Source organism: Argiope bruennichi, chromosome 3 (genome assembly GCF_947563725.1).
Source record: "Argiope bruennichi chromosome 3, qqArgBrue1.1, whole genome shotgun sequence".
Classification (NCBI taxonomy): domain Eukaryota; kingdom Metazoa; phylum Arthropoda; class Arachnida; order Araneae; family Araneidae; genus Argiope; species Argiope bruennichi.
In genome coordinates this window covers 78,955,973-79,100,151 of record NC_079153.1, presented here as the reverse complement: position 1 = coordinate 79,100,151, position 144,179 = coordinate 78,955,973, and the positions used below count along the sequence as shown (strand labels likewise).

The 144,179-nt window shown below is 28.7% G+C and overlaps 3 protein-coding genes and 2 non-coding genes across 8 annotated transcripts in view; 3 read left to right on the top strand and 2 right to left on the bottom strand.

Moving 5' to 3' along the window:
* The window catches only part of LOC129963850 (uncharacterized), a 3,062-nt gene extending 2,282 nt beyond the window's left edge, over positions 1-780 (bottom strand). Inside the window, exon 1 of the mRNA XM_056078426.1 lies at positions 676-780. The gene's annotated coding sequence lies outside the window, so the exon portion shown is untranslated. The remainder of the gene's footprint in view (positions 1-675) is intronic.
* Positions 781-35,424: 34,644 nt separating this feature from the next.
* Positions 35,425-49,151, top strand: LOC129964257 (uncharacterized protein C8orf76 homolog). 2 transcript variants are annotated; one of them, XM_056079006.1, is made up of 8 exons: positions 35,425-35,545; positions 39,397-39,639; positions 40,360-40,444; positions 41,857-42,217; positions 43,844-43,910; positions 46,294-46,353; positions 47,542-47,631; positions 49,022-49,151. In XM_056079006.1, the coding sequence occupies exons 2-8, from the start codon at positions 39,403-39,405 to the stop codon at positions 49,031-49,033; spliced, it is 912 nt and encodes a 303-aa protein (XP_055934981.1). In that variant the 5' UTR covers positions 35,425-35,545; positions 39,397-39,402; the 3' UTR covers positions 49,034-49,151. The 2 variants fall into 2 exon arrangements, with proteins under 2 accessions (XP_055934981.1, XP_055934980.1); XM_056079005.1 differs by having other exon boundaries at positions 35,463-35,725.
* A 725-nt stretch (positions 49,152-49,876) lies between these two features.
* LOC129962714 (dimethyladenosine transferase 1, mitochondrial-like) lies at positions 49,877-116,709 on the bottom strand. 3 transcript variants are annotated; one of them, XM_056076651.1, is made up of 6 exons: positions 116,351-116,709; positions 58,675-59,026; positions 54,146-54,228; positions 52,358-52,629; positions 51,181-51,334; positions 49,877-50,203 (listed from the first exon to the last, which is right to left on the bottom strand). In XM_056076651.1, exons 2-6 carry the CDS (start codon positions 59,017-59,019, stop codon positions 49,936-49,938), a joined length of 1,122 nt encoding a protein of 373 aa, XP_055932626.1. In that variant the 5' UTR covers positions 59,020-59,026; positions 116,351-116,709; the 3' UTR covers positions 49,877-49,935. The 3 variants fall into 3 exon arrangements, with proteins under 3 accessions (XP_055932626.1, XP_055932624.1, XP_055932625.1); XM_056076649.1 differs by lacking the exon at positions 116,351-116,709 and adding an exon at positions 81,553-81,668; XM_056076650.1 differs by lacking the exon at positions 116,351-116,709 and adding an exon at positions 59,335-59,470 and having other exon boundaries at positions 49,878-50,203.
* Positions 116,710-117,636: 927 nt separating this feature from the next.
* On the top strand, positions 117,637-117,718 carry Trnas-aga (transfer RNA serine (anticodon AGA)). Its single transcript has one exon. It is a non-coding gene; the product is annotated as a tRNA-Ser (tRNA).
* A 1,162-nt stretch (positions 117,719-118,880) lies between these two features.
* Positions 118,881-118,962, top strand: Trnas-aga (transfer RNA serine (anticodon AGA)). Its single transcript has one exon. It is a non-coding gene; the product is annotated as a tRNA-Ser (tRNA).
* The last annotated feature ends 25,217 nt before the right edge of the window (positions 118,963-144,179 follow it).

Genomic DNA, 144,179 nt, shown 5'->3' with positions numbered 1-144,179 from the left:
ACAATAACAACAACAACAACAAAAAGCACCTTGCGATTTCGCTTCTGTTGAGCAATTAAAGCTTTTTTTTTTAACAAATTTTGATAACATTAAAACATTTTTTCTAGATAACGAAAAATTTATACCCGCGAGATAGAGAGAAACATATTCGTACTTTAGTAAAATGCTTTTGAACCATTTTATTCACAAAGCAGTTGACGAGACAAAATAATGATGAGAATATGTCGTCGTTGTCTCGTGGCATTCGAACCATTATACACAAACTATATACAATTCAAACTTGTACAATTCGGACATCATCAATTTCATAAATAAAAAAGATTATTAACGCTTTAGGCTATAAATGATTATGAAAAAAATAGTAAACATAAGCTACCATCATTGAATTTAAAAAAAAAAAAAAAAGTGCTATTTAAAAGTTCTGGAAACCAAGTCTAAAAGAAATTCTGAAGTATTCACAGAATCTCGATTTCAACCGCCTAACTCGGTTGTTTTCAAATTCTTGCAATTCAATTTTTAAAAGTACGAAGAAATACAAAAATTAAAATTCAGTCTTTCTAGTTGAATTAATACTTCCTACTGTTCTCATAAAAAATTATAAATGCATCATTTATTAAGGGAAGTAAAAGTAAAAAGAATCTATTTTTTGCAATAAAAAAATAACACTATACTCACAAATACAGCAACGTCTCTTTCAATAAAAAGAAGAAAAAAAAAATTAACAAAAAAAAAAACATAAAACATTCATATGAAAACGTAACTAATAATTCAAGACTCCGCCCTTAAATATACTGGATTTTACTATTAATTCATTTCATTTCTACAAATAAAGCAAAAAAGCTACAGGACGTTATCCGTATATTAATATACGATTCCCTTTTTAAGACAATTGATTTGTAAGAAATCCGGATCATTGTATCTTGCTAGCAAAGTATTACTTTTGATCGCTAAGGATCATAAATTCGATACCCAATTCAACCAAATATGTACTGTGAACGACGGCCAGATGCAATGTTGTCGCATGAGTCAAACATCCTGTAATTGATGAGGCACGTAAGTTTGAAGAAATCTTTTACTTATTTTTCGTAAGTTTGAAGAAATCTTTTATTTATTTTTCGTTCTTGTCATCTGATATCGGCTTTAGATTAAAATATTTTTCTCCTTAGTTTCTAATGTAGATTCAAACTGGACGTAATGTAACAAATCAATAAGATGCAATTAATCCAAAAGAAAAACAGAAAAACAGCACAATCTTCAAATCCTAAGTGATTATGATTCACTTATCTTACCCAAACTTTGTATAATTGATTTTACAGCTGTTGTAATTTAGAAGTCTTAGAAGAAGTTTTATAGTCTTAGAAGAAGACTATAATGAGGAATGTATCTTGGACATTTTGAGCCTTAAACAGGACGTATTACGAAGCTCCTCTTTTAATAAATTGGTCGAATTTTACTTTAGTTTTTCATTCAACTGGTTTAGTTTTCCACTTCCATCCATTTTTAACTTAATTAACATGTTAATGATTTATTTTAAAATATCGTTATTATAATAATTTAGTAAAAATATGTAAGTTTTTATTTACTTATTATGACTCATTACAATGGTGTATCCAAACTTATATTCAATGTTCTTTTGGGCACGCAGTGACCTAGTGGTAAGGTCTCGGCTTCGGAACCGGAGTGTTTCAGGTTTGAGACCCAATTCCCCCGAAGAACCGACATGTAAGAGGGTCTGGTGCACGCTAAACGCACTGGCCAAACGTCCTGCCGCTGGTGTGGTGTGGAGAGTGGATACCAACTCTGGTGTCGCCCTCATCATCTGACCACATTTCAAAATTACGAGGTCCATCTCAAAATAGCCCTAGTGTTGCTTTAAAACGGGGCGTTAATATAACTAAACTAAATTCAACACTATTTTATCAGACGTTCGTTGCTTATTAATACTGAAATAACTAAAGGAACATAATGAAACTAATACGAAACTAACCACTGATACTTAACACGGAATGAATATATATTTTTATATTGCAAAGAATTTACAATTTTTATAAATTTATTTATTTGGCATCTAAGTTAATAACCAATTGATATACCTTCGGTCATCATTAACCTAGTGGCTTTAGGAGCCTGCCTAGTCTCGCTAATCGGAAATTTACTATTGATGAAAATGAGATTCGGTGAAATATTTATCATTGCTTTGCTACAACTTCACGTGAGGAGTTTATGATTAAATTTCTCTCTTCTACAGCTTTCTAAATTTTTAAAATATTGAAATGAAAGAGAGGTCGTTTGAAAAAGAGATATGAATGTTAAAACAGTTTGAGTGAACTTAAAATCGGTTCTTTGGTGCCTAAAATACAAATGTTCAAAACAAATTTCCTTTCTTCTTTTTTCTTTCGGTACCATTTTGTAGCGCTTTACGATACCCGAAATGTGGTGTGGAAGTTTTAAAAATGATTACCATTTCAAGTGTCATCTGACCAAAATTCAATATTACTCGAACCGTTCCAAGATAGAGTTCTTTTTCTTCAAAAGGAAACATAAATATAACTAAACTAGAATTTAGCCATCTTGTAGTAAAAACTTAAACACCAGCAATGATAAATTCAAAAACTGAAGAGGGAGGGATCTGAAGTTTAAATTTATAATAGCTAAAACAATTATGTAATATATTGTGTAAAAAAATATAAAGGGTTAGCAAGAAATAATTTACCCAATCTCTAAGTGGGCTCTAAAATGCGTTCTATTGGTCCAAATAAGATAAAATTTGAACTACAGATTATTCAGATGATGCGCTTTACATTTATTAATTAAAAAGATTTAGTACAAAAATTCCCCAATAGATGGCGCTGTAACACAAATATCATTTATTTGCATATATTGAAAATGTGAAACATCATTTATGTTACAGTATATGCATATTACCATTTTTCTTTGGATAAAAAGAAGGCGTTTTCTGCACAAGCATTAGTTTCTTCTCTGCTCGTCATGCCTACGTTGCAAGAAAATGCGCTGCTGGAAAAATTGTTCCACCAGAAGCAACAAAATTCCATTGCAGCTTTAAAGGAATTTCATCATACGAAGCAGATACGAAGAGGTCCAATATCTCCAGGTGCCCTACGCAAGATGATGCAAGAATTTAAAAAAATTTTTAATTAAATTTAAGATTTTAAAATCCCTTAATTAAGTATTGCTGCTCTAAAATTTGACAATCTCATTTCTTAATACCCTTCAAGTAATGAGATTTTTTTTAATGAAGAAAAAAAAATGCTTCAATAATATATCAATGACTAACACCATGAAAGTTATTAAAAAAAAGTCCACTAAGGGAAGAGGAAATGTCTCGACAAACTCAATAAAAACGGGTATAGTGTGATACAAAAGTAAATAATAGTCTACAAGAAAAAAAGTGAAAATTTTATTGAAAGAAATTATGATACAGGCTTACAGAGACGACGTTTTTGGTAACATCACAAAAAGAAAATTTTTGAAGAAACGTCTTTGACTCAATAAAGAAACTTTTCCTCGTCTCTCCTCCGTTTTTAAATTAATTTTTGTCCTTTCACTAAGGTTATTCCGACCAGTGGTTCTCAATTTACAATTTTAGAATAGCAATTTGAATTCTGATTATCTGGGTATCTTTTTTCCGTTGGTTAATTCCATGCAAAATAATTGTGTACCAAAGTTGGTAGAAAATTACGAACATCAATTCATCATTTCCTTTGTCAATTATCTGAAGCATTTATTTCGTCTTTCAGCATGAATTCATTGCTCAAATATGCACTTCCATCAGATATGCTGAACTCCTCGAGTTTTGTCCTAGCAAACCGAAGACTATCAAGTAACTTATTTTCTGAGATGACTCGTCTTTTTTATTTTCTAGTATGTGAAATGTAATTACGACGAGAAAATAGTATAGTTACCGAAAATTCAAGCTCAAAAATAGCATGAATCTGAAAGTTATAGAACAAACTAAGATCGAAAAAAATCATTTTTGGAATTACGCCACCTTGGAGCACGAGATTAGCACGCAAAAAGTGGATTGGATAAAATTTAATATGCAGTTTTTACTTCTAAATTGCATATTTATCTAAAATTTTGAATAAAGTCTGCCAATATCATGTCTGTCTATCAGTCTATGTGCACGTGAATACATAACTTAAAAAGCGCAACCGATTAGATGAATATAATTATTGATTGATTTTATCACCAAAATTTTATATATGTGTCAAATTTTGAACTAAAATTTGATACAGATTTGACCATTTTTTTTCGTGTGTATGTGAAGCCAGTATCATAAAGATCAACGATCTAATTCAATGAAGTTTGGTATATTTTATTCAGTATTTTAAATTTTCAGTAAATTTTGAATCCAATAGGTCAAAGAGAAGATGTTCTTCAGCAGATGAAGAAGCCAAAACATGGAATGTCCCACATTGTAGACGTATACGAGAACCTGCAGTTTTCTCGCACATTCTCTATCAAATGTACTTGTATATTATTAACCAAGCCATTGGTTAATAATAATAGATAATATTTTAAGACAAGACAATTCATAAGACAATATTTTGTGTAATCATGTTATAGACATAAATCTGTAAATGTATTTTTTCGAATTCAGGAAAGTCTGCAGATTCCTTACAATCTGGAATTCGAATTTTTTGATAGTTGCAATGCTTTCTCTTTGTACATTTCGTCTGTGAAAAAGTAAAAAAACAACTGTCTCGCTGATTTATTTACTCACATTATATATATATATATGGTTGCAATTTTTTATTATTATTATTTTTTACGGTTTATAATCTCTACCGTTGTGAATGATGTTCTATTTGCATTTGACGATAGTTATATAAGCAATTCAGTTACCAAAGTAGCATCAAAAGAAAATGTTAAAATATGCTAAGATTAAAATGTTGGAGCAATTTGAACAGATGTCATTTTATTGCTCGACCCAGGACGAATATGTGAACAGCCATTACTGAGAAATCATAGCAGAATGCCATTTTATAGATTTTATTGCTCATGAAATTGAGGAAATGTCTGGTTTTGGCTGGTCATTGATCTGTATGATTTTTGATGTACACTTTGATGATCTTTTTGAAGAATTATAAATAATCTGCGACTATTGTAATGTACTTTAAAATATTATTTAAACTTTGCTAATATATTTCAAATAGATGTTTCGAGAAAAATATAAAATTGTTAAATCTTTTATGTAAGATCAGTTGAGACGTTTTAGAATATATAATTCTAAAATAATACTAAGAAATTTTTCCTTGTCCAATTTCCTACGGAAAAAGTCATCCAAGTGAGCCAGCCATCTAAGTTTGCTGAGTTTGTGCTGCCATCTATTATTAAAATATAGAAATATTAATCCTTTTGAACATTGTGTACAAACGTTTGATTAAAATATAGCAAGAAATAATTTATGAAAATTAATTTTCAGAATAAAATAAACTATCCTCTGATCCTTAAATGCTCAAAACATCTTATTCAAATACTTATGTTGTTTTTTTTTCCTTCATGGAGTTTCCATACCCGATGATTATTAAAAAACTGGACAAAGAAAAAGAAAAATAATAAAAAAAAAAATTTAAAAAACATTATGAATGCAATAAAAGAATTAAATCACGGGAGCAATTGTATTATACACAGCTTTATAAACAATAGTATAATTCCATCCCGACGATTTCTTGGTATTTCTTAATCTGCAAACTATACTATAATACATTCAATTTTTTAAATGTATTTAGCACGCGATGATAAGGTGCAGTGATACTAAAATAAGTGACAAGTGGGATATTGAGCCCATGACTATTCTTAGGAAATGTCCAGAAGACAAGGTTGAGATGCGTTTTTAAATTTTATAGCAATTAACAAGACTGAATTATTCAATAGACGAAGTTGGCTTTTATCAAAGAGTCCTTTAGCTGCAAAGTTAAAGGGCCCCAAACCTACGGGATTCTTTTTTTCTTCCTTTTTTTGTATTCCCAGGCTAATTTAATATTGCGCATTCATTTTATATAAAGGCTTGTGAATTTATTTAAGTTAAAATCACTTGTTGTTTAAATTTTATTGTAACATTATTCTAACAACATCCTTAATTTATTATCAGTTGCAAGTTTTATGTCATCCTGTTTTTAATTCTAAAAAATATATGGCATTTTATAATTTAATAACGACTGATCCTATAGTTAAATATTATTAATATTATGTTAAAAGAAGTTTTATGAATTTTTTTATTATTGTGTATAATAAATAGTATTTTTTAAATTTAATTATACTTTTTTTAATACGCCATATACCGAAACCAACTATCTTGAAAGTTTCCCCCCGAAATAAATGTTTTGATGTTTAATTTCTCAGTTTAAGGCTTAAAACTGCTTGCGTAAATATTAAATTAAAATCAATAAAAAATATCTGATTTTTAAACAAGGGGGGGGGGAGAAAAGACAACTCCGAGATTTGCAATGTTTAATTGCGCATAGGAGAAGTATCAGGTCCTGAAGCTGAAGTATAAATTAAACGAAAAACAAAACTGGATGCTCTTGGCGATATTTATCTTGTATATATTAGCATGAAGTGACAGGCACATAATTTTAATTTTAGTGCACAAATATCATAATTTATAATTAATGCCTTTTTATCTCAAAAATGCATAAGATATACTACATCTCGACTTATTTGATTTAATAGAATAATGTGAAGATGTTAAAATACTAGATAAAATATTCAAAATATTCAAAAAAATTATTTTAGACGAAACAAAGAAGAAATGAAAACACTACACAAGAATTCTTAATATAATTCAGTTTGAAGCTATTTAGAAATTTATTCTTTTATTCTATTGAAAGAATAAATTATTGCGATTCGAAACATCTATAAAATGATATTCTTCATTTGCTTTAAAAGTAACATTATTCAACTTTAGCTGTTTTTAAATAACGTCATCAGACAAAATTGGAAATAAATCACCAAGAGAACGACTCATTTGTTATATTTTTCACATGTCGATTGCGACAGTGAAAAGAAAAAAGAAAAGGCATGGCAGTAGACAATGTTTTTACATATCTCCATCGGTTTTCGAAAGATCAATTGAATTTATTATGTATAGAATTATTATTAAAAAATAAACGAATAAATGAAGTGTTTCAGTTATTTATGTTCCTGTCAAGCAGAGAAATAGTAACAGCGTAATAAAATGAATTATCTCAAAGTTTGAGACTGTTTAAGAAGTATTTATTTCATTTTTATTTTTATTATTTACTTATTTGTTTGTTTGTTTTGAAAAATGCATAAAATACTTAAGCTTTTGCATTTTTGCATAAAATAGGCTAAAAAACACCGTTGAAAAAAATCATGTCAGTTATAAGCTTAAAATGTTTTGAAAATTAAAAAAATATGGGGTAGGTGCTGAAGGGGCTAAAAAGAGGCATGAAGAAAAGGCTTTCTGTTTAGAAGTTTATAAAATGATTTGTTCAAAAAATTTGGAGTTAAGAAACATATTTCCTAGTTCCTGAATTAAAAAAAAATTTGTATTTCTAAACAATCTTTAGATACTAGGGGTTCAAATGAATAACATGAAATTTCCAGTTTCTTTATGTTATGAAACATTAAAAGTAACTGTAAATTATTTTTAAAGAAGGGACTGCTTATTTTGTAATTCTGAAACTACAAAACCATCTTGAGAAATCCTTATATTTAAATCTGAGCAAAAAAATATGCATTAGATTTTTAAAAAGATTCTATCAAAATTTAAATTTTGAGATAATAGCATTTAAAGATACGAAACAGCATTAAACTTATATTAATAAATATAAAATGTTACTTCTTTAAATATAAGCATAGAAATAAAATTCAAACGAATTAATAAAAAAATAAAATGAAGAATAATTGATAACTAATAGGGAAATAAAAAAAAAATTTTAAATATCCCAAATTTTCGCTAAAAGGCGAGTTTTCACCCTAGTCACCTATCTTAAAAGTAATTGAATTTTAACTGCATTTTATGACTAAAAAATAAACAAAATAAATTCAAAAAGTCAGTAAATTCAATGAAGACTTTGTTTGCTTTTTTTGAAAATAGTGGTAAATTCAAATATTCATTTGTAATTGATTTTGACAAAGAGTTATTTATTTTCCTTAATCGATTCGCTTTCGTTTGTTGAAAGCAAACAAAACACTCGTTTTATTTCCATAATACAACTCAAATTTCAATTAAACCCTTAAAACACAATTGTTTCCATTATCATTTTTATCAGATACTAAATAATTTTATAAATGCCCTTGCTACCAAAATCGAAAAAGTTTTAATCGTTTTGTGACCATGAATTGAGTCGTGACCTACAGTCTAGAAAGGTCTTTCCGCGATCTCTCTCAGGTATAAGCACGCAAACAAGAAATATAATACCTTTAGGGCAGTGGTGTTAGTCAATTTTCCTCCTTTTTTTTTCTTCTTTATTTGTTCATCTGCATCATAATTTACGTCTGATTTCCCTTTTTAGCAATATTCACTAAAAATAAAAATGACTATGAACATTTTCAAAAACAAGGTAATAATTAAAACTTGTCAGTAAAGTTCCATTGACGTAAAAACTGTGTGTGTGTGTTTTTTTATTTAGGTGTAAATTTTTAATTGAGGATAAAGATTGCTTCCCAATCTTGAATAAAATTTATTGTTTAGTATTAATGCAACTGATTTTCTTGTTTAAAACTAAATCTGATGTATCGTTTAATAAACTTGCTACATGCAATACTAACATTGCCTATCAAAAATGTAAAATGTGTTGATCCAATAAGCAAAATAAAATGACAAAATGCGTCAAAAATTGAAAAATCATTAAAAAAAATTCAACAATCTGAGATATCAGTGATAATCAATAAAATGTTACTTTGACAATTGTTTTAAGGCTTGCAAATGTACATTGTTTTTCTTTGTCTAACAATTTAATATATAGATTTATTTATTTATTTATTATTTTTTTTCCAAGTACACACAAAATAAAAAGAATCCCAGTGAGAAAACTGCAACATTTCTAACTTAATATTGGTAGCTTTAAAGGATTATTTTTAATTTGTCATTTTAAATATTTTTATAGTGATATAAAATTTCATCGAATTTTGCTTGCCTTAGGATAGAGTTAGCAGTCTGTCCTTATTGCAATTAATAGTTGTTGTTTTTTTCTAAGTACAATACATGGCAAATTTAAAATTTCTACGCGGCTAAAGGATTTTTATCACACTAATGCTAACGATTTTTAAGTTCTGCAATTAAAAATTGATTATGTTACCTCGACTCCTTGAGGAAATCGAATTTAAAAGATTAAGATAATTACTGCTAAAATATTGGCAAAATGAAGAATTTTAATGCTGCTTATCATTTTACAAATTGCTTCGTTGCTTTGCATATTAATCCTTTTTGGAGTTTGGTGTACTTGTAAATCCTTCTAATTTAAAGAACTTTTATGCTGTGTTATTTTTGAAGTTTGGGACACTAGTTCACCCTTCTGATTCTAAAGAACATTTATGACATGTTTCTTCTGAAGTTCAGGACACTTTTTAATCCTTCTGATTCTAAGGAACATTTATGACTTGTTTTTCTGAAGTTTGGAGCACTCGTTTATTCTTCTGATTCTAAAGAATTCGTATGTCATGTTCCTTTGGATATTTCGAGTACTTTTTATTCTTTTTAGGTAATTCTAAGGATTTTTTTTTTTTTTTTTTTTGCTATTTTTTAATTGAAGTTTGGTGCAAACATTAATCCTTTTAAGGAAATTTTATGCTATCTTCCTTGTATGTCATGTTTTATTTAAAACCGTCAAGAGATATGGTATTCGATTTCGATTTTGCAAACAGCATGTATCAGATATCTGTAAAAATATTTTAACGGATGCAGAGTTTTAAAAAAAATCCATTTTCATAGAAAATATGAATGGAACTAGAGACAATTAAAATTGTGAACTAAAAACATAGTTCATAATTTAAATTTACCTGAGTTACCCATTACGTTAAATATGTCACTGATCCAATTAACTGTTTCTAAATGTTAATTTGGCAGTCTTCCATTCAGAATTTATCTGTCAAATAAAAAAACCACATTTTTCAGAGCAGTAAACAAATTTTATCCGGTTCATGTTCTGTCCCATCATCCGAAATGCAACATGATGCTACGAAAAATGTGGTTCATCTTTTAAAAGATATATTCCAAAATGGTGGACGACATATTGAAAATCTGAAAGTTGCTACACCACCATTTAAATATTAAACTATGCAACCAATATTTTTTTTTTCTTTTAAAAGAAGGGGGGGTTTCATTTCCACTTTTTCTGTGTTGGTATCATTTTTCTGCCGTCATTCGTTCACAAATTATTGATTTTAAAGTTGCTCCAGAGTTGTGAATCACCTTGTGATCGATCGATACTAGTGGAGTGCTATTGTGAAGTTGCATAATGGCGTGAGTAGAGGTTCGTGTGAGTATAGGCTCGTGTTTCTGGCTCCATCGGTTCATATGTTATAGCTTTTATAGGAAAGTTGAACACATTTAAGGTACAAGCTACCTGCAATTTCAGAATCTAATAGTATCTTTTAAAGTTGTTGACATACTTGGGGTCTTACTTTTAAATTTATATTCTAATGCATGCAAAATTAGAAATAATAAGTTCAACAAAAATAATTTTTTTAACACAAGAAACTCAATATCAGGAGTTGCATTTATGTAACTTTAAATTATTAAAATTGTATATTACCATCGGCAACATTTCAATATACAAAATTTAGAACATATATAAGAAATAAAATATCCATTACAAAATGTCATCTTTACAAACATAAAACAAGTCAAATTAAATAAAAACACAATTATTTTTCGAGAAGGATTTTCTTCCTCCATCATCTTAATGTCTTTTTTTATTTATTTTACTAAATCTCAATTTTAAGCATTTTTGTTTAAATATTACTCAGCGCGTATAAAATAAAAAAAATGAATTTTTGTTTCAATATCTGCTTTCAAATGCATATTTTGGTGAAAGAAACTTTTGTCATTTTTCGAGAGAAAATCAGTTGTATCACCGCGAAAAAAAAAAAATACACAACGAGTCAAAGATAACTTAAATTTTATCAATAAATGTATGAAGGCATGACGAATTTCCAACTAGACAAATTAAGTTTCTGCCTAGAGCCGCTTCAGTTGAGAAAAGCCTACAACAAATCAATTAAATAACTTTATTTTCCTTTATGACAAATAAAAAGTACAAATTATGTAGCTACAAAATATTAAAATAATATAAAAGCGTTATCAAATATAATTATTAATATATTATCAGGCACCTGTATGTTTGATTACGTCCAATTTGTTATTAAAATACTTATAAACAAAGAAAATCTGCTTTGCTAATAATGAATATAAGCGTGGACGGCGGTTAGTCTGGAATCATAATATAAATTAATAAAAGCAAGTACATTTTTACAAAATTGAGATAATAAAAAATTAGCATACAATAAAACATTAACATGTTAAAAATGCGTTAATGCGAAACACACCACTTTATTAATACTACTTTATACACCATTTCAGTAAAAGGATGCCTCATAAGGAACAGTGCCGCCAAATACTTAAATTCGTCACTGGGTGCAACAATTTAATTTCACAAAATTTCTTGTATCAGTCACGAATTAAACTATTATTCTCAAAGAATATTTTACTTTTAAAGATATTTTATTCTCAAAAAAAATTGTATCTTAAATTGACACAGTCTACTTTAAGTACAAAAGTTGATAGAAATTTCGCCAAATTTTCTTATTACATTTTTTTGAATTTCCAGAAATTAACGACAGAAAGTTCATTTTTTGCCTTTAAATTTCAATTTTGGAACAAAATTAAACCAATACACACAAACTCCTTTTCTTTATCATTTCATTAATTTTTTTAATAAATTATTCATATTTTATTTTATGCTACTCAACTACTTTTAACTATTTTGTTATCAACTATTATTACCCCATTTTCTGCTATTCAACTATTTTACTAATTGTTTTAATTAAAATGAAACAGGTGCAAAATTCATTTTATTTTATTTCATATAAGTTTATGGCCTTTATAGCTAGCAGAATGCGAAAATTCTTCGATTTGGAAATTTAAACCTATCTCAAAATGCTAATTAGTTTTTAAAAGCTGCATAAGGAAAAACATATTCGAAGACAAAAGTAAGCAAAAATATTTTCTTGCGCGTTTAGCGATCTCTCAAGGAAAATATGACGCAAGAAAATTAAAGTCCATTTTATGACAATCGAAGGAACAATTTGATACAGTCAACAATTTTCTTTTTCTCTTAACTGCGTATTCTTTTATCCTACTGACCTCCTACATCCACTATTAGTGGACTGACCTAAGAAACCTGTTGATTGTGTTTGTTGTTCATTTTATTCTTTCATTTTGAGGACATATGGTGATAAAACTGTCTTGTGTATTTAAGAAAGCATCTTGCCGCTAACCCTAGCGTTCCAGATTCAAAGACCCAAGAAACTTTCGTAAATAGTTTCGAACGCGCCGCTAATCACTCGCATTTCCTTTGTCTCATGGAACATTCGGAAGTGGAGAGCGGGACCCTTGACACAGTTCGCTATTATTAATGAAGCGTTATCATCCACTGCAAACACCACTCCACTGAAGTGTAGATAATATGTGGAGTAGATATTTGCGTGTGCCGGGTCACATCAAGGGAGATAATGTTTCATAATTAGAATCTCTGTGATAGATTCTGTCAGCGAGCAGCTGAAATTTGTGACACTTAAATATTTTTGTTTGTCCTTTCATAAAATCAAAATTTACATAAATTGCTTATAATTATTGCAGATTGCTTATTTATTGTCTAACAAGCAATCGGCACGATCAAATAAATTCACTGAATGACCTGTATCAACTCATTTTCGTACTTTATTATGGGATTAAATTCATTAATAATCGCATAATTGGAACTCTTGTGTCAGATTCTGTCAGCGCGCAGTTAAAATTTCTGAACGCTTGAATATTTTCGATTGTCCTTTCATACAATCAGAATTATATAAATATCTGATACTTTCAGCTAATTTATTGTCTAATAAGAAATTGGAGGATCAAATAAGTTCACTGATTGACCTGTATCAAGTCATCTTCGTACTTTATTATATGATTAGATTTATAATAATCGCATAATTAGAATTCTTGTGTCAGATTCTGTCAATGCATAGCTAAAATTTGAGATACTTGAATATTTTTGATTGTCCTTTTTATGAAATCAAAATTATATAAATTGATACTTGCATTTAATTTGTAATCTAATAAACAATCAGCTTGACCAGTTAACAATAAATACACTTATTGACCTATATGAAGTCATCTTCTTACTTCTTTATGAGATTTAATTCATTAATAATCACATAGAATTTTTGTGACAGATTCTGTCTGCGAATTGCTAAAATCTAAGACACTGAATAATTTTGATTACTTTTCTATGAAATCTAAATTGTATAAATTTATGATCCCTGCGTCCAATTTGTTATCTAAAATTCAAGCAGCGATATCAAATAACAAGAAAAGTAAATTCTCTGACTGATCTGTATCAAGTCATCGTATTTTAATAACAGGATTGCGAAATCGTAAATATCAAATGTTTCTCTCAGTTTCTGCAATATTTATAAGCTTGATTAATAATATAAAGACCAGCTTAAATCATTAAAATTTCACAAATCATTAAAACCAACTAAATTTATTTATACTAATAATTAATGTCGGATTTTCTTATTTTGCTTCTTAAGAATGTGAAAATGTCACTAAGTTTTGCCTCGAAATTTTAATGTATAGACCTCTTGAATCCCCCTCCCCCCTCCCTCCAAAAAAAGGCCCTTCTTTTAAATTATGTCTGTCTTTTTGAAAACACGATAGCTTAAAAAGGAATTGGATTGGTAACTTAAAAACGGAGTTTTTACACTTAAAGAACTTTATTCTTGGGGGGAATTGACGGTTTTACACTTAAATTGTAATTTGCTAAATTTTGAATAAAATCATCTGTTTGTATGCTCTAGCTCACTATAAATGAAAAATGCTAAATTATTTTATTGGTCGAATTTTAGATATGTATCAAATTTTGGATGAAAACAGTATGTGTGTGTGTATGAAAATAGTAACTCAAAAAAGCAATAAGCCTGAAAGATGAATTTCAGAAATCTTTACACAAGAATGACAGCTTTCTGTCAAATGTTAGACAAAACTTATCAAAAACTCCCTATCTGCGCATCTATCGGTGTGTTTGAGAACTTAAAAACTTAGTGATGTGTTAAAAACTCAGCTAACTAAATAAATAAAATTGGTGCTTTGTCTGGACTTCAAAATAATATGGCTATAGGAAAATTTGAGCATAATTAGTTAACAGAGTGAGATCCAAAATATACTTTCGATTCACTACGCAATACAATGAAGCGAAGCATAAAACGAGCTAAATTTTGGAAACATGCGAGAAACAAATAAAACTTGTCTTTTATAAATTATGAAACATATTCAATAAGACAAATAAAATTCTAATGCTGAATTATTTACTCACAAGCCTTCTATTCTTTATGAGTAAGTTTCGATTTAATTAGCAAATTTTTAGATTAGTAGAAATTTAACCTCTCCCCGTTCCAGATTAAAGTTCTAATTTTAGGTGAGAGGACAGGGTATTAGAGTGGCTGATACTATAATGAGTTACATGTCTATCAAAGTTTGTAATCCTTAATAACCTGCTGAAGGTATCATTAAGGCCAGGTTACATTCAAGACTTTTAATTGAAATTTTGATTACTGAGACATGTTAAAAATTAAAGATATGAAATTACAGTGCGTTTTCTGGTAAATTCAATACAAATCCGTTTCAAAGTGTTTGCCAGTTAATGTTAAAGTGGACAAACGCTGTATAATTGCCTTATTTTTTCAGATGCATTGTGTTTTTTTTTTTGTTTGTTTGTTTGTTTGTTTTTCTCTCGTATGATGTCGCGAACAACAATTTAAGAATCCAGGCAGACTTTGTAAATAAAATTCTTAGAAATTGAAAAATAAAGTAGTTAAAAAAAACTTATTTAACTGTCGTTAATTATTCATCATTCTAAATTGTCTTAAAAAAACTGTCTTTTGTACAAAATTAAAAAAAAAACAAGGATGGAAGTTGAATTAACATTATTTTAACATAATAATAAAGTTAAGTAACTTTTTATTTTATTTGTAAAATTTAATATCTTACATTCTATTCTAAATATTATATAATTCATTCAAAACAAATGACATCAATTTCCATTTCAGTTTTTTAAGTATTACTACTCAAAATTTGTATGAAATATCTTATGTATTAAGAATATATTGAGAAAATATGTCTCTTACAAAGAGTTTTAAATTATCTTATTCAGAAAGAACTATTGTTTTTCTATTTTTTTTTTATATATTTAATTGTTTATTTTTTTCCACTGTTAAAAGCAAAGAAACGATCCAATTCCGATGTTTATATCTTTTGATAAGGAATTTTTGCTTTCTGATTTTAAATTATTTAATTTTTTACGGATTCTATAAATTTAACCGACTGAAATGTTAAGCATACTAGAAAATGATCCCGGTACGCTGAATAATTGTGAAAAAATTTAATGAATTATAAAAAAATTAATGAATAACATACACAATGTACATGAGAAACATACATCTAAATGTTAATTGATGTATGCGAATGCTATTTTCATTTAATCTGGGCATGTGGTTTCATTAATACAGCTAATCCACATAAATATTCACATTACAAATGTAACAACGCTGGGCTAATAGGTGCAACATATCTAAAAATAACACTACTTAAAATTCTATCTAGGTTAGAATTTAAAAATGACCTGCTGAAAAAATCATGAATATCAATTAATGCATAAAAGAAATAACTGAAATGAAACTCGAACGATATTCCATGAGAACTAATTTTAAAGTTAGCTAGAGTTAATATTTTATTTCTGGACCATTTTTATTACTTCTCAGAAATCTTCAATGTTATTTTTAATTATCAATACCAAGATTAATTTTACTTTTGACAGCAATATATTTCATACTTTAATATGAATAAATTTTAAAAAAAAAACTTTTAAATAAAGCTTTTTTATTTTCAAAATCAAAATTTTTCAGAAATATTTTATGCGTTGTTTTTTTCTCAATGGTGACAATTTAACTGTTGCCACATTTAACTGGTTAATGCAACGGTATAGATCAACTAAATAAGTTATTTCATTCCCCCCTCCCCGTGAGATTCCAAAATTCAATTCGCAAAGCCAATTTTTTTTTTTCCTTTAGAATTAATTTCTTTCTTGTTACATATTTTGGATTTTTAGCATAACTCTAAGAAATTTTTCAAAATTCAATCCTTTGTTGATCGCAGCTTTTATTAATTTAAAAGTCAAAACTATTAAATTCTTCAGTATGCTTCAAAATACATTCTGAAATCATCTAAAATGTCTTCTAAATTGAAAATCTGCAGTATCTCAGACGTTTTTATATAACCGATAACGTTGAGTAATGTAAGTGTAAGAAATCTATTCCAGAATTTAAAAAAATTACCATATCTTACAAAGGGAAAATATTAAATGTGTGATACGTGATTGCCAAAAATTGATTCATAAATTTTTGAGAACTCACCTAAGAGGAGTACCACTAAGTGATACGCAAATATATAGGATATTAAGAAACTGGGGAAGAAAAAAAAGAAATGTCATTTATATGAAACAACATTACGGATTCTAGATTAAAAGGCTTTGAAATATGGTAATGAAATTACGCATTTAAAAAAAATGAAGAAAAAAAACCTGTTAGGAACACGTGGTTAATCGAAATCCTCGTAACATTAAGTCTTTCAAATTGATTTTTTTTCCCTTTCTAAGATTGCTGTATTTCATTTAAAAAAAAGAAAGAGAGAAAACCACTTTTTATCTTAAGTGCCTCGTTTTTGTTTTTGTTTTGTTTTTTAATTTCAACTGCGGGAAATAACGTCAATCTATTACGTGTCGCAAACGATATATTCTAAACCAATGCGGAAACTTAGCTATATGGCAACACGTCAAATGTGTAGAATTAAGTCCATTTTTCATTCCTGAAGAAAATAATACTTTCAGTGTCTATGAGCTAATATAAAAGCTACATCTCAGGATTTCTTAAGACAATAGCTCCCTGACATTTTGCCAGTCCTGTCATATTGTATACGTTAGATCATTTGACTACAGTTAGAAAATGTTGTACCTATGTACATTAGAAAGTGAGAATGTGCACTTTGGGGCGATATCCTTTTCTGTAATTTTAATTAGTTAAAAAATGAATCAAGAGTTTACAGTTTTTCTGCAATAAATCCTGAAAATACTATTACAAAAAAATATTTGCATCATCTTAAAATTTAAAAGTATTTTTTTAATTTTGCTATTTTAGTAAAAATGGGAATTTTTTCTGAATTTTGTTAATTTTTTAAATATATCTTTACATTGTTTTAAATATAATTGATTCTATTGTTTAAATTAGATCCAAATTATCTTCATTACTTCATTAAATATTTAATCGTTTGATTTTTTCTATTGTAGAAAGCTAAGAATGAAATATTTTTGATAAGAACGAATGATTATAATTTCTGATATGACAGTTCCTGTGAAGAATCAGGAACTGGACAGTGGAAGTGGAATAATATTACCACAAAAGAAAACATACAATTTGAAACAGATTATCCTCACACTTTTAAGGGTACTCTGATGCCGTAAGATTCAATTCCATTAGGTAGGTACATGTTACATATTCACAGTAAAGATAGTGGATGTAAGGCTATTAAATAAGCACGATTTTAATATCAGTCACAGTTTGATCTTGTTTATTTCGTTGAGAATATCAAGAAATGAAATTATGGATAAAAAATTTAATTGAAATTAAACACTCCCCATATTCCCGGCAAACCAGCTGCTCATCAAAAGCGGCAGCTAGTATATAAAATTGTATATATCTAGAATATTTAATAATTTTAAATATATTAATATAAAGTAATGACATAAAAGCTTGAAGTAAAGACAACTCCCTATTTTGTCCCTGTGCATACGCAAGCAATTGTAGATAGTTTTGGTACTTCAAATTATATTTTCTTTTGTTGTTATTATTGTTGTTATAATTTTATTAATTAAGGAAATAATGAAATAATAACAACCCTTATACCTTTTCTTCTGTTCCATGTAGTTCTTGATAAAGTTCAAAGAAAGAAATTTCCTTCCCCTTGTATATTGTCCTATAACCATTCAGGAATTTGCCTTGAAAAAGGTAATTTATATATCCCGCAGACAGCTTTGTTCATCCTTATTTAGAACACTTTTTACAACGGCAATATGACAAAATAATGATTTATCCGCATCAAAACCTATCACTGTAATATTACACCTTAAAAAAAATATAATAATATATATATCTTTGTAATCCAAAAAAGTGAGAATTAAAATAATAACGTATTAAAAAGTTTCGTATTTATTTTTTATTTGGAGATATTTGTGTTTTCTGAGTTACCTACACACTCATTGCACAAATTCTTGTTGCTTTCATGAACTTGATAGACTCATTTATATGGATATAACAATCGGGAATCGGGGCGTACCGTAATGCGCATGTACAAAGTACGTCTCAGTGTTGCGCTTCTCCCAGAATGTCGCTTTCAAATAGTGAATCATCATATCTCAAAGATGGATATATCAGATACTTCAATCAAAATATCATGAAACGTATCAAAATGGGGAAAAATAATAGAATTTTGAAATTGTTTAAATTTACATTTTACGTCATGTTAGCAAACACGACGTAGAGAGAGAAAGGGAGTGGAAGTCAAAACATCGGATTTTCACATTTGAATTTTTAAAAAAGTGTAACTTAAGTAATTAATTAATTTTAAACAATTAATTTTAAAGTATAACTTAAGTAATAAGTTTAATTAAAATTAATTAATTTTAGAGTATAACTTAAGTAAAAAGTTTAAATTAATAAGCTGTAAGTATTAAAAAGATATAAAAAATGCTATAGCACTTTACGGCAGCTTTACCACCCATCAGGGGCACCTCAGAAATGAGGACGAGAAGCTTCCGGTATGGTGTTTGGTTCTCGCCACCCGGGTGCGTATAGAAATGATGGGGGGGGGGGGGTCGGATACCTCCTACCGATGACAGGACGTGCTTCAAACGGAAGGGTTATAACGTGACCGGTCATGGCCCTTAAGACTCAATTCCCAAAAGTGTTGCGGTGATCCGATCATTCAGATTTATTCCGTGTGCCTTAGTGGCGAATCGGAGTGACCGATTATGGTTATGGTAGCTTTATTAAAATAGGTGCAAACTAACAATTTGGAGGGGGGGGGGTATCTCTCCTTCTTTATAATTTCAGAAAAAGTTTTAGAATTCCATTTCAGTGTATACTATATAAGAAGAGAATAAATAGCAAAAATTTCAGATCGATATATGGATTATTTTTGCTTTTTTTAAATTCTCATTTGTTGAAAAAATTAGTTTATTGGAAAATGTCTTTTTTACTACTCTGAAATCGGAGAGCGAAAAAAAAAAACTATTCTAAAAGTCTTATTTTACGATTTCAAATAATGTAATCATGGTCGAGTTAAAAAAGAAAAAAAAATGGAAATTAAATTACGCAATTTATCTCTATTATTAATTCGTTTCTTGATAACTGTTACGCTCGCAAACACTATTGTTCATTGTTTTTTGAAGATTAGTGACCAGGAAATAAGACTTTTTTCGTTTTACAAGTTTCATTTTCATCACTTTTTTTTTCTAGTATCAATCATCGTGATGCTATTGTAAATCGTAGAATAATACTTTTAGAATAGGAATTTTTGTCTATCCGCGAAATCAGGTAAAAAAATAAGCATTTTTCGATTTTTCGACAACTGTTTTCTTCGACAAATTGGAAAAAATAAAGCCAGATATACAGCTGAAACTTTTATTTTTCATTTCCTCCTGTTTAACGAAATACTTAAGTAAACTTACAAAAATATAACTCAAATTTTTTAAAAAATAATAAATATTTTCTGAAAAATTCGCTGTTTTAAAATTTGCTTCTGATTCACTTAAATTCTCATAACATTCTCCAGCTCATTTTATAGATGTTTTTAATTTAATTTTTTTTTCCATTCACTTTATTATTATTTCATTTGAACGCAAAAAACGCTGTTTCAGTTTCCACTACTCTTCCATCCTTTATTTGGCAACGCATCCGGTTGCAAATTTAAAGGCATGATTTGGATAGTCAACTCAACGACTCAATCATCTTAAGTAGATAAAATAACTGTTATGTATTTTTTTCCATGTAAAAGTATATTTCGATTAAACTAAAAAGAAGATATATCATATTTCTCTGAAACGAAATAATGGCACAGTATGGTTAAATATGGTTCTTGCGTCATTAAGTCTCACAATTCAATTCAATCCTCAAATGAAATAAATATATCACCGTAAGCATACAGATTAAAAATATAACGTATGTGAGGTAACTATGGTCTTACGTCTGAGAATTGTTTTATAGTTAATAGGCCAATTGGTTCGTCGAGAATTAAGGCTGTGTATAGTTTCAATTAAATCTCTCTTACATTACTTGAGTTCATAATTCCCTTAACAAGGTTTTTTTTAAACTTCAAATTATGATTGATAGTAAAGCTTTACATCTGTTCCAATTATTTTGTGCAGAACTTTCCTAAGAAAATCTCTAAAATTAGAGTATCATTAAAAACTTAAGTATTTGTGTAATCTATTTCAAATTTCATATTTCATTTTGTACTTATGTTATTTCACCTTCGGATTCGATAAACTGTGTCAAAAATTAGCAGAATATTTTGCCTTAGCTTTCAACTATAGAAGAGAATCAAGTAATTAAATATTTGATAAATAATAATTTCTTGAGAGCAACGCAATTATTGTTGAAAATTATAATTTGTTTTTTTTAAATTGCCAAAATTCAGAAAAAGTATGTGCTACGACTAAATTAATTAATATAATTAATAACACGATTTTTAAAATCGCATAAAAATCAGTTTTACAGAATAACATTTTTAGAAGTTAATATTGCTTATTTTCGAATAAAATACATACTAGTTTTGAAAATTTCGTAACAAAAATTGTAATGTAGCTGAAAATTTCTGAAATCGTGTCATAAATAAAGGAATTGAAAGAATAAAATTTATTCTCAAAATTTTCATGACATTTGTTTGAAACAAAAGGGGTGATTTTAGAATTAATCAACAAAAAGATCTTCCTCATATTATGAAAAGTTTTCTGAAAGAGTCAAGATTTTCTATTAAATTTCGAATTGGCTAGTAAATGACTCTTTTCTCTAAACATAAAGCTGTCTGTTAAATAAATCTGTATTCTAGACAATTTTACACTCCTACAGTCCGACTTTACTAGTCTGATTTGCTTTTTTCCCTAGATAAATTGATGGCTAAAAAGAAAAATTGTTGGCCATTTATTTTACCATGCTTGTATCTGCAACTGCTGTGTTTCCTAACTGAAACGGAGTCGTCATTCTTCTTTTCGATTCTGTTTTGTTCCCTTCACGCACAATTTTATTTACAAGTTCGAAAATATTTTATACTGTTGCCAATGTAAACATGAAAAATTTAGAGAGAAATGAAACATTGAATACTGATGGAAATAATTTGTATCATTTGACCTAAATAGCCAAAAAAAAAATTTAGAAAGAAAAGATACCCTTCGGAAATTTCTGTTATTTAAACTTGCAGTCAAGATACAGAACACTATTAGTATATTTAATTATTATGCTTTGTATTTGATATAAAACCGATTTAATTTTGTATGTTTACATATATTTCGAAATCAGTAAATGGTGGAATTCTTCTCTTTTTGATTCCGAAGTTCTGATTTTTAATTTAAAAAAAAGTGGCTAAAGACCAGCTAAATGTGATTGAAGGGACTATAACTTTTTTCAGGCCTGATTTTTTTTCATTATATTGATTTGATTTTTTTTCCCTTCTCTTGAAAGTCCCGTCATACTTGAAAATTAAAACATTGTTTTGACTTCTTTGCTATCTGATTTGATGACACTTTCCATTTCAGGAATGTGTTATCCTATTAATATAATTAAGAATCAATGAAACGATTAAGATATTTGTGAAGAGTGCTTGATTTTTGTATTGAATTATAATATCCTTGAATTACTGATTTTTAAATTAAAAGTTCAGAAAGCAGTAATTCGATACTCGTGCGAGACATAGACACGATAATTAAGGATTTGAATAATTTTTTGCAATATAACAGATCATACAATTTTATTTAAATCAAAAATTCATTATTTTATAGAGCCAAGTCTTCTTTTGATTTTTCCACAACAGTTCGTAAAAAAGCAGATCTGTTGCAATGTTTCCGGCATTTTCAAGAACATCAGCCCTGAAATTAAAAAAAAAAAAAAAAAAAAAACCTTCTTTCATAAAAGTTACATCTATATTCTTTCATAAAAGTTACATTTTTGGTTTCTGTTTTATTTTATTTGTAATTTCAGAGAGGTAAGATGACAAGGTCATGTTTTACGAGCTATCCTCCCACGCTCATCACAGCTCATTTGAATAACATCCAAAAGTTTGAGTCACGATCTAGAAGTTTCGAAGATTGTGCTATAATTAGAGTGGGCAGAAAATATATGCGCATATAACATTCAGAAAAGATTTGATCAGGTTTTACTTTATTTTTAGTTAACAGTTAATTCTAAAGTAGTTAGAATTTTCAGTTTTTAGTTACTTTCATAATTTTAATTACTTTCTATTCCTTTTATGTGAAGATTTCTGAAATATTTTCCTTTCCCACCCATTTTCAGACTAAAAAAGATTTTGGCAACCATAATTTTGGATTCCAAAGGTTATCAGGACATTAAGAATACATTTTCATTTTTACTTAGAATAAAGATAAATGGCCGCGCTCGCATGTGTGTTGGTTTAGTTTAGTTATATTAAAGTCCCGTTTTAAAGCAACACTAAGGAAGGAACTCGTAATTCCGAATCTCGGTAAGACGACGAGGACGACACCTGAGCTGCCCCCCTCCTCTCCACACCACACCAGCGTGAAGACGCTTGGTCCGGACGGTTTAACGTGCACCAGACCCGCTTACATGACGGTTTTTCAATGGAATCGGGTCTCGAACACAAAACCCCCCGGTTCCTAAGCCGAGACCTTACCAACATGCCACCGCAGTCCATGTGTTGTTGGTACTCTACGTATATAGACCATTTGAACTAGAGCTACCAAATTCAGTGCGTATTTAGTTCAGAGACTGTGAATGTACATCTCGGGGCGATTTTTTTAAATATTAATTAGAATTTTAATTAAAAATAACACAAGATTTTGACGTTTTTCCGTAATTGTTTCCAAAAATATTACAGTAAAAAATTATATCATCTTAAAATTAAAACTAAATATATCTTTTCATTGATGTTTATTATTTTGCGCTATAATTTATTTTTAATTGATTTTTTTTTAATATTTCAAGCATCACTCCTAACAATGCATTTCACTCAAAATAAAAATAAAATTTAACTTTTACGACCACATTACGCTTGCATGAAAAAATTACCTTTTGTCAACGTGTTTGCCGACAAAAGCTCAAATTAAAAGATTAAAAAGTTAATTCTCCTTATAAATTAAACCAAAAAAAGGTTAATTTTTAATACGTGTTTGTATGAAATAAAATAAATATGTAATAATGTTTTCTAGAAAAATAGATGCAAAAACAAGATAATCGTGACTTTTAAAATACCTACATTGTAATTCAATAATTCAGACTTATTTAAGGGAAGCATGATTCAATACGATGATGTTAGTATGAGTCATATGAATACTCAATATTTGGTTGAAAAAGCAATTGATACCAAGTTGCATAAAATATTTCATTGAAAATTTGAGTGACTATTAATCCCGGTGAACCAGTTAGTTGCCAAAGGCAGCTAGTAGGGAAATAAAAACAAATTATGCATGAATTAATAATGAATGAAACTAGAATGAAGTAAAATTAAAATTTTGACGTGCCACAGGCACTGAATTTCTTGAAATAGTACGACAGCATAATAACTATGAATTCGGATATTATGAATTGTTTATCGTTACATTTTAAAACAGTATAAATACAAATGCGTTTATTTTTCATAATTTACTTTTTTGCTGATGATGTTATTTAATTTTGGTGAATTTTTTTATCAAATCTTTTTTCGTAATCAAGACAATTTGAAATCAGCAATTTAATATCTTAACATTTTAAATGCCACTTAGCTTTGTGTTTGGACCTCGGCAGTCACCGGCGACTACCAGTATACTTTCATCTTTTACCTCAACACGTCACCAATCACTGACTTTGTATTTCACATTAAGGTCACATCAGTCAGTGTTGACTAACAATTTTATTTCCATTTAGGCTGAATTTGCCATTGTTGACTGCTGTTATGCATTTAAAAAATTATGTTCTCTAGTGACTGTGGAAAGTATGCTTCCCATTAAACTTATCAAACTTTGTATGAAATTATGTAGGTTGGCATAAGTTCTGACCAATTGTTTTAGAAAGACAGAAACTTAGATGATTCCATTCTTTATCTCACACAAAATGATGTGTCTTTATTTGTTACTTAATTATTAATTGACCAAATTAATTAATTAATCAAATTAAATTTATCTAATAAGCTAAATCAATCCCTTTTCTTATTCTAATTTCAAGCCTAAAAATATTTTAACATAATATGACTAGAAAAAAATGGCCCTTTAAAGGGATAATAAATTTTATTCTGGACATCACAAAGCTGCTAAGCACAAACTATCTTATAGCAATTTTGCACAAATCTTTGGTTGTCAGTATATCAAAAAAAAAAAAAAAAAAAAAAAATGGATTAGAAGCAAAAAAAGAAAAAGAAAAACGCCAAAATAGACTTGACACTTAACGTGTTAAATAAGTATACATAACTTTTAAACAAAATTATTTTATGTATTGCTATTAAACACTTGATAAATATAATAAAGCTCTAAAATAGATTTCAACTAATATTAAATATTAAGATATGGTAAAACTAAGCTAAGTATTTTTGAAACCTTTTCAAACCGACACCTCAAGGGCACTTATTGCATCTTGCCTTTAATCTGCTCCTGCTGGACGGATTGTTCTCTCTTGAGCTATGTCATACACTTACACATTGCGATTCCGTCATAGAATGAAGAGAATCAACTACAGATTATTTTTTTTTATTTCTTTCTACCCACTTTCGATTGCAAAAATTCTTTTTTCCTTTCTCTTATTGTACAAATTCTTATTTAATCTACTATTTCGGAGTCTGCCATATCTAATTTCATTCATTTAGATCTTTCAGTTCTGGAGTTATCGCACGAATAGACAAGCAACTAGAAAATTCGCCGTATGATAGCTTTCTGAAATAAATTTACAAGCATCATGTAAAGCAGAGGTTCCTAAACTTTTTTTTCTCGTTCACCACTTTCAAAGTTTTACTATTTTTGGTAGACCCCCTGCTGCTACATTTCTACTGTATTCCCAAAACTCCTAAAAAATATCACCCTAAATTGGGGGTGTTAAGAAGAAAAAAAAAAGTAGCACATTTTCTTGTGTCCTATTTATTAAAATAATACTTGTGATTATACAAAATTATAAACATTTATTATTACAAACAATCAACAATTGACAAAAAATCAACAATGAACTCTGAAATGTAAATCAACAATAAAAAATAGTCATACTTTTAATGATACGAATGTACTTGATGAATTGACAGCAAATTATCAATATTTGGCTTCAGTTTAATTATGACAAGATATGACGAGGGAAACGCTATCAAAAATTTTCTCGCAATTTCCCACAGCCCAGGATATTTTTGGGGGATTTCTGCCTGCAGCCAAACTGTTTGATAGCCTTTTTTAAATTTCACCTTCAGTTCCTCGTTGGTGCTGAGCTCAAGTAGCTCCTCTTGTAATACCACATTCGCCTCTTCCGTTTCATCAAATGGGGTTATGGTCCATGGTGGTATTTCCATCGTCAGAATATCTTCAAATCTATTTTTGAAGTCATGTGCGTAGAGACAGACAAAATTCCCTTTGACAAATCTCGTACAATAGTTGATAAAGATCTTCAATTTTCATATAAATATCAAAATATTAAATATCAAATTTAATTCATCTAAATCGTAATGCCTTTATAGTTAATCTGTTCATTAACAAAAATATATTTTGAGGAAATCTGTAAAGTGAAGATTCATCAAAATCTGTCAGTCGAAATTTTTGACGACTATAATATTTTATTTTTCCAAGCTTCATAAAGTATCATGTGATAACATATATCACATGATATATGTTATCACATGATACTTTATTTACACATCACAATTTTTTTTAATTTCTTGATAATATTGAAGAATCAGATGAAAGTGTATATTGCCATAGTTTTCACAATAAAATTTCACAAAGCGGCCTATTAGGAGACGATGTCTATAGATTAAGAAGTTTTAAATAACGAATATCATTGATCTAATTTTGAATTCTTCTTTACCTGATGAACGCGAGTTGCAATTTGCCATTTAACCTACTTACTCGACAAATCGTCTTATATTGCAGTAGAAAACCGGATGGAACAGAATATTACGCTTCATTATGACAATAAAAATTTAAATAAAAAATGTAGTGAAATGGGTTGAATTAAGAAAGATTCAATAAAACTAAAAAGAAGAAAATCTGAATATTTTATTGAAATAATTCTTGAAAATAAAACCGTTCTTCATGAATGGGTTTTCATACAGGAGTGGGATATGAAGCAGGAAACTTGATAACTTTTTTATTCCATTGTCTTTCGCCTAATGGATGGTAATCAATGCAGCTTCGTAATTTAATAAAGTTGATCATATTTAATTTAGCAAGAGCGAAATGAACCGGGAAAAAAATTTCATCATAGAAATATGCATTAGTCAACGATTTATGCATTAACTGAAAGCATCTCGCTTAATATGTTATGGATGCAAGCCAAAAAATGTGTTCGAAAAATAACCTGTATTTTATTTCAATAATTGTTTGCGGAAAAGGATCTTCTTAACAAAGATGAATGTGTCGTTCGTTTGGCGTTCTGCAGACAACTAAAGTGTCTCTAATTTTATATTGGAAGGTGGTACATGTGTATCTTAGTCATTTTCTTTTTATTTTACTTAAATAAAAATTCAGATTTTTTGCATTCTTCTACGATAGCTTCGAAAAATATAATTGCTTAAAAACAATTTTTTAACACTACTTTAAAATTTTAACAATTGATGTCAATAAATCATTTTTCATGCAACTTTTTCTTGAATATTAACAATTCTTAAAAATATTTTTTTCATGTTTTCCACAATACTTTTCATTGATGCAAGGAAAGGATTGTTGAAAATTTTCTTCCATTTCTGAAAACAAAAGAAAAAATATTTTGTTTACGAGAAAAAAGGAAATGAATTTACAGTATCACAACACAGCTTGCACTTAGAAAGTGGCCAGCTATATTTTTAAACAGTTATATTTTTAAAGGTAACTGTTAGAATTTCAAAGATTAACTGACAGTTACATTTTTTTAAAAATTGTGATTTCATAAAATTTTGCTCTATTAGGAAATTTCATGTTCAAAATAAACATAATAGGAGAAACGCCTTTAAATTTACACAGCAGTTTGACGCTTATCTATCACAGCTTAATGCTTAAAATGCTTTTTGCTGTAATCATGAACATACAATGCAGGCATAAGAAATCTGATAAAAATTAAATATAATCAATATACCCGACGAACCATCAAAACTAGTCGCAAAGGGAGCTAGTGGACAATTTACACGACTAAAATATGAAAGGATTGTAATGAAACTAAGTGAATAATTAAAATTACTAACTTCTCCGAATAAATTTACAAGTTTTTAGTTAAAAAATTATTACATTTGGCTGCCACACGTCATAACACTACAAGTAGCAAATGAGAAATGCACAAAGGATTCCAAAATTGATTCAGCGCTTTTGCTTGAGCATTCGTTGCAAAAGCGATTTAGAATTCTGGACAATATGCATACACAATCTTGTTTTAATTGTGTTTTATTATCATTGTTTGATTAAAGTACGCAAATCATTGTGTAGAATCACTTTTAAAACTTCCTTAATACTTTGTTTTCATTAATTTGATCAACATGCATCCACATTCAATGAGTCAAAAGGCTGACGAGAATTTTAGTTTCTTATTTTTATTTTCATCTGAATAAAGCCATAAAAGTGAAAATTTTAAGAGAGAAGATTCGAAATGAAATGAAATGAAAAGTTTGAAATCTTTAATAATCATAAAGAAAGTTGTGTGTGTGTGTGTGTGTGTGTGTGTGTGTGTGTGTGTGTGTGTGTGTGTGTGTGTGTGTGTGTGTGTGTGTGTGTGTGTGTGTGTGTGCGTGTGCGTGTGCGTGTGCGTGTGCGTGTGCTTGTGTGCGTGTGTGTGTGTGTGTGTGTGTGTGTGTGTGTGTGTGTGTGTGTGTCCAGAGAAACAAAACAGTGTAAATATCTGTTATTTTTATTAATTTTTACAATGGTTACTAATTGTTAAACTTTTTGAATATTATATTTCCATTATTTGTTTTCCACAATAGTACATTAACTCCATTTCGATCACAGATTTACAGAACACGATTTTCATTTTCCCATTATTTTAATTGTTTCCCTACTTTAGAATTTCATTCATACCAATACGCTGCAGAACTTAGAGCACGGTGTTACATCGTAAATGAAGCTGAATGAATTATACAAATAGCAGAATCAGTTTCTGCGGAAATTTTTTAGATGTAAAAGAACTAAACAACAGATAATTTGAGAGTGGAGATCGAGAAATAACGATTCCTTAGTCCTAACAATCTGCACTCCGTAGTTCAAAACTTTTAGAATTGCGCCGGTCATTTTTCTGAGCAAAAACCGTCAACTTATAAAAAGATAATTATATTATATACCTATTTTATTAACTATTTAAAAAGTACTTAATAACTTTTTTTTTCTCTTTCAATTATAATAATATTTGATTTCTTTCCAATTGTGCATACTTTCTAAGTGTAAATTGTACCTAAAGCTTTGTTTCCATAGGAAATTCACTTTAGAAAACGTGATTTTGCAATGAGCGCAATACATTGATGATGTAATTCCAGCGTTCGGAAGAGTTTACAATAATACTAAAAGAAATAAAATCATTTAACGAATGCGGATAAAATTATACTGCATTCCCTCCCCAAAACAAAATTTAACGTAATTATAGGTAGCTGTATTAATTTATCTATTTTTTTCATCGTTTTTTAATTTTTCTATAATTTTGCTCCCTTTCAATGAATTCCGGAAATTTTAGCTTTTACAAAATTATAAATTTAAATAGTTGTGGGTATTTATGATCCCCGGTTTATTTGCGTTTTTCGGATTACGGCAAGATTGCCAAGCTCCATTATACATAATGCAACCATCTTAGCGATATTTTTCGTTTGCTTGGCGATAAACAAATGTCATAAATATACACAAGTACTCAGATTCAATATTTAAACTATATCGTTTCTAGTCCTTGGATATTTTCTGTTGTCTTTTTCAAAACAAATATCCAGACGTATAACAATGAAATATAATAAAACTTCAGGACCTCATCGCATTAGAATAAGTAATACGTACATTGAATTACCTTTTTCCTGGTTTCATTGACTATCAAATTTAAATAATTAAAACCTAAATGTCTTCGTATTTATATGAGTTATTCCTTTTTAATAGTGATATTTCAATTATCTAATGGCAATATTTTTCTTTTCACATTTTAGTTGAAATAAGTAAATTTCCGAACATTTTTTTTCACTTATTTTCTTTTCCCCGCCCAAAAAATAACGTCAATATTCTTTTTCATCCATTTCCAAAATCAGTGGGGTGATTGTGCGACATTAAAACCCTTTAAAGAAACTTCAGGCAATTTCGAGATACAAAGTTACCAGGAGTCACTGCACTCAAATGATAAGAGCGCTTGATAAGAGGTTATTCAGATCACAAAGGATAAAAAAAAATTCTTCCATTTTTAAAAACAAGAAAAAGAGTGATATATTTATAACCGATTATCTCCTTCTCGCTCACAAACCTAAATCATAGGAGGAGAATATCGGATGCCACGCGCAATCTATAGAAGAGTTGCCGAAAGAATATTTCATAATATAGCAACCAGCCATGAATCGAAAATAATATTGTGATTGGTGCTCTTTTGTAAGTTGTATAATGTCATTGACTCAGTATAAAAAAATGTAATTACATAATAGCTTCATGTTAACTAACTTTATCAAATGATGTAACATTACAGAACTAACTAAAGAGTTATTGAAGATGAAATATAGATTGCATATCACGTTACTGCAATCAGAAATGAATTCTACTGAATCATATATTCAGCAAATGTGATTTTGCATCAAAGGATGCATAAAAAGTTTTGAATCATAGCTCTCATCAATTTATAAACTTCTTTTTATTTTAAACGGAAATTAATAATTTAATTAGGTATTTCCAGGGCATATTTAAAAACACTTAATGGGATTCGCCCTTCTAGTTTAAAACATCGTAACATGGTATATTTTGTTCACACATTGTTTTATTTTAATAGAAACATTTATTCTTAATTAAACAGCAGTGATAACGGACATACAAAAAATGTGCTTAATGCTTTTGCAGTTCGCATATGTATAAATGCAGTTACTAAAACAATGAAAGTCAAATTTACTTAGAAATATTTTTTTTAAATTTCAGAAAAAAATTGTGTGAAGATAAAATTGGTGTCATCAAAAGCTAACATTTTTTAATTTCAAAATGGTGTCAGAAATAATTTTGAGCAATAAATACTTCAATTCTATTGAGGAAACATAAAAAATGATTACTTTTTAATTAAAAAACTAATTGAAATTTTAATAAAAATTTATTTTGGGCTACGCCTATGACTTAAAAAGTAATTGTGAGTCAAATGTGATAGCTCAGTGGACCTAAAGACTTTATCTCTGATTTAAAGAGTATTTTGAACGATTTTTGCGTCATCAGTATCGTATGACTTAATTTACAGATAGTTTATCTAGCTGTTAACGTCATCATATTAATAGTCGAGATCAGAGAAAGCTTGAAATTATTCTTTGAATTTGAAAAAATTTAAATTATTTAAGTCATTTTATTTATTTTATGCCTCAGAATATTGTGAAATTTATTTTGCAAATACGTAACCTGTAAAGCAAGATAACAAGCATATACACAAAAGAAAACTCCACTAGGTATAATATTGTGCTCTTCTGAAAATAAAATTGGTTTTAAAATTATCCTTATTCAAAAAGGCAAATAAAGATTATCCAATAATCAATATTTTTCAAAGAACCTAAATCTCCATTCGTTTGTGTACAAAATCCTGCATATATTCAAATATCAACAAGTGTTTTTATTTTAGAAAATCACATAACTTTCCAACCACGAATTCAGTTTTGAACTACTGATGAGACTAGTTTTTTTTCCTCTCATTTACAAATCTATTGGACTTATCACTCATTACATAAATGCTTGGTTCAAATCTACTTTAGAGCGTTCTTTCACATCGCCTCCGATATCAAATAATCGACGTCAAAAAGCGAGATGGTTGCTAAGTAACTATGACTCAAACAAAGTCATCAAAAGATTAGTAAAGGCTACTCTGATTAATTATTTAAGTCATTATATCAAAGATATTAAAACATATTAAACATATTAAAACAGATTCCAGCCAAATGCTTCTTGTCTTGTAGCTAGCATGTAAGCGTCAACAACATTATTGTATCCTAAGAATTCTTAACACACTTTGACTTGTTGCGACCGAGATTTCCCAAGCTGACTTTTCCCAGCACCCATTTAAAAATACTTAACTATATATCTTTATTTTAAATATTAATGTAAAGCCATTTTTTTATTTGTGTTTAATTGTATGTAAGCACAGTAAAGTCGTGCGAAATTTTCTCACGTTTAAATTTTTGTTTTTCACCTCCATCTCAACCTTCATAAAAAAATTTAGTTTTTTGCTGCGTTGTTAAAATTAAATTTTCAACAAAGTGTATAAAATTACAAAAATGCACAAAATAAATAAAAAAATTAATGTGAAAATGTATTAATTTACAATAACTTTTAGAATATAATACTGGATATGAGAATACAGTCGTGTTTAATATTTTGGTTGTTGTTTCCAATAATTGATACAAAAATATTATTAGATTGAGAAACACTTAGTAACAAACAGTTGTTCAAGAGAAAACATAGCCTTCAGGGAGCATAATCCAGCTTCTTTTTAAATTTCCTTGAATCAAAAAGGTTTTTTGCTCTGAATTGCAGCTTGATATTTATAATATTCATCATGTGACGATTGACAAATTCTAATATTTATGTGTAAGACGTCGCATAAATAACACTGTATGGCTATTATTTCTGGTCACAGAGTGCATTTACAATATTCCTGAATCGTTGTTCTTAGATCTTATCAAAATCTCTAATAAATTATCCAGCATAATATGGAATCTATAGCTGAGGCCTGCAAGCAATCTGTTATGTCATATATTTGTCCATGAATTTTGAATCAAAATTAATTTTAAAATTGCAATCAAAATTGCCTTGTATTGAATTTTGAAGAGCCTTTAATCAAAGAATGTTGCTTAAATGATTTTTGGTTGTAATGCTATTAATCTCTAGTTCGAAATTCTCGTAATTTAATCCCACCATCATGACAGTAAAAATCTGACTATCGTTAAGCGATTTCTTAAGAAAAGAATTTTGCTTCATAATATTTGAAAATTTAAACCATATGATATATTGAGTTTGTCACAGCATAATCATTTTGTAAACGCCTTGTAAAAAGCTTGCTTTATTTCAATCGTCCTTTTCAGCCATTGCAGTAGCGGAATTGAGTTGATTGAAGGTATTGTTCGAATTCTTCGTTGCCAATGTCTCACTTTGTGTATATTGAGTGCGCGCACGCTCATTTATTTAATTTTTTTTAAACAGCGGATATTTTCTTCTGAGATGCGATACTCGTTGCGAAATTCTCGGTGTGGAAGTCGTTCTTATTTATGCCCAAATATTTATTTCCTAACCAGGCTGTTAGTGGGAAGTCTCTCATTCATTCAGTAAATAACTTTTCTCGGCATTATTACAGATATCAAATCACTTAAATAATACTTATTATAATAAATGAATGAAAAATATAGTCCTTAAAATTTTCTCCTGGGGCGTTTTTCCGCTATAACTTCCGCAAATATTATCTCACAAAAAATTAATTATACACCCTTTCAAAATTATTTTTAAAAAATGCCTTTTTAATTATTTTAATTTAAAAGTAGAGCAAATTTTTCAATTCTTAAAAATTATTTTTTCACTTATTTCCAACAATAGATCACATTGTTATTGTCCTGAAATTCAAATCATTTCCATTGTTTCATCATATATCTAAAAGCATAATTTTCTTCCTCTGTTGCATGCTAAAAAAGAAAGATTATGTTTAATATCTGTGCAATTTACAAGACGAACAAAAAAAAATGAAATTATAATACCGCGAAATCTAGAAGAAAGATAGAAGTCTTCTTTTGATACTCTAAATAAGAATACTTTCATACTCAATTATAAATATACTTTTTAGTATTCATGATTTGATTATCAAATACATAGTTTCAGATAATCCATTTTATTACCTAAATATTTGAAAAACGCTTCATTTCTTAAACACATATTATACTCCTATTGAAAGATTTTGAAATTCATACAATCTCTAGCTGTGCGGATGTCGAGCGCTCCTTGATTTCGAAGAATAAAAAAAGCAAAGCTATGGCTTTTCACAAAAATCAAAAAAAGATTTATGTTCCCGGTAAAACAAAAAAAAAAGGTTATCTAATAAGAGTTTCGTTATAATTTATTCTGTTTAATCGATAAAATAACCATAACCTCTAATCCATAAGTTAATGAAACCATTAGTTTCTAATAAACCGATATCTCAATTAGGAAAGCCTACTGACGATTTTAATTCTCTGTCATTTTGGTGAAATCTTTTTCAGTTTTTTTAAAAACTTGGAAATAAGAATTTGTTAGAAAATTTTCTTTTAAATGCAATGAATTGATTCCTTAATTTTCCAACCCATGACAGCCATATCCAGGGTATGTGCCCCACCTTGGTTACGCCACTGGTTATAGCTGTTAGCTCTGAAAGAATCTCATTTTTCAAATACATACGGTACATAATGATGAAAACAATTTATTGTTTCATTTTCAACCAGTTGAAATTTCCCAGAACACAAATAATATTGTATCTCGGATAATAGTCACACTTGAATCCTACAATAATTTATTGCATAGATTAAAATATGATAAAATGTGTTGATATCTTTATAGAAAATTCAAAGGTTTATTTTTATTTCAATCTAAAAGGCTTGAATCCCGAGGGATAGTTTTATCATTATTCCATGAAATACTTGAAAGTAAGGATCCTTGTGGATCGTCTTGTGTCATAAATTATTTTAAAACAGAAACACTTTTATGCAGCCTGTAATCATAGCTAATAGTTGACAAAACTTCAGCAACGCTGGTGTAATGGAATCCGTCAGTCCGAACTCTAACCATATTATAAATGACCATTATAATAATATCTGATTAGCATTTAACTCATTTTAAAATGTTAATATTTCATACAATTAAAAGCTTCGCGAGGTTTCTTATTTTTTCCCTATAATATCATGATGTATCTTTTACGTGTTGCGAGCACTCAAGACACATTTTTCTTTTTACTGCACTGAAGTCCGTCCTTGCTTAAGTCAAGTCTTTAATCATTTAATGTCTAATTTGTATCTATAATTACCAAAATATACGCATGAAATCAATTTTTCGAAATCTGTTAAGCAGAATCTATTTTATAGATTCTACTCAAGAGATTGTGTTTTGCTTTCCATTCTTTTATCTATAGAGCTTTCTTGTATAATATCGACACATTTTTTTTTATTTAATCGATAATTTTAAAACAGCGTTAAATACTTTTGAAATAACAGTATAGATCTTTTATAAAATAGACTTTTTCCTTGTAATTATCGAGTTTGCCAGAGACCTGTTAAAAAGAAGTAAGATACAAAATTGCTTTTTATCTTTCTATATTGTCTTTGGGTCTTTTCATTTGAGGTCATTTTGAATCTTGTCAATAAATTAATTGGAAGGAATTATGAAACTGAAAGTAATGACTCAGTCTGCAGTTTTCAGAAACTATAAACTCACAAATATAATCAAAAATATTGTTAAGCATGAGTTATACTTCTTATATTCTTTTCTTTGCGTATGCTGTCAGATTCTGAAATATTTCCTGCTATGAGTGTGAAGGTCATCGGCAGAACCGCTGAAAATGTAAACGGTAAAAACGTGCTCATCTCCGTTCTTTTAGGAGGTTGTGTTTGGACGTCAGCAAACGTGTGTGTGTCCTGTCTGTGAACTTTAGGGTAAAAAGCCAACATTGCAAAAAATTTGTTGCTTATTTCATTATTTTTTTGTTGCCGATGAGTATGTGATTACAACTTATGGATATCGGATCCGAATTCGATGACGATTTTTTTGAAAAACCTAAGGAAAAACAGCCAAATAATCCAACGAACTATGAAGCAAAAGTTTGCGTGCCTCTAGTACGTAAAATTTTGTCTCTAGTAGCTTAACTTAGTTGTTAAAAATATAAAGGAGTTATGTTAAGGAAGAGAATATTTTTCCTTGTTTTGGATAGTGAAATAAAATATTTTTATTCATTCGGTGCTGTCTTTATTAGTTAAAATTTATGTAATCAGTGTTAAATTAAAGTATATTATAAAATTGTATAAGTGTTATTTGTATGAAATTAAAAATAAATTCCTATTTGCTATGAACTTTTATTTTTAATTATTTTGTTACCATTCCCGTCTATCATTGTAACTGAATTAAAAACAATTGCTTCTAAAAATACGCAAATAAAGATGATGAAATTTAAAATTGGTGATGTTTAGAATTGTTTAGCTATTGCTATTTCATAGTTTACCTTGTTCATATTTTAGATTATCTAAGAAAAATTTGCATGTAACAAAAGTGTCAAATCGGTTTGCATTAAATGCAAGCTTCTGTGTGTTGGAACAAATGTGATTTATAAAAAAAAAAAGTGCGAGCTTTATAAGGGTCTTTTTTTTTTTTTTTTTTTTGCATTACTATTGCTTATACTGTCTTATAAACACTTTTCAAAGTTTTATTATAAGAAAAACAAAATCGATTTATAGCAACTTGTGTACTTATGACTATTTTGCTTGCTAATTTTCTGCTTAAAATCTTATTTTTATATAAATATATTCTATACAGTATATATTTCTTTTATATATTTGCTATGTAATGCTTTCCTTCTGTTTATATTGATTTGTAAACATTAATTATAAAGTAAATGAAATTACTTATAATTGGGTGTGGCCAGAATCTTCAAAGTTGAAATCTTCCTTTATATTAAAACTTCTTATATTTGTATAAATCATTTAAGGCTAACCATCAATTGTAATTTGCCAGAATGATGCATATACATAAACTGTTATTTATCATAAATTTATCGATGCAAAGTTTTAGGCTGAGAAAAGTTGTAAAGTCATTGGAAACTTGATTTGTTTTCTTTAATCTTTATAATAAATTGATATAATATATATAGGATAGTATTAAAAGTCTTTTATGGATAATGAACTAATTTTTTAAGTAGTTATCAAATGCCTTATATTGTGACTGTCATGAAAAGTTTTGCCTAATGCCAGTCATGAACTATTTACCTTTTTTATGATAATTTAATATTGTGTTCGGTTTTATCTGTAAATGGACAACAATTATTAAATGTAAATAAAGAAATACAGTAGCATTACTGTTATTGAAATACAAGAAAGTGTGAAATGTGTACAGCTACCTTGTGCTGTGAAAAAGAAATGTAAATTTTGTTACGTGAAGCTAAAATTAAGTTGACAGAAGAATACCTGCTTTTAAATAAAGAGTTATCAAGAAGTGGGTTAGTTTTATAAAGAAATATTTTTGTAACACAAATTTTTAAATTAGTTTTGTTGCATTTATTTTCATCGTTTTTTTTAATTGAAGACTGATAAAGTAAGATTACATAAAAATGTCATGCTTTTTACGGGGTAGCAGAATTGCTTTGGCCATTAATTAATAAGTGTTAAAAAAATATCCAGATTTTTTTTCCCCAATATTTTTTTATGCCTTTAGTACAGATAGCAGGCTATAATTTATTATGGTTTAAAGCTATTAACTGTAATAACTGGTTTTCCTGCAACTTATCTGGGTAGTTAAAGATGATGCCCAGGAATGTAAAGATAACAAATATTTGCACATTCCATCAAACAGTTGTTTTATGCAGAGAATAGCTACAAAACTAGATTATCTGAATAGTTAGAAACAGAAGAATAGAGATAGTAAATATCCTATGTATTTCTTCAACTGCTTAGAAATGGAGTTTATTGTGAACTTTAAATATCTGTTAAATATTTCTAAAAAGGAAAAAAAAAAGTTATTTGAGGAAATAATTTACTAAAATGCACCTATGTTTAATTTCAAAGTATAAAAGTTCTTAAGAGCTTGTGAATAATTTTATTTTGTTTAATAAATAGTGTGTGTGTGTTTATTAACTACATGTCTTTAGCTAACATATTCAGTAGGCTAAAATTAATCCTAGGGGATTAAGTGTTTAATACACAAGCAGTTAATAATTTGTAAGCAATTTTCTTTGCTCATTTTTAATTTTAGGCAGAAAAATATGAAGCATTTTACATTGGTATTACTGGTGGGAAATTTGCTATTTTACTGAATATTAACATTGATATGATGAATTATATTATTAAATGGTATTGTATTTTGTGAATTTTCTTTTTTGATAATCATAGAGGAAGAAGAAAATCATACTTTCTCTTCATTCCCCTTTTTAAAAAAGTATGTTTTCAAAATGATTTAAACATTTCAGTTGTTTTTAAATAAATGTCAGTTGAAACTTTTTGCTTTACTTTAAAAAAGTATCTTTGTTTCGTAAACTTTTGTATGCTAATAGATTCTTAGTAACTGCTCAATGACATGAGGTTAGTACACAAATACCAGAAAAATATGGAAAAACTCATTAACTTTTTTTTTTGTTGTAGAAAAAAAATTTACCCTCTTTGTGTTTAAAATGTTCTGTATTTGTACCATATAATTGTAAAGTAACTAATAAATATTGTGTGCATATTAACATAAAATTGGTCTAAAATCTGAATTCCTTACTTGTCTAAAGAATAAAGCAAAAAAGGTTGTTAATTAAAGAGTACCTTATAGCTGTTACATGAGATTTTTTTTTTAATTGGCTAATCATTAACATTTTGGCTGTGACTGATGTTATTTAAATCTTGTCTATGATTTGTACCTTCTATTTAAATAAATAATCCTATCTGTATTATAATTAAAAGATAACAAAGGGATTTATTTAAATAGAAAATGATTCATCATAGTGTCTGTTACAAGAGATAATGTGAAAATAAAATTCTAAATCGTATTTTTATTTAAAAGTGTATCTGCGATTAAAATTTTTTTCCAAAACTCTAAAATAATTAAAATTTTACAACTTAATCTTTACAAATATGTTTAAAAAATATATATATCTTTGCTTGACTCATTACACTTGATTTTCATACTTTTAAACTTATTTTACTTAATACATTTATCCTGTAATTATATATCTAGAGATTTTTATTTAGTTTTTTATGCTGGCTTACATTAAGTAAGGTTTACTTTAAGCCAGTATTCAATAAGATTGTGCTTAATGTAGAAACAATATAACAGCAGCAGGTAGTTGCCCTGTTGGAATAGATACTTGCTGTTATCTGCTCTTCCTATGGATATGTTATTTTACTGAATTGACAATACTGGATAGTTAATTTAAGCTTTGTTTTATTTATCCTTTAAAGTTAGGATATTTATCTTTGATAATGATTTGGAAGTCAAAATTTTCATTCAAACACAGTTTACCTCACTTTAATTATTTTTGTTCTTTAATATGTGTTATGTATTAGACATTTAAAAAAAATTCTGCAGACTTGTTTCATTTTCATTACAAAAGTTGGTTGTGTTAATTGTCTTGACATATCTCTAAATAATGTAGTATATAAAATGTCTAGTCTTCCTTTTATTATCTTTACTACTTTATTTAGATTGATTGTAAGCTTTATTATTATGTTTTGTATTAATTTATATATCTTGTAAGCTTTATATAATTTAAGAATATAGTTATCTTTATGTGGTTACAATGTATAATTTTATCTTTCAGTGGTTCATGGATACTAATCTAGCAGAAAAGGATGCTAGTGATGTGCTTGTTGCTTTAAAACATCAAGCAGATTATCACTATTTTTCTAAAAATTACACTAAAGCCATAGAAATGTATCAACGATGCCTTGAATTAGTTCCATCAAGTAATAATACTTGGAAGAGAGAATTTATGGAAAATCTTGCTCGGGCTTATCTGCAGATAGGAAATGCAGAAAAGGCACTGGAATGGAGTCTGAAGCTGGTATTTTTATTTATGTTTTCATAATGCACTGTTTTGTTACAACTACTTTCATATTGTAATTATGATTTTATTATTTTATAATTTATTATAATTGAAAATTAAAATTTACAAGTTCTTAGTTATATATTTGGGTCCTTGTTGTCTATTAGTAATTTCTAAATAAATATTTTTATGAAGTTTTCAGTTAGTATTAAATTTTTGGCTCTTTTACTTAAGCTCTTATTTATTAGATGATTAATCATGTTAAATTAACTTTCTGGCAAATAAATTACTTTTATGCAATTAAAAAAATATCAAATTTGGTTAATAAATAGTTGGTATTGAAAACTTGAAACCTGCTTTATTAATAAACAGGAGTTCATATATTATTGTATCACTTATCAATGAAAGTACATTCAGCTGCCAATTCTGCTATCTACATATGTTAATTACAAAGAAAATTTCAGAATGATATGGATTCTTTTTTTAAAAAATATTAAATTTATTAAAAATCCAAAGCCGAGCTTATATTCTGATGTTTTTGTTTTTTAAACCATTATACAATCTTTGTTTATACTGTATTATGAGAAAAAATTACTTTAAAAAATTGCTCCTCTCTTTTTTTTTTTTTTTGCAGGCATTTGTTCATGCCTTCCATTTTTTTTCCCCACCCTTCTGTATGTTTAAAATGGCTTTATCGTTGCTCTGATACATGCTTAAAATTAAACTTATTATTTTTAGGACAAATCTTCTTTCAGTCCTGATCAGAAGCTCATATCTATGAATCTTCTAGCTGCTGTTTGTCACAAACTAGGAAAATATGAAGGTACATTTTATGTTTAAATTAAATACTAATTTATCCAATTGACCATGAGAATTGAATAGATCAGATTAACTTTCAAAATGTTACTACATAAATTTTCTACTACAATTATTTATAGATGCATTTGTATCGGCATACCGTTTATCAGTGAAAATTTTAATTATTGCTGTGGAATTATCACTAATAAACTTTTTATGAGAACTTGTCTAAGTGTTTTTAACACATTAAATTGTCAATGTTAAATTAATGTCTATTTGTCATATTCTGTTTGTATAGATTTTTCAAATTTTCACTTTTTAAACATTAATGAGTAATCATAAAAGATGTGATATTGCAGTTTTGTTAATGACTTTGAAAGTTTTATTTATTTGTCAATAAAATTATCCTCATTAAATTTTGTATACAATTATTTGTTATGAAAGTAACAAATGCTCATTAAAAATTATATATTTTTTTAGATTAAATTTAACCAATTCAAAGTATTGGTTTCTAACCTTACTGTTTTATATATTGTCACTTTATGATAGCTTTAAATATATATCTTCTATATTAATCCCATTATGAATTAACTTACACTCAAGTTATCTCAAATATAGGGTACTTGTTTTGCATAGAAATACACATGTTGAAATTAAGGGACTATTCTTTCTGCTCGCAAAAATCGGTTATTTTGCTGGCATGTTTATTAAATATTGTACCTTTTATGCAATCTCCGAGAGCAAGCTTAGAATAATTAGTTTTCTTTATGAAAGAATATGTTTAAACTCCCTGACATTTATCCAATCAATAGAATTTTAGAACTGATTTCTCAAAATCCAATTATAAAATATTATATTTAAAAAAATTAATTTTTTTTTCAAAATTTCCTTTTTTTAATTGATACAAAAAGAAAGATAATTAATCTTTATACAACCAATCAATGTATCATGAATTTTAGTGGCTTATATGCAAATAATTAGATTATATATAAGCCGCTAAAATTTCGTAATAGTGATTTTGCCCTGCAGTCTTTAATTTTTCATTTATTGTTGTTTCTAGAATTCAATTGGATGTATCAAACAGGATTTTTAAACATAAAAGCATCAATTTTTTAAAAAAATATTTAATGACATACATTGTAATTCTGAAATAAAGATTTTTAGATTAATATTAAGACCTTTTCTTTCATTTAAAAAAAAGTAACGAATTTAATTGATTTATCTGTGTTATTTATAGTAACAAGTGTGTTATTAGAAAATCAAGATGTTACTTTATGATAATTGCTGCCTTAATGAGCATTATATCTAAAATTTGTTTTGCACTTATCAAAGATGGCTTTTTATATTTCCTGGTGAAATTTTGTAAAAAAAATAATTTCTAATTGATTTAATGTAATAGTATATTCAGTTCAGTTGATGCATATTTTAACTTTTTAGAGGAACTTGAGGCTCTTCATCAATGTCTTGAAGCCCATAAGTCATGTCCTGAATTCTGGCATCGTCTTGGACTTTGTTATGCTGGATTATTCAATATTGATTTGCCAGAATATTCTACAACTGAACCAAATCCAGAAATAGAAGCTTGCTGCACTTTTAAATCAAGGTTGAATTCGTGCAGGCATCCACAAGCTCAAGAAAATAACCCAAGTGCCAATTTAGTTTGTTCTTCAGACAGTGCCACAACGTGCTGTGGAATCTCATCAACTACAGATGAAAGCTCAGGTGATGTTGCTAATAGCAAATGTCAAATATGTACATTAGGAACTCTCACTGTGTCATCTTGCCTCATACGAACTAGGTATGTGTTTGCATTTTGACTTTTTTTTTAATCATATATACTATCAAGATATTCATGGTCTTCAGTATTTCATTTTACATTTGGAATATGCTAATTACCTGGTAGTTGGTTTCTTCTATATTAATCATTTTTTAGAAAATGCCCATATATAGTTTGTTTTTTAAATAGCAATAAATTTTTACTTTCAGTTTTGTAAAATGTGCAATTTGATCAAATTTTGATATTAAAATATATTAACTTGTTCACATCCAAACAAGGGCTAATATTTAAAATTACATAAGATACTACATCTTATAAGTTTTATGGTACATATTCTTAAAGGGGATTTTTATTACGTATCTGATAATAATCTGATCATTGCAATGATAATTTTTCTATAAATGAATTTCAAATTCTAAATGTAAATATTATGTGTTCAGAGTATATTTGCAAAAATTGACTTAATGATTATACTAAACTTTTATTAGATCTGGTATATTCTATTCGATTTAAAAACTATATTTTCTTTTCTAAATTAATTTAAGCAAGTATTCCTTTTCATGGTAATTTGTTTTGGATTTGCTCTAGATAAAAATTCTTTTCTGTGCTTGAGTTTCCTTTCTCTCATTTTGCTATTGTGATATATCTTTGAATATGCAATGTTTTGAGAGCATTTGTCTTTAAAGCTTCATTTTAAATTGATACTTTGTATGATGATGTTCTTTGAAAATAGTGCATATGTTTCATTTAAGATTGAATGGCTTTCATCAAAGATTTAATATTTCTTTTAAGGATTAAAAATTATTTCCATTTAAACTTTGGATAAGAATTGGCTGAGTTCATTTCATAAATATTTCAGGCCATTTATGGAATGGCTTTTTATAGATCTGAAGGTATTGCTTTTAAATGACCCAGATAGAACATTAAATTAATGATGTAATATTTTATTGTTATTTTCACATTTATAAACCTACATTTTGTGAATTTTTTTTATTTAAAAAATTATAATATTAAGAAATGTTTTGTTTTTTTATATTTTAGTCTTTAATTTATGAATTCATTATTATACATTTTTATGAATTTTTTAATAAATTTAATTAAGTTCTAAAAAATATCTGAAATTCTCATGAATACAGAGCAGTGCAAAATTTTCAGATCTCTAGCACGTAAAGGAATGAATGAAATACCAGTTTACAAAAACAAATCAAGTTAAATAAAAGTATGTGAAAGGATTTACACACACATGCTATATAAAATTTCAAATTAACTATGTTTTGACAATTTTCTAATCACTCCAACTATTGTAATTTCTAAGCTGCATATCTATTCAAGTCCAGATACTTTTTTTATTGTCTCTTATTTGCTTTTTGCTTATTTATTTGGCTTGTCACCATGCTATAATCATGGTTTGGGTTTTTTAAAAAATAATCTTTCCTAAAAAAAATTGTGTATTTTTTGGTATCCTAGTAAAAAATATCCTAAAAATTGGTTTCCTTTGTAATTATGGGAAATAAAAAATCATTAATGAACTTCCGTGCCTGTTTCTATGAATGTTTTAGATTTATATAATATACGGATATGTGCAGAAACGTATAATACTTCAAATATCATCGTTTTTCTAAATATTTTTTTTAATTTTCTTTGTAGAACATTGATAGATTCTGGGGGAATTAATCATTTGGCTGTAGAACGAGATGAAAGAATGAAAGAAAAGGTATTATTATTGTTGCTAAAAAACTTGCCTTTTGCAAAAAAAAAAAAAAAAAAAAAAAAAATGTGGTTTTTCAATTTATGTTTAGTTATATCCTAAATGTCAGTTACGACAAATGTGTTTTTATGAGCATTCCTTTGATGTCAGCATAAGCAAAAATGTGTAAATTATTTTTAATATATTTTTTTCAAAGATATTATTAATTCCACTTGTTGGATTTTTCCCCCTTTGTATAATTTTTAACATATATTGCATAATATCTGAAATTTGATGTTTCTCTTAGAAGTTTATTGTGTATTTTGAGCTTAAATTTAAATCTGCATTTATTTTTTATTTAGCAAACTTATGAAAATGCTTCATAAATGAAATTCTTACCTATATACAGGAAAATAATTGGCTATTTATGTATCTGTTCAAAGAGAAGATCATTTAGATTTCAGATGTTATAATTCTGTGAATTGATTCTTAAGCAACTTTCAGGTACCCCGTTATTTTGAACTATAGTTCCAGAATTAAACTTCTGAACGGATTAATTATATTTTTAAGTTGCATTAAAATCATTTTAAACATGAAGGTTTTTATTGTGAATGAATATTTTTATTTATTTTATTTGTGAAAGTTTTAAGAAAATGTACCAGTAAATATGAATGATCTGACATTAATGCTCATAGTTAATGCATCCTGGTATACAAGGTGAAAAGTTGTGCTTAATTTCCTCAGACCCTTGAAAAAATTTTCACAATAAACTATCCTAGATTTGCAACAAGCTCTTTCAAATGCAGTTTATAATCTAGCTATCCCCAATTAAGGAAACATAAAGAGTTGTTTTAGATACAACTTATGGCGAATTTTTATCAACTAAAAAACATAGATTTAGTTCTTTTTTTGTGCCTCAGATTGCTATGATGCAATACATATGTTCCTACATCAAAATGCTTCCAAAGTTTTTTGTTATAAACAACTAGTGAGCCTTTAAAATGAAAGGCACAAACCATAATTTCTGAAATTATTTTAGTTTTCAATAAATTTCTTGTACAAATTTGTTATTTTTTATTAATTTAAACTATATTTATTTTATTCATCAGATAAATGATATTCAATTCTCAAACTTACAAATTCTTTTTTTCTAAATTATTATATGGAAATATATATCAATTTTTAAATGTTGTAGCCTATAAATTAAATGTACTTTCATTACCTGTCAAAATAAGCATTTATTATCTAGTTTAAGGTTTTCTTAAGATTTTTTATGGGCCAAAAATCGAAAACTAAAAAAATGAAGCGTCAATTAATAATTGAAAATATAAATCAATTTAAAATACTGTAATGAAATCTTTAGTGTAGACTTGTGTTCTAATTTTTCATTTATAAATATTGAAAAAGTATATGGATTAGGGAAAAGCTGACAAATGTTGTGACATAATTTACTTTATGGTCTTGGCAAATTTTATTATTCACAGTCTAAAAAAAACTATGTCTAGAATAATTGAAATTTTCATTTTTGACACATCAAAGTACTTTCATTTTTTTTTTTTTTTTTTCTATTCTAAGGAACCAAAATTGAATTTGGATATTTATTCATTAAATTAATCAGAATATCATATATAATAAGTTAATGAAAATATTGATTTCCCTTTGGATGCACTATTTTTCCTATAGCAATTACTATATATTAGCATGAAAATTTTCTTTTAGAACCTACTTTAAATGCTAAATTTGGGAACTATAAATTCAGTGGTCTGTTCTGTAGAGTGCCATAAAGATGTGCACATATATTTACTTTTATTATTAGCAGAAATTGCTGCTAACAAAACATATTTCGTTGCCATATCTATTAAAATATAATTAGCAAAGAAAATGGAATAATAGGAAATTTATTGTATCGTAAATGCTTTGGGATATTATAAAATGTATTTTAATATATTTGATGTTAATAAAATATCATTAAATGTATAAGTTTAGAAAGTTATTTTTAATATTTGAAATATTTAAGAAGATATAAAATTCCATTACTTTGAAAGAAGAAAGTAGTATGGAATAATCAGAATGATATTTGTGCATTTTAAGTTAATTGTTTAAAATGCAAATTTTGTAGAGAAACTTTTTAATAGGAATTATGTCAATTAAATTATTTTAAACCCTTAGATTTTTTTTATTTAGTTTGTGTGTATTCTGATTTATTATGTTTTATAATTTTAGGTATGAGTAAATTTTTATTTTTCTTGTTTCCTCACTATTTTGATTGATTTTTTTTATTTCTTTGAAAAGGTAGCTCTTTTCAATAAAAATTCTCTTCAAATTACCCATTATTAATATTTGTTTAAAGTAGTTATGATTTTGTTTTTATTTTCAGATTTCCTTACTTTAATAATATATTCTTTTTTAGATTGCCAACAGTTTGAAGCATATGGAAATGGATCAGTCATTTATTGATGTAGCTTCAACAGTAAGATTTATTCTATTCTTTCTTTTTTATCATTACAAAAACATTTATCATTACATTTAAAAATTGTAAAGGTGTACATCATTAATTTGCTTTGCTTTGATCAAAGATTAGTTTTGTAAAAATGATAATGTCTATATACTAAACTAGAAAGGAATTATTCATTTTCATAACATAAGGAAACTTATTGAATCAGTCGAAATTGTATGAAAATTGGATTTATTCCTGTGTAAATAAACAGAAATATATATATATATATATATATTAATTCTGTGTAAATTATAAGATGAATTTTCAACCCTGCATATTCGGGATTTTTTCAAAAACTTTCACTGTTGGAATCGTTTGGAATTGATTCCTGTGGTCAAACATAAATATGACTGTACGAACCATCTAAATTTGTTATTCAATGTAGCATTGTATGTATACTTATCTGACATAATATGATGCTAGAATACTCTGTTTGCATTTTGCATTGCCTTTTGAGTTTGGAAAATGTGTTATTGTTTAACTTTTGGTTTTTATAATGTAAAAAGTAAAGTGCTGCTGGATTTTTCAATTTTCAACTTAGCAATATGTTATTTAAATCATTGAAAGCGTCATGCTTCATATTGCAATGGGGAGGGGGTGGCAAGTAAAAGAAATTAATCATATGAATGAAACTAATTAAATATAATAAATTGAAGAAAAGTTTACAGAGTTTAGACTTCATCTAATAATGCTAAAGAAAACTTAATGACTAATATAAGTAAACAGCAATATTATATAAAGTGGAAGATTAGGAATTTTGAGTTCTATTATAGCTAGGACTATTTTGAAGTAAAAATATTAAGCTTAAAAAAATGTTTGAAGCAGCAGACTTGTTCTAAACGTTATATTTAAAAAAAAAAAATCAAATTTTAATTGGTATGACTTTTATAACATGAGTATAATTTGACTCTATTGTAATAGTACATTTGTCACTTTTTTCATGCTTTATGTGATGATTGTATCACAGCTTCCATTAAAATGTCTAAAATCATTTCTACAAGCTTAATATATAACTATAAACTTTGTCGTATCTTGAAATTTATCGTAAGTTGTTTCTATTATTTTGAAGAAATAATTTTCAGAAAATTTCAAAATTATAATTATGTTTTAAACTTGTCATTAAAAATTACTATACTAACATTTTTTTTTTTTTTTTCCCAGATGTTAGGGTCTGACTTTTTGCCTGGGTTACAAAAATCAGAAAGTGCTTCTGATGATTATAGCAACCTGACCACAAATAAAAATTCAACAGTATGTTAATTTTACATAATATTTACATTATTTTTTTTATAGAAATAGTCACTATTTTACTTTTGCATATTTAATCAAAAAATATAATGAAATTCATGAAAATCGTATTTGGGAAATATAACTGCAAAATGAGCATTGATATTGGATGAAAATTTCTTTAACCGCAATCTATCAACCTTCCTATATGCTGTTCCATTTTTAAAGTTTAGCTCTAAAGTTGTTTATTTGTTATCTTGAAATTCCAGTTGGCTAAAAGATATCAATGTATCTAAAGTTGATATAAATCTACAATTTTGATTTCTAGATTACATGACAAATTTTGTATGCACATACCTTTAATTGAGGAGATAAATAGATAACTTTTTGATGGATTTTATCCAAAATTTGGATGCATTTACAAGTTAATTTTAGAAGTGTATGTTTCTCCAAACAGATAGATAGGTGGTGTTTCTGTTGACATTTGCATACAAGACAATGCACCATCTATGTAATGAGACATTTAAAAAAATTAACTCCAAAGTCTTAAAATTTGGAAATTCGGCAAATTTCTATTTTATAATTACAATATTCTCTTGTTCTATACTTTGTATTGCAAAAATTGTTACTTTAAAAAACGGTTTAAACATTAAAAGTTCAAAGTAATTGGTTGCTTGGAGAGTTAATATTTTTTAGATAATTTATTTGCATTTTTGTGTCTTATTATTTTATTCCATTCTATTTATGCTTTTTATTATTTAAATATTTCTAAATTTTTTATATATTTTTAAACAATGGTGGTAAGTAGTAAAAAATTGAAATTATTTTATTAAAATTGTTAAATTTTTAAATACTAAAATTTCTGTGATAAACTTTTTCAAAAAAATTTCAATACGATTCTGAAAGATGATTTTACTTTTCAATCTTAATATGAAAATTGAAGAATGCCTGCCATAATAATGAACACTTATAAAATGAACTTTGCTAAATAAACAATGCCTCTTATCTCTTGCATTGTAAGAATGAAAGGCAATTTAATTATAAGGAAGTTATATATTTTTTCTTGCCACAGTGAGGTATTGGCATTCATTCTTAAAATGTGTGTACCAAAATTGAGTACTTTTTTGGGGGGGTAAGATTTTGGGGGCTCGAGATAAGTTGGAAGTGAAAATGTAGATTTTTTAATTGTTTTGATGTTGTTTAATATTAGAGTTATTATTGTAAATTAAATAAGCATTGCCGATTATTTCTTTCTTATATCCAATGCATTAAACTCAAATGTTATTTCTTTTGTATTTTTAATGACAAGATGCAAATTAACAAACGAAACATCTCTCAATATTACAATGGTGTAAGATTTAAAATTTTCAATGATTTTTATTTTGCTATTAATTAGCGGTTATTCATTTTACAGGTTCAAGAGTAAATTTTTATAAAGCACTGGAAAATATACTGCCTCAGTTCCTATTCATTTTTAAAAAGTATATTATGGACCACAATCTCAAGATGTTCTACTTCTGTAAATAAAACTTTTTTTAGAAAAATACTAGTATTCATTTTATTTTATAATTGAGACTCTATACCAGATTTGAATCAATGAAATATTAATTATTAGATTTTATTCAATCATTAAAATGCAATGAAAATTGAATATTGTATATATATAACATAAAATGCATTGTTTTTTAAAAGTGAAATATAAAATTATTCTGATTTTGGAGTTATACAATACATGCTTAAAATATCTTAAATAAACCTCAACAAATTCATTTCCATTAAAATTGGGCCAGAGCAATAATGAAACGTGCTATCATTTATATTGTCTAAAAGTAAGCATGTTCCATCTTATTATAGAGTATTAGAAATTTCTTTAACTATTCAGTTCTGTTGTATTTGAAATTTTTTTGTAAATATGTATTAAATGCTTCATCAGAATTTAGATCTACAAATATTTTTATGCTTAATTATTATATAAATATGAAAGGGTTGTAACCTTGACCAATATTGACTAATTAATCACTAACACTACATCAAAAGCTCCACACTCGAGAGCATCTTGAACTGTAATTTATTATATTTCAATGAATGGACATTTTACATATGCAGTCCCATCTGTCACTGAAAACCATAGGAATACAATATACAGAAGTGAGGCATAAAAATATGTAATGAACATATGAAATTGCATGTCAAATTAAAATTTTATTCTTTTTCATATCTAAAAAAAACGTAAGGCAAGATAAATGACTTCGTTTCTTTTCGATGTAAAAACTTAAAATGAAATTGATGCATGGTACCAGAATTTTCATACATTTATTATATACTTATTTACATTTTATGATCTTCAAGATCACTATCAACTTTTATATCAGTCTGAGATGAATCATCTTCCTCATCAAACATAGAATAATTCCTTTTGTGGATCAAATAATTATATTCTAAAATGTCAGGGTTATTTTTACATATGTCACTATAAACATTACACAAAGCTCTAAACTCTTCCATTTCCAAACTGAAAGATCTTTTTTCTGGATTTACTTTTGATTTATTGATCATTTCTTCAACTAGTTCTGGTCTGTTAGGTGGAAAAAGATTCCTGAAATCATTAAGAAAAAATTATCCAACATTAATTTTATACAAATTAAAAATGTCCATACTTAATATATGAAAGTTACTCTTAATAATTTCATGTATACTGTATGCTCTAATTTTCATTGTTTACTATTACATACAAGTATTTTATTATTTGTTCCACTTCAAAATTGTATCACTGAGATAAGCTTTTATCATTATTGCCAATGATAAAGTATTAAACTTTTAAGAATCAAAACAATACATTAGCATCAATTTTATGTAAGAAAAATACTGAATTGAGTGCAATATTTTCATTCTCATTTACCATTATGCAAGTACTTCAACCTAATCATGCATAATCTTATGAAATTCTCAATTTAGAGTTTTGGAAACTAATAATGTTAAATTACTGTAATCTGTACTTCCGAACACTCCTTATTGACAAAGACAACTGTATAGAAAAAAGTTAATGCAAGAAGTTAAAACTTAGATAGAAATAAAATATTATATAATACATCAATGTAATACAAAAAAAATTGATTTCATTCTTTTAAATTTCTAAATTAAAGAATAATAATAATTTTTTTTTTTTTTTTTTTTTTTGCTACCTGTTTACAATTTTATAATCAGTGATAGCCTTTTTAAATGAAATGTCGTTATTTAATAGTTAAAAATTTAATGAAATAAACTGCATTTGATTTATAAATAAAATTTGAAGTGAAACAAAAAAGAATAGTAATATTTCTTGTAACTTTTTGAGCAGTTAACAAAATTATAAGTACCACGAAAAAGGAAGGTATGGGCATGATTTCTTGTTAAGAGTATACTTTTGGAAAACTGATTAATTGAAGATAAGTTCATAGCAATCTATAGAGTTTTTTCTTTTAAACTTTATAATGAGTATTTTGCATAGAATGGTAGAATTTTAGTTTCAACTCAGAATGATATTCTTTCAAGTTTGAAATACTGGTAAACAATTTTTCAAAAAGATCAACTCACGTAATGCCATAGCGACAAAATTTCTGTCGATGATGGAATATTGTTGAAACAACTTTCTCCACAAGTTCAAAAGGTTGATCAATCAGAGGTCGAATTCTAGGTGTGAATTTCACCACAGCTACATCAACTTCAGGTTTTGGAAAAAATGCTTTTCCTAGAACATACATATCAAAATTATAAACAAAATTACATGTAATTTTTCTTTTCTTGTAAAGGAACAAATGTTCTTTTTCACCTTTATAGTAATTAATAGTGTTTGAATAAATATACAGAAATCAAATTTAACCAGAATAATGGTTCGGAACATTTCACTTTCCCTTCAAAATGCAACAGACATTCATCGTGAAAAATATTTTTTTAATTGTTATTTCCCAGCCAACATTCCAACTTTTTAAAAAAGTTTTCAAATCTAATTCACATCCTTTTTTTTTTTTTTTACAGCAACAGCACTATAAATTAATGTAATAAAATTAGTGCTATTTTTTATTTCAAAAACTTAATACACACAAAAGTTCTTTAAAGGATTAAATAGCATTGAAAGAGTTGTTCTTAAAAGATCAAATAAAAACTATTTTATGAAAAGCTAGCTAGTTATGACCATATATCTCAAAGTTAGTGAACAGTTTGGTCATAAATAATTAGTTGTTTAGTTTGATTGCTGAATTCATTAAATAGGAAGATATGAAATAAATATTATTTTGTATTTTCCTACTTACAGAATTATAATTAGTAAATATCAGTCATATGTGTAAATTGGCTTCTGCTGAAAATTGGTTCAATAAAATGTTGTGGTTTTATTATAAAAAATACAGAATTAATTTTAGAAGAAAGCCTCTTCAAAACTATTAAAAAAAAGAAAATATGTGGGAAAAAAACAGATTTATACATTTCAATTACTTTTAGATATTCTATTATGCTTAGTTATGATATTAACATACATATGTCGTAGTCTTAAATGAAAAGCTTAGTTTAATTAGATTAGCAGATACAACAGATTTTGAATTGTGACATGATCTGTTACTCCTATCCTCGAGACTTCCATGCATCACATCATTAGGTATTAGTTTGGTTTCAACTAATTCATACTAAGAGAAACACATGTTTATTATGTTTCATAACAGAATTCAATTAGTCAATAATAAATTTCCAAATATCATTAATAAACCGTACTACTTACCTGGAATATTAAATAAATGTTTTACACTGCACAAATACTGACACATGATAGACAGTCTGCTTCTATATTCGCTATCTACATCAGCCACCATTCGAAGAGCCACTTCTTTTTGAAAAGTGAGTGTTAAACGTGTTCGACCATGTATAAAAGGGCCAGTATGTTTGGAACAGTGTCTCAGCCATTTGATGATAAGTGGAGTAGAGATGTTGAAAGGTAGATTTCCAATAATGAAAAGAGGTGGCGGAAGCATTGTCCAATCACATGCTAATGTTCTGATGGACCAAATTAATCAAAAATATTTATTTTATACGTGATTGATATCAAATAAATTCATGAGAATATAAAAAAGAGAAATATTATTCTGTAAATAGAGGATGATATGTTAAATCAAGAGTTTTATATTTTGAAAATTAACTTTTTCCAGAATTTTCCAAAATATTAAAAATTATCAGAAATGCAGTGGGTGCTCTCATAAAGGCCAATGAGCTGTAATGTTTGTTATCATAACAGCAACTATTGACTTTTTTCTATCTGTCATAGCTTCTAAAATCAAATCTCTAGCTTATAAAATCTACCTTTTTAGGTACAGCCATCAGTTGTAGCTGATAATGCACAGCCATTTATTAGAAGTAGACATAATTATAATGTTATGTAGATATATATACTAAGTATAATAAGCAAGGGAAAAAAAACAATTTTAGCTCTACTTTTATTAAGTACTTTAGTAAAATACATTCTACTTTATATCAAACAAAATTTACTTTTTCCTAAGATATTGTATGTATACTTACAAAAACAGCATTCTTTTAATGATATATTGCTTAATAGCAAGATATTACTTTTCATGAAAAATTTTGGATTCAATAACGAAAATATGTTTAAAAATTTCCTTTGTGGAAAGACAAATTCTGTCCAAAATTTGATAGAAATCTACAATTTTTATGCATGAATTATTTGTAAAATTTCATCCATTTCATTTATGATGTTTTAAGTTATCAAGTTTACATGCACATGGCCAGACAAGCATATATATATAATGTTGTTTTAAGATTAGTGACAATTTTAGGTGTCTTGTCGTAGTAAGCAAGGAACATTATGAGGTCCTCATGGTCAATTTAGTTTCATATTTCTACACTTTTTTAACTTAATAAACATGATTATTATTTATTTCAATTGAATTTTATCCTATTTCAGTATAATTTTGTAAAGATATGTGATTTTATTTATTTTAATCTGATTTGTGACAGAGTGGTATTCGCATTTATATACAATATTATTTAGGCAGATGCTTCATTTTTATGAAAAGTTGAAATAACTAAGTGACAGTAATGAAAAATATTAGAATGACAAATTATATTTGATAAATTGCAAATAAAATCCAAATATTTTACATACTTCATAAATTTTTACAAATTTATTTGGCAACAAGAGTAGCAACAACTTTTTTAAAAATGACCTGCCTACATCCCTTTCATTTGCTGAGTGGTACTAGGAAGTTTCCTAGTCAGAAATGTGCTATGGTTTATGACACAGATTCATTAAAATATTTAGATTAAATTTCTCATAACTACAATACTCTTTCCTTATCTCATTTGCATACAAGACTGTCATTAGCATTTTAAAATTCTTGCAGATAGCTGATTTTTCTCACAGATCTTCCAATCTTTTTTAGTACTTGGTAAAAAAAAGAAGAAAATTATTATTATTTTTTTGTTTTATAATTTGTAAATATTGGTAAAATATTTTAGTTATTAAACTTTGCTTAAGTAAAAGAAAAAAGATTTTTACCTAGGTAAAATATTTTCTAAATCTACATCCATAACATCTGCCAGTATTATTTTCATTCTACCACCACTGGCATCAGCAAGAAGCTGGGGGAAGGGAAAAAAAATTCAATCAGAGTCTACTTTTTCTAATTCTATGAGCAAGCGAAATAAAAGCACAAGAAAACTCCAGAAAAACTTGAAATTTTTTTCAAGGCAAAATAGTTTAAGATACATCTGAATGATAAAAATAAATAGGTTGGTTTAAATATTTGTCAGTTTTCTATAATACTTACTTATCTAAAATAAATATTCTGACTTTAATTAATTTTACAATTGTATTTAAGCATATTCAGGTTTGACACTGTATGTCTTTTGAAGAAAAGAGCAACACTAATCCTTTGCATTCAGGAAGTGACTCTCGGTTGGTACTTAATTCTTGGCAGCTTCTCAAGTGAAAATGTCTCGAATTGTAAATAAAGAAAGGGTAAATTAATTCAAATGTTCACCACCTATATTCATTTGGATATGGTTGAAAATCATCTTCCGTGCACTGAATTATGTTAGACAAAATTCAGAAGGTAAAAGTAATGAATACAAAAAATTTTATAATTTAAAAGCTATTTTTGGACTATCCACAAAATGTAAATTTTTTTTTTTTATTGAATTTAGAAGCTTTTTTTTTAAATTCAAAATATAAACATTCTTATTCTTTAGAAAAAATTGCAAATGAGATTCTGCATTGAATTTACCGATAATTATTCGTTTTTGCTAGATAGGGAAGAAAAAAAATTGTCAGAGATCAAATACTGAAATTGAAAAAATTTCTTCAAATAATACTTAATATTCTAATTACTCTATCACTATTTTAATGATACATTTGTAAGTGCATTTTATCTATATGTATTAAGAGTACAAAGATAATAAAATGTTAACAAAAGCATCATTATGCCTAATGTTTCCCAAAAGCATGAAAAATTTTGCAGTTCTTTAATATAAGGTATTTAAAAATGGAATTTAAGCATTGCAATTTTTTAAAATTACTGATGAATTTATATATTTAAGAAAATAATCATTGTTGAGGAAAGTTTAACTCTTTTAATTTAAGTTGAAAATGTTAATAAAAATTAAAAGACTCATGAAAAAAGAGACAAATATAATTTATAAAAAAAACTAATTGTGATTAGTGCAAATGTTATCTTTTCAAGTAACCACTTTTATTAACATGTACTGTGATTACCATGTTGCAATGAACTGTCAAATAATTTTATATGTCCAACATAATTTAAAAATTTCGATCAAGTATGAAGAAATACCATTTTTCTTGTCTCTTTCTCTTATCTATATATAAACAAGATATCGTACAGATTTTAATGGACCATCATGTTTTAAAGAATTTAGCCCCTCCCGAGTGTAACTTAAAACTAAGTTTTGAAAAGGTTTCTTTTTGTCTAATTTATATAGAAATAAACATTTCAAACAATATTAAGAACATTACAATTAGAAATGGGAGGGGATTGTGGTGAATAGCATATAAGCCAGTTAACAGCTCTGCTACCCGAACAATTGTTTTAGTATAATGGTTATGTTACTGGACTGCGAACCATAAGATCCCAGGTTCTATCCTCGCTCATTCCAATCCATTAAATTGGTAACCTCGGATGGGAGGGAGAGTCTGTGGTGAATAGCTTATAAGCCAGTTAACAGCTCTGCTACCTGAACAATTGTTTTGGTATAATGGTTATGTTACTGGACTGTGAACCACAAGGTCCCAGGTTCTATCCCTCGCACATCTCATATCGCTAAAGAATAAAGCAGGTCTCCAACACAAAAAATTTTCATTTGCTAATATCAACAGAATATTTTCCCTGCAAACCAATTTTTTTTCTTTCCTTCTTTTTCACACATTATCAGTCTTATACCCAAAAAAATTCTCATGATTATACTCAATAAAAAAAAATGAGAGGAATATTGATTATAAACGCATAAAAACAGGCATTCAAAATTAACTCGTATTGCATGCATAAATGAATGACATTATAACAAAGGAAAATTATTATTTTACTTTGAAAAAAATATTTTATTTGTATAACTTTATAGTAACTGTAGTAGAGCATGTAAGAGATACACTACATTATGTAAATCTGAAATCTCATTTCTTTTATTCCAATTATTTATTCTACGTAATGTTAAACTAAACTGAATGTAAACAGAGTGGGATATAGGGACAAAGGCCATTATCCTCATTTTAAACTAAAGTAAATATTGGAAATAATTTTGCAGCTAGAAGAAAATTATTTTAAAAATAATCTTTTCAGGATCATTTAAAGATTCATTTCTTAGCAACTAATACTATAAAGATGAAACTCATTCCAGTTATAGAGCAGTTTTAAACTTCTCCAAAAACTTCTGTGCATAACTGTAACAATATAGTAAAATGTCTGCATAAACATTGAATATAGAAATAATATAAAGATTGCCAAAAATATGTCAAAGTTTAACTACTATCATGAACCAGCTTATACATACTGAATTTTATAAATCGTTAGAAAATCTGAGATAAAAAGGGGGAGGGAGTTCTGAAACTCAAGAGAAACTGGATTTTCAATCATTAAATTTTTGTTCTTGCTTATTACTTATGAAAATTTCTGTTATCCTTCAAGGGAATTAAGAGATACAAAAATTCTCTAAACAATCACAGAAAATACAATAAACGGACATATTTAAATAATAAATACAATTTATGATTTTTAGATTATGTAATAAATTAACCAAATATATTCTAATTATAGACAATATTAGAACATTATTTTACTAAGCAATTCAAATGACCAGAGAAGAAATTTCTATTACCAACAAATTTAAGTTAAAACTTTTCACTTAGCCAAGTGTCACTGTAAATAGAATCCTTTGGATAGTTCTATTAATAGGAAAATACCCTGGAAATTTTTACAAATCTGAGACAGTTATTATTAATGTTTTTGTTTTTTTTTTTTCCTTAAAAATGTTAAATAAGTATTCTCCATAAGTCTTTCAAGACCGACAACCAGAGCATCACTAACTCTTCAAATGTATTATGCAGCCTTACTCTATTAGTTCTAGGATTAATATTTTTCTTATGCATGTATGAATCTATACAACTTTTTATACCAATTATTTTTAAATCAAAATGAAATATTATCTAAGTTAATCTTATTTAATGAAGCAAGTAGTAAATACGTAATTAAAAAAAATTTTACGATTCAAAGGCAATAAACATAACATTTGTTTACTGAAAATTACATATGATATATTAAAAAAAAAATTGCATTATTTCTTTAATCAGAATATATTTCTTCATCAAACTTATGAATTTTATACACTGTTTTCAAAACTGTTTTTAACATCATCAATATTTGTCAACTTAATGCAAAGATTATGCGATCTGATATATGCTGACACCAGAAAATCAAAAGATACTTAAGCAGATTATTTATATTACTGTTTTATCTACTTTTTTAAAAAAAATGAATTTATGAATAGGAAGTTAATTTTTCTGAATATGAGTATTAGATTCACATGAAACAGAACTGATACCTTTTTCATCACAGCAAACATAGAATTTGTAAAAATAAAAAGTTTTCCTTTTGATAATTAAATTAATTGAATAAAATGTCAGTGTATATTTTGCAAAAATAATGCCTAGGAAAATAAAAGGTTACTAATCTTTTTTCTTACTGCAAACATATTTATTCAAATCCTATCAAGATATACAATAAAATATCACATTTCATTAATCCTTAAAATATACTGGCGAACTCAAAGAAAAAAACTGAGGGTGTTTTGATCCTCCCTCTTCCTTTACTACTTCCCTGATGATTCCCCTTAGTTGACAGGAAAGATAGCTGAGTTTCAATCATTATTTAACTCTGCAATATAAGTGAGTTGGTTCACTAGTTGAAGTATGATTTGAGTTTAGATAGTAAAAAATCACACTTCAACAAAAATCTAACTTCAAATCTAATGGAAAAAGTGTAAAAATCGCAATGACACTACGAAATAGCACAAAAATATATTATCAATGGTTGCATTGTGGTATAATTAGATAATATAGAGCTTTAGGCAAATATTAATAAAGGACCCACTTTTCAGTCTTACAGTCACAATGCCTATGTACTCAGATAATTGTAACAACTCTAGGCTGGAGAAGATTGCTGCTCTCTATAATCATTGTTAAATTTTGGTAATTTAATACATTAAAGGCAATTAACATTTAATGCCAACATTTATGCAAATAATCATTATTGTCAAATTAACTGAGAAGTATACAGTAATTTTATAAATTAATTAATGACATGATCAAAAGACTCAAAGTTTGTAGTCTTCAAAAAAAATATTTCATTAGAATTTTATGAGCTTTAAAAAAAATTATGGCAACATTTGAATTATGAGTAAATTAAATCTGATAGAAAATAATTCAAATTAGATCCAACCGTTATAAAACAATTACATAATAAACCTAACAAATCAAAAAATTAAAGCCAATTAATTAATCAATTAATTAAAGCCAATTACCTCCAATGATGGTAAAAAACGTCTATCTTTTTCAATAACAATCACATGCTTCGCTCCATTTTGTAGGATACTTCTTGTGATATTGCCAGGACCAGGTCCAACTTCACAAACAAAACAGTTTTGTATTTTACCAGTTTTTGTGATAATTTTATTATTAATCCTATAATCCAACAGAAAATTCTGCGAAAGGTGCCGTTGAGCCCTAATCTTGTACAATTTAAGAAGATCTTTGGGAGATGGAAGAGGTGGAAGCCGTTGAAGAGATGAATCAACAACTGGTGCACTGGCGGCTGCTATTTCTTTCGCCACGGTTTCAGCCAGTCGGAAAATGGATAATCGCACCATTTTAGTTCTGAAATTCAAATATAGTAAGCCCAATCCAAAAAATATATCAAAATTATAAAAGTAATAATTATAATAACAGTAATATGAAACAAACTGAAAACAACAGATGCATCCTGAAAAAATATTTAAATCAACTGCATTCTTATTTAACATTTCATACTAATAATTATAAAATACGATAAATTAAACAAAATTTTTAGAAACTGATATCCAAAATTGAATTAATTTAAGCAAGTTGATAATTGTTCAGAGAAAGAATATACTAAGTTATTTTTTTAAACACATAACTTCAAAAAAGGTTATGTAACGACTTACCAGGCACTTCTATTTCTTTCACTGTCCTAAAAGAATACTAAAAATTTATTTTACTTTTCTTTCGAAATAAATGATTTATTGATTTAAAACATTCATCATCACCTACAACCATGCATCTTTCAAATGTAAATATACACAAAACAAACTGTGCCAAACACAGTTAAGATATAACAGTTTTTAGATAAAATATCATTTCAATGTTTATGCTTATTACAATAAATATTTCAATATTTATTAATTACAAATAAACACTTTTAGCAGCATATTTATATTTATTATTTCTCTAAGCAGAAATTGTTCGTAAGTAAGACTAAAACTGAATTTAACTTTTTTTTTATTAAAATGCGCTGTTACACTAGAGCAATTTTGAACCCAAATAATTTAATATTTTGTACAAAAGCGTGCCAAATTGCATAATAATATGCATAGTTTTAGAATTCTCCAATACTATAAAGTATTTTTCTTTTCTAAAGAAATAATTTGTTATATACTATCATTTGGTAGTCTTTCGTAAGAAAAAACTATAAAAAAGATTCCAAAACTTAATATTTCTTTTCAAAAGTTTAAGCAAAGAAAATAAAATCAAACCATAAGCCTGTGGAATATTGCAAAAGATTAAGAGTCCGATCAATAAATTAGCATATTTATCAATCACATATTTATGAAAAATTATTCCGATTAAGTTGGAAATGTTAAGTTAATAATATTACATAGGTTAGATATTAAGCCAATAGATGGCAATACTAGTATGCTTTATAACATGTGCAACTAAGAAAAGTTTCGGTTTCTCTACTTGGAGCAGTTTCGTTTTCAAATTCTTAATATTTTTAAAGCTTGATGAAACAAATCATAAGTTGAATTTAGCGAACTACATCACTTGTTTATGTGTCACACAAAAAACGTATTAAAGATATTTTGCAGCCGTTACATTTCCTTAAAAAAATTTAACTGGATTAAGTTTACGCCGTTTAAAATTATTCTGCTCTTAAGACCATCAACATTTCCTAGAGCACATAATTTCCCCATGAAATGCATAATGATATAGTACTCTAATATTTTCAAAGCTATTTGAATCTTCTCAACCTTATTAATATCAGATATATCAGCCTAAATCACTTGTATGGACAAAGTGTCTACCTCTAATTGTGGCCCAATAACTAATTTTTAAGCCTTCGAAAAAGAAAAAAAAAATTCCAACTGGATAAGTACTCTTAATAACTTATTTATTACTTTTAATAAAGGATTATATTTTATGTTGTTTGAGTCAATAAATGCATTGTTAAAAGAATTACAAAATCTACATTTTTATGCAATCCCTTAGTTCTCACAATCATATTTGCGAAAATTATTTTTAATACATTGGATTATGTCTTTTCTTTTTAAAAAAATTCTCAAGAGAACGCCTTTATCTTTTCAAACAAGTCTCTTTGCGAGGAACTGTTTCTCAAGTTTGTTTAGTTTAATTATATTAACGTCCCGTTTTAAATCAACATTAGGGTTATTTTGGGACGCACCTCGTAATTTTGAACCGCGGTCAGATGATGAGGACGGCACCTGATCTGGCAAACCCCTCTCCAAGCTTCTATATAGCACCAGGGGAAGGACGTTTGGCCCCTGACTGTTTTAACGTGCACCAGCCTCGCTTACAGATGGTTCTTCTTTGGAGTCAGGTCTCCAACCTTTAGCCCTCCAGTTCCAAAGCAGAGACCTTACTCCCAGGCCACTGCGGCTCTTAAACTATTGAAATGCTCTTAACAATGAAAATAAAAACTATATTTAAATTCATATAATGATGATGTGGTGTTACCATGTTCTCAATGAATAAGTAGTATATAATATACAGCATAACTTTGATTCTTTTTGCCCCTAACTATTTACACAAAAAAATTCCACTTTCCTGAGACCAAAATAAATTGTTGATTATGAAGCTTTCAATATCATCAATCTGAATATCAGACAATTTTAATAGCCATCAATCAACATGCGGCACTAGTACAAGGCGGCCGTTAACTGCAGTAAAACAATGAAATTCAGTTTCGCAATTCAGTAAAAATGTAACAATTTTTCAAAATTGTTCTGTGAAAAGTTTATGATTCTTTAGAGCAATCTGAAGAATAGACTTTAAAAAAAATATTGATAAGTTCTAACGTTTTTAAATATCATTACCAATAAATATATATTAATTGCTAGTAATATTATAATTTATCCTAAGAAATAAAAATTCCATATCTTTTAACCAAATGATTTATTTTAGATTTAAATATGTGCGCCTCTAAATGGGTTGTTATCCTGTTAAAAATGTCACAGATTTGATTATCACAGATTAACAAGCTAGTAAAAAATATCATGCACATTGGCAGAGTATTTAAAAAAATTTTAAAAATTATTAATTGAAGTACATTTTAGATGTAAATATATAAAAACATTTTGTTTCTTTGCAGTGGCATCTTCTCTATCTGTAATGTTCACGAACATTCAAATCAAAATTAATCACTAAAATCGGATTCAAACAAACAAATGCTATGTCAAATACAAAATAAAATAAAAATGCTGAAAGAAAATATTTAAAATAGCCTTCAACTTCATCCATGACTGGGTAATATAATAAGATAAATATTATTTATCCATCCTTAGATTTATTTGAACATTGGTAAATCAGTCAAATAATAATTGTATATATTAAAAAATAATTTGTCCCGTCAGCGGTATTTTGTCCCTTCACTCGGAGTGTATGAAAGTTAGGCTCTTAGCTGATTCAGCAATTTTACAAAGCTTCTCTTGAATTAATTAATCAGTGAAAGTTGAATTGGATCAGGAAATAAGAGAATATTTTAGAATGAAGTTACTATGGGCTAAATTAAGATAAAACCTTGGAAATTAATTAAATTGAAATTAAAGTTTAAAATATCATTATATATATAACCTTACTGAATTGCTTGACGTTAAAATAGGTATTGGAATTTGCGCATCATATAATAATGCAGATAAAAGTAACACGGATATTTTTAAATTCCACCCATAATTACAAACCGCGTTGGACGATCAGATCATTGATGTTCAATTATGTACGTTGGGTGATTGATTATATTCCTGATAACATTATTATCTCTATTTCACATATTTTAGGGATAACATTAATAATATAATATAAACAAATATAGATAGGATAATATAGGATAGCTATAAAAAGATGTAAGGAAAGAAAAATAATTTTTTTTCGTAGTAAATTAATATAATTGTAAAATAGATAAATCAAATAATATAATAAATAAATTTAAATGATTGAGATGAATGAGACCAAAAATAACATTATTTATTTATTTTATTCATTTCATTTCATTTATTTATTTTTATTCAATTTATTTTAAAATTCTTGCGGGATTTTGAACATTGAAGTGTAAGTAATTATTTTCAAGATGAGAACTTAAAAAGTTGTATGAGTTTCTTTCTGGAGTTGCACTGAAAGGTATTTGATGATAAAAAAAATTATCACAATCTTCTCCTCCTTTTTTTAAAGCTTATCAATATTAGCAAGTTATTTATTAGCTTAAGGGTTCTCCTCTCGACTTTCTAATATAATTCGATAACGTGTCATATTTTGTGTTTCATTTCGTCGTAGCATGAAGAGAATAGAATGGAAATCAATGAGATGGTATATCTTCCCAATGATCGCTTTAATACAAAGTGTGATACTTATCTATATTTAGTACACAGGTTGCAAACGAACAGCATGCTGTGCCTTTGTATATCATAGCTCTCACATACACACGATCGTACTCACCGACTCACATTTATCTGATGATCTATATTGTAAAGACTCAGCTCAATAGCCCTGAAACCCTGGTGACCACTGTGACGTCCCTTTTTCCTACACTAAATAATTAGCATTTCTGGCCAGCTGTATCATCAAGTTGTAAAACTCCCACAGTGTTGCCTGCAGATTGCCAGATGGGTCACTGGCCAGACGGTCATCTGGCTCCGGCCAGTGAGTCCAGATAAGGAACCACACGTGTGTTTTCCAGGGAAATAAATCGTGTCTTCGAAAGGGTAGAGTGTCAAACTCTCCAGATGTCAATCTTCATTTTTCTCATTGTAGATGGTGGATCATCAACAGACATTCCCACGAACGACAGGAGACCATTTAGGTTTGTTCTGAACGGTGATCGGGTATCAGGAAGCCCAAATGTACCAATGCGGACATGACAGGTAGAGTCTGAGAGAAAAATAAAATGCGAGATTTTTCGGAAGAAAAAGAGAAGAGAGGAGGAAAGTGAGAGAAGCTTCGTGTGAATCGAACATCTGAGTAAAATTCCATCCGAAGAGAATTCGGTGAATTCTGAGAGCTACTCTTGTAGTAGTAGCCTGAGACGCCAACAGCCTGTTAGCTGTTCTTGTGAAGTTGTTTTCTCCGAAATTGTTCGAGGAACTATTCTTGTTTAATTTTCGTGTTGTAAATAGCATTATTCATTTAACCTAGATGAGAAAGAGTTGTTTTTCTTTAAATAAGGCTGTAAATAAAGAAAATTGTATATAAACGCTACCCTTTATTTGATCGGACAGGATCAAGTCATTACAATATGGTATAAAATTTGAAACACAATTCTAGAGTTTAAACGAAGTTCCTCTCAAACTACTCGTTGACGCTTTAATTTTCGAATTCGCATGCAGCGGACTGATTTCGATCTAAATTTGATACAAATATGTAATTTTGATGTGAAGATCACATGCAAAATTTTATCTTTTTATAGCATTACATTTTTCAGTTATTAAGTTTGCAGAATGGTATAATGCCAAAAATGCTTTTTTAAGGGAAGAGAGATTAAAATCGAAGATGTATCAAAATCTTAAGGTCGAATTATTTATAATAATACTTTCAATATTTTATTTTCAAGAAAATAAAGCAATTAACAGATTAAATCGGCCTAACTAGAGACATATTAAAATTTGCTGAATAGCTATTTTAGAAATGAAACCAGTTTCATTTACCTTTAAAAATTACTACATTGTCTTATTTATTGTTTCCATTACCGGGTTGTCAGTTATCAATTTTTCCTACGGGAATGTTTTAGTGAACAGTATTTCTTACGAAAATTTTTTGCACAAGTTAAAGGTATGATAAGTGATAGAAGTTTAAATATTTGAAGCCCTCCCTCATAAAAAAAATTAAATGTATAATCATTTGAAATAAAATTTACTGCTTAACTTTTGCAGTTATAATTCATTTGCTAAGATCATTTAAGAGATTAAGGAACATAAACATATATAAATATGTACTGCAAGATTTTAGGAAGTTAAAGTCCTCTTTTAGTCGACAAAGCACGCGAAACCAAGAATTTAAGGCTTTCTAGTTCCTCTTTCTTACAACTGGAACTAAAAAAGATCCAAAAATACGCCGTCTGGCGTCGCAACTCAATTGTATCATTAAACAGTATACTTTTCTAAATAAACTGACTTCTTTTTCTGTTGCAAATCTTAAGAGGCAGGATCGCTAGCTCTTTTTCTAAGCAGAGGATGAAGGTACCAAAAATAAAATACGACTTGTCACTAATATGCCAGTTTCCGCACAGCCTCAGACAATGGTTTTCTTGTTGTGCATATCCTATTCGCGTGAAGCCATCTTTTTATCTTCCGTGATTCCCATCAATGATACTCTGTGCTTCAGTCGACTTACTGGCAACACAAAAATGAAAACTAGAGGTTTATATATATATATATAACCTAGCTAATAGTTGGCAGAAGTTCAAAATGTCAAAGTCGACAGTGTCTTTTTAGTCAATTCATTGTCTAAGCTTAGAATATTGTCTTTAGGCTGATATCATCTTGAGATTTTAAGCATTCGTTCTTACAAAACAGTATGCCAAACAAACATATGGAGGCCAGTGCAGTGGCGTAGCTACCGGAATAGGTATACAGATTCGGTCGCCCATCTTAGATGACCCCACTGAGATAAAAGCATCGGTAGCATTTTTTAAACATCAGCAGCATATGTCGAAGGGGCCAAAAAAAAAAAAAATACTATGGCATCGGCTCTGTTATGGTTAAGAAAGAAATGATCTTAAAAGTTATAATATCCTTCTTTGAATAGTTGAGAATAAAAATCAAATATTTCCAATTCAGAAACCAAGACGCTAGACGTTACTTGAAGTGATGAGAAAGAACAGAATCTTCGAACAAGTCCTTACTTGTGCACACACAATTAAAAGACCAATCTATTCCAAACACTTCTACAAAAGTCAAATTGGGAATGAGGGGCTTGTGAATGAAAAAACTATTAGAGAAATAACCACAACAGTAGGGATAATCTGGTTTAACATTTTCTTTACATGGCGTATCTGATGAACATGATGAAATGTTGTTGAAGGCTCATGTGATCCAAGAGAATGATAGTACGGTTTTTCAAAACTAATGCTTGGAATGTTTGCTGTGTTGAACTTCTTGGTAGAAAAGATTGTCAAGTATTTTGTTGATAAACTCACGCAATTCTATGAAGACTATTTCGTTAAAGATTAATAGTGAGAGGATTATTTAAGCGAATGACGAGAAAGTCTTCTCCACTAATACGGTGCTTGTAAACAGTTGCAAAATTGTGATTGCCCTATTGAATATTTCAAACTATTCTTTGAAATCAACCCAGAATAAGATGGGGAAATTTCTGTCCAAATTCTAACTTACAACAGCTTTTTATCTTTTCTGCTACAACAGCTGTTAAACTTCTTCTTTTATTTTATTTATTTATTTGTACAATCAAACTATCAATATCTACTAATATATTTTATTTTTTGCTTAACTCTTTCGAATCATTTCATGTATTTTTGGGGGTACGTAAGATAAGAGATGCTGAAATAGAATATACTATAAAATATGTTCGAAAACTATATCAAACATCAAAGTAAAGCATATTTTACACTTTGTATTGGCATGCCAAAGAATTTCCGATTCCCATGCATTGCAAGTTATTCATTCATAAATCAAAGCACATTCGAATGCGAGTTTGTGAAAAATAACTTGAATCTTGAATTTCATTTGCAAACACAAACCCTTAATTTTCCTGAAAAGTTTTCCGCTCCCATTGGATGGTTATTCCATTTATTTAGAACAACAACAAATTTTAAAAATGCATCTCGTACTTAACATAGAATGGATGACATCTATACATTACATTTTGGTTACTTTTTATAAATCAAAGCTTATTCAAATTAGTGTTCATGAGAAACGGATCTAGAAATCCAATTACAATACAAACTCTTCATTTTTCCGTTTTTTTCCCTCATATTGTTTCATAATTCCCTTTTGCTTGGTACAAGAAAAATAAATAAAAAAAAAGCACCGAGAGGAGAATAATGTAAATTATAAGCTATCCAGTGAGTTGACCGAAGAAGTAATTACACGGCGAAGCGAAACCGATTCCAACCTGCGGTCACGGATTGCATTGACGCAGCGATGACATATCACAGAATGCGAATGAGCCCTTTTTGTAGCCTTGAAAGGCCGTCTCAATGGGTCACGTGCCTGGAGAAGGCGAAATTGTCCTCCTGACTGCCAGCGAGGTCAGTCTGAGGTCGGCCAGCTGTGAGGCAGACTTCCTGGCTCCTCACTCTCATTGGAGTAGGAATTTTTCCATCAAACCACTCGGCCCATTCAAATTCAATAACATCCGACTTGTTATCCGGATACTAAAAAAGATTCAAGAAAAGCCAACTGCAGTCTCACCGTGGACTAAATCGTTTGATTGTATAAGAATTCTGGCGACGAAAGAACAGCTTGTTATTGCAGCAGACGACTTTTTAATTTCGTCCGGTATTGTTTGTTCACAATTTGCAGAAACATAAAGGCTTCTTATGGTTTATTCGTACGAACAGTGAAAAGTTGCCGTTCTTGTATGAATAACCATCATTATAAAAAAATTTCGTTGTTTATAAAGCCTGACGTAATTAATTTGTTATCGTTAAAATATAAAATCTGTTATTTCATAGAATATGATCAATTTGTTTTATGAAATAATTAGGTATTCTATGAAATAACATAATTAATGATCTGTTATTTCATAAAATTATCAGGAATTCTTTGAAATAACTGAATTATACACTTTAACGGTTACAGATTTAAGAACAGCTTTTATTGCAGCAGATGACATTCGTTCAATATTGTTTGTTCACAATTTGCAGAAATATGAAGCTTCTTGTGGTTTATTCGGATGAACAGTGAAAAGATGACTTTCTTGTGAGAATATTCATCGTTGTTTATACAGCCTGATGAAATCAATTTATTTTTGTTAAAGTATAAAATATGTTATTCCATAGAATATGATCAGTTGCTCTTTGACTAAATTATATAATTCAGTTCTATGAATGAGGAGAATTCCATGAAATAGCTGAATTATATTCTTTAAAGGTAACAGATTTACTTTCTGGATCTGATGAACAAGTATATTCCATTTGAACGAATTAGAACTCCTAGAAATTTTTATTTGCTTGTACCGTTTCGAAGGAATTATAAGAATTATTGGGAAGAATTGTTGCAGAATAAATTTTACTTCCGAAAAAAATGTTGGCCTTTGTCTTTTGGGAAAATAGATTAGAATTCAAAAATAATCAAATTTATTTATCATTCATAAATACAAATTTGTTTTATCTTTAACTTGTTTCGTTTGTTTGATAATAGTGTTATTAAAATAAACAAAGCGAAACATGTATAAGGTTTTCCTAAAAACAACTTGAAACGTGAATTTTAGAAAAGGAATAATCTGTTCATAGAAAATGCTTTAGAAAGTTTAAATTCTAATCGCTTACATAATTTAGAAGAAACTTCTCTCGCATAAACGCGTTCTCATATATTGTATATTTAAAGAATCGTAAAAAGTTAAATTACGATCCTCTGCTGGCAGTCATTTGGGATGTCTATACATTTAAAAAATTAATGTATATAAAGAAAATCTATTTATTGTAGTGTTAAATATAAAAGAACTTTTTAATTCGAAGCCATTGAGACCACAATAAAAAGAGCGAGATAAAATAATAATATTTAAATTTTCATGAAGATTTATTTTTAATATTTAACAATTTAATAAATAATGCATAGCAAATAGATAATAAATAAATAATATTAAAAGATAAGATATTAAAAATTGGAATTCAGTTTAATAGTTCCGATTAATTTACAAGCAATTTTTTAACAGTATTTGGAATAAAGCAGTTCAACAGTAGAATTTCAACATAAATAATGCAATTTACATCTAACGTATACGTTTCATAAAAAAAATATATATTGAACAGATTACCAGATACTGAGCATTTAATTTCTATAAATAAATCACAAATGAAAACCATTTTTTAATATTTAAAGTATTTTGCTTTGTCTTTGATTAGATATTAACAATACATAAAGAAGAAATTTAAGACATCAGTTTCAAAATTCGAGTTATTAATGATTTTGATATTAAAATGTTCACTTTTGTTAAGTTCCAGTGTGGGTATTATTTTGCTGCAGGGGTTTTTACACTGTATTTCATAACTCTATCTTGAATCAGAAAAAGAACAACATTCTTATGAAATTTTCTTCCATTACACCATTGGGTAATAATTTGAAAAAAAATCATTCCACTTCAAAGATTTTATCTCTTTAAAAACATTGATTAAAAAAATAACGTAATCTTATAATAAATAAAAAATAAAATCATAACAATTGCCAATTTCAATAAATGTAGAAAATATCTACATTAATATACAGTTAACAATATATATATAAGTAACAAATATATAGTCAATATTTATAAGCAAAAAAAAAAAAAAAAAATATTGTTATAACACTTTTTTTTTAGGTCTAGATAGTCGGAGTTAGACATTTTATTGGTCTAAACAATGTGAACCCTCTTTCAACAAACAATAAAGTTAGTTTCACGTTTCAGAGCACTTTCAATTTAATTCAAATGGTAATAATTTCATTTATTTCAAAAGCTTCGTGAAATACACACTTTAATTATACATCCATGATTGCGCGGAATCGACGCTTATCCACAATATTACTCAAGTAGATGTTCGAGATTTATAAATCTCTATAAACTAAATGAATTTTCTGAAACAGATAGCAGTTGAACAATTATGCTTGACAAAGGATTAGTATTATTCTAACATTTTATAATTCATAGAATTTTATTAATTTTGGGAGGGTTATTAAATAATTTGGCAATCAGGTTAAATCAATCTCTCTACGGTCTCTCGCAGTCCAGTAGCTTAGGATGGACCTTAGCCTTAGTATGCTTAAAGAAAAATCCGCCACTGTTTCTAGGATTTTTTACTAGGGTCTTTGAAATGAAATGCGACCCCAAATAGAACTATTAGAAAAGTATGAAATCCCCCCCCCCCATTCTCAGAAGGGAACTTTTTTGGGTTCTTTAAACTTTTTAAAGTAGTTTAAGTTAAGTTTTTAAAAATAGTTATTAAAAATATTTCACGTTAAAAAGTGTATAAAAACTTTTTAAGTAATTATTTTTATGTGAACTGCCGTTTATTTATCTTTACTTATTGCTTCATAAAAAAAAAAAAATTACTTTTAACTAAAAGAGTTACTTTTTTTTTTTTTTTTTGATGGAAATGGGTTTGTAAAAGAGTTTTTTTTTCCGTCCGTGAAGGAGTCACGAGGAGAAAATAATTTAATTACGTTGATAGCAATGACATTTAGATTAAACGTCTTTAACGACCAGTTGGTTCACTGGGACTAATGGTTGCTGAAAATTTCAATTCAGTATTTTGGGCAAGTTAGTCTTAATGGCTTTCTCAACAAAATATTTTAATTTTGATACAAACATAACACATAAGATTTTAGTAGCCTCCCACCAATTTTTTCATTGTACTATTCAATTTTTTTTATTGTATCTTTATAATGCAACTATATCGCAAGAAGGAGTCACCTTGTTTAAAAATGGTCTCATTGTAAAAAAAAAAAAAAAAAAAAAAAAAAAAAAAAATCACTTTTGCTTAATTTTAAAGTTAAACTTTAATTGTAAGTGTAATAAAATTTCGAATATTTTTTTAAAAACATGACTAATACTGAAACCTACAGAAATACCTTATAAAGATTTAAAAAAAAAAGCAAGATTGTTCCTGTCATAAAGGATAGCTGATCATTGAAATTAAGAAAAATTAATGACATTTATTGAACTAATAAAACATTTAATTATATTAAAAAAATAACGAGGAGCCATCTCCTCAAAGGTTTCCGGCATACTCTGTAGAAAAGGTCACATTCCATTCCATCCTCTGCGTAAAATTGCTGACCTATGTAAAGTCGCGAATGCCTTGTATGGCATTGACTAATAATAGTTACGAAATATTGACCTTTGGCACGAATCTAGGATTTTTACATGGTGCAAATATACATTTTAGAAGCCTTTTAATGGAGTAATTGAAAACAAAATTTGATTCAAAACTATAGTTATAATCACGAGATCAAATACCAAATTTCATAGATTTAAGCCACTGCATTTCCGAGTAATTTCATTTACAACCAGACTGACAGACGGACAATTCTTTGACAGATTTGATTCCAAATTTAATATCTACATTTTAGATGATAAATTTGTATATCACAATTTATCTCCCTAGCTCTTTATGTTTTGAAATATCCAGTTCAGACATGCTCGGAACAGCAAGACAGACTTCCTCTAAACGGATTTCGTTCAATATCTGATGGAAATCTATAAATTAGGTTTTTAGTTTAGATACCAAATTTCATTCTTCTAGGGTAAAGAATTTTTGAGTTATTGTGTTTACAAGCAAATAGAATGAATGTAAAAATAAATGCCGAAAATGTATTGTCGAAGTTAGAAAGGTCTGAACTGTGAAGATTTGACAAAAACGACCAAAAATTCGCCTGAACTCGAGTTCGAATTTTTTTATGATTGTAATACTTTTTCTATACTTCGTATATGATAGATTAAAGAAGCAGGAAAAGATAAGGAAGTATTAGTGTCAGATTATTAGGATGACAATATAATATGAACAATCAAAATTGAAAAGGAGAAGCTAAAAAAATTAAATCTGGTAAATCTTTTTTTTTTTTCCTTTCTTTTCTCTCTCTCTCTTTTTTAGATGAACTCCTTATTGACAAAAAAGAAAAAAACAAGCCACATCATTTTACAAAAGTCAGATTTTTTTTTTAATCCAAGAAAAAGACAATTCAAGACATCTGGTTATTTCATATAAAACCTACTATAGCAAAGTTGGGTATTTAAAATTCATTTTTTTTATATCTAACACTAAATGGTATCTAAAGAAAAGAAAATCAACCAATCCATAGTAAATATATGAGTAAAATACAAACAGGTGTACCCAATGTTGCCTAGATTTAAAACTTTCACATACATCTTTAAGAATTTTTAAGAATGCGTAAAATATTACAAGGCCCAATATTCTATCATCATCTGAAACGTTTTATTAAATAAAATGAGGATATTAATTGTTCAAGGCAATTTCAGGATCATATACAAATATTTTTTGTTTGGAGTAATTTTCTCTAATGTTACTGTGGGAATTAAATCGTGTTAATCTTTTTTTTTTAACGATGAACTATTTATTGACAGAAATAAGAAACAAAATAAGCTAAGAAATAAAACAAGCTACATCATTTTACACATACAATCCCCCCCCTCCCCCGTATTCCAAAAGTAAAAGGACGGAAATAGATAGTTCAAGACATCTGGTTATTTTACACAAAATATGTGTAAAATTCTTTTTTTTTTTTTTTTAGACCTAATACTAGCTGGCGTCTAAAATAAAGTCAACCGATCAACAATAGATATGCGAATAAAGTATAAACAGACGTACCGGACGTTGCGTGAGTTTAATACTTTCATACTCAATTTATGCAAAAACTATTTTAGTGCCAAAATATTACACTGTCCAACATTCTGTCATTCATCTGGAACGTATAATATTACTGTGGAAAAAAGAAGATTTTAGGCTCATTTCTGATGAATTAGATATTTAATTTTACATTTTAGGAAGTTAACAGTATTCTCTTGTCTTAAAAGTCAAGAATGAAAAACTTGGTTGAATTCGGCCGAATTTTGGTGCACATATGGAATATAAATATATACATGCATAGTCGCAATGAGTTTTATATTAAGATTGAAAACAAATTAATCGGCTTACTTTCTTTATATTTTAGATATAAATGAAATACAGCATAATCCAAGACATTTAATTAAAATTCCGCGTAAATATAGGTCGCGTAAAATGCGGGATAAATAAGAGATATAGAGCATACATCAGGACACAAAACACGGGAAATACCAAAATAATCTCATGGTGAACTTTGTGTTAAGAAAAGACTGATCATTTTCATACAATAGCATAAACGTACGAAGTACAGACACATCATCTGTTTAAACTGAAAAGCATTTATTTAACTGCTTAACAAAAAGTTGTGGTACATGCAGATGCGATGGGTTCTGCACCGCATTTCTACGAAAGCAGAGGCGCCACTTATTAATACCTTTTCTTGTAGTGGAATTCGAGCTTCAAAGAGGGCCTATCCGCCACACCTTGCCGCTTGTTTGCCATGTGGCGCCATGGTCTTCCCCATCCGCAGACTGTATGTCAACAAATACTGTAAAGACAGGGAAAAAAAGAAACCGAAATCGAATCCGAAAACTGTGAACCCCTTTGACAGATGCCGTTCCCGGCCTACAGAAACTTAAAACGGCTGATAATTATGAATAAAAATGTTAAATATATATGAATGTAACATTTTCTTTTAGCTGCCGTTGGCGACCAGTTGGTCCATCGAAAATATTGGTTGTGTTAATAAAATCTCTTATATAGTACTTGATGTTCATTATCCCCACAACAAAGTATTATAGGCATCAAATAGTAATACGCCTTAAAGTCGTGTTAATTTAAAACTGTTATATCTGTTTTGGTTATGGTTTAGATGAACATTCTTAGTGGTTTCGAATCCCGTGACATCATGCTGCAATTAAAAATTTTAATGTTTAGATAATCGATATCAAATTGTATGTTGTCTTCTGCAGTAATAGAATATAAGACCTGATGTAAACTGCGCAGATAATTATCTTCCTTAGCTTTCAACAATATTACTAGAAAATCACAGATTAAATACTTGATGTAATAATGAAATCGTCTAAATTTTATGGCAGGAATATAATCTATTGTTGAAAAATATACAAATAAAATTTCTAAGAAATTTTTTTTTTAAAAATTTAGAAAGAAAAAAAAACTCTGCACGCCAACTAATTTGGCATTCTTGAAAAGATAATTTTTTAAAAGTTTTAAAATAGATTAGAAATTAATTTTAAACAATAGTATTTTCGGAATTTATCGTAGAAAAACGTCAAAATCTCATTTAATTTTTAATTGATAAAAATTTTCAAAAACTACTCCGAAGTGCACTAGCCCTCCACATCATATCTGTGCCAAATGTGGCAGCACCTAGTTAAACGATATGTGCAATGATGCCACACTCACATTCCTTTTGCTATAAGTAAAGATATTTCTACATACTACTTAATTTAAAAACCGAGATACTTATTAGTTTTTTTTAATTTCATAAGTAAATAAAGCTGAAAATGTGATGAATTATTTATAATAAAGTGATCAACTTTCCTGAACAGTAATTCGATAAGCTGCCAGAAATTAGTTTTCAAGATCAGGTTTTCTGGCAAGGGGGCATGATCTTAAATAAAAATTGAAAGTAAATAAATAAATAAATTTTAAAAATCCGAGATAAGAAATTAGTTATTTATAAAATTTAAAAAAAAAATAAAGACAGAACAATTTGAAGAAACAAGAATAAATTATTTTACTTTTTTCCTTCCAGGCTGATACATCTGCAATATTCATATTAAGAAGAACCTTTCAACAAAAAATAAGAATAAAACATTTGTCAAAATCTCGCATTCAAATTTCTTGACAATTACATTACTTTCTCCATAATTTGTATAGGAGAAAATAAACAGGATAATTCTTCAACTTCCTTTTTAAAAAAATGAAACTTTTCTTTCTTTGTAAACTACGTTAGAAATCGACAAATATGGACGAAACCAATTCGAGTTTAATTGCTGATTCTTCTTTTGATCCTTTAATTTTCTGTTATGATAAAATAAAAATATATTCTATATTACAAATTTATTTTGGTTTATTTGTCAATATCAGAAATAGTAGTTTTTTAAAAATTTCTGAATAGGTTTTATAAAATATCTCTGTATCTTGTGTCAGCGATGAATAATTTGTAAGGTTTTTACTTAACTCGATGGAAAAACAATAAAAAGTTTCTTTAAAAAAACACTTAAGAAATACTGGATATGTATTGGAATATACTGGAAATCTGTTGTATATTTTGTAGTATTTTTTTGTATATTTTTATTCTCACAATTCTACCTTTCAAAGGTTAGCAGTATTTTTTTAAAGAATCATTGAATTTTTTAAATAATAATTATTATTTCTGTTTTATTAATTATTTACTATTTATTTTCTAATTTATTTATTTAACAGAAGTGTTAAATTGTACAAAAAAAAAATCATCGCAACCATTTTTTTTATTTCAGAAGTTGACAATTAAACTTATTGAACTAGAACTTTCTTTTACTCAATTTTTAATTTTTTTTTCTTTTCTTAATTTAGTTTGATTCTTAAAAGTATTTGTTGACGGAATCATGACTTGAAATTATGTGTATCAGATTTTATTGAAATTAAAAACAAACTATACCCCCAAGAAGCAATTCGTAGCCGTTGGCGAGTAATATAAAATACAATTATTTACATCAGTGAAACATTTTTTCTAACTGAGAGTATACTATCTTTAACGGCTTAAAAATTAAATGTAGGCCAAAATTAGTGATATGGTTCAAGATTAGTGATTAGCGAAAATTGGAAATATAAAATTCACTTTTTTTAATATTCTAGCCAAATTCTACTAACTTAAAAAAAAAAAAATTTAATTTAATTATTCCTTTTTAATAACCAGTTTAATCATAAGTAAAATTTGGGTCAGGATATTAATTCGGATTTGTTCTTTACAATTCCTAATTAAATTATTTCCAAGTGAAATGTAACAAAAGATTTTTTGTTACTCATCCAGAATTGAAAGTGCGCTTTCCAGATATTTTAGTATTACTTAACAAAGTAATAGCGTTTAAAATATATTATTAATGTTTTCCACACACACATGCACATATATGTATATATATTGAATGTTGCAGTGTTTTTTTCATTCGAGTTCATGGATATATTTTATTTTTATATGCATGTGTTCAGTAACAGTCACGGAAAAATATGTTTTACGTAGATGGGTTTCAAAACTTTTTGAAACCGAAATAAGTCATGGTTAGAAGGAGTGGGGGAGTTAAAATTCTTAGTACAACGAAACTCAATAGATTGCATTAATGATTAGGAGTTTTAAAGACCTTGGCTTACATTTGCGAGATCCATTTGAATATAGTTTCAAATAGGGACATCAATCTAACAGAACTCACTAGAACCGATGATCAGTTAATCATACAGATATTTTAATTTCGTAGAATAGTATGAACTGATATTAAAAATAAAGATATACCAAGAAATATGTTTTATGGCATATCTGAAGATTGATTGGTTGGTTAGATTTGTTGAATTTAGTTGCATTTCAAACTACTTCTAACCAGAATATATAATGAAATCATTCTTTAAAAAAAAAAAAAATAGAAACTCGTAGATGATGAAAAAAAGATGTTGTAATTCCGCTAATATTTATCCCCAAAACGTATGTAGAAAGTATTATTAAATGGGAAATAACGCGGAAAACTGCAAAAACCTGTAAATCATTTTCTGTTATTTCCTCTTCCGGTTTTGAAATCCTTTTCAGATCAGTAACACGATCTGAATACTGAACTAATTGAAAGCGTAATAAATTAGCAATTAATAAAAACATATTCAGCATAATTTATTCGTGGCACTTTCATGTAAATTTGATCTTTATGGGAGATAAAAGTTTTTTTAGTAGAGAATTACAAGAAAATTATTAGAAGTATAGAAAAAAATGAATAAATTCTGGATAAAAATATAATTTTGTTTCTCGTTTTAAATATTTGAAATAGAAGCTTTTTAAATTGGCTCCAAATTTCCAAACTGAGTCAAAAGTAAGCTCAGTTATATGCGCTTAATAATAATTATTATTATGCATGATTTTCATTATGGGATATTTGAATATAAATTTCTATTTTCCCGGGAAATGTTTTTTTTTAATAAATGTTTTAAAATATTCAAGTGACCTTTATTATCATCAAATTGTATGGATGATTTTCGATTATTAATCTTGATATTCAAAATTTTTAAGTTTATTTGCTTAAGCTAAAAAGAATATGGTTAAAATGCATTTTGTATACATTATTTTTTAATTAAAGTCCACCAAAAGTATATAATTAATTAAAATAAGTATATTTTAAGTCTCTTTTTAAATCCTAAAATGTGTTGGAAATTGCCACATACATTGATATATTAATAGAATATTTCGACGAAGCTGAAAATAGTATTGAGTTATCTATTATCTCTGTTTTTAAATTTACATTTATATTAACAAAATATTGTTATCAATTTCTTTGGGTTTTATATAGTATCAAAATTTTAAATAATATTTCCCTTTTTTCTTGTCAGTCAATGTTGATTTCTAGAGTGTATCGTACTAAAATTCATAGAATCGGGCAATTTTATTCAGGATTTTAGAAAACGAGAAGTTCTAATCGATATGAAATAAATCCCTCTAGCCATTAACTAAGTACTATTTGTAACCACAACATTATGCCCTATTTTTATTTATTTATTTATTTTATATTATCGCATGCAAAAAATAAAAAAAAGTTTTATAATCGCAAAAAAAAAAAAAAAAAAAAAAAAAAAAAATCTGAACTTGAGATTTTGACGAATTCTACTTTCTAGATCGAAAAGCACATCTCTCTCTCTCTCTCTCTCTCTCTCTCTCTCTCTCTATATATATATATATATATATATATATATATATATATAACGATAATATACATGGCACAGAAATCGCTCCTATTACTTATGGTTGAATGGTAACAGACAAATGTAAACAAACCATCAGAGGAATTTCAGAATGCTTCATTACATTTTTACAACTGCATTGAATTTAAAGTTTCGCTTAGCTAATTAATTGAACAACAAAATATTTACTGGCAATGTTCTGTAAGGAGTTCGTCGTTTCACCAAAAAGCATATTCTATCAGAGGAAAAGAGATTTAAAAGAAATCAAGAAAAAAATTTCAAATTAAGTTGAATCGATCGCAAAAATAAGCTAAATTGTTCCCAACTTGATTTGACAGCGGGAAAATAGTCTTTGTCTTTTATATATGATATAAAAAAAATAACTTCTTAAATTATATTAATTTCATCTCCGTACAATTTATTTCTTTCATTTCAATAATATTTTTAATTTATTTTGAAACACTATCTGTAACCATATTTGTGAATGCTATGTTGGAATTCAAAACTCATCCATCAAAACATTAAAACGCATGATTTTACCAATCATTAACTCCGAAGTAGCATTTTCATATCCGTTTTTATTTTGTAACATTTACAGTTCTTAATTTGCAGTCAACTGATTCAACTGGATTCACGTTTTATTTTTATCAAATAACAAGCTGAAATATTTTTTTAATGCATTACATATTAATCAGCTAAAAACTTTAAAAGTCAATAATTTGGGCGAGCAAACTGGTAGCCAAAGGCAGCTAGTTTGGTATTACGTCTATCTGTTAGTCGGTCAGCAAACATGATACTCACAAACATTTTGAGCTAGATAGATAAAATATTATAAATTGTCTACACCAAATTTCTATCAAATTTTCAGAGAAATCCATTCAGAGGAAGTCTGTCTGTCCGAATGTAACTTAAAATGGTAACTGCAAAGCGAAGAGAGTTAGATGAATAAAATTCGATAGACACATTAACATTTATAATGCATAGATGTTTAGATGATAATGCATTTATATAGATTACACTTAGATAGATTTAGATAGATATACTTTATATAGATACTTTACTTATATATATATATATATATACTTATATATATATACTTATATATATACTTTATATACTTATATATATACTTTAGATAGATTTATATAGATATGTACACAATTTAGATGATAATGCATTATCATCTAAATCGGCAGTCAGTCTGTATTTTAAAAAAGTCTGTAAATGCGATTATTCAAAAATACAATTATTTAAACATGTGAAATTTGATTTGCAATTTTGTGACTACAATCGCAGTTTTGTGGTAAATGATTTCAGTCCGTTGGAATAAATGTGCCTAAGACAAAAATTCGATTTTCAGGTACTATTAATCGCACGCCAGGTTTAATCGAAAAAAAAAAATATAGGAAAGATTAAGTAGATTGTGTAAAAAATGCGAAATTCGCGTCCAATACCTACATTTCGCAGCTATTGTTCGCCAATGTCATGCAAAGCATTCGTGGCCTTACTCAAGGTCCCCATTTTTATGCGGACAGCATTTTGTTAGATATGGGGGAAAACACTTCTATTAGAAAGTACGTGAGAAAATTTTCAAACCACTCCTTCCTCTCCCCACTCTTTGTTAAGTAATAATTTTATAGGCTCAATACTGTCTGTAAACTGAGGGTTGCGTCATACATGATGCAAAAATTCTTTAAAACTCTCTAAACGGCATATAGCTAGATCTACAGCTATCAAATATGCCATATAGTTATTTCTTGGAAACTAGGTACTCAATAAAAAAGAGGTTTCCAAAAAATATTTAGATTTTTAATTTTAAAAAATGATTTAAAATTTTAACGTTATTTTTTTTCCTCATTAAATTCAGAGCAAGTTATTGCTTAAAATCTGTTCTTGCCTTAGTTGAATTTTTTTTAAAAATATCATAATTAATTAATGATATTTTTTAATAAATTTGAACTTGGACACAGGAAGTTTTTAATAAATTTAATCAAAAAATTAAATTCAAAACTAAATTTTGAATTTTTTCTTTCTTTTTTTATCCCAATTATTTATGGAAAACAATTAAGGCAACTTTTTTAACAAAAGAATTGCTCAGTTTAGAATTAAAATCGGGATCTATGATTCAAAAAAACTTCTTCAAACACGGTTCCCACTATGATTTCAAGAGGTCAACAGCCCCTACTGACATCGTAACCCTTTCGAAAACAACACCCCTTTTCGTCTTCTTCCACTGAACCTCCTCCCTTTTACAACCCTGAAAGTGACTCTTAATAGACTTCGCCACTAATAATTTGTAACCGATAATTACAAGGCCCCAAACTTTGCTCATAAGCCACAATGCGACGGAATCCTTTAGAGGCGGTCCTAGCCAAAGGAGAATCGTGGCGCCACTGCGCACAATGCACGCCCCCCCACCGACAACCACGTGTCAGAGGTCGAAAGATCGTCAATTATCAACAGTTAGCTCCACTTGTCCGGGCGCTGTTTGCACACCTCCCTTGTTTTGCAGACGATTTCGCTTGTCCCACTTCGCCGGCGCAGGTGTGGATCAGACTGTCCGGCACCAGCATCAGGATTCCCACGGACGCGCGGCGACACTCGGTTATCGTTGGCGTTTTGGTTTGTTTTTTTATGGCTCTCAACACTTGTGTACAGGAATGTGGCTGGCAGGTGGGGGTGGGGGATGATGTTCTCATTAAGGGGCGCACCCCTCAATAGGCGATGAACGTAAATAAAGAGCTCGTTTATTTTATCGTTTGGTGTTTCTGGAGCGTTTGTAATAGGAGCGTTTTTGGAATTCCGGGATGACTGACTGAGAGTAAACAAATAAAGAAACATGAGGTGGCAGTGACGTAGCAGCTACTGAGGTTTTTCGCGAATTTCTAAACGTTCTTCTCTGAGGGAATAAACCGCAAATATGAAAATGATTTGTGATAAAAATGACTTTAATTTATTGATTGAAATATTATAGATGTAAATAAAATGAAATGAATAAAATAGAGCAACCTGAATAAGAAATGATTGCATGGAAAATCGTAAACTACACATAAAATATCAATTCATTTCATATATGTTAAAGTGATCTTTTTGCATAACTATTAATTAATTACTTTTCTGGAGTGTTTTTCTCTTAATTTGTAACACCTAAATTTTAAAATGTAATTCAGTATAATTATTTTTTTAATGTTTAAAGATTTAAAAAGAAAAATTGTAATGTAATAATTACATTTCTATTTTCTTCTAGCAAAAATTTCATTTTTGGCAGATTTAACTATTTCAATTAAAAATATAATATTTGGAATAATCATAGCTACTTACAATTTATATAAGAATATGTTGTGTAAATGAAAGAGCATTATTAAAGAAATTATTTATGCAACTTTATTAAATGATTTTGTAATCACACACTACCCGAAAACGATCTAAAACCTAGGAATCCTTCGAATTCTCAAGATCTAATACTTCGACAATAGTATCTTCTCCCAATATTACTTTGAATATGAGAAATATTAATAAAAAATGTAATAATTTCATTTTAACTGCGTTCATAAAATTAAATTTCTACCCACTTAAAAGAAGACTTAAAAATACTTTAAATTCTCAATTTAAGGTATTTCCTCACCTCTCGGAATGCAATAGCGATAAATTTTGACTGTCTTAACACTTCAGGACACCCACCCATTTTTTGAATGTTTGTGCACGCGCGGAGTAATTTTGACCCCGAATTGTCAAGTATATATTCTAAATTATTGGCTGTTTGTATAAAAATTAAATATGGTTAGAGTATTTGAATATATTTTCATGGAAATATATTTTATTTAAGATATAAAAGCTATTTTTAATAAGAAAAATTAAAACTGAAATTAGCCTCTTTTTTTTCCAATGCCTTTTCTGCTTTCATTTCCTTTTCCCCTTTCTATTCATATAAAATTTATTATTTGTAAAGTAAGAATTTTTTTTTTCTTTATAAAAATATCGAAAATATAAGAAAATCTATATTTTACATATAGTTTAAATTTCAAATTTTTTGAAAAAAGAAACCTAAGCATATAACTTTGAAAATTCATAACTTTTATCTTTCATTTTTATATTCACACTCTTATCATTTTTTTTCTTTTAGAATAAAATAAACTTTTAGCTTGAATTTCATGACAATTTATTCTTATTATAAGGGAATGCCTTTTATGAAAGGATTTTTTTTAACAAGCAGGAAAATACTTACCATCAGATTTTTTACAGTATTCAGAATCTGCGTTTGTACCGATTCTGTATTTTGATCATTTTCCGAAATTTTATCAATATCTAATCAATCTGGGCTATCATCTTTTTTTACTATCAATAGGAGCACTCGTAATATTAAAACAATAATAATAAAAGAATCTGAAAAGATAGCGCACGCAGGAATCAATTTGATCCTAACCCTTCAGTAAAAAATGAGACACATTGATTTCTGCTGTTCTAATCTTCTAAATCCCCCAATGACGGTACAGGAAAGAACAGGTGAATAGCATTTGGCCACGTATTCCTAGAATTTCTGAACAAAAGAGAAAGGATGGGTCAAGACCCCGTGTGTGTGCTGAGTGGTTGAACTGCTGCCCAAGCAATTTCTTAGTTTTAGGTACCAGCGTCGGGGGAAGTCCACTTTTTGAACTGCTAAACTATTGCGAAAACGCCATAAACTTGCTTTTTCGTTTGTTTTATTTTTTGTTTCTTACTCTTAAAGGCAGTGTGGCACAGCATCTTTCTGCAATGGTTATGGCTAGGATTCACAAACAATAACACTTAAAATCACACTTCATCATTGTTTTTTTTTAATTGCTCAAGTTCAGAAAAAATGGAAGTATAGCTTTTCATCATCGACCGCAATTTAATTTATTAGTATGGAATTTTAATTTATTGTAATGTATTTATTTAATTTATTAGTATGGAATTTTAATTTATTGTAATGTATTTATTTAATTTATTAGTATGGAATTTTAATTTATTGTAATTTAATTATTTAATTTATTATTATAGAATTTTAATTTATTGTAATTTATTAAAATTTTGTCAGACGATTTTATTTAGAAAAAGATTCTTTGCCTCTGAATATTAAAATTATATCTATATCGAATATTAAAATTATATCTATCTATATACGAAAAAAAGAAGAAAATTGTATTAATTTGCGAAGCGATACTGATCAAATGAATTTTTACATGACTTTTTAATTGCTTATCATACAATAATTTAATCATTCATTCATTATTTAAATAATATCATTAAATGTAATTTTTAATTATTGGGCATACTACCCCAATATAAAGAGTGGTTATGTTATTTGATTTATTCGGAGTCAAATGCTTTCTGACAGTGTATGTCTATCATAATCATACAGTGTGATACATTTATTTTCATTCATTTCGCTGCTACTTTTATTATTGATTTTTCATTTCATTTATAAATTTTTATTGACATTTTGAAAATTTTGTTCGCTAAATAAAAAAGAAGAGAGAGATGTAAAGGGCATCATGTCACTAAAGAGAAATTTTACAAAAGCAGTTTAACAGATCTTTACCTCCATACAAAATATGATATAATGCCTTTTATAGAGTAAATATCATTGTTATTTTTAAAAAAAAAAAACAGTACTTAATAATAATAGTCCTAATGTATTTAAAAATAATAATATTTAATGGAATAAATATCGGTGACCTGTACCTCTGTGTAGTACCGTAAAAATAAGAAAAAGTAATAATCAATGTTCCAAAAGAAGAAAAAAAAGGGTTTAATACTCTTTTTTTCTGACGTACATCAATGGCAAAACACAAGCAATACAGTATTAATCATTTCATTAATTATATTAAGATTTAATCATTTAATTAATTATAAATTAACAAATAATTGACCTGTCGAGTGTTAATTGAATTCAAATAGGTAATAAAACGATTAAGTGAGTATAAAAGTTTTATAGCTGTGAAAAACTTCAAGAATGATGAAACTTCAAAAGTGCATCAAATCACTCTAAAATAACAAAATACATTTGGCACTGCTGAATGAAGTTGTATTTTGAAAATATAAAAAGCGTTACCATCTTTGAATTTTTATTTTATTCATTTATTTATAAAAGACTCCTGAAATTAAGCAAGAATCAAGGAATCGTTTGCAGCAAATAAAATGCTGTTTTGCCTAATGGAGTAAAAAAAGAAATTGTCTAGGAGGATATACAGTTGGTTATTTGAAAAGGAAACATTTAAATTTAATATCATGAGGCGATGCTTAAAAGAATTAGAGAAAGAGCCACTAAATTTTTTTTAAATATTACGTTTAGAAGTGACAACAGCGATACACAGAACTAGAATTACAGAATAGTTAAGAGAAATGCATTAAAAAAATAAAATAATAAATAAGACCGTTGGATTGCATTATTTCGGAGAATGGAGGACTCTATTATTTCTATTATTCAGCACAAATATAGTTCGGAGGGTGTAAATCTGCACTTTTAAATGATTTTTTAGAAAATTTTACTAAAAATTAATTCAATAAATATTAGGCTAAATCGGGAAGTTCTTCGGAATGAAATAGCTTCCGAAAATACTGCAGCCCAAAAATTATTTTTACGCCATCAAAAAATTTAAAGGATTACTTTCAAGATCACCTATTTAGCTAGCCAATTTTTTTTTTGTCTAATTTTAATATTTTTAAAAATGCAACAAATATTTTTGTATATTTTATTTTAAGCATGCTTTTAATAAAATTAATGCGAGTTTAGTATCTATCAAAATTTGAAAATTAAAATTATTCACGTTAAAAACCATTAAGACAAAACTACGCATAAGGAATTTATTGAATTTTTTTTGCAACAAATAATCAAAGCAAGTCAGATGGTCGCTGAAGGTGACTAATAATAAGTAATTTTATAGTAATGTTTCAGCTTCTTTACTTACATTTTTATTTGAAACACGAGAAAAGGAATTCTATATTTTTTACTTTATTGCACCAGAAGTGTGGACGAAGAACGTATACACGTCGATAAAAATACCTTGAGATTTTAATTAATTCAAAGGTATCAGACCGAACTTCATGAGTCCGAAATTTCTATTCCCGAATTATATTCATGTGTTTTCAAGAACAGTAATAACTCAAAATCGCAATATACCAAACAGAAAAAATTTAAGTTTTTTTTAATTCACATTTATATTAGTACCGTTTTCATTTCAATTTTATTTACGTTCTGTCTTCGAACCTGCGCTAGGACCTATTTTAGGATGTATTTCATAATCGTGAACAGAAATCAGATGATGAGGACGACGCTTGTCCAAATTTCGAATCCGAATCATTGAGATTTAATGCTTTATATATTCATACACTCTGTTTCTCTCAATATAAAAAGCAATGCGCATAAAAAAAGATCTTATATGCAATGACTCCCAAAACTTTCATTCGCATTAAAAAAAAATTTTTTTTTGGTCTGTACATGTAAATAAATTCAATTTTGATAATTCTATTTTGTTATTTTCATGGTATTTACATTCATTTTCATGATATTTAAATACATTTATTCGAAAAGCAATTAGTGATAGAAATGAAAATTATTTGAATTTTGAGATAGCTTAAAATTTTTTTTCTTTTGATAGTAAAAGTAAAATCTGGATATTTTGAAGATTTTTATTGATGCTATTCAAACACTTTTGCTTGTGTAATATATAATAAGAACTATTTTCTCTGTTATAAGTGATAATATACAGTTATAACGAAATGTCAATGAAATAGATCAGTTATTAATCAGGGATTTTATGAAATTTTTATACATGAGTAAATATTAGATTAAGCTACAGAAACATCGCATTTAACTTAACACAATGTTAAGGATTTATTATTAGGTTGATTATTTTGTCACAGGAACTTTTTGAAAATACATGCTTTTATTTATTAGTAACTCATGACTATTTGGCAAATAATGGCATATGCAAACAGACGCTCTGGGTGCATAAATACCATAATAATTTAGTGACTTACGAAAACAGATAGAAACCTAATTAATATTTGTCTAATCATTAATATCATATTATTATTTTATAAGTCATAGAATTTAGCAAATAAATAAATTTTGACAAATTTATGTATTTGGCAACCATACTAGTAACATTTTATAATTGGCCCGCCAGTTGCGATTCTGCGCCTAACGATCATATATAGTTGTTGCCAAAATAAAATTCCGTTATTGAGCAAACTGAATTTTGTCATTGCGATCTGCATATTTGTCACTTCATTAGTGGCAATTCTCACTTTCCAAATTAAATAATTTGTTTAAGAAGGTGAAATCGAAATGAAATTAAGGAAAATATAAGATTAAACAGAATTTATAACATTTATATAGATCATTACAATTATTAAATATGTAATAATAAAAAAAGATAATGTGTGAGCTGGAGCTGAATAAAAAAGATCGTTTGACAAATAAACTACTAAATTTGATTCAAATACAGTTTAAAGGGAGAAATTTCCACCTCGGAGAGATTTTTTTTTAAAATTTTAATTAATTAAGAATCAAGTGAGATTTTGATTATTTTTTAGCTATAACTTCCGAAAAAATCGCCTCACATGTGCTTTACATTATTTCCAAAAGATTATTTTTGAGTGTCAAAGATTATCAAAGGGCAAGAAATTATCATTTTAATGATGATTATATTAAACTATTTGCCGTAATTTTTTCAGTTTAAATTTAATTAACTTTTAAACATATTTTTAAGTATGCTTTATAATAATATTTTCATTTTTATAAATGAAGCCCAAATTATTTGCATCGTTTCTTTAAATGTTTAAACGCCTGGTTGATCACTCTTAAGAACTAAGAAAGAAGGAAATTTTTCAATATCTGTGCAGTTTATATGAGAGAAAAAAAAAAAGTGAAGTTTTACAGTATTACGTATGTTAGAAGATAAATGAAACAGATTCTTACGCTTTTAATAATACTATGAATTGATAGTTCATATGTACAAAGAACAGAACAGATAAGTTTATAAAAATGACACGGATTTAAAAACTGACAAATTGATTGGAATCCTGGAAATGAAACGATATCTAAGCTATTTATTGAATTTAAAGATAACCAATATCACTGACTGGCCACCACAGGCAACTGGTAGATAATAAAGTGAGACACAGTGAAAATTCTAATGTGTATTTTTTGACACTTATCAAGAATGAAGGGAGGTTACAGGAAGAGGCATTTCTTATCTACTACTCAGTCCAGAAATTTAGAAGTTGACCACTCGACCTGAATCCAATTTTTGAATTCGCCGTCTCATTATAGAATTAAGGTGTCGTTACAAAAAAAATGTAATAAAATTCGAAGAAGATAGCTTGTTAACATTCAAAACTTGACAAGAAAACCACTCCCACCCCATCTGTTTCTAATACCTCATCCCGCCCGTACACTTAGTAGCACTTAAAAAGACTTTCTGCATGAAATTTATTTAAATTAACAACACCAAATCCACTTAATGCATTCAAACCACGACGAATTCCTCCACTAAATATTTTCTCACCCATCGAAACAAAAATTCCCCGAAAAGTGCAACCAGCCGGAAACTCGTGACCCGCAATTTTATGCAAGCGAGCGGCCACGTGCGCGGTTGCCAATGGCAACGGTTGCCGCCGCGAGAATTCCGTAGCTCTCTGTTTGCCTTGCGAAGATCACCCTATTAGGCGAGCGCTCTTCCTTCCCCAAACACCACGTGACGCACCGACAGCCAGGTGTGAGGCAGACTTGGCGGCGGCACAGCGCTTTCCCCAAGAGTACAAATTGCGGAAATCGTCTGGCTTCTGTACAGATCAGATTGGGACCGAAAAATAGTGAGTTAATCAGATGAATGGGGGCGTCAGCTGGTGAGTTTTACAACTTGGGATGCGTCATTGCTAGGGGGATGTCGTGAAGGGCTGTTGACCACCGAGTGACCAGATGGGGGAGAGGGTTGACTAAACTTCCGATGTAAACAGTGGAATGGAGGATTTTGAAAATGCTGCACCCGATTATTTTTTGTGAAAAAAGAGCCCCAACATTGTTCATTGCATTAATTTAATAATTACAGTTTCTGAGTTAATGCTAAGAGAATTAAAATAAAGCTATCATCAGATTTGCTTTATTAATGTGGAAATAATTTTTTATTATCTTTTTTTAAAGTAAATAATACGGAAACTAATTTAGAAAAAAATGTTCCTTTTAATTTATTTTTATTAATTTTTTTTTAAATTTAATCTCTGTTAATAATAACGGGGAATGTACTTATTATGTAGGCTTTTTAGAGATCAAAACATTTCGTCTCAAGTCTGAAAAAATGGCGCACATATAAATTTTGAAAGGTGGGAATATGCAATTCGAAGTAAATTTTTTAAAATTACCATTATAATTTTAAGTAATTAAAAAATCGAACACGATTTTGAAGTTTTCACATAACAACTTCGGAAAACACTAAATTATTTTTACATCATTTTAAATTTAAAAAGAAAAGTGTATCTTTTTAATGATACCTACTCAGTGTTTATGCAATTTTTTGTATCAATTTAGATAATCTTTAAGAACGTTTTTATTTATAATTTTCAATAATAATCTTTGTTCCACTAGATATTTATTCGTGCAATTTTCCTACTTTGTTAGAGATAAAGAAGAAGTATTCTGTTTATTATCTGACTAATTTGCATAAAAAAAATACGAGGAGTGAGGTTACAGTATTAAGAAGGACAATGTAGGAAAATTAGAAGACAAATCAATCACACAGTTACAATTTTAATAACCGTATGATATAACGGTACTTTGCTCTGTTTGGAAGGTTCATGTACGCTATGAATTGAACAAGGATAAGACTATTAAAATTACATAATTGTAATATCTAGTATAATTTGATATTTACAAATGTTTCGTTTAAGAAATTATAAACATCAAGTGATGTATAAGAGACTGATTTAAAAATAATATTAACGAATATTTCTTCTGGTTGGTTCTCCAAGCCAGGAAAATTAAATTAAAATAATTCTGAAAATGTTTGTTTCCCATTAATAATAGACCATTCTTAGTAAACAATTGCAGTTCAGTGTTGCATTTCAAAAAATAAAATATTTCATACTCATTTACCGAAATTTTTTAAAATTATGAGCGAGACCTTAATATGTCATAAGAAATATTAAATGCGTATAAATACTTGCATTCCTTCACGTGATAAATAATTCCGGTGATACTTTAGCAATAATAGAAAATGAGTAAAGCACCTTTGAAACATTTCATTTTAAAATTTGCCAAGCAATCGAAAAAAGGTCGAAATTACTTTGGCTTACTTAAAAGTTACACACTCAATTCATTTCCTTGATTTGATAGTCCAGAAAAAAAAAAAAAAAAAAAAGCATTTTCAAATAAAACTGGAATAATGAGTCGAAAGAATTCATCTTCAGTTAATACATTCATATGAGTCCATTTCTCCCAAATAAAGCTTGTAAGTACAGTCGACATGTTTCCTTTGAAAGTTTTCAGTTAATATTGTATTCAGGCTGTCTTTTATAAAATTTGGAAACATAAATTCCATCGCGCTATTTTATTCTTTGAAGTTATTTATTTTGCAGAAAAAGAGCGCACTTTTCGTATTTATAATTAAAAAATAACTTAGGAAAGTGCGAAGAATGGTTCGAAAAGAAAAACTGCAATCGTAAGGGTATTTTATGAAAATTTTCGTATCTTACGCATATAACAAAGTAATTCATTGAACAACTAAAGTATATGAGTCACAGAACTGAAAAATAATAGCAGTTAATAATCAAGGAAAAACATTAAATTTGATTTTCATCAAATGTTTAAATAGTTTGCATTAAATAAGTTGACTTTCATTAAGAAATAACAAAATTTTATAACAGCTGAATTTTATATGTAATTTAGTATATACTCGATTAATAAAAATGTATTTTAAATCGATCTTTTTTCGCTGGTTCCTTGAATTTTCTATCAATGTAATGTTAAAATATCGCTTATAATTTGAATTTAATATGAGATGATAACCAAAATGAAAAACTGTATTTTAGTTCTCAATTATCTTCATTATTATTCATTTGAGAATCTAACACCTTGTAACTTTCTTTATTTCACTCTTAGGTTTTTCTACTAACAATGTATTCAGTAAAAACATTTTATTTTTTCAAAATTTCGCACACTTTAGATAAGAATTTACTATTTATTTTGAATTTTTTTATTGCAATCATTGTACTTAAAGAACTGTATATGGTCTGACTAAAAAAAATACTTATTATTTCATAAAACTATTATTTTCAATATTACCATGGGATGTTTTAATTATAATCGTTATTACTTTATTACTTAAATGTATCCACTCTATATTTATTAATTATTACTTTATATACATGGGTATTGGTCGAGATGGAAATATTTTTTGTACTGTTAGAGTTTTGACTCCCTCCGGTGGAGAAAAGGGGAAATTCTGTTCCCCTAACCAGATGTATTCGAGACGCCGACGCGGCGACATGTACATACTCTCTCTCCCGTCTTTTGTGTTGTGATGTGTTTGTGCGGTAGCTTAGAAATGTCCGTGTCCATATATGTGTGAAAATAAACCTATGAAAGTTCAACTCCTGCTTCGTCATTTATGGAATTGTCATGCACTGACTGAACATGTACCATTAAATAATAATAAAAAATTTAATTAAAACTTAATTGTTATGAAAACAGGAAAATTTTTCTTATATTTCAATATTTGTTAGCGAAATTTGTGCAGTATTATGCCTCTACTATCCGCATAAAACTGTGGATCTTGGGTAAGGTTGCGAATGCTTTTGATTTCATTGGCGAAATATAGATCTCTGGTGGAGATTTAACATTTTTACTGAAACCATCATGCGAATATGTATTTTGAATAGCTTTTTTTCCAATAAATTGTAACACCTACTGCAGGAAAATCCCATGATTGCAATGGGGCAATGGCAAATGGTTGTCTCATTGGGAAAACTATTCTCCTAACTCCTCCCAGTGTGGGCACGTGATCTTTCTGAAGTAGGCGTGACCTTATATTGCGCCAGTAGTTGGCCTCATGCGAACACTGCTTAATTGTGGTTACAAGATGACATACAGAATTTCATTGATTTATGTCTCCAAGTTTATGAGTTATTGCATATAAGTAAGCGCTAACAGACTGGCAGGCAGTCAACTATCTTGACAGGTTTGATTCAAAATTTGATATTTTAGATAATAAATTTGTGTACCAAATTTTGTTTATCTTAACTCGTTACATTTTCTCGTTATCGAATTCACTAGTATTCGAACAGAGTTCTTTTAGTTGGATTTCGTTCTAAATTTGATAGAAATATACAAATTTGGTCTACAATCCACATACCAAGTTTCAACCGTCTAGCTCGAAGCGAATTTGAGTTATTCTTTTCATAGATAGACACAATGCCAAAAATGTGTTTTCCAAATTCTGAGAGGTCTGCAATGTAAAGATTCGTCAAAATTTCATTGACGAAATTTTTCGACACAATACTTTCTCTATATTTCGTATACGAGAAAATGAAAATATGACTTTTGTCGACATCATAAACAAGAAATTAAAAATATATTTATCCTTTATTCAACAAAATGTACCTTTAAGAAATTTTAAAAATATAGTTATGTGTATAATTATAATCTAATTTTAAAAAGTAAATTTATATAAAATATTATAATACTCAACATCGTCTTCTCGTCTGCCAATACAAAAACTATAAGCAAATCTGGTTTTTCTCTTTCTTGGAATAGAAAATCCACGATTGTCTTTTACATAAAAAGATAAGTAAAGGTTACAATCTTATCCAAACTTAAATCAATATTTTTAAATAGATATATAATGTAACTATTAGTTTTGCAGATGCAAGCCCAATGAGTCCATGTACTCCCCATAAAAGGAATCACTGGCGATTGCATCGTTGTATCGAATCTAAAACTTAAATGCTGACTGTTAAGATACTTACTTGTCCATCGACCCACTAAGAGATGACATTTAAAAATCTGTTTGGTTTTACTCTTAAAGGTATTTGAGTATGCGTACGGATGTATAGTTTTAATAATTTCCCTAAGAAATGTAACTTTTGAAAATAATAGTTCATATAATTAATTGTTCATAAAATCTTCTTTAAAACCTTACTTCAAATTTGAAAAATATTCAATAGTTCTGAAGCAAACAAACTATTTATGGTTTTCACTTTTATTTATTGAAATGTATTATTTTTATAAAAACTTTCATATATATTAAATTTAATCTTTATTTTTTTTTACAATTTAATTATGATTGTGTTCTTTTGTTATGTTGATTTTAGGTCTAGTTTTTTTAAACTCGAATTTTTCAATAAATAAAATTTTTATAGCGGTCCTGCCATCTTCGAACTAGCTACATACACTGTATTAATTTTCTTTCACATTCCCAGGAGGATTAATGCAAATATTGTAAACGCAGTGTGTAACGAAAATACAAGTGAAAAAGAAAGTGCCTTTAATCGACGAAAAAAAAAAATCTAATATTTTTTAAAGTGATCTCAGATATAAATTTATTTTATTAATTTTAACTTTCAATTATTATATTCAAAAATTTTAGTTCAAATTTTTTAGAAATAAAATCGTTACTATGAATCTTTTATCTTCAGAACAAATAAATACAATCCAATATAAAATGAAATATTTTTCATTCTTTCAGAATTTACAATTTTTCTTACAATTACAATTATTATGTAAGTTCAGTTATTTTACATCGACGATGCGTATGCATTTTTAAAAAGAATATGAAGAAAAATATTACAGGCAAGACAACTGAATTAATGAAAATTGGTATATTTTAAAACTATATAAATATTATTTAAGAAAACACTTTACTGAAATCTGTATGTAAGAAATACATGAAGGTAAATTTTGTATATTAAATTAAATTCCTATTTAAATATCATAACTCAAATATGATAATAAAATAACTCATTTTCATTTTTTTTCTCTACATTCATTATTTTTCATAAATTTCTTATTTTTATTATTTTCTCCCATAATATCATTAATAACTTTTTTCTTTTTTTGACGAAGGCAAAAAAAAAAAAAAAAAAAAAAAAAAAATGCTTTTACTTTTTTGCTCTTGAAATAAAATATGCGATTCCTTTTAATAAATCGTTTGCGTTTGCTGCTTGCAAAAAACCTACAATAATTTATGAATATTCCGTTAAAAAATGAAATACCTTCATTCAAATAAACGAAATGAATGCTCATTTTCAGAGGGCGTGGTTTTTGAAACTTCTTTCCACTTTATTTGAAGAAAAACAGGATCATTACAGTCAGTTCAGATTCAAAAATTTAATGCCCTAGCGATTTCGAAATCATTCACTTTTCTTATCAATAACCCAGAGGAACGAATACAAATATATAATTGCCCCAAACACCTGGCGTTTGAAAAGATTTTCTTTTCCAATAACAGCACGAAGCATCAACCCTTTTTTTTTTTTCATCTATCAGATGCGAGATCTACTTTTACGAGCCACTTGTGCGCCAAAGAAAAAAAAAAAAAAAATTGTATTCGCTGCTGCAGAAAATAATATCTTCACGAATTCCGTTAAAGAAAAAAAATCAGGGCCTCTTGGGCATTAATCGCGTTGCCAGTAAGAAGGAATAAATAAATGAATAAATATAAAAGAGGGCCTCCATGATAAAAAGCAATCCTCAGCGTATCCTATATCTCTCCTTAAATTTGCCACCCCCCTATTTTCGCAGTTCACACGAATTTACCGATTGTTGCACTTGCACGTGCGTTCCTTTTCTACGCACCTGACCTGGGTGGAATATGTCTGAAGTAGAGAACACAGGTGTGCTGTAGACACAACGTCGCCAGCAACGGCGGCTTGGCTTTCCTTTCCGCAAATGTACCAGTCACATATAAAGCGCCATCTACTGATGAAACATGTAAGCACTATGCGTTTGCAAAAAGAAACATTGAAAATCTCTGAAGCATGAAAACGTCGAGGTTTCGGTTTTCGTCCTTTTTTTTTCTTTCTTCCAAGCTGTGCGTTTGCTTTGTTTTTTCAGGTGTGGAGGAGGTTGTTATTTTTTGCCTACAGAACAATTATCATAATTCCAAAATGAAATGTTTTGTTTCCGAATATTTCTTTTATCCAGATGAAGTAAGATTCAACTGACTTGAAAAGAATATTATTATATGGCAGCAAAAATCAGTAGAACAAAAAGATTGTTAAATGGACAGAAAAATACATTTTATGTATATCAGTTTAGTACAAAATTTTGATCTTTCTTATTACGTAGTTATTATAATAGTTTGAGATTCCTTTCTTTTTGTATAATAAATCGTTATTAGAGGAAAATTTTCATTACAACTTATTGAATATTTATTCTAGATAGATTTTTTTTGTTTTTTTGTTTATCATATGCTAGTCATAATTTCACTATTTATTTTTAAATTTTGGCTTTAATGGTAATCCTGTAAGTAAGACGAGAATGAAATTAATCATGATTTTGTCTTTAATTTTAAATGCTTTGCACTAATTTAATTTTAGAATCCTTAGTTTATTTTTTCAGGAATAAACTGGAAATAATATAGAACAATATAAATTATATTCAATTAGAAACGCATAATACGAAGTCATGCATCATGAAAGTGCGACGTCATTTTAATAAGATACTTTTGTAGTATAATAAGTATTATTAAACTATTTAATTAAAAAGAAAAACAGAATCACTAACATAAAATTATAACCAATTTAGAGTTGGGATTAAGAAAAATAATGATGTACATTGACAATTATTTAACGGTTGAAAGAATTTCCAGTGTTAAACTTACATTTTATTGCTGCAAACGATTAAATCCTATCAAAAATATTCTTAATGCCTAAAATTCCTCGTAAAATCTGATGTTAGACCGTGGTTAATCAAAGTGTGTTGCCAATTTAAATAAATATTAAAAAATTTTTAAATAAATCTGCTTTTAAATGCATGCTTTCAATTATTTTAAATGCTCTCATGATTATAAAATGCTTTAAAAAAATAAATTATGTTAATTTTTTTATAACAAATATTTGCTTTTTGTAATATCCTAAACAGTTATTTGTGATTATTTTCCGTTAAAAAAATTCTTTGCATATCATCTTGATGTTTAGTATCGCAATGAACTGGTAATATAGATATTAATGAACAATATATCACTCTGGTATCGCATAGAAGTTTGGAGAGAGAGGTAATGGCCGAGTTGTTCTTGAATTAACCTAAGATGTCCTAAATTCCTTGTCAAGTGAACATGATTCATATTATTTGGCATTTTCCATACGAACTTTCAAGTTAATGCAACAAATGAAACAATATTTTTTAATGATGAGTTTAACTCATAATACTCGGTTTAAATGTGTATATTGTACTAAAGTGGTCCATAATCATAGAAATGTTAACAATATCGGCTGCAGATATTATTTTAAAGCCAATTAAAGGATTCAAAAGTTTTCGGATTTCATTTCATCCAGATTAAGATTACCAGAAATACTAATTTCTCAGCTTTTGAGTTCATTTTTTTTATGAAAGTGTTTAAAGAAAGGGATAAAAAAGAAAAATCAAGAAGATATATGAATTGATTGTTTCTATATATAAATGAACAAAAAATTCTCTCTGCAAGTTGGAAGGCAAATGTAGATTCCTTTAATCTAAGTTACTGTTTCAAAATTCTTTTCAATCCTTGGACAAAAACAAACGGTAATGGTCTTTCAATAAACATTATATACCTCTAATAAATCTCCCCCCTTCGCCTCGCATAAAACTGTAGACTTTGGATAAGGTTACGGATATCTTCAATGGCGTTCATCATCGCCATGCAAAGTAGTTACAAAATACAGGTCTGGCGATACTTTCAAAATTCAGGTTTATATACAAAGTTTATATTGAAAACCTTTGAAGTTTTTAGAAATAGTCAAACAGTTTAGTCGTGAATCTTTGCATTTGCACGACTTTGCTTTTTAAACACAGTTGAAGAAATTAACTATCGTTTGCAAATATTCTTTTTTCAAGGAAATGAAGAAGTAACATTTTACAATGGAAAGTATGAATTTATCGTTTGCTTTTTCATTTATATTAAGGGAAAAAATCATCTGCTTGTCTTAATTCCTCTTAATAAGGGGAAAACTTGGATGTTGGATAAAATTGAAATGTAATAACAACTGAAAAAATTAATTAATAAATTAAATAAAAAATATCCAGAAGCAATAAATCATTTTTTTTACTTTCTCGTGTACGAAGTATACAAATAGAAAAGTATTATAATCATATATATAAAAAAATTTCAACTTGAGATTTTGAAGGATTTCCACCTTTCAGACTTACTTGAGTCCGAAAAACCTCATCATTGGAATTATATCTATTTGTCTGTCTGTGAACTCAAAAACGCTTTTAGTCAGATGGAGGAAATTTATTTTAGATCTTTAAATCCAATTTGCAGATAGTTTCAAAGTTTGGATGAAATTCATGTGCAGGAAGTCTCTTTGTCCGAATATTACGTACCACAATAACCACCAAACGAAAAGAGCTAAATAAATAAAATCTGACCTATAGATTTAGCATCTTAAATATAGATCAATATCAAATTTTGAACTATATTTGTCAAGCAGTTGACCATCGTTCAGTATTTTTGTACACACATAAACTTGCTGATTCTAAAATGAATGATTTAAATTTTATGGGCTGTTATATTTTTGTGCAAATGTAAAGGAAAAAAAAAAAAAAATCAATGATAGAAAATTTAAAACATTACAGGAAGTAAAATTTAGCATGACTTTTACGAATCCTGTCATAGAAAAGGCCAATTATACATAAATAACTAAACTTCAGAAATTCTTATTTTTAAGAAACATTAGATTCTTAAGAAAATATTTTGATTTCTAAAAGAATTATAAATTTTTAGTCGAATTTTAGTTGCTGAGTTGAAAGAACCCCCCCCCCCTTTTTTTAGTAAATCTGAACTATGGACAAAGTTTTCCCGACCAAATCTGTACCGGCTGGTCGTAAAATAAACTCTACTTGGAACTATCTAACCTATTTTGCTTGATGCGCTGTCCCCTTTGAGTACGAGATAGGACAGAGAAGATTACAGAGTAAACTGATAAGACAACTGTCGTAATGCTGAACAAACACGCGTCCTGATGATAACAAGCAACGGGCACAGATAACTCCTAGCAAAAGTAAACATGTTCTTCAGTGATTTCACGACAGATAGTATCTTAGTAGAGATCGGCAGCACCGGAAACTCTTTCATGCAAAAACAATTTTTTTTTTTTTTTGAAAGCATGTACAGTATTTACTTAAGTCTTCTTTTTTTTTTTTTTTCTCCTCCCCCTAAAAAATTATTTTCCTTCTATATTGCTCCAAACTGGATTCTCCTCCTTAAATTTAAATTTAAATGTTCTTTTCTTTTTTTTTTTTCAGTTTTTAAGTAGGGAAAATTTTTAAACGGAATATATGTTGAAATAATTTATATTATTACAGAAAATAGATTTTAAAAAATGAAAAAAAAAACCATTCATTTAAAATATTTTTTTTTCTGGTGAAATATACGCATAAACAATTTTATTTAATTTCTTTTATAATTTCTGAATGCTAGCGCAAAATGCCCTTTTTGCGACAAAATTGAACTTAAGAATCTTAAAAATGATCTCCAATCAAATATTTAAAATTAAGAAAATGATTTTTTTTCCTGTTTTATTGTCGGTGGAAACATTTAATAAAATAATAATGTAATATAAATCTGAAAAGAGTTATACAGGCTATGGCATCTTCGTGATTTTTTGGAGTTCCGCGATGTGACAAGGTGGTGACGAACATCTACCTCCACATTATAATTTGGAATAGCAATAATAATTTGTAAGTTCAGGGCTCGATTAAAATTAATTGAAATTAGTTTAGACGAAAGCATAAAGCTCTAATGTCATGAAATTCGGTATAATTATTAAGTTAATATTTTTATGATATAATTATTAATAAAAATAATATTTTGATTATTTATGGAGGAATAAAGAACTTTAATGAAATTACGTTGCAAATACCTTTTATTATGGGGACTGATTTAATTAACTATTTTAATTAGTTATTTTTGAAAAAATCCAGACATTTTCCAGTGTGCAGGTCATCGTAGCAGTCGAAGACCAAAACAGAAACAATTTAGAAAAAACTTTGATTCACCAGATTGACAACAGAGTTAGAAATTCGCTGTCTTTTTACGGACAGAAGTAGAAAATAATTTGTCTAAAGAAAACTTTTTCATCTTCTTTTGACCACTAATCTCTACATGACAACTTTAAGATAAATACTATTTAGAAAGATAAGAAATGAAAGTAAGTAATCTTAATAATGACAAATCATCCTTGTGTGTCTAAGTGTCTTGTGTGTTTTGTGACATTTTAGTACTACCATATATAATCAGTATACATTGTTTTTTTAAACTGGTGATATTAAATAAAATAATCAACCAAAGGATAATTAATATTTTGTTTCGCTTTTGACAGACATGGCAAACATTTGTTTTTTTCTAAAAATAAAAAACAAAATCACAGTTTCTTTTCATTACTAAGCCAGCCTGAGTTGTCTCCACAAAAGTTTCTTTCTAATAAAGATGTTATACCCTTCCCTACTTCCACATAAAATTGTGAAATTTGTATAAAGCCATGAATCTCTTACATGATATTGGCGAAAAATAGCTATGAAATATAGATATTTGGAGTGAATATAGTTTATTTACTGAATCTATCATGTGATTCTTAGCGATTTCTTTTGGCGATTAATCCTTGGCATACTTGAAAATGGAATTTGTGTTTTATATGTACTTTTCCAACTAATTGAAATCAAAATTTGACACATAACTACAATTGTAATCACAAAAATTTCATACCAAATTTTATATTTTTAAATCTCTGTGGCTCAAGTTACAATATTTACATGCGAATGTAGAGACCGACAGACAGTCAACCCTTCGAAAAATTTAGTGTAAATTGATATTTATCTACAATTTAAATATATTCCAGATTTTATATATTTAGTTCTCTTCGTTTGTAGTTATAGTGTTTGCTAACTTATGTTCGGGCAACCGGGCTGACTGACTTCCTCTGAATAGATTTCGCTCAAAATTGGAGATAAATCTTCAAATTTGGTATTAAGGCCATATACCAAATTTCATCTTGTAGTTTATGAATTATCGTGTTCGAAGACAGACGGACGGACGTAATACAGTACATATGTTTTTGTAAATCAGAAAGGTCTGAAATGTGGAGATTCGCCAAAATCTCGGAATTTTGGAGCTCGACATTTTTGACGATTACTATACTTCTTTTGTATTTCGTATGCGAAAAAGCAAAAAGTAAACTTCTTTATTTTCTTCTTTAATTTCTGGTCGCCAAAAGAAAAACAATAATTTTCTTACCAATTAATTCAGTCTACTGATTTGGTCTTCTACATGGAAATAAATTTTCAGCTATGTTTAATTCCATAATTAGAATTCCAAGAATAGTTCCTTTTGTTATCTTGGAAATTTTTGTTTTTCTTTACCAGAACTTTCAACAGTATCTGTACCTTGAAAAAGTTGTTGGAATTGACATTTTGTTAATCTTTACTTCAATGTCTAGGAAAGATTTACTGGAAAAATTATCAAGAAAGTTATATTCTTTTGATCATAACAAAAATAATCGAATTCATTAATGAATAAATCTTTACAAAAAGTTATCTTACTATAATATTGGAAAATAAATAAGCTCTAGTGCCACTATTTGCAATAACTAATGCTCGAAACTCAAGATTGTATTATCCAATACGCAATTGTCTAGAGACTTTGTGACTTTAGGCCCGAGATCTTGAGATGTAATTCGCGATATTTTCAATTTTCATTTTGCTGTAAAAAGGCTCTTGTATTCGAACATATTTATTCTCAAAACAAGCAACGTTAAAGAATATTGTATTTCCTGCTTAGAGATGAATGTGGACCAGTGTTATTCAGTACTGCCAATTCTCAGACACGGAAACTCCCTAAGCTTTTGCGCATGCAACAGCTGGGCTTTTATTTTGCCAAAATAGGAATGAGACGACAGAAATTGATCTTAACGAAAGTCAGATACTGGCATAACAAAGCATTCCAGAAATGTATGCATCTTACTGTGTATCACCTCTTTGCGGAATTAAATCGTCTGAAAGTGTTAGTTTTGGGATCCTGAAACGAGCTGTAGTTGGATGATTGATTGACAAGCAAAGTTGTGCCGATTTTCGATTTATTGAAAAAAAAATCGATATTTTTGATTAATAGATTTTTTAAAATATTAGTTTGTGAAAAACATCGATTTATCGGTAGCATGATCATGAATCATGGTTTACGGCGAATCACAATACAATAAATCAATATTCACAATTAATTTGTGTTTTCAGTTTCGCTTTGGTTACCAGTTAGTTTTTATTTTTGTTGCTCCTCACCATTTTTCATCTTCATACTTAATTTGTGCTAATATTTCTATAATTATTCTTATATTGTAATTTATAAAAATACTTGTTTTAAACATGCCATTTTGGAATAAACTGTTTTCCGTTTTCTAACTGAATGATGCCATCAACAAATTTATATTTAAATATAATAAAGAAATTATGTATCTTTTATTCTCATTTATATTTAGAATTCCAGTCAATTTTTTGTGTTTTCTTCATTCTAAACATGCGAAATATCTTCCAGAAATAACGGTAAAACAGTTCTGTAATAATTTTTAATACCTTTATAAATTAAATATGAAAATCATACAAATAATTGAACTTCAAATGTATCTATTCAGAATCAGATGCTAAAAATTATTTAATTAAAAAAACTCTTAGCATTTATCCAATTAAGAAATTACACTCCAATTAAAACATGAAATAAGATATTAATTATTATTTCATTAAAAATACATTAATTTCAATTTGAAATTCAGAACAAATAGTTTAATTCGAACGTTGCCATCATTTCCCATGCATTTTTTCTTTGTTTAGTTCTTTCTATACAAGATATTTTAAGTCTAAATTTTGTAATGAGTTTCAAAAATTTACTTACAAATATTCATTGTAAAGCAAAAAAACTAAATTTTTTTATATATTCAAATTAAATAAAAGTCCTGTTCTTTTTAAAATTTTTGATTTAAAGATTTTTTAAAGTCCAATTTTAATTTACTTTAATAATTTTAATAAGACATTTTTACTGTCAAAATTGGCATTGTTTTTTTAAATCTTAGTATTGTTGTTCTAGGCTGTCAAGGGCACAGAGGCTGCAACTTAATGTATAAATATTCTTATTAAATAAACTTGAAATTAAAATGCACCTTCTTTTAGTGAGAATACAAATATTATATCTTACTGTAAAATAAATATACTATAAACAACTAAATATAGCTGAGATATGTAAAGTATTTGTTCCACGAGAAAAAACAGGCTTTAGAAAGCAGATAACTTTCAAATTTTATATTCCAGATATAAACAAATATAAGTTAGAAATTAAGTATAAATAACAAGGTACATGTGATCTCAAACAATCTGAAGTGAAAGCCCTACAATAATACATTTAAGAGAGATTAATATCAGTGTCTTTAACGTAAGACAAAATTATAATGCGAAAGCTTAATCAGCTGCTATAAAATGCTTTCTACACATTTAACATATGTTATGCACTTGTCCTAAAATGGGATTTTTGCATAAATGGTAACAACGCATGTGAAATGAAACTTAGTGTAAATGCCCCTTTGTGATTGGGAATCCTTTCCCCTCCTTAAAAAAGAATGAAAGAAGTGAAACGAAGAAGAAACACCTCCTTAAAAAACACCAATGGAAAAGAAGAAACTTCTAAAAAACACCAATAGAAAAGAAGCAGAAACATCCTAAGAGAAACAAGAAGACCATTAGGAATCTTAGAAATTCAAACTCCTTTCAAAATTACTTTGAATGCTCGTTCGATCTTGATCGAACTTCCGATGCTTATCGAATTTTCAATACATGTAGGGCTGCCGACACTTATGAAATTTTCGATGCATATAGAAATGCCAATACTTACCGAATTTTGTATACATATTAGATTCCCGATATTTATCAACTTTCCGATACATACGAATTTTCAATATATATCGAATTTATCGCATTATACTATTCCTTTATTATGTCGGTTTTCCTTTTTTTATGAAGAATAAAAGAAACTGTTTTTTAAAGCAGTACTAAAAAAGGTAAAATTTTAAAAATTATTATATTACTGATAAAATGCAGTTTGATAAATTGTAACATATAGACATTGCTATGACATTGGCACAAAGGGGCTTTAACACAATTATTTTCTAACTATTTTTATTGAAAAAACAACTGATATTTTTGCTATATAAAATGAAACTTCTTCTTATTTGGAGTTGTTCTGATTAGTCAGTGTGTTAAGAGATAATATTTATAATTTATAATAGCTATTAATAAATAATGATATCACGATATATCAAAAAATATCGATATCTGTTGGATGATATATCGCAAAGATGAAATTAATTCATCTCCCAGCACTAGTGACAAGTTAACAGCCCTGGTAAACTTTGCACAAAAACATTTCAACTGTGTTAAAAAAATGTTTTATAATTTTGATACTTTTTCAATATTATCTTTAAATAAAAATCTTGTAATCTGGGCTTTGCTTATTTATATAGGTGTGAAAATAAATCGCAATCAAATTTTTAGATTTTAATTTGTCACAATATTTTAACTATAAAACACCTATGGGAGTAGTTTCGCCAATACTTTTTCGCATATTCTGTGATAAAGGTGTTATTCTCCCCTCTTCCTCTATAAAATTGTACTCTTTAGGTAATGTCTGCCAACTCTTTAGATAATTTGAGATTGCTTATATTTTTATTCACAGAATCCCACAGATGAGAGTTTTGTGCTTCATAGTATAGTAAAAAAAAAAAAAAAAAAAAAAAAAAAACAAATGCGTGTTTTAGCCATCTTTTTTCCAGCCCCATTTAAAATGAAATTTTCCACTGAACTACAATTTCAATTCAAAGATCATATACCAAATTTCCTTTATTTAAGTGATCGCTTTTTCATGCGCATCAAAGTGCAGACTGCTGTCCCGCTGACTGATTTGATTCAAAATTTATTGAGGTTCTACACTTTAAATGCTAAAAATTATTTTAAAAAAAATTATAATTCTTTACGTCTTACGTCTTTTTAACTATACGTCTTTGAAATCGCGTTTAACTACTAGCGAATGTAAAGATCGACAGACGGTTCATTTCTAGACAAATATAATCAAATCTACATTTTAGATGCTAAATCTAAGTATCAGATTTTTTCTTTTTCATTTCTAGCTGTTGTGTTCATCTATACTCGGAACAGTTCGGCAGACAGACTTTTTGCGGATGGATTTCTTCAAAATTTTTTTTAGAAACGGCTTTTTTGGTACAGATGTGGCATACTAAATTTCATTTCCCCTGTTAAAAGTGTTATAGAGTTACCGTATTTCATAGAAAGACATAATTCCAAAAATACGTTTTTTGGAATCAGAGAGTTCTGACATGTAGAGATTCGTCAAAAAGTTTTAAAATTTTTGGGCTATTACAATACTTCCTTTTTGTGTACTACATATAAAGTAAAATTGATAAATAAAAACTAAATTGAAATCTATAAAATATGGTTGGCTTTGAAATTTGGAAAGGGAAAGGGGTTCTGAAGCTTCTATTATCTATCTTATATATCCCTATATGGTTTGATGCGGCTTCATCACAACTGAAGAAGTTTGTCACGCATTGTCCTCAAGGAGACAAAAGAAATACAGATATTAAGGAATTACGAATTCTAAATTTTGTTCTAATATTCTCAATGCTTTATAAGAATTTAAAATGCAAAAGGCATGAGCCAATTGCAATTCTTTTTTTTTTAACTGTATAGCAACAATTATTATCTAATATATAATAAAGAATTTTTGTTTGTGCGCTGCTGTACCGTTCATTCGATTGCGATAAAATTTTGCTTTGAACCTAGAAAATTCATGTTTTTCACTTGGCCAGTTGCACGTTGGATGCTCACGAGTCGAACAGCCACGACATTTATTTGTTTTTGCTGAAGATGGAAAAACAAGAAAATTTTGTCTACTCTAAAGTATGCTTGAACAATGATGCCAAAAACATAGAATAAATATTATTTATACTTCTCCTTTACATATCATTCCATTTCATTGAATGTATTTATTGTCGATAAGAAAATAAATCTATACTTATAATAAAGCTCAATGTGTGTGTGTGTGTGTGTGTGTGTGTGTGTGTGTTGGCCAGACCTACAGGCCAGACCGTTTGACATACAGCTACCAAATTTGGTACATGTATATCTTGGAGGTTGGGAATGTGCACCTGGGGTTTCTTTTTTCGAATTTTTAATTAGAATTTTAATTATTAATTAAAAACTAACTTTCCCGCCAAAAAAATCTTCCATTTTCCCCACCGCCAACTTTTCCGCCAAAAAAATCTTCCATTATCCCCAGCGCCAAACGAGAAAGGCTTCAGTTTTTTTTCTCCCAACAGTAATGAGGCTAGGGTTAAAATTTTTCGGCGGATTATTTCAATCGGTTCTGTTTATTTTCTTAATGTTTGATGCATTTAAAATTAAACATTGTTAATGAATCAATCTTTCAGATTCATTCTGAAGTACTTTTGAATTAAAATAAAACAGAATAAAGGAAATTAAAAATTTCTAATCCGCATAGCGTTACCCCAACTGGCGTAGAAAAAATCACGTATTTGCGTTACGTAACCGGCGAAGAAAATTCACGCATGCGCATTCTGTTCTGATTGTTGCCATGACAACGTTATGAATGGATGATTTAAATTATTTTTGGGTTAGTTGCATGCTTTTGTAAGTAAATTGTATTTATGTTAGTTATATATTTTTATATATGCTTATAGTTTTAAGTACATCGTTTTTTAAGTAGTTTTTTTAAAACATGTTTTCAACCGTTTATTTTAAACGATTCGTTTTATTTTCTTAGTGTTTGATGCATTTAAATTTAAACATTGTTAATTAATCGATCTGCTCATAATGAATCTAAGAAAATTTTGCTGACCAACTCTTGAGATATTACATAAATTTAAAAAGATATTCTTTAGTGCCCATAAAGTTTAAACGCTGAGTGACTCTATTTTCAGTAATCAGATTATAAAAAAATGCTTTGTTTCAGTAAAAAATATTATTATATTAATTGAAGATAAATTCTTTCCACTTTAATTTAAAGCATAAATTCTACGGGTGCTAACAGAAAATGAGAGAGATACATATTACGTTATGACTGAAGGCCTTTATAATATTATGAATGAATTATATGATAATCAAAATTTGAAGTTTTAAAATATTTTGATGAAGAAGCTATTAAAGTAGAAATTGCATAAAATATTTAATTATTACAATTTTAACGAACATTAAGATTGGCGAACCGGCTGGTCGCCAAAGGCGGCTAGTATAACAATAAAACAAGGTAGCTATTTCAAATTCCAAACGATACTTCCAAACTTATTTCTTCTGCTGCCAGGTACTAGCTAGCATAATATAATAAAAGAAATGAGGAACGATTTTTTTTTTAAAGTGAACAAAACAAAACATTTTAAAATTTTGTATAATTTTATTTTGAAATCGCTGAGTGGAAAAAGAAAGTAAACTTTACAAAAAGAACATATTTTTGAAGGGGGAAAAAAAAAGTAATTGATCATTTTCTTTTTATCTTTCTTTAATGAATATATTATTAAAATGTTTTGCTATATATATATAAAAGAAAACAGGAAAGAAAACCATCATTGGATGAAAGTAAAGATTTATTCTTATATTTCAACATTAATTTTACGTATTTTTAAAATGGCGGCGCCATTGCCAAATCCGAAAACGGAAAGAAAAACTCAAATTATTGTTTATTTATGCATCTCGCCTCTGTGCAGAGAGCACGGCACGAAATTCCACTGTAATGATGTTTAAAGAATCAATTTGGCGGTAAATAAAAATGAAATCAAATAAAAAGAATATGTTTTCAGGTGCGCTTCAGGTTGCGTAATTGCCCTTTTTGGCGAACCCGGTCACGTAGCTTTGGAAAGAATTCCAACCGTCTCCCGTCGGTCATTTCGAAACTTGAGAATATTAATCACCTGTTTTTTAACACTTTCCAACAATCCGGTTGCAAATGACCGGCCGCCACAGCTGGGCATAAACACCTTTTTTTTTCCCCTCTGTTGCCCACCTCTTATCGCCCAGATGACCCGTGGTTGTTGTTCGCCCGAATTTTTTGAGTTTAGAATGACAGTGAACGATGTGTTATCAAGATTTCGGAATGCGTTTTGGATTTTACCTGTGACGTCTTTGGTTTCCCAGAATATTGTGACGGACGCGGAATGCCGAAGCATAGCGTGTCACAAGTGCGAACCAAAGAAAGGCCTTATTTAAATATGAATTGTAGGGCACATCTGACATTCGTTACCACATCATTAACGTTTATGCATTAACTCCAAGAAAGCATTAAAGTATTAATACCATATTTCCCCGAAAATAAGATCTAATGGAAAAACTAGTTTAAGAGTGGCTTTATTTTAAGTGATCTGACGTCCTGGATTTTTCGGAACAGTCTGGTTTTTTTAAATTTATTCTCAAGGATTGGAAGACATCCCGATATCGAATAAAATATGCAGAATTGTTTAGTTTTATTTTTATTATCTGGTATGCGAAATATAGAGAAAGTATTAATATCATTAAAAAAAAAATTCGAAATCGAAATTTTGATGAATCCTTTTTGACACTTCCTTGAATTCCAAAAATGCATTTTTGGCATTCTGTCTATATGACTGAACGTCTGTCTGTTCACAGACGGACAGTTTTTTTAAAACCACTTTGAAATATAAGAATGGAATTTAGTATACGGATAATGAACCAAATTTATAATCACATTTTGAACAAATTCCATACAGAGCAAATCCTTCTGCCGTTCGATTGCAAGTGAAATCGATAATTACAAAATATAAAGAGCTAGATAAATGAAATTTGGTTCACAGATTTCGTATGTAAATAGTAGATTCTTATCAAATTTTTAACCAAATCTTGACCATCTGTTGTTTTGTACTTTCGCATACTTATAAATGCAATAAGTAAAATCAATGAAATTCGACATGTGAACTTAAGACTACAATTGCAGTTCGGTGCCAAATTTTGTTTTCAATCAGTCGGGGAAGAAGCGTTCAAAATGCATATTCACACGATAGATTCACTAAAAGTGCTAGATTCCTGACGAATATCTATATTTCGTTAATAAAGTTCGCCAAGGCCATGCAAAATGTTTTAGGCCTTACTCGAGGCCAAAAATTTTATGCAGGAGGAGGAGGAGGAAGTGGAGATAAGAATTTTATTGGAGGATATGCAAGAAAGTTTCGGAAAGAACGATTCTCGCTGATTTCTGTTCAAATAGTTAGAATATTTTTTTAATGATTAACTTTATTCAATTCTTAAAATTCGCTTTCACTAAGTAATTTAGTTTAATACCGTAATTTCTTAAAACAATATTAACCTTTATGTTCATCTTGTATAATATACCATACATACAACTTTATAAAAATATACTACCACTATAAAATAATTTTTAAACTTACTTTTATTAAAAGATTTTTATTACACGATTTTTTTGATGTTTTTTATAGCGTAAAGAAGCTACCTATATACATTTTTTTTTTTTTTGCTTTTCTTCAAAAAAGCAATCTTGCCACGATAAGGGTTAAATTTCATGTAACTAAGGCTATTTTTAAGCTAAATGCTAAAATAACTCTATTCCCCGACGCAGTTTGGACAATTACTGATTTCTTCATACTGTCTCTACTTCTGTCTTAAATAATTTGTACCGAGAACTGTCAATTTAATTCGCATATTACAACAAATGATGAACATAATGAATTGTAAAATATGGATTTCTACAAGGTTTCTGTAAATTGTTTCAATAATTGAAAAAATAATTTATTTTATTTTGAATTGTAACAATTATTTATTTTATTTTGAATCATGATCCCGAATCTTTTTGTGTTTTCTTAAGTTCTTACCATAGCATCATCTTTTGTTTTGCTTTTTAAACAATACATTTTTAATCATTTTATATTTAAGCTACTTGATGACATATGCTTGCAGATTACATATTTAATATTGTAAATCCAATTTTGACATGCGCATAGGCTAAAAGAAGAGACTTTTGGAATAAACTTTATTTTTTTTTTAATACGAGACCCATTATTTATACACGTGGATAAAGTTGTAACGTGTTCCGTCGCATCTGAAGACAAAAGCAGATTGAAAGCAATTTTTCTCTGAGTGGCTTTACTATGAGATTTTGTTACGGATTTCTTTGACACTTATAGACTTAGGAAAAGGAATTTTAGGTATCTTTGAAAGAAATTCATAAGTGATAGAGATTTTTACACCTTCGCTCGGATCGTGAGAAATTGCAATAATCATCAGTTTTCTGGGGTGTGTATAACTTATATGTAAGAAGCAAAAATATTTACTATTTTTTAAATTTAGTCCATTCATTAATTTTTTAGGGGAGGGGGTAGAAGGGCATTAAAAAGTGTTATTAGTAAAAAATAAAATGATTCCTGGTATTGAATTCAAAAATAAGATAAATTTGGGATATTTTTCAAACCTGGACTAAGACTCAAAAATTTGAAATATATAATCATTTACTCTAAACGGAATTTATGAATCTACCATGGTCATAATGATTTTTCTGCTACTTACAAGCCATTGAGATAAGTATTTTTGTTCATCAGTTTCAAAAATTTCAATAATTTCAAACTTGTCAATAATTTACAATACATTTTCGAAACCTTACTTGATATCTAGCTACTAACTTCGTGTTTATGTATAAGTTATCCAAGCTAGAGTTTAAGGGACCTCATTTTCTTGTTCCCCCTACCTCCAAAAATTGTTCTTATGAAGAAGTGTCACATATACTAAACGTACTACGTAAATGGTCTTAATTTAGGACCTCATCAAATCTAAATTCGTCATTATGAGAAACAAAATAATTTCATTGAACAAGAAACAATATTGCATTTTAGAAGCATACTCTTACATATTTTTCCATGTTTAAATTCGTTTTATCAATGTTTAAAGCCCAAAAATTTAATTTGAGTCAGAAAATTTAAAAAAAAAAATTATTTTCCCATTTGCTTACAAATCGTACACTAGTTCTTATAAATTTATGCAAACTGAAAAATTTACTTTGAAAAATAAAACACGAGGAAACTTTCTTTAAATTTATTTCAATTATAATAAAAATGTTTTTGAGGCATATGATATTATTGTCAATTGATATACCCCTTTAAACAATAGAAATTCATCGAAAAGGCACTATTTATGTATATTATTAAGTACAAATTTATTTTATAATAATAAATCACTTTGTGAATCAACGTCAAAAATAACCGGAAAACTAGACGTAGTTGTTCAAATATTTTTAGCCATGTATCTCTAATCTATACAGCATTATTCAAAAATCAAAAATCCATCAGGGAGAGTGGTCTCTTCAAAACTTTCTCACATACTCTTCAATAAAAGTCTTATCCCTCCCCCCTCCCCCTCCCGGCATAAAATTGTGCATCTTGGGTTGTCTGCGAAAGCCTTGCATGTCATTGACGGACATACAAGGACGAATATACATTTTAGTGTCTTTTTTTTTTGGCTGGTTACAAATAAAATTTGACATGGAGTGGCAATTGTATTTACAAAATCCCATACGGAATTTCATTGATTTGAGTCATTGCCTTTATGAGTTTACGTGCATACAAAACTACTAATCGATGAATGGTCATCTCTTACACAAATTTGGTTCAAAATTTGATGAGCATTTGCATTTTAAATGCCAAGTCTGCATATTAAATTTCATTTATCTAGCACTTTCCGTTTTGTAGTTAACATTTTCGCTTGTATTCGGACAGTTGGATATGCAGGACTTTCACTGAAAAGTTAGCACTGAAAATATGATAGAAATCTTCAAATTTAGTCATCAGTAAATATTCGAAAATTCATCATTTAGCTCACAACATTTCTGAATTCACAGACAGACATAAAATCAATAATATACTTTTCGTGCTGAAGAAAGGGTGAAACGCAGAGGTTCATCGTTCGAATTTTTTGACGGTTACAATACTTCATCTATATTTCGTATACGAGCAAGTAAAAACAGACAACTGCGAATGTTAGCCTTGAAAATAAAACTACCCATTCAAAACATCTATGATGTTGATATTTAAACTTGTGACCAGCCTGTGTCTTTCTGCAGCTGAAATAATTTATTCCATCCTTTGATTTTTGCCTGACGTCGCGCACCCGCACTGCGTCCCTTCTAATAAAATATTCCATTTTGAGCAGTGGTCGTGATTCATTATACAGTGGCAGCTTGTTATTTTATGCGCACGTGCAAGCTTTGAAACAGGAAACACAAAATATAAATGCATGCACCACCACTAGTGAGAAGAAAAAGAACCGATTTTTTTCCCTAAACTTCAACTTCGACCTCAGCCACGTGCGTTTACAAAATCGTGACGCAATCATGCGTGCATGGCGAGGGCCCGATAAATTCCTGGCATTTCAGAGGATTAATGGGATATTGAGCTACTGCAGGTGTGAATAAAAGAACACCTTCTTGATATTTTTTATCCTACTTTTTACGTAATTATTTTAATTTTATCTTCATTAGAACGTTCAAATTATCAAGAGATTTTCAATTACAGTAAAAACCTCTTTAGTACATCGTTCCGACTGATTTATTATTATTAATTTTAATGCTATAAAAATTTTTATAGCATATAATGTTTCTCTTATTTTTAACATATCAACCTCTCCTTATACAGTTGAAATAAAAATTGTTTTATTTTTTTAATTTCTTCTCTGTAGAAATTTATGCTAAAGGGCGTAAGAGCAGAGTTTTATGTTAAGTAGGTAGTCAGAGTTAGATTTATGCATTTTGTGGTCCTAAACCGTGCATATTATGAGGCCTCTTTTAATAAGTCAATTCAGTTTAAAAATTATCACATTTTTTTTAATTAAACATTTTAATTATTTATTTTTGTCATTTTTTTTAAAAATTTGAAATTGAATATCTTATTATTTAGTTATTTATTTAATACGGCTTATATCTGCTAGGTATCCATATATGAGCGTAATATTATTTAAGGTGGCGTTTGGTTGTATAAATCTAATATATAAAAATGAATTTTTGTTTGTTCGTATTTTATACACGGTCGTACCGTTCATCCGATTGTGATAAATTTTTTTCAACTTATTGCTAGCACTTGCGTAAAGGTTATAGGCATAATGCAATTATTATATTATATTTATATCTAGTGCATAAAAATGAATTTTTGTTTGTTCGTATTTTATGCGCTGCCGTACGGTTCATTCGATTGTGGTAAAACTTTGCTAACTTATTGCTTGAACTTGAGCATAGGTTTATAGGCATAATACAATTATTATATCTAATATTGAACCTAGAAAATCCATGTCTCTCACATGGCCAATTGTATGTTGAATGCTCATGAGTTGTACAGCCAAGATCTTTATTGTTTTGTTTCTAAAGACGGAAAAACAAAAAAAAATATTATCTGCCCTAAAGCACTTGAAAAATAAAGTTAAAAAACAGGAATAAATATTATTTATACTTCTCCTTTATATATCATTAAATATCAATGAATGCATTCATTGCCGATAAGAAAATAAATATCATTCCTTCTATCATTCCTAATTAAACAAGACAGCCATTACAAATTTCAAAGGTTATTTCCAAAATTATTTCTTCTGCGGCATCAACGCGCCGTGTACCAGCTAATATATAATAAATAATAAACGGAAGAAAAAAATAAGGATCTCATCATTTATACTTGACTACGTCATAATAATAATATTTTATAAGGAATAAAATTAGCATTTTTTTTTTCAAATTTATTTATAAACTAGACGAATAATACCGTTTTAAATAACCTGTCTGCAGCCAATTTTTAGCCAAGCGGTTCTAGGCGGCTGTTTAAGTTGTATAGTCAAAAATACACCTCTAAAAGTAGTTTTGGTTAGGATAGTTTATAGATAGTTAAAAAAAATAAGGGGGGGGGAGTTGTTACAATGAGCAGATAGATATTAGTACAGATACTATAGCTAATTTAGTTTAGTTAATATTTCATTTATTTTAATAATCAACTAGCGAACTCTTCTGGGATGGATCTCATGATTTTGGACAATAGTCAGATGACGTAAGCATCACTTTAGTCGACATCCTCTCCTCAACACTTTCATCCCACATCAGTTAGTGGATGTTTGACCTTAATATCAGATATTGCATTCACCTACCTTATATAATGTAATTTTGTAAATAGTATCAAAATTATATATGTAATTTTAAATTTTTTTAGCTAAAATAAAAATAAAATGTCTTGGGGACAGCATCTGGATGAGACAGACGTAACTGGATGTTCGTAGAAATGGAATATGGGTTGTGGGTTCCCGTAGGGGTGCTTTTCTGCGTATTCCCATTAACTGCAAACCGCTAATTAAATTTAGTGCAATCAGAATATTGTGGTGATAAAAAAACCCGTCTTCGATTCCTCGCTTGTTTGTTGGAATATTGACTGCGTGAATTAAATCTTATTTTCAGTAGTTATTATTTACCATGTATTAAGTATCAGGCATTTAATTTAGTTATTGCATTATGCGTTTTAATAGCTTTCTTTACACCTGTTCTTTTTATAGTATATATAATTTTTCCTAATGGAATCAAATCCCATCATATCATGGTACTATTAAAAACTTAAATAGTAAGGTAAGATAATCTGTTTTAAATTGCTCGTTGTCTCTTACGTTTATTTAATTTCATTTTCTGATTTTTTTTTCATATATACGGTGCAGTTAATTAGCATAATCCAGCTTTCATACCATCCAGTATTTGAAAAAAATCGCGATTAAATATTTGATGAAATAATGAAAAATATTTCAATTTCATTGTTACAATGAAATTTACTTCTGAAAATTATATTAAAAATGTGCCATAGATATATTACTTAAAAGATATGTGCCATAGATATATTACTTAAAAGATATGTGCCATAGATATATTACTTAAAAGATATGTGCCATAGATATATTACTTAAAAGATATGTGCCATAGTTATATTACTTAAAAGATATGTGCCTTAGGTATATTACTTAAAAAAAATCGTCAAAATTCAGAAAAACATAATACAACAACCAAATTGGCATAGGGTAAAAATCAATTCTGAAAAAAAAAATATTGGGAATTAGCCCAAGAAGAAGCCAAAATCTCTCTTGATTTTTTTTTAATAAATTAAGATTTTAACAAACTTTCTAATTGCATGCTCCCACCTTTCAAAGTACTATACCGATTCCCAGTTTGGTTACTCTAGATTGAACAGCCATCCTATAGAGTGCCAATACATACATTTTCTTCTAAAATTAGTAGAGCTGACCATGAACTGACTCCATCATGAGTCGCGGCCAGTATATGAAGAAATTAAATTCGATCTTTTTATTTGGCGCCTAATTAGCCAATATTACTAAACTCCGGGAAATTTTCATTTATCAACTGATATTTAGATCTAAACTACAATTTCTTTTGTAATGTCTGAGATTAAGTCTGAAATAAAGTCAGCAAAAGATTTTTGAAATGCTGAAAATTTTGAAAAAATACGTATTTTTGGATTCTGTAACGTTAACAAGCATAAAAATTTAACAAAGCTACGTTGGTTCTAAATATTTCACTTAATTTCATTTCTTTTCATTTATCATATTCATTTGAATACAATATTTTATGAATTGTTTCATACTTCATTTATATTTAAGACATATATGTGCATTTGTGGTGGTAAAAAAAAAAAAAAATTCCTACGACAGACGAAACGGGAAGATTGCTTAATTGTTGAAAAAGCTTTCGAGTGAAAAAGTACCAAAAGCTCTGATTTATGAACTATATGAATATTTGGCGATAATTTTACTATGAAATTAATTATTTTGCTATCATAGAGATGATTATCAACGAATCATTTGTCTATTTCGAGAAAAGAGTAAACTCTCATATATTTTCAAAAGCAACAAAAAATATGCAAAGTTCAATATTTATGGTTTATACAAATAAAATGTGTTTATTTTTTGCTTATAAATCTCACTTTTATGAGCAAATTCCAGCAAGAAGACGCATTGTGAATCCAGTATGATGACGCAATGTGCTTAATTATTACTTAGCGAATTTTTTATGCATCACCTTGATTAATATTTTACATTCAAAAACTTATCTTCTTCGCTATATTATTAAGGAAATCATAGTAACCTTAAATATGATAAAGTAAGGTGCAAAATGTAAATTTTAATTGAAATGATTTTATAGAACATAAAATTATATATTTGGGTTATTATTTCAAAAGAAGCTGCTCAACCTTATGACATTTATTTCATTTTCGTCTGCAATTAAAAAACAACAACATCAATCAAAACTGAGTACACGATGCGTTTCAATAAAACAAGGGACAAAATATTTGCTCATACTTACTGAGCAAAGACTGATTAATAAAGTAATCTTCTGCCGAACATATTAGAAGATTTTTTTAAATGTTTGTTGACATCTGTTCACATTTATTTATATGATTTTTACTTCCAACTGGCAATTGTTTCCAGGTTATTCATCCATTGTTTGCTTTCACTGCAATAGCATAATCAATGTTGAAAAACAACATTTACGAATACATATTGAAGGGAAGATACCATCCGGAGATCCTTAATTGATGCTGTTGTCCATAGAACAAGTGTCTAAATTTCTTAGTGCTGAATTCGGTTTTCTTTGGAGCTTGATGTTATTTTCGACGGCAAGTATTCATTTATACTTCATGGAGCCATTCTTCTTCTAACAAAAGCAATTATTTAAGAGAGCAAGAATTTAATTCAAATATTAAAAAATTGTCCAATAATCACTACTTTTAGTAATTTTTTTTTTGATCACAAATATAATTCTTTCATTTCTTTGAAAAATGTAACTATTAATGTAAAAATGTAGTAAATGAAAAATGCAAAATTGTTTGTAATTTAATAGAAATGTTTTAAAGAATTTAAAACATAATTATTTGCATTAGTCAACAACATAAATGGAAATTAAAGATTTTCACGTAAATAATATATTTTATATAAATATATAATTTTATTTATAAAAAAGGAAGAATATTGCATGAAGTTAAGCTCCTGTTGCTTAGACTATCAGAATCATGTGACAATCAAGATCATATGACAATCATGTGATATAACTTCTTGCGAAAGCAAACCAAAATTTTTTAGTCGAGAAATTCATTTTATGAAATATTTTTGAATTCGTTCCTACGAAGAAATAAAGCATAAATAAATTTTATTCTATAGGTGATTTTCTTAATTTCAAATCTATTATATTCTTGCATTACTTATTATGTTTTTATTTAGTTTATTATATTTAATATTCTCTTTTATTTAATATTCTTTAAATACTTTTGTCTATATTTTCCGAAGCAATTCATTATCGTTTTAAAAACTTTTTTTTCTGTTTTGAATTGTATCAGTTTGGAATCTCCCTGTTTAACATATTTGTATTTTCAATTGCTCATCCATTACAAAAATGACAATATTATTTTGAAAAAAAAATTTTACTTTGCGAGGAGCAGGTGTAAAGCATACGGATTTGATCTTTACACTTATTATTTCATCGCTCAAAATTCTTTTACATTGATAATGATTGATTGATATTTAATAATAAATATTAAATAGGATACATATTGAAATCGATTCAGTTCGGTATGTTTTAGCTTGTTCTGAACTTAACGGATGGAATCAATCATGGAACAAATATATCTTTACGTGTGTTGTTCTTCCTTTTTTTCCTATATCTAAATTCCACCTTACTTTATCAGTGTTAAGATCAACTTTACTAAAGCTAACCAAACATACAATCTAACTTTATCATTGCTAAAGTTAGAATTCTATTATTTGAATGAGTGAGAATCATCTGCACTACTTACTTCAATAGTCAGTCTACTAGAATAAAGGGGGAAAATTAAAAAAGTATTTGCAATGCTTCTGACTTTTTCTTTCTAAAATGCTGGAAATAACAACAATTTTGTGATTCAGTAATATTTTTTTTTAAGAATTCAGTGATTGTTGGTCCATTGCTTGTTAACATTTATGAATAAAAATATTACTCTTTTTTGGTATTATTTATGTCAAAATTAAATACACTGTTTTTATAAGTATTTTAATCGATTTGTGAGGCTTCCAGATTTAATTGAGGTTTGATGGTTGCATTTCAACCACAAAAAATCTTAAAATTCAAACTCAAACGATTGTCTCATTTTTACTTCTTGCCTTCAGCAAATTTGCTTAATTTAATTTTTGATTTAGAATAGATGCAATTGCTTCGGCATTTATTATAGGAGAATAAATTGAATCTGAATGAAAAGGACTTAATAGTTTTGACTTAGTCAATGTAGGCAATATAAATATTTGGATTAACCTCCCTTTACAACGTTGCAAATTTTATATCAAATTTTGGATTAATCTCCCATTATAAAGATGAAAATTTTATATCAAAATCTTGGATTGATCTCCTGTTATAATGTTGCAAATTTTATATCAAATTTCTGATTAATCTCCCATGATAACGATGAAAATTTTATATCAAAATCTTGGATTTTACCGAATGTTTTTCTCATTGTGCAAAAATTCGTATTTCGAAACATTCTGCTCTTTTATAAGGTTGGTCAAGAAAAGGGGTGTTCTAATGAAGGATCGCTTCCATTACTATTATTTTTCCAAATGTATTTATCTCATATTTGTGAAATTTCTGATTTGATGTGGACCAGAAATTATTTTATCAGTGTTTATCATAATAAGATAACTAGGTGGAAGTGAAATTGGAATAGTCGTTTTGACTTACAGTCAGTTTAGATGATATCAAGATTCTAACGAGTGTCTCGTTACAGGATCATGAAAATGTCCCTCAACAACCGAATCTTGATCACAGCGAAAGTTTCTTTCAGCTTGTAAAAGTTCGTATTTCCAAACATTCGTCTCTTCAATTACATCCGTCGAGAAAAGAGATGTTCTAATTTAAGATTCGCTGTCGGAATTCTCTCAGCGAGGAAGGAATGACAGGCGACAAGTGCTTCTGCGGAAGTAACAGTTCTTTCTCTTCGGAATTATTTCCATCGGAGACCATTTTTAAATCCTGTCGTTGCCAAACGACACTTCAGAAAAAACATCAAGAAAACAAACGGAGATGGATGGCGAAAACATTCGTTTAGACTGCGAGTTTCGCATGTGCTTGTGACAGACGGAGCTCAGCAATATGGTAACAGGTTTAGGAAGAGATGCTTTAAAATCCACTATTTTTAGATATCGTTTGCGCAAAAGAGGGATTGAGTTAATTGCGTCGGAAGAGAACACCTGTCCGGATTCGTTCTGTTTTGAGTGACAAAGCGGCTTTCAGACGATTCATCACGTTTTCTTTTCAGCGGCGGAATATTTCAATTGGAGATGAGCTGCTCTTGCCTTCTGTTGGTCGTACATTTTTGAATAAAAAAAATTGGGTTTATGGGAATGGCAGAAGTTCCAAGCATATACATATTTTATCTTTCAGTGCGTATTTTTTAAGGTAGGAAAATAAGTTTCCTCTAATATAGTTTTTTTTTTTTTGATTGAATTATAAAAAATCTTGAAACCGATCGCAGATTGTAATCGGTTTCAAGTGAAATGTTTTATTTGCACCAACAGTTATTTATATTATAATCAAAAATGAACTGTAACTTAAAAAATGAACTGTAGGAGAGTTTATTGAAGCAGTAAATTCCATTTAAGATTCCATTATCAGTAAAATCCAAATCAATTTTACCATGATCAGTAAAATCCAGATCATGGTAAAAATGTTAATGACTAATGATTTGTTCAGTACAAATCAAAAATGTGCAACTGATCTGCAATGTATGACGTGTAACTTTACCATTCTGTCATACGCATAATATTCAGTGCGAACAGCGAATCATTACCTAATTCAATATTACAGAAAATCATTAACCTAATTTATTAATGTAAATTGGGACAGAAGCTGTTATATATTTTAAATTTTTTCTTTTATACAGTTATTTTATAGAACAAGGCATTACATTCAAATTTCCCTCACTCATATCGCGTGCATTAAAGTGTTTGCTTAAACCATTTGTATGAGTAGTCGTGGCCGAGTGGTTAAGGCGATGGACTAGAAATCCATTGGGATCTTCCCGCGTAGGTTCGAATCCTACCGACTACGTTGCATTGTTTCAGATTCAGTGAATCGTTTTTTTTTGTTTGCTAAAAATTGTATAATAAAGGAGAGTAAATTTAATGCTTTTCATCAAAATAAAAATTTAAAAAAATGCGAGAATTTTGCACACTGAATTGAAATAACATTCGGATCTCCCTACAAATCTAACATAATTGAAAAGAATTTTAAATTTGAAAAGTGCTTTTACTTTTTGTATGCAGGGACTCTAAAATATATATGTAATATTTTTTTTTAACCTAAAACATTAGGCTTTCCTAGAAATATGCGTGAAATACTCATATAGATTTTATTTTTGAAAATTCTAATATTTTAATAAATCATGGGAATTGAAGTGACATGACAGTAGTATTCCTTTGAGCCACTTATTAGCAAGATAATTGATTGGAGTTGTATACGTAGAAGTGATTAAATATTTTCAAAAACTTCTCGTTTAGAAATGTATCGACTTGCTGTAGGCTGATTCACATTTATGGTCTCGCTTATGTTTCTGATTCACCAGTTAATGAACTGATAATTAAGACTGAGTGCATATATGTAAGTTGATCGGACAATTCATTATTGGCAGAATGGTGAAGAAGCGATTAGCAGTAGAATCGTGATGATAGCAGGTAAGTATTACTTTTTGGTTATATTCCGTTTTCTTCTAAAGTCTGGGGGAAATGCTAGACTAAAATGCAGTTTATGGCTTGTTGGATGGACATTTCTGCATCTCGAGAGATATGTGTATTTTCAAACTACTATAAATGTACTTAAAACCATTAATCTCTTTTCTGGGGGAAATGCAAGACAAAAATATCGCCTATGAAATTTTGCGTGCCAGCGATGCCAGAGATATGTGTCTAATTTTAAACTGCTATCAATGTACTTCAAACTAGTAGTCTCTTATCCGATATTTTGTTGGAAATGAATTGTAAATTGGATGTGAAACCTAAAACATGCAAGGGATCATTTTGCGAATCCATTGTTCAATGTGAACCAATAAGTTACAGTAAATTATTAGCCTAATTTACAAATTTAAACTCTTCAAAAGATTGTTTCATATTTTAAAATTTTTGGACTATATAGTTTCGACAGAATGTGGCGTTGCATTCAAATTTACTCCACTCTCATTTCGCGCACGAAAATATTTGATAAATCAGCTGCTTGAGTAGTCGTGGCCGAGTGGTTAAGGCGATGGACTAGAAATCCATTGGGATCTTCCCGCGTAGGTTCGAATCCTACCGACTACGTTTGGTCGTTCTTTTTGCTAAAAATTACAAGGTTAAGAATGCATTTCATACTTTATTTTAAAGAACGAAATGATACTCAAAGCTGAAATTAATTTTCTTTTCTTTTTATTTCTACTACAAATTAATGTTCATCCATATTTAACCATTTTCGCTTATTTTAACAGTAAGTAAGCCGTTATATGTGACACGGATTATTTGTGTGAGCCACCCTGAATTAAAAATATTCGCTGAACAAAAAAATTCTGAACTGAATTCCTCACTGAATAAAAAAATTCAGTATTTATGAAAAAAGGTAATTTATTTAAAAGGTACAATATATAACAGAATAATCACATTGGTAAAATTAATAAATTATTTCTCCTCTCATTGCGTCCACATCAGCTCTTCTTCCAGGTACCTTTTTTTGAAAAGATTATTCAAATTGAATGCAAGCGTTTCTGGATCTCGGGTTTTGGACAGGAGATATGTTTTTTTCATAAATGGTTGTTATAAATGACATTTCTAATGAAGCTAGTTTATCAAAGCTGCAGCAATTCCTTGAAATTATATTAAAAACTTGTATTTTTGTTTTAAATTTGCTCAATTTTTGCATTCTGAGAATTTAATCGCAAATCCTTGATTGTTACAACAATATGAAAAGCATGTATTATTCTTGATATTCCGTTATTAACAACCTTTATTTATTTATTTATTTATTTATTCCCTTCAAAATGCAACCTTCCCCTTAAAGAGATATCGTTGTTTAGAAAAAGAAATACTAGGAAAATGAATATTGGATTATTTAGAAAAAGAGATAATAAACAAATTCATAAAACGTTTCCCTTTTTTTTTTTTTTTTCTTTTTCTTCTTTTCCCCCCTTATTTCCTACGCTTTGATCCTAAAAAAGCAAATAAATAACATAAATAAAAATAATAAAGAAGATTCGAGGCATCTTAATATGATGTTTTAAGTATCTTGAATTATTTTTAGAAATCCATTCTTAATTATGGCAATGATTACGTGTACAATAGAAATATATTTAATATATTTTAACACGCGCTGTTAAAACTGCCAAACCAATGAGTATAGAGCTGTAAAATAGTTTTAAGAGCATTTAAAAAATTATTTAAGATCGAAAATTACAAGAATTTAAAATTAATGTCACTGAACTTATTTAATTTAAAGTGGTACAAAACTGATTTTTGTCCAACAATATGATATAAAGTTTTGAGAAAAGCATCCAAACACTAATTCATTTTTAATTAAGAGTTTAATAAAATTTTTTGAAAGATTCTATCTTGAGAGCACCTACTGCTGAAGAAGTAATTACGTGCCAAATTTGATATCTCAAAGTACAATGTAGGATATTATAGAGAGCTTGGAACGATTTTTTGGCTCATACATATCTTACGGTGTTTGTCAAGTTTTCTCATGTCGCCATTATATAGCATAACATTGCCTATAAACATTTTCAAATACGTGCCAAATTTGATATCTCAAAGTACAATGTAGGATATTATAGAGAGCTTGGAACGATTTTTTGGCTCATACATATCTTACGGTGTTTGTCAAGTTTTCTCATGTCTCCATTATATAGCATAACATTGCCTATAAACATTTTCAAATTGAAATTCGTTTTTATTATTCCTTTTTATTTTCGCACGAAGTTTTTTTCTTTCATTTATTGATCAATGGTCACGTAATATTGTTTGTTTTGTTCCGCTCCTTAATAGTTTCACTTGAGAGGGTTGTTTACTTAAATATTTTGCACCACCCTGCGCTCGAATCTGATTTATGGAGCCACGTGCCCGCAAACGGAACCTTTAATGACAGGACGCCGAAATAGAGGGCCCCCAGGTACGAAGGAGGGCCCAAGGTCAACCGCTCATCGGCCAAATTATCTGCCCAAATTGGAACACAGTGCACCCCTAATTGGAACTCATTTGAAAATCTGTTTGTGCCTGACGGCGAAATGAACGAAGGTAGGGCTTCGTAATTCTGTCTGAGCGAAGTGCTCTTCATTGCCATTTTCAGTCATTGCCTTTTTGGATCAATTACTAGCATTCACTACGACCATTAGCAGAAAAATTAGTCGAGCAGAAGCATCAATGACAGAAGGGGCGATTCGAAACTAATTATTTCGGGTGTTAGCACATATTTATAAGCACATATATACACAAATAAAGAGTTTTTTTCCCCTTGAATTCGTATTTGTGTTTTTATAAACAAAGTAGAAAAAAAGAAAATATTGTAATTTTTTTTTAAATTTTAATGCTGAGATTTTGATGCGTCTCCGCGTTTTATAAGTTAGACAAAGAAAAATTTTAGATCTCACATTTATTGATTGCGATTTTTTGCTCAAAATATCTCTAAGGGAAGACATTTTTGTCCTGCTAATCCGTATGCATATAAACAAATTAATAAAATGTGACTAACTAGGTAAATGAAATTCCCCATATGATTCTATTACATGAATTGAATGTTTGTGATATATTTTTAACCAAATCTGTCAATGAGTTGGCTGTTTATTAATCTATCTAATAGTATGTATATAAAAGCTATAATTAAAAAACTCAACAATGCAGGTAAGTAAAATTTTGTAGGTGATTTTTAAGGCTGAAGTGTACATCAAATTTTGAATCCAATCTGTCAAATGGTAGATTATTTGTTTCATTATTTGTCAGTCAGGATGTGAACACGATAATTTAAAGCACACTTGATAAAGTGTCAAAATAATTCTTGCTTAGATGTTAGCTTTCAACTCATATTGTTAATCCATGTTAAAATTTGAAAACAGTCGGTCAATATAAAATGTTTCAAAGAGCACAATCAATTCTTATGATTATATTAGCTAAACACTAAACGCCAGAACACTCCCATTATTATGTTTTTTTTCCCCTCTGTCTTGATCTATTACGCTTATATTTCTTTTCCATTTCGATTAAAGAATTTTACTGTACAGTGAAATTCAATTATTTTAGATGATAATTCAGGAAAAGAGCATTAAAAAGCATTATAATACATTTTTAACTGCATTAGTAAAATATATGTAAATCAGTCATTAAATAAAGTTATCTGCACTCCTTCGTAAAATTTTCGGTGAAAGGTTATTTTGATAACATTTTATGTCAGCGCTTCATTTATCTGTATCGTGTGAAGTAGCGGCCTTCACGCGGCAATTTTAATTTGTCTGGTGGACAGTCGAAAACATATATCGTAAACACAGTCGTAAACATATCTCAACAACTGTAAGTGGCGTCCAAATTGATTTTTTTTGTGCACATCTTTCTTTATTATTAAAGAGAAAATTTTAAAAATAAATTAAAGACTAATAATGAATCAGACTTAAAGCATTATCAATTTACGATGTTTCGAAATAGAGGTTCAAATTTTCTTTAAATTTTTGTCTTAAATCATTTGATTCTTGAATTAATAATTGATTTAAAAAAATTCCAAATCTTAAGAAAATCAATGTAATTAGTACCTCAGTATCTTCTGCGCCCCCCCTTTTCTTTGTCATTCTCGAAATACCTTCCCCAAGCCCTTTCTTTATTCACGGAATTTTCTCTCTTTTTAAAAAGAACCGGAAAAGTTTCCCATTGGATGAAAGATTCTTTAGATACCAACTTTTGAACCACCCACAGATACACCGACACCTGTTTAAAAGCACGTGTTGCAACCTTGAAACAGCGAATTCTTTGTGTGAATTACTTATTTTGTTGCTATTATGATGGACTCGCATCTTCAGCAATTCTTCATTCTTCAACTGTCCATCTATCCCCTCTCTACAGGTGCTAGAACAAAAGGAGTTAGGGGTTCGGAGGCTCAAATTTGAATGTAGCTCAAAATTCCCGAATAATGTAGGTACGGACTGCGTGAGGCAGGAAACCTGCACAAACATGAAGTGATCGGGCGGAAAGACGGGTTGAGCAGTGAGTCACCAAAAGAGAATGTAAATAATTCACTTTTCAATAGTACATACAGTATATCTCCCTCCTGAACATGAAATGCCAATGAAAATTTTCATATTCATGTTCCTTAATCACATTACAATTATCCCATAATTGCTTCGGCGTAACTTTTAAATTGCAAGTCATTTTATTTTGTTCTTGTTATATAATTCCGCTAATAACAAAAACGAATGTGCCTTGTATGTTTTGGCGCTCTACAAGCCAGATCTCTTAATATAGAGCCCTTATACTTTGCCAGTGCTACCAAATATAACCCTTATACTTTGGGAGGGAGAATGAGCACGTTTAGGGAGCGAGTTTTTTTTTGAGGGAATTTTAATTAATTAACAAGAAATGCTGTAGCGAAATTTTAGAGCTTTCTCGCGGTAACTTCTGACAGTATTATGGCACATGATTAAATATATGAATATGATTTTTTTTCTCATAATCTTAAAATTTTAATTATTATTTTTTCAATGGTAAAAATAATGTAAGAACATTTCATTCCTATTCTTAGTTAGTTTTTAAAATTATTTTAAGGGTATTATTACGTACGACAATATATTATTTCATTATTAAAGTGAAATACTAATCATTTTCATTGTTGCTACTAATGTCTCATCTTGCCTTTTTTTCGCCCCTTTGTTGATGATCAAGATATGAAGATTCGGCTTATTTTATAATACTGAATAGGTTCCATTCCAATATATGATTTGAATATTTTTTTTTTTTTTAATTTCGTTGTATTTATAATTAAGTTTTAACATCAGAATCAAATAACAGTGAAATTTTTTTTAAGTGCAAGCATTTTTTAAAAATTGCTGCTCTTTTCTATGATATAATTGGATGTATAAAAATATAGTAAGAAAATGGGAGACGTAGAATGCGAATTTTTTTTAAGTGCAAGCATTTTATAAAATTTGTTTTTCTTTTCTAAGATATAATTGGATGTATAAAAATATAGTAAGAAAATGGGAGACGTGGATTGCACAATGAAGTAATATAGTACTAAAATAGTAAAATAGTACTATAAGCTTCCAAAATAGTAAATTTTTATAGCCACATGTCTATAAAAATTTGAAATTTAAAATATATTGCTGAAGAAGCCATTAAGACATAGTTGCACGTAATATTTAATTGAAATTTTTAGCAACCATTAATCCCAGTGAAATAACTGGTCGCCAAAGGCGGCTTGGTATTAACTAAAACGAATGCAATGCGAAAATTAATTAAAATAAAGGCAGATGAATGAAATATACATATGTGTTTTTTAATACTATCTGTATAAATTTAAGCTCAAACAAACTTTGGTGGATAGAAATGTAACCACTTAGGGACTTTTTAAGAATATTAATTACAATTTGAATTGATTAAAAGTTAACAAATATTTTGGTGCTTCCATCCCCCGATAATATCCAAAAATATTACTACACAATAATAATTTTTATACAATTTTAAAATTCAAAAATTTATCTCCTCAATTATAACTATTTAATTACTTTAGATTGTTGGATCCCAGTCAACAGAATCTTAGATTGGGACCGTTCTGCGAATATTTAATGAAAGCCCCCTACTCACACAATTGATTGATTAGAGATGAAAGCAGCCCTTTCAATGCAGAGGCGCTAGAGCCTGCAATCAAACCAGCCCAGTTTGGAGAGAAGCAAACGGATTTTTTTTTTCATTCCTAGCCAAAGTTTGCCTTTGTTCTTTCACTAATTTCTTTCTTTCTTTTTTCTTTTTTTTTTAATTTTTATTTCTCATTTGTCATTTATGTATTTTGGTTTCGATTCTTGTTGTCTTGATAGAAATACTTTACTCAATTACAATAATACTTTATTCATACATTACTCAATTCTCCTTTTACTAAATTTCTTTTGCAAAAGAATTTGAGAATTGTAACTTTTGGTTTTCCTATAAAAAAAATTCTTGGATAATTTTCAAAAAATGTTATTAACATTTTTGTAAATTGAAATCAATAATTATTAACTATTACAAGTAAAAGAACGTTGCAGATCATATATTGCGCATCTTATTGGATATTGTTAGGAATCTGTTATGTTGCTTTCCGGCCCAGTTAATTCCATCGTAAAGAAAGACAGTTTTATAAACAGCTCTATTAGATGCTGATCGGATGACGGATCAGTGATTCCCGAGCTTGCGGACCATCTGGCGACTTTGATGATAAAATGGATGATACTATAATCTTCAGGAATTTTCGGAGACAGGACCAATAGGAGCCAAATTATGTTATTCCTTCGAGAACCTTCTGTGCCCTGATCCGGGAGCTCTAAAAGGCCGGCAGATCAAGCCGTCAAGCCGGAGTCAGTCGTAAAAAGAGTGCGTGTCGAGTCGTTTAATTAGTCAGAGTTTGGTAGCGACGAATTAGCTGGATCAATCTAGCGAAGCGCAAACGTTGAGTGGAGTTCAAGCGATTAATCGATTGAGAATAGTGCTGTGCGCCGAGTTTTGGAGACAAGTATTGAAGCAGCATCGAGTCGTATGTTGAGTAGCCAGTCGTTAAGTAGTGAGTTGGCAGTTGGGTACAGCGAAAGCGAGGAAACAGAGGGGAAAGCAGCTTTTGGACAAATCTTATTGAATAGCTACCTGGACTCTCTCTCCCTGCTGAGTACTTACTGTCTGGCCGTTATGTGTGCTGTTCTGGTTGTTTACTACCAATAACTACTTGTGGGCTGCTATTTGTTCTAAATGCTGTTTGCTTCGATGATAATCGGACTGCATTGGTCAAAGCTTGAATTACTGAGGGAAATTTGCAGCATTTCGTTAAATATCGAAACATTATCATGTTAATCCTCATATTGATAACACTGAATTTAATATCCTCATGTTGTAAAATCATAATTATCATGTGTTTCCTCTCGAGGGAGCTGCATCTCTTTTCAGATGAGAAGTGGTGAATCCAAGCCTCATTTGCGATCACAATTTTGCCCAAAAGCTCATTTTCTTCCTTTTGTTAACGTTGTAAAAATTCAAACGCATTTTCAAAATACTTCCTTTTATGTTCCTCCCTCAACAGACGCGACATCCATCGATCACAAATTTTATGAAATTTAAGCTAATTGGTAATAAATTTATGCAACTTCCATAAAAAATATCCAGTTCATTTGAGATTTTGTCTATTATGCCTCTATTTGCAAGAATGTATTCATTCACTCGAACAAACATTTCAGAATGTGTCGCAGTTGAATGTCTTCCTTCTCAATCAACATCATCCATATCTGTAAACATGTTCCACTACTTTGCGATAGCTTGGCGTGAATGAAGTCTATGCATTTTCGCCATACACTTCATGCAACTGCCGATAAATTTCAGTACAGTTACACCTTTTCGCCCACACCAAACAAGTCGTTGAACGCATTTCTAATTTAGACGCCACTTATAGCTGTAAGGACATGATTAAGAATGATTATCAGCAAAACCAAAATTGACTCATGAAAGCCGCTATGTTCACACGATACAGATCAATGTCTGAATTTTTGCCACACAGTTTCATCAAAATAGCCTTTGACAGAAAATTCTTACGAAGAAATGCAACTAACTTTCTGCCTGACCTACGTATACTAAAAATGAACAGAGATGTGAAACTAAATTGACCATTAAATTAAAAAAAGAGGCCGCATAATTTGCACTGTGTAGGGCCGCAAACTATCTAAATACGCCACTACCATTCACTTCTTAAAAAGTTTTGATTAATAGCAATATAAACTGGAAATTTTCCCCACTTTTTTCGTAATTTTGAAGTCTTTTCTAGTTTGAAAAAGAACTAACTATATGTTAAATGCAGCGCTTTTAGATCTTCCTGTCATGTGGAAATATTTTCCCTTGATCCAAGAAATTTACATCTTTAAAAGAAACATACCTATAGTTCAACGATTCTTTCTTCCAATTCAATTATTCTTTCTTTTATTTGCGATTTTAAAGACATAGCAAATAATCTATTCTTTAGGGTCACATTACCATATTCGAATAGCTGAGGCAGTTCAATAGAAACGAGATAGAAAAAAAGAGCAAGAAACTATCAATTTGGGGAAAAGTACTATTACATTACATTAGCCGCAAATGCTTGCGGTGATCCCGAAAGCGAGAAATCATCGTTTGGTGTTTTGACATGACACGAATCAACGAATCTAACAGGTGTTCTAAGCAGCAGGGAAAAGGGGAAGGGGGAGGGGAATAAGAAGGAAAAGAGCAGAATAATGTCGATAGTCAACGCCACCTGTGCCCCTCACAAGTTCAAAGCGGGATTCATCTCTCTGTGTGTCATTGTTCAATCATTAAAAATGGCGCGCAGCAAGCATTCGCAGGTGCGAGTTGTGCTGTTCTCCCCCTCCTCCTAATTGCAATTTCCTCGCACGTGCATCGTAGAGACTAGCAGAATCATTTTCATTTTTGCCTGGCGGGAAGGACGCAGGGCTTGAGACAAAGCGATTTATAAGAAAGGGTGTGATATCACTTTTTTTTTCTCTCTATCTCTGTTTGGTTTGTTCATTCTTGGTTTTGTTCGGTTGGTTTTGTTGCAATGGTCTACAGCTCAACCAGACGATTTTGAGGTGTAGAATATGCTGCTTGGATGCTTTCGAAAAGGATGGAATTCAGCGTCCAGTGATACCGGAAGTAGAATCTCCGGATGTCGTTAGGGCGAATATTTGGAACATCCTTGTGCAGAATGTGTTTCCGTTTTGTTATAAAGGAAGGTTCATTTTCATGAATGTTAATGATGAAATTGTATTTTAGAAATTCAGTGCATTATTTATTCTTTCAAGGCCACTTTCTGATTCATTTCAACATTTAAATTTTGAAAATGAATTGGGGGGAAAATGGAGCACATAATATCAAGTAGATCAGGGATTCCTAAATTGTGAGTCATGAGACATTTTTAAGTGTGAGTCACGAGTCATTTGGGGGGGGGGATCGCAGCAATACCTTGAATGACTTTAATTCTTTCTTTTCATCTTAACGAAAGCAAGAAAATTTTTTTATAAAATTATATTTAATAATAATTGTTTGCCTTTCTTTTTTTATACACTTTTTTTGGCCCATAAAACTTGTTTCAGAAGGAACATGACTATCCGTCTTTGAAAAAATGTCATGCGCCAAAGATGAAGTGAGTCACAATAGATTTCTAAAAAGGTGATCACTATCTTCAAAAATTTAGGAGCCCTAAATGTCGATAGATTATACGTAATAAATGAAATATACAAGTCATAAATATTGACTTGCATATTACTGTGATGTCATCAAAATACAGCCAAGTGGGTAGGCCAAATTTGTCTTTTAAATTTATTTATTTATAACGTCACAGTTGGACAAACACACAACATAAAAACATTCACAACATATAAACAATAGGAAATTCATGCATTACAGTATTTGTAAATCCATTCCTACGACCATTATCTTAATCCACAAGATAGAATACCATCAACAGGCATCAATGCCTTTTACTTTCAACACCACATAATGCAAAAACAACACATTATAGCACAACACCACACTGACTCTCCCGAAAAAAATCTCCGTCTGCCAAACGTACTACCGGTGTGATGTCATCAAATTTTTGATCTACATCAATACGGTGCTGCCATCTATCTTCTGGCAATTTTCTGGACAAATTCTTTACATTACATACCATTCTCTATAGTCTGACATAAAATTTGCAAGTCAGTTTAGTGTCACCCAGCTTTGAATTTTTGTCATATTTTATTATTTTCTCGTACACGAAATTTGAGAAAGCGGAAGTATTATATATATATATATATATATATATATATATATATATATATATATATATATATATATATATATATATATATATATATATATATATATATATATATATATATATATATATTATATATGTATAAAATTCTGTCTTTGAAAATCTCTCCATTGCCTTGAGCCCCGAGAAACTGCGTCAGGAAACATACCTCTTTTTCAGTCTGGATCCAAAAACACAGTAAGCTAGACGAAAGAAGTTTTGTATGTTGACTTTACATTAAAATTGTAAAGACCACATACCAAATTTTTATTGCTCTGGTGGTCCTGGTTTCGTCCTCTTCATTCGCCATAGATTCACGTATTAATTTGAATTTAAACTTTGATTTAAATTTGTTGCCCTTTTTGAAACTTCTTTGACGAATTTTGTTTCATATTTTAGCAATTTTAAAATTTAAATGCATCCAGTTATCATATGATATGCCTTTTTTTTAATTATTTTTTTAGCTTGCATTCATTTAATAAATATTCATTTCTCTTGATAGTCTAATCAGAATTATTTCCTTTTTATTATCGCACTGGTTTCAAACCAGTATTCGAGGGGATTTTATTCTTATAAAATCTAGATCTTCGTCTTTATATTTTTTTCTGTTGTTCTCATATTAGGGCTCAAACTCAAAATGCTGGATTTTGAATATTTTTATTTTAACATTAATATATTTAATTTAATTTTGAATATATTTAATTTAACATTGTAGAAAATTTGTGCATTGAAGGCTCCTAAAATATTCCGGATATGAATGCAAATTATAAAATCTCTAAATTTGATAAAAATATTTCCACAGAAAAACATAAAATATTAAAACATAACAAAAAAATATTTTCAAAATATGTGTTTATTTACATTCGCGTGGCATTCTCCAACGCGCACATTGCATTTGAAAATACTTACCGAGGAAAATACTTACTTGAGCGTTACCTGAATTCGTAATTTTTGGAATTCTGTTTTTAGTAGCTCTTGATATTAAATTTTCTACGTGTGTTGTTACTACGTGTTGTATTTGCGTGTGTTATTGGATGTGTACACGTGCATGTATTAGTTCAAAGGATTTTTTTGGAGATCAAAGGATTTTAGGTTTCCTTATCTAAATATAAAATTTAATTTCTTAAAAAAGAGAGTATGAAACTAGAAACTCTATTTTTCTCATACAGCCAATAATATAATTACTTCTTTTATTTAATTCCTCTAATTAATTGACTTCTTTTTCTCTATTTTTTTATAAGATGTATTTCAAAAATCTTTATAATGTTAATAACATTAAATAATCGCTATGGACGGAGATTATTAATTAGATTAATGTAATCATATCATATCAATCAAATTTGAAGAACTACAACTTATCACAAAAAATATTACTTTTGCCATATAATTTTAAATTATATTTGAGAAATAATGATAGAGTGGTAATGAATGAGTAGTTAATTAATGAGCAATATGAGTAATTAATTAAATTTCAAAATGGCAAAATTAATTGGAGACTAAAATTGGCAATACTCCTGTATTTAAAAAACTTCGTTTTGAACGCAAAAGCATTTAAAATCTCTGTTTCGATCATTCCGACTGCATCTTGTAACGTTTCCCCGTTTCCTCATGTGGTAATTGGCATTCCGGCCAGATGTAACTTCATCGGTTATCCCACACATAGCCTCCGGACCACCATATGGGGATCCTCTTCGCCAGTGGAGTCATTGCGTCTGGTCATTTGTTGTACCCAGATAAAGAACAGCATATGTGTGTTTCGTCGTTTCAAAGAGATGCACCATATCTTCAAGGGAGAAGCACGTCAAAACATCCAGAAGCTAAACATTTTTTCCTTTATGAAGGGACTCCTCAAATCTTCAATCGATCAATCACCAGCAACCGTTGTCATTAAATGTCGAAATCAGATGAACTTTAGTCGGGTTAGTTGTGAATTGATTGTTATTAACATGTTTTCGGAAAAGGTCAGCTACAAAGAGGGATCCAGAACAGACATTCCCACGATCGACTGGAGAACATTAAGGAAGCATTGCTTAGCAGCTATTGGGTGATAGGAAACTCAAGTTCTCCAATGATAAAATCAAGACGGAGATCTGAAGGAAATGAAATGCGGTATTTTTGGTTTTTGCAGAGAGAAGAAAGAAGAGCAGTGAGAGACGTCGAAGGAGAATTCGGAGAGACGTCGGTGTCCGAAGAAGTTATTCCTGATTTTGTGAGAAGCTCCGTGATATTCGAGTTTCTGTGTTAGGATCCACCCGATAAAGATCGGTGGATTTCTGAAGCGACCCCTGGAGTAGCCGTTTAAAGCTAACAGCCTGAAAGCGTCTTTTTGGTGTCTATTCTCCTCTTTAATCAACGAGCTATTTCATGTATAAACTTTCAACTGTTGTGCAATTTTGTACATAATATAAACCTAGATGAGAACGAGTTGTTTTTGTGTACATATATAAGGCTGTAAATAAAAGAATTGTCTTGTTACGCTACTCTCTTATTTGATCGGTCAGGATCAAGATATGCAGTAGTTACAGCCCCTGTTCGCTCCGCTTACCAATCTCCAAGAATTTCTTTATGATTCTTTGGGCCACTAATTGATCCCAGTTCGTTTCGGTCGCTCGCTATATAGACATGCATTTTTGCTAGTAATAAAAAGATTTAAATACGTTTATTACTAAAAGTAAAGTTTCATTATTTAAATTGTGTGAATCACTAATATTAATTTCTTAACAATGGCAAAAAACTAAATCATGAATTTCTAAAATTAAAATTTTCTGATAGCTCTAAGTGTTGAAGCTTCCCTCAAGGTCTTTCGTAGAAGGATTGGATTGAAGTAGTGCCGAATAACTGTGGGGTTTTATCGTGAAATTTAGCTTTATTGGAAAAAAAAAAAAAAAAAAAAAACGAGAATTAGAAAATGCCGTCCGGTAAGAGGGGTAGGATTGGAGTAATGCCGGATTACTGCGGACTTTACCGTGTAATTAAAATCATTGGAAGAAAAAAATTTCTCATCTGTATAAAGAAGTTATGATATATTTTATTGATTGTGTTTGATTACTATTATATAAAAGTTTATTTTCATTTATTTGTTTGTCTATAAAGATGTTTATTTTTATTTTTATTTTTGAGTACTAATATATAAAGCATTCCGAAATTATATTACATGTTAATAGTTATTGTCGAAATAAATACTTATTAAAGTATTATTATATTAAATTATATTACGTGTTAGTAGTCATTGTCGAACAAAATAAATACCTATTTAAAATTACACCATTTCATTTGCATAGGAATGTGATAAGATCTTATAAAAGCGAAGAACAAGTTTTTTTTCCGCTTCCCCCCCCCCGTTCCTCCATTGTTTTCAAAAATCGTTTGCAAGAAAGTAAAAACTATTTGACCTTCTCCTTAATGGAACACCCATTAGGGTTGGGCTGTATCTCTTGTTGGGGTTTTAATGGGCGACAATTGGAGGTTGGCTTTTCTAATTCCCCCAGGCTTTATCTCCCCTCTAGTGGGGAGATCATATCTTTGCCATCTACCCCTCAAACAACCGAATTAAAGAAAAAGAGATTATTTTTCCGCAAAGGCTGTGGTACTTGGCTACAGAAATTGAATTGAGGTTTGTTGTAAGAAAAGATCTCTTTGTTCTATTATCGGCGGGTGTTTTGGGTTTCTTAACACCTGCGCATTTCTTGGAAGGGCGCGCTTAGGCATGTTGATGCATGTAGATTGCATTGTGCGTATATATATTTGAAATTAATGAAGTTTATTCCCTCCTTCTTCTTTTCCTTTACTTCAGTGCTAATAGCAGCTTGGATAATAACCACTTTTAAAATATGGTTTTAACGTAATAATGTTTGGATAAAATCTGTACATTGACATGATGAAAATCATACGAAACATTTCACAGAGCAGACTGTTGAATCTAGAGTTACTAAATTTGGCTTGTGTTCACTTCTTGTTCACTAAGAAAAACTTTTTCAAAATTTTAACTAACGATTCTATTAAAAATTGATTGAAATATTTCAATCAGTAATTTCTGAGCATATTATCGCAGAGAACCCTTTTTACGCCATTTAAAAATTTATATTAAAAAATACCAATTTTATTTTCAAGCAATATTTTTAAAAATTTAAATGAACTCTAAGACATTTTAGTTGCATTTTGCATTACTTTAAATGCTTGTTTTGTAACTTAACTTGTAATACTTGTTTTAGTTATTGTATTAATATACACCCGACACTGAATATATTTTCTGTTATCATTCATATATAACTGGTAAAATTTTATAAATATTTCGAAGATATAAGAATTGAGTCTAAAGCTTTAACATGCTGTGATAACATGAGATAACATTATCATGCTCGAACTGGAAATCCTAGAGCTCTAATTTTTTTTTTCAACAGGTAAACTGATACAAAAACACACATACAATGATTGATATGATTTAAATTAAATTTTAATATAGAAAATAAAAACTAAAAAAAATTTCATCTTAAGAAGTGTCTATTAATTATACAAATATTATTCTGTGTATATTTTTAGAAGTTACTCTTATATATATATACACACATGCATATATGTAAAATAATCTATACTTATATAAAGCTCAATGTGTGTGTGTGTGTGTGTGTTGGTGCTCTACAGGCCAGATCGTTCGATCTACAGCTACCAAATTTGGCACATGCATACCTTGGAGGTCGGGAATGTGCACCTGGGGTCCCTTTTTTTTAAATTTTTAATTAGAATTTTAATTATTAATTAAAAACTAACTTTCCCGCCAAAAAAATCTTCCATTTTCCCCACCGCCAAATGAGTAAGGCTTCACTTTTTTTTCCCCACACTAAAGAGGTTAGGCTTAAAAAATTTGTGGCCGATTATTTCAAACGATTCTGTTTATTTTCTTAGAGTTTCACGCATTTAAAACCAAACATTGTTAATTAACTGATCTGTTCCTGATGAATCTGATAAATTTTTGTAGAAAACTTCTTGAGATATTACATAAGAAAGATATTCTTTAGTGCCCATAAGGTTTAAATACTCAGCGACTCTGTTTTCAGTATTCATATTTAAAAAAAATGCTTCCTTTTAGTAAAAAATATTCTTATATTAATTGCAATTTGACCATTACCACTTTAATTTAAAGCATAAATTCTACCGGAGCTAACAGAAAATTAGAGAGATACATATTACGTTATGGCTGAAGGCCTTTATAATATTATGAATGAATTATAAGACTATCAAAATTTGAAGCTTTAAAATATTTTGATGAAGAAGCTATTAAAATAGGAGTTACATAAAATATTTAATTATTAAACTTTTAATGAACATTAAGATTGGCGAACCAGCTGGTCGCCAAAGGCGGCTAGTATAATATAATTTTGCAGGTGTGTGACCGACGAGAAAACAAATTTGAAATTATAATTAACTTCAATTTATTTTCTCAGAGCAGGGCATGATTTGTACACTGGAGTGGTCAAGGAAACGCATCCGTTCACATCGGGATGCAAGCGAAATGTCTATGAAGTGTTTTTCTTACTGCTTTGACTAAGAGCTTCTAATAAGAATTTCTTTGTCAAATGTCTATTTTGAAAAGGGAATCTTATTTATATTTGGAAGAAATACTATAGACGTTAAGGATTTTTATTTCTGCTCTTGAATTTTAAGACCAGTATTAGTCATCCACTTTTGAGAGCGAGTGTTAAAAATAATGAATTAAAAACGTGGAATTTGGATAAGGAAATAAGAGACAGTTTTAGAATAAAGTAATATGAGCTAATTTAAGATTAAAAAATAGGAAATTAATTAGGATTTAAAATAAATGAAGTACACATTACACGCGCGCACACACATACATATATATGTAAATATTCTTAAATCTAATTTAAATCTTAATATTAAAAAATAGAAAATTTATTAAATTAGCTCATATTACTTTATTCAACAATTGTCTCTTATTTCCTTATCCAAATTTCACGTTTTTAATTAATTATTTCTAACACGCGCTGTAGAACACTGACTATTGCATTTTCTCAGGCTCCGAGTGAAAAGATAAAAATCCCTATTATCCACACATACTTTTCAATGATACCTAAGATTCTCTTCCCTAAGTCTACATGAGTCAAAGAAATCAATATCAGATTCTCTTATTAAAATCGCTGAAGAGAAATATTTCTACCACTTTGCTCTTGTATCGTGAAGTAAAACAAATGCCTTTTTATCAATGCCACTCCCCTGAACAAATTATGACTTTGTGTAAAATAAATTGAAGTTAATTTCAAAAATTCCTTCCTTTCGACCACGCATTTGCAATATAATGTTTATATACATATGACATGATTTGAAGAAGCAATCATTAAGATTTTTAACGATTTTTTCCCCATATTTTTTAATTTTATTCTTTCGCCCAAATTTCTTTTCCAAGTCATCGCGATCACAACTCAGAATATCTGTCGAAAGTCAGAAAGCAAGAAAGAGAGTGTGAAAAAATATTCTGAACTTATATAGTTTTAGAAAAGAATTTGCTGCCTCAGCGTTTGAATTTCGTGGCGGGAAATAGACCTCATAATTCTGAAGCTAAAGTTATAGTGAAGCCAGATCTTGAGTGATTAGAAATTTATTTTTATGACAGCATATTTATATTTATGACAGCATATGAACATGAGTAGCAGAGATTCAGATCTCAGAAAAATAATCAAAGTATTTTTTATTTTTTTTTTGAGTACGTATATAAAAATTAAAGACAAAAATTATGAATTTTTGAAGTTGTGTGTTTAAGCTTTTTTTTCCCAATCAGTTTCAAATGTAAACTGTATGTAAAATACCGATTTTCTTTCAATATTTTTTATACAGAAAAAAAAAAACAGTTTATTTTAAATCGAACATGTTAATTTGCATGAAAAAATATTCTTTTATTCTGACCACATTTTTTTTTTTTTTCTAATAGTCAATAAAATAAGGAATAAGTGCCAGACACTTTGGAGTCAAAATGACTTCTCCCATGTACTAATGTTCCAAAATTGGATTCGTCAGCTGAAGGGCTGAACAGTTGACCTTTGGGATTCCATTTGAATAGCCTTTCAAATACCCTGTTCACTTGAAAGGGCGAGAAGCCTTTCACATGTCATTTGGAAGGACAAAGTTCTCTAGAAAATCCCTGACGGCAGAACTGGACGGTAGATAACAATTGTTACAATTACCCTTCTTTTTCTGGAAACTACCGCTCACCTGTATGCCAGCCATGCCTTTGTTGACAAATACGTTATGGGGACTTGTCCTACGTGATTGATACTTAGTGATCTAGTATTATGAGACATCTTATCTAGACTGGCTTTGTGTGAGGTTAGAATTTGGTATGTGGGGACACCTGTTTTGTTTGGACGGATTCACATAGCATTCTTTAGACTAGGATTTCCAAAACTAAAGGGCTTGGCAGCATATGGAAGAGCAAAGAGTAATAGGGTAATGGGAAAACTTAAGTCATTTTCTTTCAATTTTTTCTGTTCTGTTCAAGCTAGATTATTAAGCAGCAAAATTGGTAATTGCTTTGGAATCTAGAAGTTTCGAGAATTTTTGTATTACTTTCAGAGTAATTTGATTTTTCATTTCTATTGAATTTAGGAAGCACTCAAATATATTCGTATTAAAAACAATTATTGTCTAAATTTTAGAGCATTTTTACAATAACATTCATAATTAATTATCTTTCGTAAATTCCATGTATGTTTCTTTGTAATTCTAAAAAAAAAAAAGTAATTTAAAAAAAAAACCCTATCTTATAACTAAATAGAATTTAGAAGTTTTATCTTTTTTCTACTATTTTTATGAATAAATTTAAAATTTTAATTGTATTTCTTTCTCTCTCTCTATCTCTCTTTCTTTTCTTCTTTCCCTTGATAATATCTTTATTTATGTATGAATATGCGTGTGAATGTTATGCGAAAGGATGAATGTCACTAATAAATAATTTCCTTACACATAAACAGAAAACAAAGGTACCAACAATATCAAGACTTGAAGCAATATTTTTAACTAGGTCTGTATAAAAATAACTATCAGGTTTCGGATGTAGGACCACAGAGTTCCGGGACTCCGTCCAAAACATTCATCACGTTTTCTTTTAATTTTAATGTAGCATTATTATTATTCTTGATGTACTGAAACCAAATCTATTGAAAGTGAACAGCAATGTAATGCTTTACCATTTCAACTTTTTCAAAATTTGTTTCTTTAAACTGCTTATATATAATTTAAATCTAATCCAATAAAAATATATCTGAGTTCGGAAGATGGGATTGGGAAAAAGGAAGTCTAAAAGCTTCCATTGCCTAGAGGATTTAATCCGGTTTGGTACTGATTAGCAAAAGAAAATAACTAAATCAAATTTTTATAAGCATAACAGCACAATTTAACTAATTACCTTGTTTTAATTATCTCTTGATTCATGGATTTGATCAATGATTTTATTGTTATTTATTTATTTTTAAATTGCTAATCATAGATTTCTTTTTCTGAGGAAATGGAATAAGAAATGAAATAATTAAGTTTAAAGAAATAGTTGTTTATCTTTCAATGAATTTTTTTTCAATTTCTTAATTTTTATATGTGATTATTGTGGCAACATACTCAATAAAAAACGCATAAACTATTTTAGAAATTTAGTATGTTTTGGTTTCTAATAAAAACGAGCATATTGAATAATTTATCGTTATCTCACTAATTTTCGGGGATTATTTAGATTACTTCTCCTTTCATTACTGGGCTTAACGTCCTGCTTAGGGATTGCAATACCGGTATACCGGGATACCGAATACCGGTATTTTGAGCCATTTGTACAATTTCGTAATACCGGTATTCACAAGTTTAAATACCGGTTTTTCGGTATTTACTAGAAATTTTTAAAATTGTCTCCACTTTATATTCAGGTATCCCGAACATAGCAAAACAGTATACGTTTTTGTTTTTATGTCTCCATAACGGGCGAAATTAATTAGCTAATTAATGGCTTAATTAATTGCTTAAATCTAAATTAGTGAAACATGGATTATCTCTGAAAGAAAATATTGCATCCATAACGACTGATGGAGCAACAATTAAGAAAAAAGTTGGAAAGTGGATTGGTGCAAATCAGCAGTTGTTCTATGCACATGGAATTCAATTAGGAATAATAGATGTGTTATACCGAAAAAATAAAGAACAGAAGAATCCAAATACTGTGGATATAGAAATTTCGGATTCCAACTTTGAAAAGAGTAAGAGTGAGAGTGATATTGACAATGAAGATAATGACAATGTAATTGTTGAAGAAGATATTGCTAATGAGGATGAAATATTAACCTATTAAGAATTGCCTCCTATAATTTATAAAGTTCGAAAAATTGTTAAGATATTTAAACGTTCCCCTATAAAAAGGATATATTACTAAAATATATACTAACTGAAAATAAAACAGAATATATGTTAATATTAGATTCTAAAATACGTTGGAAGAGTTTACTCCTAATGATGGAACGATTTTTGAAAATGGGAAATCCAATCAAAAAAGCAATAATCGACTTAAACCTGTAAATTAATTTTTCAGATAGTGAATTCGGCTTAATATCCAGAACTATATCAGCTCTACTTCCAATAAAACTGACTATTGAGGCATTATGTCGAAGAGATTTTAATTTATTAACAGCTAATGCAACAATAAATTTCATGCTGCAGTCACTGAAAGAACAGCACACATCACTATCTGAAGAATTATATATTACATTGAAAAATCTCACAGAAGAAAGGCATACCGAAATAGAAAATGTCTTATGGTATTTACATAATTATAATGATTTTAAAAATGAAAATGAAAAAGAAGAAAAGAAAATAACCAATTCAAATCTGATTAAGTTTAGAGTAAATTTTCTTAAAATTGTTTACCCACAAACCTATCGACATTCGGAAGAATTCGGTTCAATTATCGAAGATTATGATGTCACTACTGTCGATAGTGAAAAGGAATTGCCTCTTGAACAAAAATTAGAATTAGCGATAAATAAAATTTCAACGAACCAAAAATACAATACAGAAATCAGTTATATCCAAAACCATTCTACGGGAAATCGATTTATTTGAAGATGAGGGATTTAGAGGTAAATACTTGGAAAAAGTATATCGCGCTTTGCTAACAGTACCACCAACTACCGTAGATGCCGATGGAGCGTTTTCGACAGCTGGTAATTTTTACACAAGATTACTTTTAAGGCTTAATGACAGTACAATTGATGCATTATGTTTTTTAAGATCACATTTCAAAAATTTGTAATAGTACCACAGACTGAATAGTGATATTTACACTTTTTTTGTGATTTAAATAAATAATATGTTTCTTTACTTTTTTGTGATTATATACTGTTATAATTTATAAGTCACAAATTATTTTTGTGATATTTACACTCTCTAACAAAAGTGGCAAATAAAACAAAGAAACACCTGTGTTTTCTTTCTTTTTCCAAAATTTCTAATACCGGTATTAAAACCGGTATCCCGGTATTAAGATTTAAAAAATACCGAATACCGGTATTGAAATTTTGGTCCGGTATTGCAATCCCTAGTCCTGCTTTAAAGCAGCACTAGGGCTGTTTTAAGACGGACCTCATAAATTTGAACAGCTGTCAGATGGCAAGGACCACACCTGAGCTGGCATCCCCCTTCATTATTGGGAACGGTAGCGTATCGGTGACGCTTTAACGTGCCGGGAAAGATATACCTCCTTCTTAAAGGAACTTTAGAGAAAGGCAACAAACTCTTTCCTGCTTTTTTCAAAGAATTTTTCTTGTTTTCTTTCTTTTTAAGTTACAAGCATATCCAGCTGGAGTTGTCTCCGCAAAACTTTCTCATATACTCTCTAATAAAGGTGTTATACCAGACAACGACTTGCATGGCACTGGCGTTCAGTAGTTACGAAATATTTTTTGGCGTGAGTTTAACATTTTTAATGAATATATCACGTCATCCTTGGCGAGTTATTTAGCGATTCATCACTGCCATGCGGTTAAAAGTATCCGAAAATCAAATTTCCGAAAATGAATTAGAATAATAATAAAAAAAAAAAAAATTAAAGCTACGCTTGTAATTACAAAATCTCATATCAAATTTAATATATTTAATTCATTGCGCTTTTGTTATTGTGTTCATATGTTTATGAAAGTTCAGACCGACATACGATCAACCCCTTGTTGGATTTGATAGGTTATTAACAGCTTAATATTATAGGTTTAAAACAGCCGGGCTGACAGACTTTCTCCGAATAGATTTTGTTCAAAATCTGAAAGAAATCTAGAAGATCATATACCAAATTTCATCGGTCTAACTCAAAGCGTTTTTGAGTCATCTTTGTCACAGAGAGACAGACGGACATTCTCCAAAAATATGTTTTTCGAAATCATGGAGGTCTAAAACATGGAGATTCGTCTAACTATCAAGTTCGAAGTTTTTGACAATTACTATACTTCCTCTTTACTGTGTATACGAGAAAATAAAAATGAAATATAAACTTTTCCAAATGTCATTAGTCATTTCCTGCATCGGTTATTTGCAAGATAATTTGCTAAACGATACATTTCTTGAATCAGTAGGATATGACGATTACGAGTAAGATTTACATTTCATTTTTATATTTTCTCCTGATAAACAGGATAATGTTTTCAACTAACATTGACCATTTTTATCATGGAGTAATTTAAAACAAGCTTTTAATGTAATAAAAATTTACATTTTTCATACGGCTTTTATAATTAACTAGCCGTCTTTGGCGACTCATTTTTTCGTCCATTTTATTGACTTTTTAGATTGTTAAACGCCTAATATGGGATGAATTTCTTAAAAGAAGTGCATTTCACTTTGTTCATATGAGAGAAAAACACGAATTCAATTGAATTAGTTTACAGTTTATTAAAAAATGCATGTAATACACAAAAAGGAAAGTAAAAATTCTACTATGGAGTTAATTGATAAAAAAACATGTGAATGAAGGTTTTGATGGATGATTTTGAATTCCATTATAGCATTTAAAAATATTGTTTCAATTGAATTAAAAATACTATATATCAAATTGAATTAAAAAATACTGTTAAAATTAACCCTACAATGCATGATTGTTTTTTTTTGCAAAGAGAAATAAATAAATGTATTTTGAATAAAAGCTTATAATTAAAAAAACATTTAAAAAAAATTGAATTTTTTTTTGAAATTTAAAGAATAAATTAATTATATTAAAGGGTTACATTATAAATTAAATAGCATTCCAATGACACCTACAATATGATAATAATTCTGTAATAAAAATAAAAGTCCCATTTTACCAACATACTTTTTACGAAGCAAAAAAGTATTTTGATTATATTTTTAACAGCGGAACTATTCATACAACAGCTATCCTGCTATTTTTCTTATCTAGTTCTAGTACCACTGTTATAATCTATCATGTCTTTACTACAAATTTTTATCAAAAAGCATTTAAAAAAGGATTTCCAAACATTCATTATTACCCTTTTTTCAACAGTCATGTGAAATTTATAAATAAAAATAAAAACGTATAGCCGTGCAGCCAACTGACTACACGATGCACTGTAGGGTTAAGGGAAAGCATACCACGGAAATGAAATTGATATCATTAAGAAGGATTTTTTTGTTTTTGTTTTAGGATATTAAAAAACATTTTTTTTTTGTAATTGTTCTAGAAAATATGAATATCAATTTCCGTAGGCAAGTCCTAACTATTACAGTTAGACTTTAAATTAATGTATGGACGCCAAAGCTGATATATTTTAAGGCTATTGCTTATCGAATTGTGACAATCGTGACAATTTTTTGTTACAATCTAAAAGTCGTTTGATACTATTTCTGATATCCATCCAGCATGGCAAACTTTCGGCGAGTTTCTTGATGATTTACATGATTTTGAAGCGTTTGGCGAAAAATCGTACGCAAGTCTTACTACGATAACATCTGGCGGCGGTTAAGCCTATTTTTGCGTTCGATTAAACATTTAATTTGAAGAGCTTATTTCTTATTTCTGTTATATCTGTTTTCCTCTGACTGAATGTATTTTTTGGTGACAAGGCGAGGCATTGCCAGAATATTTTCTAATAGTATTTTATCATACAAGATATAATATATATTTTTTTATTTTATAGTTACACGGTACTTATTATTTTTTGTTAAAATTTTTGTTATAGTATATTTAAATTAAAATTAATTTATTAAAATTATTAAACCTATGCTCATACATTATGCTAATTCTGTAGTAAGTTAATCTGAATTACATTTTCTGAGCGTAGCGATTTGTGATTACGAACATGGAAATTATCGCATCACAACACATATTCCCAACACTTATTCGAAACAAACTATATTTTTTTAATGTTTTATAATCAAAATAAAACATTTGTTCTATACGTCTTAAATTTCTGTCGGATATAAAAATTTACTTGGGAAAAAAATCCCCGTTATTTACAATTGTAATTTGACAATTTTCGTTATTGAGACTGTTTCAATATCTTGAAGTCTAAGAACACGGCAATGTCCTGTATTACCAAGTAAGTTGTTGATTATTTTATGTGAAATTAATAACTAATATTTTTATTTATTTAGTGATTTATATACATAATATTTTTCACACGTCAAAGTTGGTTATTAACGTTGATTCGATACTGATTAACGTCAAATATTAAAGAATACAACGACACCAACAAAAAAAGACTTCAAGGAAGGGAAAAAAATAAGAAAGGAAAAAAAAAAAAAAAAAAAAAAAACATGACATTGAGAGAGGTATTTGAAGATAATGGTTATGATTCTTTTCAATAGGAAACGGAATTTGTGGGATATAACAAAATTCTTGTATCATCCATAATGTGGATTTTTTTAAATAAATATAATATTTATCGGCGGTAAAATTCCATCTTTACAAACAGGAAACCTACCAAGTTCTGTAAAAGCGTTTAGTAATGAAAGTATTAAAAGAATTAAGCTTTCGAGTGATAAGCAGATTAATATTTTTAATTAATGTGAATAAAGCGTGCTCCACTCCAAGGACAGGTGCATACGCACTACCAAAAAAAGCGGCTCAATATATTATATATTGTGAAGTGTGAGAAGGCGGCTCAATCTCTATATATAAAAATGAATGTGTGTCTGTCTGTCTGTCTGTACTCGATAGATTCAAAAACCATACATCCAATCGCCGTGAAAATTTGGGAAATTATTAGGTATATCCCTAGGAAGGTTTTTGAAATTTTTAAAAAATCAGAGTTGGAGTTCAAGTGCTCCCAAACAAATATCCCAAAAATATCAAAATAACATTTAATTAGTAATTGGCGCTCTCTACAGGCCAGGCCGTTCGACCTACAGCTACCAAATTTGGCACATGCATACCTTGGAGGTCGGGAATGTGCACCTGGGGACCCTTTTTTTGAATTTTTAATTAGAATTTTAATTATTAATTAAAAACCAACTTTCCCGCCAAAATTTTTATTTTTATTTTTTCACCACCAAATGAGTAAGTATTCAGTTTTTTTTTTTTTTTTTTTTCACGCTAAAGAGGATAGGCTTAAGAAATTTTCGGCCGATTATTCCAAACGATTCTATTTTTTTTCTTAATGTTTGATGCATTTAAAATTAAACATAGCTAATTTATCCATCTCTCAGATTCATTCTGAAGTACTTTTGAATAAAAATAAAACAGAATAAAGGAAATTAAAAATTTCTAATCTGCATAGCGTTACTCCAATTGGAGTAGAAAATTCACTCATTTACGTTTCCATAATTGGCGTTGAAAATTCATGCATGCGCATTGTGTTCTGGTTGTTGACAACTATTTTCCACGGATACGGAACGGATTTCAATTTGAAGGCTTAATATGTTTTCGACAGATTATTTCGAACGATTCTGTTTTTTTTTTTGTTTTTGTTTTTGTTTTTTTTTAGTGTTTGATGCATTTAAAACTAAACATTGTTAATTAATCGATCTGTTCATGATGAATCTGAGAAAATTTTGCTGAAAACTTCTTGAGATATTATATAAATTAAGAAAAATATTCTTTAGTGCCCATAAGGTTTAAATACTCAGCGACTCATATTTAAAAAAAATGCTTCGTTTCCGTAAAAAAAATATTATTATATTTATTGCAGTATAATTATTTCCACTTTAATTGTAATCATAAATTCTACGGGAGCTAACAGAAAATTAGAGAGATACATATTACGTTATGGCTGAAGGCCTTTATGAGTGAATTATATGACTATTAAAATTTGAAGTTTTAAAATATTTTAATGAAGAAGCAATTAAAATGGGAGTTCCATAAAATATTTAATTGTTAAAATTTTAACGAGCATTAAGATTTGCGAACCGGCTGGTCGCCAAAGGCGGCTAGTATATTATAAATTGTGAACTATGAAAAGCCGGCTCAGTATATTATATATTGCGAATTGTGAGAAGGTGGCTCAGCATATTCCATGTTGTGAATTAAGAGAAGGTCACT

Coding starts and splice junctions, on each gene's coding strand:
- LOC129962714 (XM_056076651.1), bottom strand. CDS start 59,019: ATGGTGCGATTATCCATTTTCCGACTGGCTGAAACCGTGGCGAAAGAA. Junction 54,229..58,674: donor GTTTTTTACCATCATTGGAG/GTAATTGGCTTT, acceptor CCCTTCCCCCAG/CTTCTTGCTGATGCCAGTGG. Junction 51,335..52,357: donor ACATTTATTTAATATTCCAG/GTAAGTAGTACG, acceptor TGTATGTTCTAG/GAAAAGCATTTTTTCCAAAA.
- LOC129964257 (XM_056079005.1), top strand. CDS start 35,624: ATGGATATCGGATCCGAATTCGATGACGATTTTTTTGAAAAACCTAAG. Junction 35,726..39,396: donor CAAAAGTTTGCGTGCCTCTA/GTACGTAAAATT, acceptor TTTATCTTTCAG/TGGTTCATGGATACTAATCT. Junction 43,911..46,293: donor ATGAAAGAATGAAAGAAAAG/GTATTATTATTG, acceptor ATTCTTTTTTAG/ATTGCCAACAGTTTGAAGCA.